At 37.9% G+C, this 121,896-nt stretch overlaps 5 protein-coding genes across 15 annotated transcripts; 2 read left to right on the top strand and 3 right to left on the bottom strand.

Annotated features, from left to right (window-relative positions):
* Positions 1–1,231: 1,231 nt before the first annotated feature.
* Positions 1,232–43,634, bottom strand: ttc7b (tetratricopeptide repeat domain 7B). 5 transcript variants are annotated; one of them, XM_084097388.1, is made up of 22 exons: positions 43,427–43,634; positions 41,574–41,728; positions 40,737–40,905; positions 35,720–35,853; positions 34,980–35,101; positions 33,566–33,586; positions 30,307–30,385; positions 28,913–29,085; positions 28,092–28,155; positions 27,225–27,362; positions 26,313–26,396; positions 24,913–25,017; positions 24,647–24,764; positions 23,715–23,772; positions 23,553–23,625; positions 22,761–22,921; positions 20,691–20,807; positions 17,266–17,363; positions 13,595–13,645; positions 8,813–8,953; positions 3,655–3,857; positions 1,232–2,777 (listed from the first exon to the last, which is right to left on the bottom strand). In XM_084097388.1, the coding sequence occupies exons 1-22, from the start codon at positions 43,545–43,547 to the stop codon at positions 2,556–2,558; spliced, it is 2,607 nt and encodes an 868-aa protein (XP_083953514.1). In that variant the 5' UTR covers positions 43,548–43,634; the 3' UTR covers positions 1,232–2,555. The 5 variants fall into 5 exon arrangements, with proteins under 5 accessions (XP_083953514.1, XP_083953516.1, XP_083953515.1 ...); XM_084097392.1 differs by lacking the exon at positions 33,566–33,586 and adding an exon at positions 15,739–15,894 and having other exon boundaries at positions 1,236–2,777; XM_084097390.1 differs by lacking the exon at positions 13,595–13,645.
* Positions 43,635–44,247: 613 nt separating this feature from the next.
* mrpl57 (mitochondrial ribosomal protein L57) lies at positions 44,248–45,469 on the top strand. The gene is made up of 2 exons (XM_084095999.1): positions 44,248–44,339; positions 44,972–45,469. The coding sequence occupies exon 2, from the start codon at positions 45,004–45,006 to the stop codon at positions 45,313–45,315; it is 312 nt and encodes a 103-aa protein (XP_083952125.1). The 5' UTR covers positions 44,248–44,339; positions 44,972–45,003; the 3' UTR covers positions 45,316–45,469.
* A 1,340-nt stretch (positions 45,470–46,809) lies between these two features.
* On the top strand, positions 46,810–64,698 carry fam149b1 (family with sequence similarity 149 member B1). Of its 4 annotated transcripts, none has more exons than XM_084097723.1 (16): positions 46,810–47,247; positions 47,740–47,859; positions 48,024–48,171; positions 48,326–48,468; positions 49,494–49,610; positions 49,696–49,851; positions 49,964–50,142; positions 53,256–53,398; positions 54,220–54,288; positions 54,707–54,822; positions 55,780–56,004; positions 56,110–56,233; positions 60,595–60,720; positions 60,820–60,901; positions 60,997–61,134; positions 62,467–64,698. In XM_084097723.1, the coding sequence occupies exons 1-16, from the start codon at positions 47,201–47,203 to the stop codon at positions 62,532–62,534; spliced, it is 2,001 nt and encodes a 666-aa protein (XP_083953849.1). In that variant the 5' UTR covers positions 46,810–47,200; the 3' UTR covers positions 62,535–64,698. The 4 variants fall into 4 exon arrangements, with proteins under 4 accessions (XP_083953849.1, XP_083953848.1, XP_083953851.1 ...); XM_084097722.1 differs by having other exon boundaries at positions 56,110–56,245; XM_084097725.1 differs by lacking the exon at positions 54,220–54,288.
* Positions 64,699–65,324: 626 nt separating this feature from the next.
* ndnfl (neuron-derived neurotrophic factor, like) lies at positions 65,325–80,121 on the bottom strand. 2 transcript variants are annotated; one of them, XM_084097019.1, is made up of 4 exons: positions 76,637–76,699; positions 74,271–74,462; positions 68,809–68,933; positions 65,325–67,591 (listed from the first exon to the last, which is right to left on the bottom strand). In XM_084097019.1, the coding sequence occupies exons 2-4, from the start codon at positions 74,429–74,431 to the stop codon at positions 66,165–66,167; spliced, it is 1,713 nt and encodes a 570-aa protein (XP_083953145.1). In that variant the 5' UTR covers positions 74,432–74,462; positions 76,637–76,699; the 3' UTR covers positions 65,325–66,164. The 2 variants fall into 2 exon arrangements, with proteins under 2 accessions (XP_083953145.1, XP_083953144.1); XM_084097018.1 differs by lacking the exon at positions 76,637–76,699 and adding an exon at positions 79,727–80,121 and having other exon boundaries at positions 65,327–67,591.
* Positions 80,122–88,549: 8,428 nt separating this feature from the next.
* Positions 88,550–103,255, bottom strand: sparcl2 (SPARC-like 2). 3 transcript variants are annotated; one of them, XM_084097719.1, is made up of 9 exons: positions 102,789–102,935; positions 102,118–102,202; positions 100,683–100,755; positions 100,430–100,541; positions 99,332–99,450; positions 99,086–99,240; positions 90,354–90,466; positions 89,843–89,937; positions 88,550–89,738 (listed from the first exon to the last, which is right to left on the bottom strand). In XM_084097719.1, the coding sequence occupies exons 2-9, from the start codon at positions 102,175–102,177 to the stop codon at positions 89,680–89,682; spliced, it is 786 nt and encodes a 261-aa protein (XP_083953845.1). In that variant the 5' UTR covers positions 102,178–102,202; positions 102,789–102,935; the 3' UTR covers positions 88,550–89,679. The 3 variants fall into 3 exon arrangements, with proteins under 3 accessions (XP_083953845.1, XP_083953846.1, XP_083953847.1); XM_084097720.1 differs by lacking the exon at positions 102,789–102,935 and adding an exon at positions 102,522–102,606 and having other exon boundaries at positions 88,551–89,738; XM_084097721.1 differs by lacking the exon at positions 102,789–102,935 and adding an exon at positions 103,017–103,255 and having other exon boundaries at positions 88,701–89,738.
* Positions 103,256–121,896: the final 18,641 nt, after the last annotated feature.

Below are 121,896 nucleotides of genomic sequence, written 5' to 3'. Positions count from 1 at the left end.
CCTAGATCAAAGATCCAGCATGGGGCCGTATTGGGCTGTTTATGATGGTCGCCACTTTACAGCAGGAATGAAGCAAAGAAGAGGTCCAAGAGGCATAAACACTTGGACACTAAAACACACCTCTTTAATAATGACCAAACTCTTGCTGAAGCTCTTTTTACATCCTAGATTGCTCCTGGGAGTGCGGCCTGTCCCGTAAAGCAAGCGGCAAGCACTCATTAGTTTAAGGCAGGCCTGTAAGTGCATTAAATAATTCACCTTCTACATTTCCCACCTCAGATCCTTCTTTCTCCCTCACTCCTTTTTTATTAGGCCACATCATTCATTCGCTAGTTTTCAGAGGCAGCTGCCCTCGTCCTTTCTTTGTATTTTTTTTCTGCTTCTGAGCTTTTGGACCTTCATCAATCTTTGAGAGCTTTTTAAGGTATTCATCCGTACCACAAGTCAGGGGAACAGTGGGTTCATTTAACATGCATGAGATGATGTCAGCAGCGCATGTAAGGAAACGTGAGTGACACGAAAAGAAATTAAACAGGAAAAGTAGGGGCTGAAACATACTCTTAGCTTTTCATAAGTCAATGCAAAGGCGAGTTCGGTTTCACGTCATAACGTTTCGATATGTTTCAGAATGCAAAACGCAATAGAAGCACGGACTACATTCTATGAAATGTTTTATTTAACAAAGTTCGGGAGGAGCACGTTCAGGTAATCAACCAATCAGTGCAAGAAAAAGCCGGTATATATAGCTTAGAGAGTAAGGGGTCGGGCCGGATGAAGGCCATCATTTGCATTGCATGATTTATAAACACCCACCAGTTTGAAAACACCCACAAATTTAGAAACGCCCACTTTTGTTCCACAGAGACCCCATACTCTCTTCAGGTCAGATAACAAGTTAACGTTATGGCAGAGTAAGAGTAAGGTGTGGTCACATTTACCATTGTTGTGAAATTTTGTTGTGTGAAATAGTCACAATTAGGAGGAAATTTGGTAGCACTTTATTTTACAGTCATGTTGCTTTAGTAATTGCAATAACTGGGTAATAACTAGATACTAACCCTGAACCTGCCCCTAAACCTAACCTTAACCCATGTAGTTACCTACCCAGTACTTTCTTAGGTAAGGACACTACAAGTACACCTACTGTATAATTAAGTGCAACCAAAAATTCTCTGACAGTCAAATCGATATTAGCTGTCCTAAAATAAAGGAATAACAAATGAAAACAGAATTTTCACAATCAAATGATTTATTGACATCATAAAACAGCTTTTCCAGTTGTGTGTTTGGCCCTGTGATTGACATTGCTAAGACTTCAAGTACACGCATACAATCTTCCCCTTTCTCTCTCTTACGTGGCTGAAATCTATTTGACCATTATGAAGATAGTTTGCATATCTGAGGGTTCAACGTGTCTGTCTGTAACAGTCCAACTCCCCTCACGTTCGTTTCTCAGGAACACACACCACACACGCACATGGAATACATCTTCACCCGTCTAACACATGGCCACTGAGACACAGATAAATAAACATCTAATATAACACATCTCTGATAATTCAACAATATAAATCTTGACCTCTCAATCATGATAAATGTGAAACCAACAAACAAAACGAAATGTCCAAAACTAGATTTATCTTCTCTTTTAACGAGAACCAAGAAAAAATATTTGCTTTTAGAATAGTTGTTCTTTTGGCATCCGTTCCATTTGCTCTAGGTGATTCTTTTGTACATAGAGTATATAAACAATAAAGTGTTTGATCAGAGGGGGACGTAATGTTTCTCTAGGAGTCATAACAAGGTTGACACACCTGCCCTCAGGAACAACAGCATGGAAACACAATCTATTACACGTGTGCGTGTAACAGGGATCCACTGTAACATCAAGTGTCAAGTATTCCATTCAAAATAAGCATGCGCGCACGCCACAGATTCTGGATAGTTACACATATAAAGGACACACACTCTCTCACCGTCCATTTAACTCTGCACAAACACACAGCACACGTATAGACACTTTTAACCGTCTCTGTGTCAGTGTTATTATTGGTTCGTATGACACACAGCTACTAGAATCTCGAGATTGTACGTTTCAGGACATGTTTCGGGCAAAAAGGAAGCACTGTGGTTTGATGAAACCGCTGCATCAATCACCCGCTTCACTGTGACAACAGCTTGTACAGGTTTCTCATTGGTCCAATCATACAGTGGCGTGAAACTGACCAATGAGAGTGCTGAAGGGAGCGGGGATTTAAGATGGGCAGCACCACTACGATGTGCAGAAGCAGGAGGAAATTCTAGCAGGGAAAGAAGGAAGGAAGAGGGGAGTGAAAAAAAAACGGGAGTGAAGCAGTGTAGAAGAGTTCACACTGATAACTGTGTCAGTCGGAGTTTATTTTTCTGCAGATCCACATCTGAGAACAGATAAAAAAAGTTTAGAGGGGTGGGAAAGGCATTCCATAGAAGAGAAGTTTCAGGGTTGGGCGTTTGTGTGCGATTGAGTGCTGTGGTTCATGCACGACTCTCGGACAGAGGTTTTTGTTCGGAGCGTCTTAGAGGGTGCGGGGAATGATGGTGAAAGGTAAGATGGGGCAGCTGGCCTCCAGCTCCAGGGCAGTAAGGAAGCATTCGGTCGCGGCGGTGTCGTTGCCCTGGGCTTGCAGCACCTCACCCAGACTGTTCCACACGTCATGTGCCGTACTGTTCACCTGCACCGCATCACGCAAGAACTTCTCCGCAAGACTGTACCTCTGTAGCTGATGCAATATCAGACCCTGCAAAAAGACAAATCAAAAGAGGAAGAGGGTTTTGAACTATTCCAGGTTCAATCTGGATAAATGTAAACCCTCCTATTGATTTAAAAACTGCACATACCTTTTAGCCTCAAATTTGACCCACATTAAAAAGCATTATAAATTCATGAATTAGAGTACAACATGGCCTTTTTAGAAAACAGTTCATTTATTTATACTGTAAAACTGGTCTAAAATATTGATAAGTAACAATATATGGGGAAAAAACGGTTTATTTTGAATCAATTATGTAATATAATAATTGTATTATTTATATAGTATATTAATAATATATTATTATGTCTTATAGTTTATATAATCTGTGGTTTTTGAAAATGGATAGTGTGAGCAGCTCTGAGAGTTCAGGTGCCGTCCACTGTCCTGCTGTTAGAACCGTGTCAGACACAAACAGACACACACACACACACAAAAGAAGGTCAGAGAGAGAGAGATTTGACAGAGACGGGCAATACTTCCTCCTGCAGCTGTCTACTACAGAGAGTTCCTTTATGAGACATGACATTTCTGCTTACTATTAAAACACACACAAACACCCCAGGAGACAGCAGCGCACGCACACACACACACACACACACACACACACACACACTTTGTCTGACAAGTCTCAACACCCTGGACTCATTGTCTGCTAAATAGTGACACGGGATGAGATCTTGTCTCTCTCCTCAATCTCAGCATGCCAATCTAACACACACACTAACATTCCCATTAGAAGAGTAAATCCTGAAATCATTGTGGGGAGCAGCCAATTAATGGCTAAATAAACATACTAAATGATGCCTTAATGAATATGTAAAACCGCACCGGGTTTGTGTTAGCGGGTAGAAAACTTGCTCACCATTCTCTGCATGGTCTTGACGTGGGTGGGGCTGATGGACAGAGCCTCCTCGTACCAGCGTTTGGCCTCGTCCACGTTCCCCCGCAGCTCTGCCACCTGACCCTTCATAAACAACACGTTATGGGACATGGGGAACAGGTTGGCTGCTTCCTGCGTACACGCTGTCGCCTCCGCCGCCTTTCCCATTCCAATATACACCTCCGCTATGGAGAGACAGAGAAAGAAAAATAAGATATAAAGAGGAAATAGAGAAAGAAGCATTGTTGGGGGGACTGATCGTTGAGTTTATTTCTTATCTCGAGTCACACAGGAAATGGGATTTTCTCAGACAGGCTGTCAGCTACATCATCAGCCTCAGCCGTTTATTAGTTCAAAAACGGTGATGAAACGGAGGAACTGATGGGCTGTCCTGCCTTTTCAGCCAACCAACAAACTCAGGGAAAGTGACTACTAAGCATGCTTCACTCTTGACACCTTTCTCACCCTGCCAAGTCCTGCTAAGGTTCCCTAACTTGGCTCAGTGACAGCCAAGCTGGTTAAAGAATAATTAGTCTTAGTATCCAAGTTGATTGCTTTATTTTGAGACAACAAATTAAAGGATGTTTATTTGAGAGACGCTTTTCCCTATTTTAGTATCTCAATTTCCCCCAAATTTAGTATTACGTACCATTATAGTATTTATTCATATTTTTACTATTTTTATATTCTCAGTTTTCATTTTAATTAAATTAAATTAAATATTTATCTTTATTTTTATTTCAGTTAGTTGCCAAGGCAACATTTATGCCTTTATCCATTCATAAAGGGTATTTAGATGTATTCCATGTGTGTGTGTGGTGTGTGTTCCTGAGAAACGAACGTGAGGGGAGTTACAGACAGACACGTTGAACTCTCAGATATGCAAACTATCTTCATAATGGTCAAAATGATTTCAGCCACGTAAGAGAGAGAAAGAGGAAGATTGTATGCGTGTACTTGAAGTCTTAGCAATGTCAATCACAGGGCCATTCATCAATTTTTTTTAATGAATCAATCATTTTGAGCTAATTTGAATTTGACGCAGTTTGAATGATTCATTTAATGTCTCACTCATTAAGACATTGATGTCCTGCCACTTACTGGTGGTTTTAATTTCATTTTTAAAGTATCATTTACTTTTTTAAATAATTTTTAACAATAACCTCATAGTATTATTTATGCAAATGTAATTGTAGTGTTTATTCATTTAGGCCACCTATGAATAAGATTAAACAGTCTGTGTAACATCTAAAATAAATGCCACTTCAGTTTGAGCTGAGTGTCACAGAAGTGTCATCAACAGTGCAGAGATGGCTTTTGTTGATCCTAGTTTTATTTGATTGGTAACAGCCCTATAGTGTCTTACTATTTTAATTGAATTAAGTGTTTAAAATATATTGGAATATGGCATAAAAGATGAAAAACCCGTAAGACTTTCGTTCATCTTCGGAAAACAAATGAAGATATTTTTAATGAAATCTGAGAGTTCTCCGTTCCTCCATTGACAGTCTACGCAACTACCACTTTGACGCTTCAGCAAGTTCATAAAGAGTTTGTAAAACTAATCCATATGAATAGAGCAGTTTAGTCCAAATTTTCTGAAGAGACACAATCGCTTTATATGATAAACAGATCAAGTACGCTCAAGTACGTGAGAGAACCAATGAGGTTCATTCTCATGTGTTACGCAGCACGTTTCAGCTTCTGCAATATTTATATGTGAATAAAAGCCTAAATTCAATCTGCTCATCATATAAATCGATCAAGTCTCTACAGAAAATGTATACTAAACTGTCCGATTCATATGGATTAGTTGTACAATCTTTTTATGAACTTTTTGAAGTGTCAAAGAAGTAGTTGCATAGGCTGTCAATGGAGGGACAGAAAACTCAGATTTCATTAAAAATTCTTCATTTGTGTTCCGAAGATGAACAAAAGTCTTACGGGTTTGGAATGACATGAGGGTGAGTAAATAATGAGGCAATTTTCATTTTTAGGTGAACTAAACCTTCAATGAAAAAGTTTAGTTTGTTTCACTGCTGTGAACTAACCAAAGCACAGAATATGAAAATTTCTGGAGTCAGCTGTCCACAATAGGCCTAAAAAGATCCAAGGTATCAAATCAAATCAAATCAAGTATATTTGTATAGCGCTTTTCACAATACAGATTGTATCAAAGCAGCTTCACAGTATTAAATTAAAATAAAATAATACAACAAGGTTTGTTTCTAGTGGAATTTATTGATTGATAGAATAAAATTAAATATCCCCAAAATATCCCCAACTGAGCAAGCCAAAGGCAACAGTGGCAAGGAACCGAAAAAACTCCATCAAGTGACCTAATGGTGTCCTAAAACTCCATCAGGTGACCTAATGGAGAAAAAAAAAACCTTGGGAGAACCCAGGCTCAGTCGGGGGCCAGTTCTCCTCTGGCATTTATGAACTAGAGGCCGGATTGTAGTTTGAACTGTAAGATTAACAATATTATATGAATGCCTGGCCGAAAAGATGCGTCTTTAATCTAGTTTTAAACTGGGAGAGCGAGTCCGAGCAACGAACAGTATCAGGAAGACTATTCCAGAGTTTCGGAGCCAAATGTGAAAATGCTCTCCCTCCTTTGGTTGATCTGGATATCCTAGGTATGACCAAAAGCATCGAATTTACTGATCTTAAAGAGCGCGATGGATTATAGGGCGATAGAAGATCCGTTAAATAGACTGGAGCTAAGCCGTTTAGGGCTTTATAAGTCAGTAGCAATACCTTGTAATTAATACGGAACTTTATAGGTAGCCAATGCAGTGATGATAAAATCGGTGTTAAATGATCATATTTTCTTGATCTAGTAAGAACTCTAGCAGCTGCATTTTGAACTAACTGTAGCTTGTTTATTGAGGATGCAGGACAACCAGCTAATAAAGCATTACAGTAATCTAGTCTCGAGGTCATGAATGCATGAACTAACTTTTCTGCATCAGAAACTGATAGCATATTACGTAGCTTAGCAATGTTTCTAAGGTGGAAAAAGGCTGTTTTTGTAACATACGAAATATGATTTTCAAAAGACAGGTTACAATCGAGTATAACACCCAGGTCTTTTACTGTAGAGGATAAAGTAACAGGACATCCTACGATGTCAAAGTTGTATTGTGAGAGGTTACGAGAGGTTTTTTGAACCGATAAGTATTACCTCTGTCTTGTCTGGATTTAATAAAAGAAAATTACGCGTCATCCAATCTTTTATATCTTTAACACACTCTGTCAATTTGGATAATTTAGCGTTTTCATCCGGCCGTGATGAAATATATATTTGAGTGTCATCAGCATAACAATGGAAACTAATTCCATGTTTCCTTATAATATTTCCAAGTGGCATCATATATATTGAGAATAATAGAGGGCCTAACACAGATCCCTGCGGCACTCCATAGTTTACTGGAGTTATGATCGATTTTTCTCCATTTAAATAGACAAAATGGTAGCGGTCAGATAAGTATGATCTAAACCAGCTTAATGCTTGTCCTTGAACACCAGTATAATTTTGTAGTCGATCTAAGAGTATTGTGTGATCTATAGTATCGAACGCAGCACTTAGATCAAGTAAAACTAGTATTGAGATACAGCCTTGGTCAGAAGCTAAAAGTAAATCATTTGTGATTTTAACGAGCGCAGTTTCAGTGCTATGATGCGGCCTGAATCCTGACTGAAACTTTTCATAGATATCATTTTCTTGCAAGAAAGAGCCCAGTTGAGTGGACACAACTTTTTCTAGTATTTTCGACATAAATGGAAGATTTGAAATGGGTCTATAATTTGCTAGATTATTATGATCTAATTGTGGTTTCTTAATGAGAGGTTTTATAACTGCCAGTTTAAATGTTCTTGGAACATGACCTAAAGATAAAGATGAGTTAATAATATTGAGGAGAGGCTCTTCCACTACAGGTAACACTTCTTTCAGTAGTTTAGTTGGTATAGGATCTAATAAACATGTTGTTGTTTTAGATGAATTAATAAGTTTATTTAACTCTTTTTGTTCTATAGTTGTAAAGCACTGTAATTGTTCTTGCGGGGTGATAATTGAGGCTGAATTATAAGGCGCGATTGAGGATTGAACGTTTACAATTGTGGTTCTGATGTTTTCTATTTTCTCAGTGAAGAAGTTAATGAAATCATTACTACTAAACTGTAACGGGATATTTTGTTCGGGTGACGTCTGTTTATTTGTTAGTCTAGCCACGGTGTTAAATAAAAACCTAGGATTGTTTTGGTTATTTTCTATTAGTTTGCGGAGGTGCTCAGCCCTGGCCGCTTTTAGGGCCTTTTTATAACGTGACATACTGTCTTTCCACGCGATTCTAAAGACCTCTAAATTAGTTTGTTTCCATTTACGCTCTAAATTACGGGTTTCTCTCTTTAGAACATGCGTAGTATTATTGTACCATGGTGCTTTAATTTTCTCTCTGACCTTTTTTAATTTAATGGGTGCAACAACATCCAATGTTCTAGAAAGAATGGTGCTCATAGTGCTAGTTAGTTCTTCTAGTTCATCTGTTTGTTTGGGTTCAGGCAGCAGCTGAGACAGATTAGATAAGCAATTTGAGAAATTATCTATGGTGGATGGAAGGATTGTTCTGCCTGGTCGATAACGCGGCGCAGGTATGAGCATTAAAAAAAAAACTCCCCCTTTTATCAGTACTTGCGTGGCAAGTCGAACCAATGACCTTGGAGTTGCTAGCATATCACCTACCATGAAGATGCAAAACTTTCCTAAACTTTATTGCATTTAATTCAGCCAAATTCACAAAAATGCACAACTGCTTGTCTATCTGTAAATGCTGATTGTAGGCAGAGAGCAAAAGTATCCAGATGGGTAATTCAATCCTGCTGGATGTGGTTTTCCTAATGTATTTGTTTGGACAAAGGCAGCTATTAATAACAACCCGGGTTCACAAAGCAGTGAGGAATAAGCTTTCTATATTTGTACATGGTGTACTCTTACAGTTTGTTTATAAATGAAGTAGGTATTTTATTGCAAGACTACAGAATTTGCCGTTCCTTAAACCTGGACCTCATACAGTGCAAAAACATGATATAGGTGTGGCTTATGTTAACAAGATGCAAATGAGGGCTGTGTTTATACCTGCATGCAGCCAGATCTGGGCGAGGGTCATCCAAGGGTGGAGCGGTCCCTGTTTTGGAGCGCTGCTCTGGAGGGAGGAGGCCACCTCAGACAGCGCCTGTTCCACACGTGATGCCGCTATAGAGGTGGCATGGACAGAACCTGCAGTGGAAATACAGACAGTCAGTAAAGACATGTACATTGGAGCTTTTCTACATATATGGCCAATGGCCAGCTGATACATGCTAAAAATCCACTACACACCAGCCTTTAGGGGTCATGCCTCTCAGAGTGAAAACATTGACATGAAGGCCGAATAGCAGATGATCATAACTAAACCCTGTTCTCAGCAGTGTTGTTATTGTTTACTTAACTTAAACTTAAAATTAAAGCTATTAAAAATTGTTAATTGAAACAAATATTAGATTCAATTCTTTAATTGACTTTAATTCTTCAATTATGTTTAAGTTGAAGTAATAAAATTACTAAAACTGAAATAAAAAAATAAATTAAAGATAAAAAAACGAATAAAAATTAAAAGCACATAACAAAATTACTTATTAAAACTGAAAACACAAAAATTCTAAATATGAATAAACACTATAAGAGTGCAGTAAAATAATAGTAAAATAACACTGGTTCTTATATATTGAACACAAGAGTTCGGGTTTGAAAATATCTTGATTCCAATGGGATACATATGAAGAGGATCATCTTTAACAGTGATTTTTCCATTCTAATGTTCATTCTAAAAGAAATATGACAAATGAACACCAGTCATCTGAATGAAGGGCCTTTAGGAAACACAAGGGTAAAGAAACAGAATGACAAAGATTGGGCTCAACTCTCAGGGTTCCTAAAAGGTGGACAAAATTTTTAACAAACACATTTAAGACCTGTTTACACCAAGAACGATAACTATAAAGATAACTGTATTAGGGTTCTTTTTATTATAAGCGCGCACTGCAGTTCGGTCATCTGCCGCTTTAAATGTTTGTGTCTTTAAAACCAGGATGGGTTCTGATTGGCTGTCAATGTTTTTATCATTCATTAGCTGGAAACAATTGTGAAAGTGATATCGTTCCTCTGTGTATCGTTATAGTTGTGGTGTGGACAATGCTATTCTTTGAAATTTAGAACAATTTGTAAAACTATATATTTATTGTTATAGTCCTTGGCGTGAACGTGCCTTTATACACACACCACTTAAAACACACTCAAACAGCATAAGATTATCAATAGTAAACAATAAAGCACATTTGCTGCTACTTTCCACACGCTTTCTAAACCCTGCATGTAAAAGTGCTGGCTGCAAGGCTGCAACATACAAATTTCAGCAACAGATCAACAGAAATGAGGTTGTTTTCCTTTCTGCTCAGTTTGAATACGAGTGCCTTCAATGAAATGGATAGTTCACCCAAATGGACATTTCGGTCATCATTTACAATCACTTTTCATTTGCGAATCCGATCAAATGATTCACTGAAAAGATTAGACTCAAAAGAACAATCCAACCACAAGCCAAATATTTATAATTTTCAGTGAATGATAACTCAATTTCTAGGTTTGTTCCTTACATATAGGTATCAGAAAGAATCAGAAGACTTAAGATACAGTCCATAAGTCATAAAGACCACTTTAAAAGTACCCATACTTTGATAGATTTTCTAAATAAAAGTTAATTAATTTCTTTGAAAAAAGAAAAAAATCTTACTGAACCCAAGTCATTTGGGTTTGTAAATGAACTTTGAGTTCTGGGTGAACTATTCCTTTAACCATTTTATCAATGTATTCCAGATTTGGCCTCAGTTCCTTTTCAATTTGCAGATGTACTGAAGACACTACATCAGTTTTATGAACTGGGTGAACTGAAATGAAATTGCCCCCTGCAGTTCAGCGATCACAGAGTCCCTATTGTCTGGACGTGCAGTGCCCGGGTATCAGTGTGGTCATTAAAGTCTCTGTCGGGGGTTCAGAGGAACATATTAAGATCCTCAAGAGTCTCTATGAGTCACAGGCTGGACTTTATCGACCAGACCAGCAGGACATAAAACACATTCATACTGAAATCGATCCCTGTACATCTCAGTTTTTTATTCGGTTCCTATGTTTAGCTTTTCTATGGCGACAGTGGACAAAGCCATGGATCACTGGACCAAACACTGAGAATCTGCCCCCATCTGTACTGAGTTTGAAAGGCTTCCAGGGGATCTCTTCATGAATGTCCTATGGCACAGCCTTAAAAAACAACTCAGAGGCCAAAAGAATGAACAAATTTAAACCGTGAAATAGAACATTTAATAAATGTGGAAACGATCATTAATGGCTGTCCTAGGTTGTACTAATATACGAATATATGATCTCTTGTTAAAAGGTAGATAGTTCACCCAAAAATGAAAATTGTCACGTTTCTTACTCTCATGTTGTTCCAAACCTTTGTGACTATTGTTGATTCAAAATGAGAGTAAAGATATTTATAATGTTACGAAATATTTCTATTTCAAATATATGCTGTTCTTTTGAATCGTGAAAAAATGTAACACCGTTTCTAACTATAACTGTTTTCTACATTGATAATAATAATTGTTTCTTGAGCAGCAAATCAGCATATTAGAATGATTTGCGGTCACTCTGTAGGGCTGAAGTTGATGACTGACAAGTACTTTCTAGATAAACAGTCAACAACTTCACATCTCTTTTTAAGCACATGCGTGTGCACACGCAAACTCAAACAGACACCCATGATGCATCAGACCAGGCTGCAGAAAGAGCGTGACCATGGAGCCACATGCTAAGAGTGAGAAAGCATCATCACACGCAATCACACACATATAAAAAGCAGCTATGTTTTTAAAGAGACAGTACTTTCTTCACCAGAACCTACAGTAAATTACAGCAAGTACAGCAAGTCTACATTGGTTTGTAATGCAGCCCCTCTTAACGACTGTAAACTGCATATGTCAGCTTTTTTTGTGTGCAAATGGGCACATTCAAATTAATAATTAAGTTAGAATCATTTAACATTATGAATTTATTTCTGTTAAACACAGGCAACATCATTTCCCAGGTTTTTTCTCCATTAAATTCGGCTAAAAAGTTATCTTCTTAATTCAAAATAGTTTCAATCTTCTCCAGCAATTTGCAATCAATTTGTCAAGTCCCTAAAAAAACAATTAATTCCATTCTTTTTTGGGACAGAATACCTATCTTAGATTTTTACAGGCTACGATTCTTTCCGGATTTTGTGTCCATCGCAATTGGCTCTAAATGAGCACCTCTCAGCACTATCATGACACCAGTGCTCCCGTCCTCTTAAACGTTTCATCGCTCTGTTAACAGAGCCAGGAGTTTAGAAACAGCTGCTAAATGTGAGACGCTAAAGGAAATTAGAGCTCGTAATCTACGGTCTAGAGACCTGGGTGTTATTCCATCAGATATCGCACACACACTTTATATCAAATGTCCCTAATGACAAATAATCTACATTTAAATAATAACCGTAAAAATAATTAGAGGATCAGTAAAAGTCCCTCTAAATGTTGTTGACTTCACTCAGGTTATAACTAAAATTAAACAATAATCTTAAACTGGGATTAAACTGTGGACTATCAAATGGAATTAAAAGGGCTTAAGTGTAATTTTGGATTAATGGTAAAAATAAATAAATTAGAACACATTTCAGACAAGGTCATTCAATGCTCTCCTGAGGCACCAAATCTATTTAGAAAAATTTATGAATTTTTAATCACAGCACCGTCGCTTCATATTTAAATGAAAGTTTTGTTTCAAAACAAACTAAACTGAAAAACATATAGTGTCAATGTTGGAAAGCTTTTATAGGGATATTGTGCTAGCAAGAGACAAGCAGTGTGTATATTTACACATACACTAACGTTCAAAAGTTTGGGATCAGTATGATTCTTTTATGAAAATAATACCTTTATTCATCAAGGATGCATTAAGTTGATCAAATTTTTTTGTCATTTGTAATATTACAAAAGACTTCAAATAAATGCTGTTCTTTTAAACTTTCTATTCATCAAATAATCCAGGAAAAAAAGTATCATGGTTTCTAAAAAATAAAGTTATTTCAAGTTGTAATAATATTTCACAATATTACCGTTTTTACAACTTTTTTATCAAAAACAATGCAGCCTTGGTGAGCATGAGACTTCTTTCAAAAACAAAGAATTTTTTTAACATTATATATCCCAAACTTTTGAACAGTAGTGTAAATGAAAAAAACATTTTAATATCATATGCAGGATTAAAGTGTAATTTATCTCTGTAGCATAAATGATGCACAAGTCTCTAAATAATACTACAGTAAGCGCTGTTCATATTACTAACACTAATTAATTATAGTAATAATAATACTTGCCATACCATTAATAATAACAACAACAATTATGGTAATTATATAAAAAAGTATCATTAAAACTAATAATTCATACCCATAAGTGTTTGGCTTTAAGCAGCTGTATGTGTTTGAAAGGCCTGGAGGAACACAACTGTCTCTTTAATTATTAAGAACTGAGGCCAAACGAGTGCATTTATGTCTCTCTCCAGCACAAAGAGGCCTGGGACACAAAACGCCAGGAGAGGAAACACAATAAGAGGACAAAACAAAAGGTAAGACGTAACGCGCCTATTGAACACATTATGGCGGAGTGTGTTGGAGTCTCGTAACAGACAGGTGGTGAGTGCACTCTGCCAAGGAGGAGAAGGCCAGCGAGGCAAAAAAGCAGGTGTGTGTTGAAAAGTGTGTGTAGAGGTAGAGCAGTAACGACAAGAGCTACTTACAAACCCCAATTAAGGAGTCAAAACCATGAAAGAAAGCATCTGGAAGGTTGCCTTGGAAACCAAAAAGAACAACAAAAGGGGGCAATTACTCATAAAAATTAGGAACAAAAACAACAAACACAACAACAGAAAGTTTACAGAAACACAGAGAGAAATATAATAGAAAAAAAAAGAAAGTGTTTCTGTCTGACTTTCTATATACCACAAACCAAAGTGTCACGAGTCCTGAGCAGGTAATGGCCCTGTGAAACCCCTGTGATTCACACGCTCTGTGAACAGGAACCACTGTATGTAGGGCTGTACGTGTATTAATACAATGATTTCGATGCACAAACACGGCGAAAATAGTTGCAACAAATCACATGCACAGCATTACAGAAGGCAGACAGAGAGAAATAAAGACCCTGTTTACACCTGGTATTAATATCGGTCCCGGGTGCTCTGATCATATGCGGACAGTGCTGAATTTTGGCTTAAATGGAGTGAAAAACCAAAAGGTTATTCATCCTGCATACTCTTGTCTTGAACAAGAGTGAAGGACTGCCTACTCACCTTTCAGTTATCTGTTGGGCTACAACATTTAAACTTTGCTGGTTACCTTTCACTATAAAATGACCAATTTTAGGCAGTTAAGTTCAAATGTCCGAGTACACTGTCCTCAAAAGTCAATTAAATTCGAAAAATAAACAAATTATATTTTCAACATCAATTCGCGTGAAAAGTTGTTTTTGAAAAAAATCATTTCTGTTAACAGTTAATGTCACAAGTTTAATTTTCGAAGTAACTTTTTTTGTTCTTTTTTGACACACTAATGTAAGTGATACGCTACTGTCTAAGTGTGGGGCTGATAAGATGTAAGTCTCTTATGCTCACCAAGACAACATTTATTGGATCAAAATACAGTAAAACCATAAATATTGTGAAATATTATTATAGCCCGTTTTCAATTTTATTATATTTTAAAATGTAATTTATTCCTGCGATGGCAAGGCTGAATTTTCAGCATCATTACTTCAGTCTTCAGTGTCACATGATCCTTCAGAAATCATTCTAATATGCTGATTCTGTGCTCAATAAATTATTATTTTATATCAATGTTGAAAACAGTTGTGCTGCTTAACTTTTTTTTTCAGGATTCCTTGATGAATAGAAAGAAAAAATGGGGGAAAAACAGCATTTATTTGAAATAGAACTCTTTTGTAACATTATATATGTATTTACTGTCACTTTTGATTAATTTAATGTATCCATGTTGAATAAAATAATTAATTAATAATAATAAAATAATAATATGAATGTAAATACCAGATGTAAACAACAGTCTGTCTCGCCTGACTGTATTACTCCAAACAGATGTTTATATAAAATGTAAACAGGGCCAGAGGAGGAAAGCATATTAGATGAAGAAAAAGAAGACAAAACTACAGTATGAGTGAGTTTGAGTAACATAGGAAATCTCCTCTCTCTCTCTCTCTCTGATGATACAAGTGTGGATATGATCCCAGGTCTTAAACAGCTAGCTGATAGCAAGTGTCAATGCTTCCCTGTCTTTCGTTTCCCCAGGAGCTAGTGGAGATTAAGAGCTTAGTGTCAGTCTCACGGGCCACTGGATCCCCGAACCCACACCATCACATCATTCTGCCAGTGCCATTTAAAGTCTTATAACAGCCCTGTACTCAATGAATGTCCTTTTACAGCTGATGCAAGCCATAACTGGACACACCATATAAATAAGGCTGAGTTACATCTAACTCCTCTACAGATCTTGAAACAATAGTACAAGTACTTAAACGCTTATTCACATAATAGCTTGAGCATTTGATTCTTCTTCTTGCCGTCAGTGCACTGTAAAATTGCTTCTTGGAATGGTTAAAATCACATTAAAAACCCATTAGTTGCCTGATGGTTTTTAGAGTCTGAAATCTTCAAAAAGAGGCCTCAAAAAGCCAAACACTGCTTCAATACCAACTCAAACCGCAACAGCAAACAAGTCACCAAACACACTTAACCAAATCCCAAATGAATTGGGCTGGTGAGTGGGGCTATTAAGGCAGTGCGGTTAGTGGCATGGCGATTGGCTAGTGAGGAGAGACTCATGGCAGTCTATTGGTCGAAAAACACACACAAGGTGCACAGTGCATTACTGGCGGAGGAGAAGCGTCGGTGGGGGGCGTGGTCACAGAAAGCATGGCTGCTGGGCCTCTGAGTGGATTCAGTCTTGGGTGGAGGATAGAAGGATGGAAGAGGAAAAATAGGAGATACAGGTTCTGACCCCGAGAGGGAGGAAGAGGCATGAGAGGCTAGGAATAAAAATAAGAAAATGAAAAGGATGTGATATTTAAAAAAAAGAAATTAAATTAAAAGAAGAACACAGAAGGAAAAAGACATTAAATATTTAGGGCTGTCATTGGGAAGCGTTAATTCAGCATGCATCTTGACAACATTAAAGACCATGTTAAAAATAACTCTACATAACTCATACCCTGTATGTAAATTCTGTAATATTAAAATGAAATGAAATTAATTTAAAATGTTTGATTGATTGACAGCCCTAAAAATTATGGAAAAGGTTCAAATAATAAAAAATAAATAACCAGAACTAAACACAGCTGGAGCAGCTCAGATTGTAAAGAAAACAGGTAACTGCTGAATCACGGAGACGAGATGACATGTTTACTGTCTGCATACACAGCAGAGAAACCCTCCGCCATCACTGCTGTGCAAACGCAGCAAACAAACACCTGCGCTCATCTCAGCCCTCTTTATCTAATTACTCTACTCACTGCACAAGATACTGGGAATATAATTCAATATGACCCATCAACAAGGATTACAGCTTTAGATTTTTATTCTACTTTAGCTTTAAATTCTAAAAGTTAAAATGTACATTAAAAAAATCTTATTAAGCCTTTAATTCTAAATCTAAATTGGTGTGTTTGAGAGAGAGAGAGAGAGAGAGAGAGAGAGAGAGAGAGAGAGAGAGAGAGAGAGAGAGAGAGAGAGAGAGATTTCATAACACTTTATTAAATCATTTAAAAAAAATTAACAACCATACACTTTACTCAAGACATTTAGCAAAAATGTATTCACCATCTCTAACAAAGTACATTTCTTTGTGATTCCATATATTTTCAAATTCCTCTATATTCTTCATAGTTTTATAAAATAAAAAATCTAATTTAATTCTTACTTTTATTAAACTCTTAAAAACTTGTACTACATCCCGACCAACTTCACCTTAAATTTTCGCTTTTCCAATAACAAAGTTAACAAGTTGCCCCTTTTTTCTCTTTTTTTCCCAAAACTTGAAACCAAAAATTAAACCAACCTTTGAAAATATTACTTTAAAATCCACAAACATGAAATTAAGCATCAAAAATAAGTTAAGCCAGTCACAATGTACAAAACAGTGAAAGATAGTTTCCCTCTGATCAGAGAGAGAGAGAGAGAGAGAGAGAGAGAGAGAGAGAGAGAGAGAGAGAGAGAGAGACATATGCAGGAAATACAGATAAAATGACAGCAAAGCTGATGTCTGTTGTCATGGTTATGCAAACTCACCGTAAAAGGTGGGGAAAAAAATCTGTTACCACAATAATTAAAGATATAGATATAGGGACATTAGTGTGTGTGTGCATGTGTGTGTGTGTGTGTGTGTGTGTGTGCACGCTCACCTGTCTCTGGATCACTGAAGTCAGGTAGTGACATGACGTTTAGCTGGCGACGGTCAGCAACAGCTCTGTCTAACAGACTGCTCCCCCTCCCAGAATCACTACACACACAGACATACACACAGCAGATAAAAAGAGGCAATTAAGACATTCAAATTAGAGACAGAGCTCTAATGCTCAAGCACACAGACAGGCGACATGATACTTGCACATCAATACACACAGAATGATGAAACCCTCAGAAATTTCACTCAGCATCTCATGGTACACTGCTATAGCACACACAACCACAATGCTCCTGCAACACTGTTCGTCTGAAAAGGAGCATAGAAATAAGACAAAATCAGAAGAAAATGCGAGTGTGAGAAGACTTGGCACCAGGATGGTAGGGTGTTACGGATGGTTATCAGGACAATGCTAGGTGGTTGCTCGTGTGCTCTGAATGGCTGCAAGGGAATTGCTAAGTGGTTGCTTACTGGCCCATATCAAAAGTGCCCAAACTCAAGTCATGACGATCCCAAGATTTGAGATCATATGGGAATGCAAGTATAATAAAATTTCACCCATTTCATTAGCAAAGCAAAAAAAGAAAGAAAACTTGCCTAGATAAAAAAAAAAAGGAAAAAGAAAAAAGACTGAAAAGTTAATGTTGCGGGAGACCAAAGTCACTTTAAGGCAAGTCAGTTTACTCAGGGACAATCTTGGGAAAAAACAATTCAGACTTACTTTTTTTACTTGTTTATTTTTACTTTTTTAAAATTAATTTAACAAGTTAAGAAGATGAAGATTCAAAGAAGAAGAAAATGTAAAGAGGATGAAGCAGAATTTTACATAACAGGTATATTAGGCTGCTGTCACTTTAAGAGCGAATGCACTGATCTAATATACTGATTCACTTGTGCTTTCTTTCTCAACCATTTATGTTCACTTAAACGTACAGTATGGATTTTTTTCTCCACTAGGGGTCGCTAACCTATTTACAATAACAAAGGCGTAGTTTGATGACGCAACATTTGCTAAGAATTATGGATCTTGTCGTCAACGTCAAGCCGACCGATCTAATAATGTTTATGGATGACTGAATACATCAATGTTTTTATCATGACTGTGATATGAAGCAGTTCGGGATTGCTAAGAGACAGCTATCAGCTCCACAAGCGACGCGAGTCCCGCGGATATAAAAGGAATATGGACATTTCATTCTATCGAACTACACGCAGAATTACTACTCACAGGTCAGTTTATTAAACAAATTAAACTTGTGAGGTAACGCAGCGCTGTTTCACTTGGTCTAAAATTACACTGTCTATCACACTAAACTGCATTTGAATGTGTTGAAATGTATGTGTTAGTTTGTCTGAGACTAGCAGTAAGCTAGATCAACATGAGAATAACATACAGATCATATTCTAACATTTTATCATTGTTGAACTATATAACATTGATTAGTTTTATGTAAATGTGCTCACCTGTTTAATAAAGTAACGTTACATGTAGGAGCGGTCGAAGTCTCGGACGTGGAGCTCTCGTTTATATATGGGAGCTCTCGGCATCTCGAAAACACCGCGCTGATATTGATTCTCGTTTTAGTTCTCCTTTTTTATCCAAAGTCTACTTGCCATGGTCCATAATGTTTGAACGAAACAACAACAGCATGCAGATAGACATTGCGAACTACAGTGGTCCACGTCTGTCGTCTTGGTTACTATCAGAGGGCTCTAGTTCATAGCTCTGGTTACCATGGCTGTACAAGCGGAAACCAGGGACAACGTGGATATGACGCCATTGACTGCGACAAAACGGAAATAAAGAAACGTGCCGTGTCTTCGAATTAAATTAAAATTTCTCCTGGTTTGAAAGTTGTTGGAAACAGTCGGGATAATGTAAGTAAACAACTAAAAAAAATATATAACATAGATATAGTGATTTTTGCTATTTTTAAAGCAAAAAAGTTACATATTGTGCCTTTAAGACATAAACCACTGCGTTTATGAGCATACTCGCAAAGACGGGCATTTTGACATACAAGTGTGTATTTGACTGTTCAAGCCCAGTAAGGCGTTAGAAAGTAGTCTAGGCGCTAAGAGCAGTGGCTTTATGTGTGAAATGAAATGAAATGGGGGCAAGCGCTTTACAGTCATATCAGGGAATCTCTCCTCAACCACCACCAGTGTGCAGTATCCACTTGGATGAAGCGACGGCAGCCACAGAACGACGGCGCCAGTGCGCTCACAACACACCAGCTATATGTGGAGGGGAGAGAGTGATTGAGGCAATTCAGTGGATAGGGATTATTAGGAGGCCATGATTGATAAAGGCCAATGGAGGGAATCTGGCCAGGAAACCTACTCTTTACCAGAAGTGCCATGGGATTTTTAATGACCACAGTGAAAGCCACTACCTTGGTTTAACGTCTCATCCGAAGGACGGATGCACGTGCGCGTTTTAGTTGTGCGCACATATACCGAAATTAGTCCTTTTTCGCTGCTTTTTGCGCTTGAACGGTTTAAAACCACTTGTTTTTAAACCGCAAGGCTTAAAAACGCATTCAAACAATAAGCTTTTGAGACGGCACAGAACAGCAACGTCACGTGAGCGTAACTGCGATAGAGGCGATAGTCCAAATCGGTTGTCTCTATCGGTTGATAGCTGACATACTGAACATTATTGTGTGGTCACATTCACTGCTGTTCGGCGAATTTTCACTTAATCCAGTCGATAGGAATCCACATGATCAGGGATTTCGCAATGAGTTCAAGTTGGTTATGCAAATTCAAAGTGTTGATAAAAAGAAAGCTGTTTGGTTTGAAAGTGACTTCCGCCTGAGCTGTGCTTCATACGCAGACAATACAGAACGAACCAAGTTTTACTGAAATTTCACTACACATCTCTTCCTCCTCCTCCTCATACAGTCTCTGTAGGGTGCCCAACAACCTCTGATGGAGCAGCAACTGTTTGGTGTTCGAGGATGACTATGAGCATGTATTAGCGGTGAGGTTAAGGGTGGAAGAGCTCAAGTGGTCCTGACACAGTGGCATTACCCAGGGTTTGGAGGGAGGGCCTCTTAATATGTGGCAGTGGCAGAGTTTGGTTACTGTGTCCGGACACTAATTGGTCTCCAGTGGATTGTCACCAGGTACGGAGTTCAGGACAGTTTGACAGGAAGAGCTGGAGTGTTCTGACAGCGGGGGGTTGGTATTTCAGCCATTAGAATGAGAGAGCGAGTGAAAGAAAGAAGGACTGAATCATAGTATGCAGCACTGGTACGAGCTGTGCTTTTATTTATTTTTAATGAAGGAGTGGTTAGCTCCTCACAGTCAGCGAGACATGCTGTGCTGTCTTATGTGTGATGGTGAGTGCAGACACTTGAGCTTCTAGCATTCATGTGTCAACAGCTGGAGAGAGAGAGAAAGGGTGTGTGTGTGTACCTGGGGTTGGTGAGGTTGTAACAGGATTTCCAAATCTGCAGCATGCGTTTGCAGGAGAGCAACGCCTCCTCTGGGCCTCTACACAACGTCTCCAACTTCACCTTTGTAAATAAAAGACTACAGAGACAAATAAAAAAGTTTATATTCACTCTCCTTCCATCTGAAAGTGTTTAATAAACAGAGAGGAGCTGAGTTTATTGAACACAGATAAAGACTAATCAGCTTAATCTCATCTGAAAGCCATATTAAATGCAAAACTTTAATCAAGCTCAAAATGATTCTGCCCTTTCAGCTGGGATTACTTAAAAAAATATCAACAGATCAGATCAATAGATTTCTCTATGAGAAAAAAATCTGAACAATAAGGGAAAAAATCTAAATAATGAATAGTGTGTACAGTATAGAGAAATCAATTCTGATTTGTTAGTCCATAAATAGCCGATTTTAACATTGTACACAATTTTGTCTAAATACATTAAAAATAAAACATTAAAGATTAAAATCAATCATTTTTAATGCTTAAATTTAATTTAGGCATCACAAAATTAAAAGTACAGTACACTACTGTTCAAATGTTTGGGGTCAGTAAGTTTTTTTTTTTTAAATATACTTTTATTTAGCAAGAATGCATTAAACTGACTGTTAAAAAAAGCTGTTCTTTTGAAGTTTCTATTTATCACAGAGGGATCATGTGACACTGAAGATGGGAGTAATGACTGCTGAAAATTCAGCTTTGCCACCACAGGAATAAATTACATTTTAAATTAGAAAACAGTTGGAAGAATTAGATGACAGCTAGATAATCTAAACATAAAAATAGGAGAAATACACAATTTAATATCCAATATAAAACAATATATATCCAATAATCCAAATGATGTATTTGTGTTATATTGAGTGCTGTGTTGTATATTGTATATATATATGTGTATGGGAGTTTGGGGTGTATTGTATCCTGTCTAGAGTTGCAAATCTCTGCTAATGAGAGCACACAGAATCCCCTGGTAACACCTGTATTTCACACATTTCTGCAGATAGTATTTCTGCTTGCACGCCGTGAACATCCCACCATCGAGAGAGCAGAGGGGCATTTCTATAATCAGATATGGCAGTGTGTGAGGAGATCCAGCTGGTGTGTGTGTGTGTGAGTGAAGCAGATACCATATATCGAGGTTGATCTTCAACAGTTCGTTGTCGTTGGAGCCTGAACCGAGATCAGTTTGAGCTTCATACATGTGCTGCGGTCTCTGAAGGCCACGCTGATATGAGTTCAGCCAATTCAAAGCGCTGAAGGCACATTCTCATCAGCCGCTCTTTCATCTCTGCTGTATTTGCACGCTACACCGCTAGGACGCCCACACAAGCACTGAATTAATCTTGTCGCATGTGTCTGTGTGTGTGTGGAATAAGGTGGGCTGGATGTTCTGGTGCATTTCCATTCAACGCAATGAAGCAAAATGTATGGAAAAACACACACAAACTGGATAAACACACACACACAACACCAAAACCCTTCAGGGAAAAACAGGTTAAAAAAGAGGGCCATATGATTGGAGGAATTTTTTTTTTCTATTATGTAAGTGGCTGAAGCACACAGCCGGAAGAACGACAACACACACACACACATAAACTCAGAGATGGAGGGAACTCTGATCAAATCGAATGTGAAGGGAATTTGCGTGGGGACTGCCCAGTGCTCCAAACATCCAGCACACACACGCATGCTTCTAACTCGTCTAATTGAAGATGCCAGCAGCAGATATGTACCCATCTATCCCAGCTGCTACAGCGAACACAAACATTCTCATTAGAGTGGGCATTGTGGCATGCCTCTAAATGTCTAAACACTGCCTGCTGCTGTGTGTTCATGTGTGTGAGTAAGGCTTTACAAATGCTGGGCAAAAAAGCATGGAATAATCTGATTGGTTCTCTCATCCAAGAATGCCCTTTCTCTGATTGGCTGCTGACAACTGTATCAACTCAGTGCAGTCAAAAAACAAGGCTATATCCAACTATAAGTCTGAGAGGTTAGTAAAAGTGTGACAGTGATTGTGAGCGTGTTGGACTCACATGAAGTTCTCAGGGTATTCACTGAGGGCCATCTCGATGATGTTGAGAGCATCGTGGTAGTGTTTCTGAGCTGACAGCAGCAAGGCCAGCAGGTGCAGTGAATGAACATCATCGCCCTGCAGCTGTAACGCCTGGCGAACATAACCGAGAGCTTCTGGAATCTGACATACACACACAAGAGATGCTTTTATTAGATGACTGTTTTAAACAGGGTGAGAGAGAAATGAGACGGAAAAATATTAGACTGACATTTGAGAGAGACAGACTGACAGGGAAATAAGGACAAAACAATCTTCCTATGGTAAGAACTTGAAGAGTGAGATGTAGCAAGGGTTGGGAGATAAATCAATAATGATATTTATTGAAATAAATAAAACCACAATTTTGATAATAAACTTTTGAGTAATTTAGCCTACATGTTGACCAACAGGTCTAAAAAAAAAAAAAAAAGGTTTAATTGGGGCCCTACATCTTTTTCTTACATTCATTCATGTTCTAACAAACATGTGTAGTGCATGTTATTCATCATTAATGGATCATTAATGAATATTGTGATAAATATCAATATTGAACGATATAGAAAAAAACACGCATGTAATAATATTTTTGGCCATATTGCCCAGCCCTATGTGTGGGTTGAAGCAGTTGAAATTAGCCATATGGCAAATGCTTACAGTCACCTAGGTATCAAAAGCAAACTGGAGGAGAAATGTATCGTGTACCATCATCTGAATGTTGAGATGTTTTAATTCTGACTACCTGTGTGTAAGAAGCAGATGTTGATTCTCCTACCTGTCGAGATACAGCCAGTTGCAGTGCCAGGTAGAAAACAGCCAGATGATCAGTGGGGGACAGACTCTGTGCTCTGAGAGAGAGAGAAACAGAGTGTTTCATCAGTGGGGGAGAGAGAGAGAGAGAGTGAGAGAGAGAAATTTAGGACAGTCTGAAAATCACCTCTGGAAAGCGCTCAGTGCTTTTTTCTGATACTCTTCCTGCATTCCTCGAAGAGATGCTGTAAAGACAGGTGACAGAGATGTGAGATGGTGGTAAGGACCAGATAAAGCAGGAAACTAAGAGAAAACTGTAAGGTTTCAGATACCTAAATGTTAGAGAAAGGGTATCAAGGGATTATAAAGTGTGTAATAGAGGGAATAGATAATGTGTAGATCATTATGGAGTGATTATAAAGATAAAATGTCGAGACCATTATAAATTATGTAATTGTCATTACAGAGAGGTACAGAGTGTGTTATATAAGAAAAGAAATGGGTTATAAAGTATAAATGGATTATAGAAAGGGTATAGTGCAGGTAATAGAATGTAGAGAAAGCATAAACCATTATAAAAGGCATTACAGAGAGGTACAGAGTGCTTAAAGAGTGTGTTATATAACAACAGAGAAAGGGAAAATTATAAATCAATGCAGACAGGGAGCTTAGAAGTTTGTGGCACGGGCACATATTCTAATTATATATATATATATATAAAAAAATTAAAGCCTAATTTATAAAACACACACACATACACAAAATTAAGAACTTTTTTTATTTCTTCCCTCAATAATTTATTTTTTATTAAAAAAACATGCAGAATCAGAATCTTAAATCTTACAGAATGACAAACTGAATCTGGTTTAATTAATTTAATATATCAACACTTATAAAGGATTATAGAAAGTGTATATTGTTATAGAGAGTATATAGTGTATTACAGAGGGCAGAGAACATTCTAAAAAGATTAAATAGAAGATACATCCTGTTGTAAAGTATTATAAATGGATTATAAAAAAATGTATATAGTGTGTTATAGAGGAAAGAGTAAATATTACAGTCGTATAAGGGTATAGAAATGGTATATGCACTGTGTCCTTGTGCAGGTTTGCTCACCATCTGTGGCTTTCAGACTGTAGACGAGACCAATAGCTAGATAGCCTTTGGCCCTGAATTCAGCAGCCTTCTCACCCATATCAATCACTATTTTAGCGAAGCGCTCACCTTCTTCCAGCTAAAACACACAAATACACACCCCATGTCATCACCATCTCACTGTTCATGGCCGGTCTAACAGTAATGGATTTACAGAGTCATAAACAGGTCAGTGTCAGCTCTCCAGTTGAGCCTGTGCATATTTCCCATGATTCCGCTTTCATTACCCAGTGCAGGTTTCCAATACACAGCTTGACGGCCAGCAGAGGGATGGTGGGATCGTCTGGCTTCAGTCTTATACACTCCTTTAGCACCTTCACTGCTCGAGCCGACTACACACACACACAAACACAGAGATTGCACTGATAAAAAATAATTTCTAGCGAAGTATTAGATATATTTTATAAATAGTATATCAGGATATGTTCAGATTACCAGAAAAAATCTGATTTTTTTGTATATCCAGAATTTATTTAGATGAGTAAAAAAAATATATAAAAAAAACATAAATTATGTTTTTATTTCAAATCTTTTTCAAACCACATTTGGAGGTGGTTTGAAATGAGATGCTTTTACAGATTTACAGTCTGGACGCTCTGGCTGCTCAAATCAGATTTTAAATAGTCTTTTGCCAGCAGCCATATCACCCTGTAGCCCAAGACTGGTTGCCCACTGAAGCTAAGCAGGGCTGAGCCTGGTTTGTACCTGGATGGGAGACTCCTGAGAAAAAAACAGGTTGCTGCTGGAAGAGGTGTTAGTGAGGCCAGCAGGGGGTGCTCACCCTGTGGTCTGTGTGGGTCCTAACGCCCCAGTATAGTGACGGGGACACTATACTGCCAAAAGAGCACCGTCCTTCGGATGAGACGTTAAACCGAGGTCCTGACTCTCTGTGGTCATTAAAAATGCCAAATTTGCCCCTTGGCCTCTGTCCATCATGGCCTCCTAATCATCCTCATATACTGATTGGCTTCATCACTGTCTCCTCTCCACCAGTAAGCTGGTGTGTGGTGAGCGTTCTGGCGCAATATGGCTGCCGTCGCATCATCCAAGTGGATGCTGCACATTGGTGGTGGTTGAGGAGATCCCCCCTTTCTATGTAAAGCGCTTTGAGGTCTCAGAAAAAGCGCTATATAAATGTAACGAATTATTATTTATTATTATTTTGCATCACTCTTAACGTGACACACAGAGATAACGTCAAAACTGGTGTCGGAAATGCCGGAAGTATTTATACGGTATTAACAAAACGGTATGTGTCCAAAGATTTCGTCCGTGAGTACAGCATGGATCATCACAATATATACCAGCTCTCCAAATAAGCGCCGTGTCGAGTCGAGGTGCAGAACTCCTCCGCCGGAGAAAAAAAAAAAAAAATGCACCACCATTTTTCCTGCATCCTTTTTGAAAGCCTTGTCACACACACACATATATATATATATATATATATATATATATTATATATTTTAAAAATATATATAAAAGAAATGTTCATTCATTTTCATCATTATCAATTTTCATTATTTTATAGGCCTTGAAATCACAACTTCACAATTGCTTGATATTTCCAGGTTTTTGCATGACCATGGAAACTTTGGAGTACATAGGAGTTGTAAAATGGAACACTAACCTTCCCAGCGGCCATCAGGGAGAGAGCGAGCTGAAACCAGAGATGAAACTCCTCAAAGGCAAACTTCATAGCTCTTTCGAGACACTGTGGAGAGGACACATTAAGATAACCTCAGATAAGAGTTGAGAACAAAAATTATGACCCTACCAGATACACACACAAAGGTCAAACACAGAGCCAGGCCACGTCTCCCGCTGTAGATTACCCAGGGTGCCACAGGCTTTTCAGTGTGTCTCTGAGGCTTTACAGTTAATCACACTAGCAGCTTAGCAGAAAGCAATTCATTGAACAATTAGATCTATATAACAAACATCTACAAAAACACACATGACCCTGCAGAGGGCACACGATAAATCTGGCAGGCTCCTGGGGCCCTGCGATTGCACAACTGCGAAATCCTTGAATATAAAAGACACAGCAAAAGTTATGCTGAGTCTAACATTAGCAACAACAGCATGATCAACAGATGGAGATGGAACAGAAAAAGATGCCCAGGTACACTAATGAGAACATCACAATACAAAACACACACACACACACACACACACACCAAAAGTGCTTTTTTTTATCTGCCTGTTCTGTCCTAAATAGGCCAGGCTTCTGAAAACAAATTTCAGGTTTGTCCATGGTTTAATATGAAACTTAGTAGAAAGTTATAAATAACGCTGAATACTTAGAGATTTGAACAAAACTGTGACATGCAGACTGCATTCTGGCTTGTTATATGCTCACAAACACAAATAAATGTTGTGCATAACCTCTAGACCAGTCACAGACACACACAGAGGGAGTGCAGTCTAGAGTACACGTCTGGTCTCGTTACCACAGCAACCACACCAGGAGGTTTAACTCATCCCGCTGAGGGAGTATTCCTGAACGTTCCCATAGCGATGAGTGTGGGCAGGACCTCACCTCTGAGAGCATCTCATATTGTCCGCGACGGCCAAGCGCGATGGTCAGCAGGTCGTACACCAGCGAGGCGCTCTGGAGGCTGATGATTCGGTCATTATTGTGTTCGGGGATTCGACTCAATACGGCGTCTCTGTTAGCCTACGATAAATACAGAAGTTAATATACTCATTCACACACCACACTACCGTTCAAATGTTTCGGGTTGGGAAGATTTTTTAAATGTTTTTTAAAAGAAGTCTCTTATGCTCACCAAGGCTGCATGTATTTGATCAAAATACAGTAAAACCAGAGATACTGATATATATAAATGACAGTAACGTGATATATTTTTTCAGGATTTTTTATGGATATTTGAAATCTTCTGTAACGTTATAAATGTCTTTACTGTAACTTTTTATTAATATAATGCTTCCTTAATCAATAAAAATATTAACTTCTTTCTTTCATAAAAAATTATCCCAAGCTTTTGAATAGTAGCGTATACCAGAACTATTGATAATAGATGCTACTGATAATATCAGACAGCTTATTTCCTTATAGGTCACTGCAGTAGTTAAGTAAATATTTCTATGAAATAAAACACTGCTTGATCACATTGTGCCTAAGTAAAAACACATTATAACTGAACACAGTCACTCCCTGGGCTGTTGGGCAATCAGTTTAAAGAAAATTAAAGAAAAGCCACATGAGCAAGAGAGCTAATGGTTTAAATCTGCTGAGTTAAAGTTAAAGCTAAAGCTCTGATTCTCCAGCTCTTCTTTCAGTGCTATTATGATGGGCGTTCTATGCTAAAAAACCTGCAGTGACATGCGCTAGCGGTCACACAACAGCAGTTCAGAAGGTCACAGGAGTTTTACTGCTACTCACCATGGACTCACTGATTAACAACAAAAGTAAGGCCTCCTCTGTGTTCTCCTGCGGACAAAACAAACTAGACAGAGAAATAAAGGCTATATCACAAACTTTTCTATCCATGACATCATGAATACAGTAACAAGAAACAAACTACCAGAATTCTGATCATTTCATTTTTCCCATTTTTTATACTACATCATAAAAATAAAAGCAGAAAATTGTCCTAACCTGGCGAGATGCAACAAGAGCAAGAAATCTAATGGGTCTGTCCATACTAAACAAGAAAAAACCGAGCCAAATTGTTGCCAAATCGCAACAAACCCTGTGTTGTTTTTTTTGTATCATTCAAATAGTATTTTTTTTTTAAATTAGCTTTTGTTTTTATATTTTCCATTTTCATGTCAAAATTAGTTGAAGTTTTAGAAATTTTGTTGTGTGTTTTTGTCATTTTTATTAGGGCTTTCATCTAGTTTTATTTCAGTTTTAGAAATGTAGCTTTTCAGCTCTGAAAGGTGGTGCAATCGGCTGTACATTAAGGCCTGGTTTCTCAGACAAGGCTTAGATTAAGCAAGAACTGGGCTTAATAAATGTGCCTTAGAAAATAACATTGCATTACTAGTGTGCATTTCGAGACAATACAATGGCACTGATATATTTTAAGATATGTCAGTGCAAGTTTCTTTCAGTTTAGACAGCTCAAACATCCATTTTAGTCTGGGACTAGGCATAAGTGTTTGCGTTACACAACTTAAGTATACTTCAGGCTTTAGACATGCCACTATACAAATGGGAAGAGAGAGGCACGATCTAGGAGAGCTGGAGATATGTCCTACTTCTCTCCTGAGTAGATGCGTGGACGGCGGCTGAGGGCGTAGTCCTTTATGTGTGGGTTGTGTCTGAGCGGATCGTCCAGTGGGGAGTGGTGAGGGGGGTCTTCAAGGGGGTTCCAGTAGCTCTGTTCACACATGCCCCTCAGCAGGATCTCTGCAAGCTGCCTGGCAATAGTCTAAACACAAACAGACATAAACATATACCTTCAGAGTAGTTCTCAACCAGGGGGCCGGGGCCCATACTATTACCATTACTAAGCAAACTTCCAAGATGATGTAGAGGCCACATACAAACTGTAAAGTTTCAGGAGTGACAACTGTATTTAAATACATGAGTGAATCCCCTAAATTATCGTTCCGTGTGTGTAGGGAAACCGACTCGCTCCCAAAATTATGATGATTGATAGCACGGTAACCACAGCAACATTCTGCCGTGTCGCATGTTTGGTATCCGCTATAATATCTTCGCAGACCGCGCACTTGAAGTGTTGCCATGTCCACTTATTATGAACAATAACAACCAATTGTTCAGTTCGGTTCTGTACACACTGCATATAATTTCTTGTAAATGCGATTGTCATTACCTGCATATTTCAGGAGTTAATTTGGTTATAGAATGCGGTTGTCACTCCAGTAAATTACTGAACTGTGTGTATTGAGCACTAAAAATTTGATATATTGTGATAGTGTTTATAAGTGTAATTTCTAGACTTTTCTATAATGAATAAATATTTTTTCTAATTTATGTATTATTTATAATATTTATCTAAAATATGTTATTGAGAAGAAATATGTTATTTGCTATTAAACTGAAAGGTGGGTAATGCTGAAGACTCGCTGAATGAAAAACACATCAAAGCTTGACTTTTTGCACTGCCTGCAGATTACCATAGTTATTATAATAAGCAAACTATTTTCGTCACGACTTTCGAATTTTCGTTGACGGGAGTTAATCACTCGGTGTTGTGTTTTTACAGTTAAAAATCATTATTTTAAAAGAGCCCGTCTGAAGATGCAGATGCTCTTTTGGGTGCTCTTTTTATGAATATGAATACTTCTTAAATTTGATCTTAGGAACAATCTTAAGAAAAAAAGATAAGAACATTCTTAAGAAAAGTTTTTGGGAATACAAAATGTTCTTATCTTTTTTTCTTAAGTTAGAAAATAAGAAGAATTTGGCAATTAAGAATAATTTTATGAAGAATGTTTCGTGAATCTGGCCCCCTGTTTCTGTAAATTAAAAGTAGCTTTGTCATTACAGCAGAAGTACCAGAAATCTGCATGGGGAGTCTATGAACATTGTCTTGGATAATGAGAGGACTTGGGGTCAAGAAAGGCTGACAACTACTGTTCTAGATAAAGACAACAAGATGAAGCCATAAACACACACAACTCACCATACGCAGGTTCTGAGTGGTTCTGGTCTCAACGGCTCGGAGAATCTCTCGGAAGCGGCCGACACCATGGGTCAGGTTACTGCAGCACCGGGAAATAGAGAGAAAAGAAAAACATTAATCACCCCTAGAGAGCTGAAGAAACCTGACAGCTGACATCAACAAATTTCACATCAACTCAGTACAAAATTAATACACAAACACATGGAAACACACTGACAGACATCCTCAGGACAAGTCAGACCACTGCCATGATTTAATGAGCTCTAACATCAAGTCGTCAGACTAAAGCTGTCACTTATCTGTGGACAGGAATATAACAGGGAGCACATCAATTACAGTAGTTCTTGATACGGTCACAATTAACACCTGTTTGAACTCTGCACAACCTGTGAATGAGTTAGAGCCTGTCAATGACTGGGGTCAATATCCTCATCAGATTCCAATATTCCCACAAACTGACAGCACATGAAAACGCACAAACCATGAATGGACGTGTGTGAAAAGAACAGAGAATATAGCCTGCAGAGGTTCACGTGAATACAGGGAGACGCAGTACAGAAGTTGTGTTGAGAGAGACAGACGTGTCAAAATAGCAATGAGAGTGAGCAGGATAGAGAGAAAAAGAATTAACAAATAAAACAGTCAATTCAAGCAACAGTTCAAAAACAGAAAAAATCTGATTTTAAACCTATAGGAGTATTGTATATATATATATATATACATATATATGTATACGTGTGTGTGTGTGTGTGTGTGTGTGTGTGTGTGTGTGTGTGTGTGTGTGTGTATAAAATGTCTGTGTGATCAAACACATTGTTTGTTTGTTTTTGTCAAAAAGTATAGAATTTTAATATCAGCCATAAAATTAAAACAGCTATCACTTTAATACCTTTAAACCGGTCTATAGTGTTTTTATAGCACACAGACTGAGCACTGAACATTTGTTGTGCTGTAAGAACTGCGTGTTGCATGAGATTTAAAGACATTGCTTTCAATCATTTATGAGCCTAACAGATACATTACCCACAATGCACCACTGCAGGGGTCATATTTCACACAGATGCATTACAAGCACTGACAGATGCCCCACCTGCATCCATATGGTAGATCCCTCCCCAACCACACACTCACTGCACCAAAAAAAAAAAAAAAAAAAAAAAAGATGGACATTCTCATAAACAGTTCAAATTGGCATGTGTAAGGCCAACTCACGTTTCACGCTAGTGCTGAAAATCGCTAAAAAGCAAGGTGTACCTCTGGTTAGAATGAAAGATTAGGATATAGGATGAACTTGTCTCCCATTCCTTCAGCTTTCCCATGCCTTCCCCTCCTAAAACAGGAAGATCACTGACTAGGTGTGTTACTCTCTGCAATCAGAGGGTCTATCAGAGTAAACAAATCAAATCTTTGCTGACAGAGAATAATCAGCTTGTGGGATCCTCCATGTTTAGTTCACCTGGGCATCAAAGCACTATCTAGGCTTTTCTTTTCCCTCTCTCTGTTTGATTTGTTTTGCTCCAAAAATAGTAAGCTGCCTTGCTGCCACTGTGTGACTCGATTCCCAATTGATTTCACTTAAGTTTAAAGTTAGCATGTTGCTAAGCTAGGAAGTGCATGAACCGATAAAATGTGCACCTTGAATGCAATGTAAGTTACATATGCAAATGTAAAAGTCATTTAAGTACATTTTTTATATTTAATCTATTTTATAGGCACACAAAGTTTTTTATGTTTTTGAAATAAGTTTCTTATGCTCACCAAGGCAACATTTATTTGGTCAAAAATACAGTAAAAACAGTAATATTGTGAAATAAGGTTTTTAATATTATTTTAATATTATTTAAAAATGTAATTTATTCCTGTGATAGCAAAGCTGCATTTTCTGCATCATTACACTAGTCTTCAGTGTCACGTGAGATTTCAGAAATCATACTAAATGCTGATTTTGTGGTCAAGAAGCATTTCTTATCAATGTTGAACACATTTGTGCCGTTTCATAGTTTTTATAGGAACCATGACACATTTTTTCTATGATTCTTTGATGAAAAGTAAGTTCAAGAGAACAGTATTTATTTTAAATAGAAGTCTCTGTAACACTATACATTTTTTTTACTATTACTAAGTCCTAATTGTTGGTGATTTTAATATACATGTGGATAACGAAAAAGATGCATTGGGATTGGCATTTAAAGACATTCTTAACTCTATTAGAGTTAGACAACACGTGTCAGGACCTACTCATTGTCGTAATCATATTCTAGATCTAATATTATCACACGGAATCAATGTTGATGCTGTTGAAATTCTGCAGCAGAGCGATGACATCTCAGATCATTATCTAGTCTTGTGTAAACTTAATTTAGCCAAGGCTGCAAAGCCGACTCCGTGTTACAAATATGTTAGACCAATCACTTCTGCCACTAAAGACTGCTTTATTATTAATCTTCCTGATCAGTTTCATCATCTCAGCATCCCAGATAGCTTAGAAGAACTAGACATTGCGACAGAAACTTTTAACTCTCTCTTTTCCAGCACTTTAGACACAGTTGCTCCGTTGTGCTTAAAGAAGATTAAAGAAAATAGTCCAACGCTGTGGTACAACGAGCACACTCGGGCCCTTAAGAGAGCAGCCAGAAAAATGGAGCCCAACTGGAAGAAAACAAAACTAGAGGTATTTCGCATTTCATGGAAAGAGAGCTCGATTGCATACAGAGAGGCCTTAAAAGCTGCTAAAAGCTTAAAATCTGCTTATTTTTCAAACCTATTAGAAGAAAATAAACAAAACCCTAGGTATATATTTGAAACAGTGGCTAAACTAACGAAAAATAAAGCTTCAAGCCCAGAAGTTTGAAAGTTGAAAAACGCAACTTGATCGTGCAGAATTAGTCAATTACAGGCTGATCTCGAATCTGCCTTTTCTGTCAAAGATACTAAATAGATTTATTTTGACTAATTTATTGATACTTTTTGACTTTAAATAAATAAGTATATTTATAATCAACATCTCTTGCATTATCCACCATCTTGGACAGTTTTTTCCAATTGTTTCAATGCATTCTAGGATTTTCTTATCCATGAAGGATACATATGATGCCATCTTAAAACTGCAGCGTATTCATGCAGCCTTCATGTTGAGAGCGTGCCTATGCTGCCTTAAAATACTGCTTATGTAGGCAGCTCACTAGGTTTTGGCTTTGTGTGAAGCTTCTACAAAAAAGCAAGGCACTACTCTACGTGAAGAATGTGTAGAGATACGTACGAGTAGTCGTCAAACACACGGCTCCATGGTGCAGGGGGAGATGGTGGCAACAGAACACAAATAAATAACATGAGACGCACAGACACACACAGGCTGAGAACTACAGAGGGTTAATGAAGCATTTGAAAAAAAAAAGAAAAAAAAGCCAAGAAGACAGAGGAGTTAGTGGGCAGACAAAAAGCTCAGCAGATTCCTAGACCACTCACTGAAGCACATGTCTGAGGGAAAGAGGGGTGGAGAGAGAAAACAAGGGATGTACAAACTGAAGGAATTATAAATGAATGGACACTGAGGTAGCCTGTATGGGCCATGAATCATAAAGTGCTGTGTAACTGACAGGGCTGAGTGATATATTGAATTCTACACAATATATACATAACTTATCTGAGATGATTTTACTGATTATCACCATGCTTTTCATTTTATTTGACTATTACGTTTCATCAAGAATGTGCTTTGAAATATGCCTTGAAACTTGAAATAGTTTTATAGTTTTAAAACAGCAATATTGTTTTATTGCAAAAATAAAAATACTTTTCTTTTTTAATATATTTTAAAAATGCTAAATTCAAAGCTTTTCTGTCATTACTCTAGTCTTCAGTGTCACATGATTCTTCAAAAATTATTCTAATATGCTGATTTGTTTATAAGAAATCTTTTTATTATCATCAATGTTGAAAATGGTTGTGCTGATCAATATTTTCCAGGATTTTTTGATGTATAGAAAGTTCAAAAGAACAGCATTTTATTTGAAATATATATCTTTTGTAACATTATAAATGTCTTTACTGTCACTTTTGATCAATTTAATGCATCCTTGCTGAATATATATATATATATATATATATATATATATATATATATATATATATATATATATATATATATATATATATATATCTCATATAACTCTCACTTACCTTAAACTTTTGTACGGTAGTGTATACGTCAGTAAATATTGTTGTTTAATGTTTTATTAGTGCATACAACTTTATAATAATGATATATTAAAATGTTTCATTTATAATATATCATCCACTAGAGTGGGTGCCTTTTCCCCCAATTTTTTTATTTTTACGGTATTACTTCTTGCATTAATCAATTTGAATCTAATTTGCTGTTTGTTCAAAATAGTGATTCTTGAGACCCTTTTCAAAATATAGGCTATATTAAATATTGTCAAGAGGCTGAAAAACATTTTCAGTTATATCGCCCAGCCCGAGTTACTGAGAATACACACACACACACACACACACACACACACACACACACACACACACACTAGAAACAAGCTTTGTTGTATTATTTTCATGTTATCACTGTGAAGCTGCTTTGATACAATCTGTATTGTAAAAAGCGCTATATAAATAAAGGTGACTTGACTTGACACACACAAACACAGACACACACTCACCCATTTTTGAAATGAATAACATGAGCCCTCTGAAGTCCAGTCTCTAGGAAGTAGCCAAGTTCCTGTTCCTGTGTGACCGGGCCAGGCTTTGGACTGCGGTTCTGAATGCCAGCACTAAGAGCCTGAAGACAGGACACATCATCAAATGTTACTGTCAATCATTACTGAAACAAGCTCAAACTCTTTTCCACAGTAACTTCCTGTTAGTTATTCAGCTAATTCAGACCATATCTTCAAAAGAAGCACTGAGTCAGATTTGCTATATTTACACGGAGAACACTTTAGAGAGGACGGCGGTTAGGAGGGTACGAGTGCGCCACGCATGAAGGTCAACCGTAAAACTTCGGCTGCACCCAAAAAATGCAGCATCAACACTGCAGCAGAATACAAGCTCTGCCGTTCTCCTCGCCATCATTCACTCTCTCTCCATCTCTCCACTCTCCCTCCCTTCCCCACCGACGCTAAATCACAAGCAATAAATACTAAACACTGTGCAGGGGGAGGAATCTGTGCGCTACTATTGCAACAGAGAATCTTCCTCTGCAAGAGAATGAACTTTGACCTGTAAAAGGCTTTGATTGTGATTTAAAGTTCACAGGTGGGACAGTAAGAGATTAGACTCATGGATGGCTGACCCTCTGCACTAGAACTGTGCAAATCTGTCCTCAGCTACAAAATGTATGTACATTTGACGTGCTAAAACAGAAGTGAAAACTGTAGTGAATGAACATTTGGAATACCTTTTCTACCTCCTGAAGATAGAGCAGGGCAATGTCTCCAGACTTCTCATAACAAGTGATGATCTCCTGGTCTCTGTCTGCAGTACGATTGGACAGTGATGGGGACGCCATGGGCACTTTCTCCAGACAAAGACCTACGAACAAACAGCAGAAGGATGAGATGCCTTACGCATGCCAACAGCAAGAAAAGTACACAGAGCTGTCCCAGCGCTCTGCCAGATTGCTCTGTCAGAAGGATGTTTATGACTTATGACAGCTCATTTCAATAAAGATAATCTGATGGGTGAAAAATGGCAATAATTGATGCTAAATTTTGTTCCCTGATAGGGCTATATGGCATAGCAGTTCTATAAATGTATCATTCATTATGCAATACCATCAGGAATTAAATAAATGATTAAACATGATTTCTAACGCATTTACCATATTCAACATAATAACCATGGAGAACTAGGAGGGCCATTTACAAGTAAAATGAAGGAATGAACTATCAATTAACTAAATCACATTATGCACTTCTGCACTGTTCTGATAGGATTCGATATAATCTATTCAATATATTCTATTAAAAAAATATTAAAAAGAAATTAGATGTTAAAAATGTTGTATATTGATGTTATAAATAAATATTATAACTATTATTATAAGTATAAGTATATTATATGCAAGTATATAATATGTTGTTATGCATAATATATAGAATTTATACTTTCACTATTTCTACACAGCTGTACATTGAACAATAGATGTGATTGGCTGTGATTCTGTTGCTTTGTGCAGAATTTTGCATTCAGTAAGCTCAGAAAAAAATACTTGATAGTAGTTAGTGATTTATTTGTTCACTTATTTTCCAATTGCAAATTAAATAAACATTTACAACCGTTTATTGAATTAATGTTTATAATGTTAGATAGATGTAACAATAAATGTCTATATTTCTATTTTATGTGCACATCATCCAAATTAACTGTGTTAACTAGAGAGATTAAGATTAAAGATTATTTTTGAAATTTAATCACAAAATGCTGACATTTGAATGTATTGACAGCCCTTAGATTTCATAGGTTGTTTATTTGTTGCTTGAGGTATCGATTTAGTTTTTGATACAGTATGTAGTTACCTGGTAAAATACCAAAGTCAAAGATCTGGCATCAATCCAACCATATTCCTTTCAAAATCCTAGTTCCATTCAATTTCTACTGAGCCACAGTATTAATTTCACTTATTTAGTGATGTAGAAGCAAAGCTTGAATTTCACACAGCGCTTATGTCAATTCTAACTCAATTGACTAATGAAATACACTGTTATCGTTTGATCCATACTTTAACTTAAGGATATGATATTCATTCAGAAAAGGTCAAACTGAACGTGATACGTTTCGTTCATGTAAGTGGAGTTTGTTTGTTGCTGCTGGTCAGAGGAAGTAAGACAATGAAATGTACATGTGTGAGAAAATCAAAGACCTCAGACAAACCAGAAAAGCTTTAAATGTTTAAGCACGAGCTGATGTCTGTTCCACTGCCGTATCTCCTTGCCTCGTCTGGGTAAGCTGAGAGCCAGGTAAAGATACAAGCACGGTTCTTTAGAGATGTCACACAATCTGTGGCCAATCTCTGTCTACTGGCTTCAACTTCCTAATTCACATCTTAAATCCCTCATAGCATGAGTGAAAACAGGCCGGACCCCGCGCTCAGGTGGCCGGTAAACATGATGAGAGTTGTTTGTTTGGCTGCCGTTAGTATTGGGTTCTCCATGCAGATAAAGTTTTCATGACAGTTTGGCAATGTGACAGGAAACAGAAACTGTAGCCCTCCAAACTACTTGTCAAACTGCTTCAATAATAGATGTCGACTTATAAACGGATATCACAGGATGAAGAAAACGGTCTGGTACTGAGTCACAAAATTATTCCAAAATGAAAACGGAGCCAAATAATCCATCACGAGCGAGAAGGTAATGATGAGATCCTGATTAAAAGTGCACTGACTGTGAAGTCTCAGTAAGACAGGAAGAGAACAAGACTGGACATAAAATATTAGTTAAAGGTTTAAGGCATCTGCACTACTGTTGAAAAGTTTGGGGTCAGTCTTTTTTCTTTTCTTTTTTTTAATAAATGAATACTGATCAAATGTGACAGTAAAGACTTTCACATTGTTACAGTAACAATGTGAAAGTCTTTCCTGTCATATAAAATTATATTTCAAATAAATGCTGTTCTTTACATTTATCAAAAAATCTTGAAAAAAAAATAACCGTTTTTAACATTGATAATAATGATAATAAATGTATCTTGAGCGACAAATCCGCATATTAGAATGATTTCTGAAGGATCATGTGACACTAATGACTGGAGTAATTACAGGAATAAATTTAATTTTTCAAAATAGAAAATTATTGTAAATTGTTTTTACTGTTTTACTGTGTTTTTGTTCAAATAAATGCAGCTTTGATGAGCATAAGAGACTTCTTATTGACCACAGACATTTGATTGGTAGTGTATGTAATCCTAAACATTATTATAATTAATAACGTTTTTTTTTTTTTTTTGCAGATATACACATTTAAAATGTACAATGTTTCTCTATCAAGAAAACCAACCAAAAATATTGATTCATCTTGCATTAAATGGCCGCCAAGTGTCCAATTATTATCCAATAAAATGCTCTATAGAAGTAGTATGTCCCTCTACTAGCAAATAACAAATTATGGCCCATAAAATGAGATTTCTAGACCTGAAAAAGTTATGTCAATTAAAAAAAAAACATTTTACTAGTTATACCAAGCTCTAAAATATATTATTGTGTAGAAATAGGAATCCTGAAATGTAATTATCTATTGCTAGGAGTGACCATACATTGAAACAAGTTTTGAGAACAAAACTAGGGCTGTTTTTTTTTAAATATTGTTATGGACAAAGGGGACCTTGGTGCAATATAGTTGAAGAACCACTATCATGTAAGCACAAAATTACACACTCTAGCTTTAAGGAAAAGTTATATTTCATTACAAATGTGGGCAGAGGGATTTTCTATGGTCTTGTTGTTCCACACTGATGCCCAAAGAGAAAAAGGGGAGAGAAAAAAATTGAAGAGCGAGAGAGAGAGAGAGAGAGAGAGAGAGAGAGAGAGAGAGAGAGAGAGAGAGAGAGAGAGAGAGAGAGAGAGAGAGAGAGAGAGAGAGAGATCCCTTTACCTTATATAGACCTGCTACACTGGAGACCAGACAAGGTCTGGAAAAGGCACATTGACTTCTGTTCTGATACAGATAAAAAATTCATCAGAAATCTATTCCTCTCAATTGCTGTGTTCCTCTAAACACATACATATCGCTCTTCTTAGAGGTTGAAAGGCCCGTTATACTAGCCAGATCCAAGACAAGCCCCATTACCGTGATCAGGCTCTTAACGGCCACAGTAAAACTGACGCCTCAGGACAGGCTGTGACAAGCAGCTGAAGCAGAGAGATATTTTTTAATTCAGGACGAGGGTTTAATATACACATGAGACGAGGCAGGAAGCGCCAGAAAGATGACACACACGTGTGTTCGTGTGTGGTAGCTGGGGCGTGATGGATGATTAGGGTCAAAGGAGGAAGCTTCCCCCCTGTAAAGGCAGTTGTCAGTCACAGAGATGCTATGAGATGATTGGATGAGACAGGCTCTGTGCCACCCTGCAGTTTTTTCCCCCAGAGCCCCACAGTCCCGCCGATCTGTCAGAACTCTAATCAAAGACCTCATGCTGCGGTCTTGGCAAACACATTCACTGTGCTCGGAATTAAAAGTGTGTGTGTGTGTGTTCAGAGCAAAGGATTTAGTTGCAAACACTTTTCTCTGCAGAGCACCACATATTAAATCAATGCTGCCACCCAAAGGTCAAAATGTGAACCGCAGGATACCATCTCTACACTGATCTGACCAAGTGAGTGTTAAAAATAAAGTAAAAAAAAAAAAAAACACATTTAAATGAAATACATTTTTACAAATTAATTATACATTTATTTACATATTTTATAATGAAATAATTGTGATTATATTATAATTAAATATGATTACATATACACTTCCATTTAAATGTTTGGGGTCGGTATGATGTTTTTAAAAGAAGTCTCTGCGCACCAAGGCTGAAATTATTTGATCAAAAATACAGTAAAAACACCAATATTGTGAAATATTATTACAATTTAAATTAACTGATTTCTATTTTAATATTTTTCTAAATGTAATTTATTCCTGAAAGCTGAATTTTCAACAGTCATACTGTTTTCTTGGTTTTGAAGAGCATACGAGATTTATTTTTAAAAATCTTACCGACCCCAAACTTTTGAACGCTAGTGTACATACACTACATACATACAGAACATACTCCTAAACATTGGAAAAATCATTTTTTAGCACATATACACAATAAAAATGTAATGCAGCCATTACTCTAGTCTTCAGTGTCACATGATCCCTCAGGAATCATTCTAGTATGCTCATTTGCTTCTCAAGAAACTGTTATTATTACAATCGTATCAATTTAGAAAACAGCTGTGTAGCTTAATATTTTTGTGGAAACAGTGATACATTATTAACATTTTTTGTAACATTATAAATGTTACATTTTATCAATTAATTTGTCCTGGCTGAATAAGAGTATTCATTTCTTTTTAAAAGAAATCTTTGAACAGTAGTGTAATCTATAGATTTTATCCTGTGTGTATATTGAAATCTCACTGGTCCACTACAAAAAATCCACTCCATATCAAGTATCTTACTGCTGTGATTGCCTGTGATTTTGTTGTTTTGTTTGTGCAGCAGTTTGCCTTTAGTGAGGACAGAAATATGTACTTGATTGCAGAAAGTTTCGGTCGTGGTTAGACGAGATCTCCTTACCAAAGCAAGTTACATGTCTGTTTCACAGCGCATACGTAAGCAGCGAATGGTGCTTTCACACTGATAGAATGTCAGCTATGTAACAGACCCGCAGCTCTAAACAGAAAACACTGTGATTTCTGAGTTTCTACACTGATTATTTACCTTTGGTGGCATAGGCCTCTGCGATCATGGAGAGTCTGTACACTGGAGCTCCCACCAGCTGCATCTCATCCAGATTCACACGGCCGTACTGATTCAACGCTTCCCTGTAATCAGCCTCCACATAGCACAGCTTAGCCATGATCAGACTGGCCTCCTGCATGTATTCAGGCTGGGAGAGAAAGACAAATACACACACCGCCACATTATAGTACACTCAGTCACTGTAAAAAAAATATATGATCAGATTGTTTTTACATTACTTTAACTTTAGTTTAAAATAACAAGTTCAAAATAACAATTTATTAGTTATATAACAACCCATTTTTTTTAAATTCAGTTGAATATAATTTAAGTTGAAATGACTTATACAGCCAAGTTGATTGTACTTAATTTATTTCTTTATAATTTAATTTATTTATAATAAAAAAGTCAAATATAGCTCCACAATCACCTCACATTTTTAGATACAGAATAAGAATAAATTAAATACATTGAAATACATTAAATAAATACAAATTTCACTTTGATTTTTGTCATTTCCATTTCCATTTGAATTTAAGTTTTAGTAATTTTATTGTGTTGTCATTTTTAGTAGTTTTTGATTTTATTTAAATACATCTATATACAGTAGTCAACATTTGAAGTGGATCAAAACCTTGAACAATTTGAACAATACCTGTTCTTGTCTTAGGACAACTTTGATGAACTTTTCTGATCCACTTCAAATGTTGACTACTGTAGTTTTTATTTATTTTTAGATTTCAGTTTTAGTTATTTTAGTACATCACTAAATAAAACAAAAATGTAACAAAAATGTTTTTGACTGTTCAGGCTTACCTTTAAGTTCCCCCGATCAAGAGCAGCCGTCAAGTGTTTCCGCACCTCCTGGAGGCGGGGCCGGGGCCCGCGGGGACTGGTTCCCTGCTTAATGGGGTTTTCCTTGAGGTACTGCTGGAGTTTGGCCTCCCCCAGCAGAAGTTCCCCGAGATCATCTGCAAGAGAGGCAGAGGTTCAGTCCTGCACCTGAATTCACTCAAATAAGCACAAAACGGAAGGCCAATGGTCGCCTGGCTGTTTCCTTATAAAGGTCCAGAAAACTCAGGTTTTTCATTAGGTGTGTGATATTCTCTTTTAATATGATGTCATTACGTTGCTCTCTTACCGCCAGCCAATCGCTGCATTGGTGATCATGGTTTCGAGTATCGATATATCTGCCCTTTCCAATGAACACAGGAATGTGCAGTAATCTCAGACAGCTTAATCCAGATATTTTAATCAAATACGCAAATTCGTTTGAAAAAACAGTTATCACGATTAGAAGATCTGGCATCTGTTAAATCATCTCAGATGTATTAAGCGAGGTATGACGAATGGACCTCAGGACTATACTGAAGAAATTTGTCACATGACATTGTCCGAACTTTATGGGCTATTTTATCATAATGACTGTGAGCGAGCTCAAGCGTGGAAGACATTTTATTTTTGGGTGAACTATCCCTTTCATCTTTCTCTTCTGACTGAAACAGTAACCGTGGAGATGTCACCTATATCTACACAGTAAGGTCAAAAAACAAACACTGATTGTGAAAATAGCATTACATAAAGCCTAGATATAATCCAGTCTTGGACCTGACCACATTCTTACAAGGCTCTGAGGACAATCACATGTGGTTTAATCTGCTGCCTTACATGCACATCTTGTGCATATAATAATGCTTATTAATATGTACCTTTTAATGAACAGGGCTAAATGTAAAGATGGCAACAATTGCTGTGAATAGTATGAATGAAGATTCATTATAGATATTAAACCAACCTTTAGGACAATCTTCATTCATTTATAAATTTTACCCAGTCAAAAACATCTTACAGATGTTCACAAATGATATTGTAAACTGTTATTTTTGTGAAACCTTCCCTTAAGCAATCCCTCACTAATTTTAGTCTTGACAATATTTAAACATAATGCAAATAAAATAATGATGATGTTTTATAACATATAACATAGTTACAACTATTAACAAAAAAATTGTTTCTTTGTAAAATTGAAGCCACTTTTCAAGTTTTTTTTTTTTTAAAGAAACAAAACATTATACAGAATATAAGAATCTATCAACACAAAAAGCATTCAAAACTTTTAAAATTGTCTATACTTTTAACTAATCTCTGGTGATATTTGTGTACTGCCCTTTTCTATTCATTATTATTTGCATGTATTACTTTGTACTTCTCTTTATCCGAGTGTGAGTCAATGAAAATTAAGTCTGAAAATGCAACATTGAACTATCTGTTTAACAAATAACTGAATCTGTGTTTTCAGTTAATGCAAAAGAGACTCCTATAATTTGACATTACACCTTCACAATATAATAAGCCAAATAATGACTCTTCATAACTTCATCAAATATGAATTATAGAAATTATGAAGATGAATGGACACAACTGTGTGAGCAATCAGGAAGTGTAACTTACGTTACTGGGCAGATGTGCGGAACACTACCAAAAGGTCAACAATAATATAATATCTTAGACACCCTGAAATCAAAGTATTAATTCAAAGAACCGTTAAATGTGTAGTTAAATGAACGGGAATAAATCAGACACGGATTCTGCTATCAGGCCTGAGGCACACACTGTCAGAGCTAACGCGTTAGCCGTGAGAATATGTAAGTTACATAAACCACACACACCGTTTGAGATGAGTTTCGCAGACAGCTGTCGCACGAGTTCTGGTATCTTTTCCCATTGTGTCTCTGATCGACAGCGCTCTATTTCAGACTCTAATCGCGACCCGGACTTTCTGGCTGTCATCTTTCTACCTCCTCCGAGTACTGACCAAAACACGACCGGAGCCGGAGCACAGAAACATCAAAGACATGGAGAGGATTTTAAAAACATGAACCGGATTACTCTTCCGGGCCATGGTACTGAACTCCAATTGGACAGACTTCTAACAACATGTGACTATTTTTGAGGCTATTTTTGTTTCTCATGTGAAAAAAGCCTGGAGTATGACAGTATTTTAATTTATTTTCTTTTTGTTTCATTTTTGAATTATTCATTTTTGATTGAATAATGATGTCCAAGAATCATGTGCTCTGTGTTCTCTTGTCTAGACTCTACCAATAAGCCAATAACACAATTAAACGTAAATCAATACTACATATACAAATAAATAAATAAACAAATTAATTAATTAATTAAAACAAATTATAACATAAATTAAATTCAATTTAAGGGGAAAACACTTTTTTTTTTTAAAGAATTCAGTGCTCCTCTACACTCTGCTGTCTTTTTCTTGTCATATAATACAATTACTTAAACTCAAATCAAAATGAATTGATTTTATGTATTATTATTTATGCAACAAGTCGTGTAATTAGCAGTGTCTGTGGGGTTTTAGGACTACACTGAACTGAACAGCTCTGTCCCTCTCTTAAACATGATTGAATGATGCCCTTCCAGGTTTTTGTAGTTCATCAGCCAGCAGAGCGCGTTGCACTGCAGCCTCCAGTGCTGTAGGTGGCGGTGCCTGACATTCACTGACATTCAGCAGTAAGTGTGTCTGCGGCATGCTGGCCTCGGATTTGGAGAGAATATCGTGTAAGTGATTAAATGTCTTAATCATCATTGTTGTTGTTCTAAGTAGTGGACTGGTTGTAATATCTAGGTGTTCAGATTTATAAGCACATTCGGTTTTCGTCGTTGTTGTACGAACGGTAACGTTACAACATGCATGCAAGTCTATGATGTGATGCAAGAAACATTAAAATGAGTGTTTACATATCTAAGATGTAAGTTACATATGGCTGTAGATGATACATATCTTTTTTTTGGCGTTGCTCTTTTCTATTTGAAATGCTGTTGATTTTATTTCAATGGCATTTTAAGTCAAGGTCAAATTGGTCTGTTTAGACTTGGGAGTTCAGGAGTAACTTTACATCAGATACTCCTAGCACTTTTTAGTGATTAAAGACATGATCATAAATTATTTAGATCATTTCTGCTGTTTATCAACTCTAACTCCAAAATTCAAGTCTCAATATTCTCAAAGAATGTATACATACAGTACAATCATGTATTGTTTACATGTATATGTCACTACAGTTTAAAAACAATTGTTGCTTGATCTTTTATAATCAATTATTTTTTACTCATATCAGCATAATTATATGTACATTTATAATGTTTTGATCTGACATTGGATCTGAACTGCTTGATGATATTTTTCACAGATTCACACTTGTAACCTGTCACTGGCTGCAGGATGTTCTTGACTTTGGCACTTTTGCGAAAGGGGATCCCAGGAAAGCAGTGGATCGGGAAGTACCGTCGACCGCGAGTAGTCACCTGGCAGATGAAGCGGAATATGATTGAACGCCTGGAACAGGAAGCGGAGAATGAATACTGGATCAGCCGGCCATTCATGACGCTGGAACAGGAGCGAGGCCACGCAGCGCAGAGGCGGGAGAGGATGTGGCTTCAAATCAAAGATGCACAACAAGCCAAGTTTCCTGAACACAAATACATTGCAGACCAACTCAACCACCTGAAAATCACCAAGACCTGGTCCAGCTAACCAGAACATCAAAGACTGATGGATCTCAGAGTTTGGAGAGAAAGATGTAAATGAAATAATAAAAATCATTGTTTGATTTTATAAATTCTGCGTTGTACACCTGGCTGTATGTGATGCGTGTTATGTTTATAAATGATTTCTTTTCTAATCATCACATCTGGCTCTTCTTCTTATTTCTGATTCAAGTAGTCTCAGTGGTACAGCTTAAAGGGATAGTTCACCCAAAAATGAAAATTCTATGATAATTTACTCACCCTCAAGTTGTTCCAACCCTGTATGGATTTCTTTCGTCTGTGCTGAATACAAAAGAAGATAATCTGAAGAATGTCTGTAACCAAACAGTTGATGGGCCCCATTGATTTCCATAGTATTTTTCCCCATACAGACAGAATTTTCATGTTTGCATTATCCCTTTAACTGTAATGTGTTACAACTAAAAGATATTGTAACATGGAGAATTCAATCCAAGTGACTTCTAAACAAATGTGTCAAAAGTAACAGCAGTAATGAAAAATAGGGTGAAAAAAGTGGTCACCCTTTTGATTATTCTTTTGAATCAGATATTCAATTATTACATGCTATTTGTCTCATGAACATGCCACAGAGAGCTAGGACAGATGTCAAGATTACTGATTGATGACTTTGTTTTGCGTAATACTGTTTTTATTGCATTTTCTTAAACACTTACACAACAATGTACATCACATGTCTGTAACATCACATATAATGTACAAAAACAAAAAAACAAACAAACACCGGGGCTCATATTACATGAAAAGTGCAATAGCACAAACCAACATTGGATAATAAAGTATGTACTTTGGAAGTCAGAGTTAACAATACACTGCAATCAATAATAGCCACAGATAAGAGAAATAAAATAGGGTTAGTGCAAATTAAAATATATTTTCAAATGAATATAATACCTAATCAAGCAATTTGTTCCTCCTCTATTATATTGTTCATATCCCCTTGCTCAATAAATAAAAAGGGACTCCAAATCCTCATAAATTGGTCTTCTTTACCCTTAAGAATATATGTTATCTTTTCCACTGCAATGCATGAAGATATTTCTCTTAACCATCGAGTTATAGTAGGCCTTTCTATCTTTTTCCAATAAATGGCGATGAGCCGTTTGGCATGTACTGATTGATGACTTAAAATGTCTATGAAATGGTCATGAGTATGAATGATTGGCTAAGCTGCATTGGAAGCCATTGTAAAACACTACTAAACATTTCTATAGAACTACATTGCACGGCAGAAGAAGTATTATAACTATTATTTGTTATCAATAATGTATTATTGTTGCTGTTTGTGTATTTTATTTCATCCTGCCAGGCACGTGTAGTAACCATTTTATAAAAGCAATAGTGATTTTATCATGTTCATGATAGTAACCTACTAGTATACTAAACTCCCATGCACTAGAGAGCAGTGTACACGTCATGCTAGCGCAAACCACGTTGAAAACTACACATCCCATAAAACATTGAGCTCGAGCACCTTGGTCTCCATGACAGTCTTGTTATTGTTGTTTAGTAGATAATCATGGATGGATGAAGAATACAACTGCTTTTCTTTCCAATAAACCCTTCCTAATAAATCAGTCAAACGATATGGTGGAATAATCAAATTTCCGTTTCATGTTCTCGGACTCTTTTCTCTCATTCACACAAGGGTTTGATAGGTCAGGTTCGGCCCAGCTCAGTGCTGGATACTACACGTTTTCTCACATCTCAGTTGTGATCCGGTCTGTGTGGTTCCTGTTTGTGAAGAATGAGAGAGCAGCGGTGGTGCAGCAGCGGTCGGGTCCGGACACAGGAGGCTCGGAGTCGGATCACAGGATTGATGGAGGAAATGCGCCTGTAACAGCATCAGGAGGATGATTTCACGATACAGCCGTCGGCCTGTATCTCACAGCCTAGAGATGTGCGTATAAATCACACAAACGATCTCAAGCTGCCTACTTAGACTGCATTTTGATATCTTAGTCGTATAGATAGCCAGCTAACTAGGTTACTGTGGACTGGCGTTTAAATACATCTGGTTGATTTATTAAGTACAGTGTATAAATACTCAAGGAGTACTTTAAAAAGCCTTCATTTTTTTCCCTAGATGTATGTGTAGAAAGATTTTTGGATGGACAGATTGCTAGATCTTTTAATAGATAGATGGGTAGATAGTCAGATATTTGGATTGATCCATAGATAGACAGACAGACAGATAGTCGGATGGATCGTTGGATGGATGGATGGATGGATAGATGGATAAATGGATAGATCTTTGGATTGATGCTTAGATGGATGGACAGACAGAAAGAAAATCCAACCGATCGACAGACAGATTGATTGATTGATAATCAAGCTGGCCTGTCATCATCTAGTAAACCCTTTTCCTCTGTCTCTCTGCTGGTTTTGGTAGTCGTGGTTTGTCCCGCAGCTGTCTGGACCAGCATCCTCTTCCAGAGGAGGCAGATGATGATACTGTGCATCCTCCCAGACTCCTGCATGATCTACAGGAGGACATGTCCTCGTACAGCAGGTGAGTGGCAGGTTGAATGTGTGTCTGTACAGGTATATATTAAAGGCATAGGCTTTCATCAATGTGTATATTGTTAGATAATGTTTTTTCTTGTCTATAATATTCACTCTTTCCAATCTGACATTTGAATTTATGAAATAATGACACTCTTTCTCTCTTTCTAGGTCTGAGGAGTCCTCTGCATCATCCATCAGATCGGGATGTCAGACACTCACCACAGATGACACAGCTCAGTCTTGGTCTGGTATCCATAGTTACACAGGAACTGGCATCTCTACAGAACGCAGCTCTGTCTTCTCGTGGGGCTACGATGTGAGTTGTTGAATGATGACTGATTAGTGTGATTATTCTTGAATTCTACGCCAGATGCATTATTGTTTTTAACTTTACACAGCATCTTTATAACTGGGTGCTCAAGTTCATGTCTTTTTTCTTTCTCCCCATTTCTTTTTCTCTTTTCCGGTAGGAATTTGATAAAGCCGCTTCCAGGCAGGTCCAGCAGATGTTTGAGGAGATTGAAGAACAGTTGTATGAGAGGAAGTGTGAAACTCAGCTCAAAGGCCTGCAGGAAGAGTGTCAAGAGTGGGCTTCACGATTCCCTCACCTCCGGTTCGCACACGTATACATGCACACACTCAGATCTGTGGACATCAGTAATGCCTTAGCAGTCTCTGGTTGGGGCTGCATGATTAACCGTATTTTAATCGTGATTAAAAACGATAAACGATTTCTGCTTCTCTCGATTAATCGTCTGTGATAGTGATCCACTGAAAACGTTCTCCGATCTCCACTGTGATACTCCGCTCAAATGAAAGTGCTGGACAGCCAGTCCGTGTATGAATCTTGACTATACCGTTTGCTATTGTGGTTGCTGAATAAATCTACTTGTGCAACCTTTTTGCTACAATACAGTCTTTTTTTGTGATTTAATAGATTTTTTATTTATTTTTATTTTTATATAATTTAAAATTATTGGAACTAAATGTTTCTTTGCTTTTGATAGAAACTTCTCAAAGTCACCATGAATATACATCTCAATAAGGAAGAAATGACGATCGCAACTTTAGTTTCATTACCGGTTCATAATGTAGAGAGTGTGTTAATGTATATGATAAACTAGAAAACTAGATAAGGTAAATTAATCTGTTTTTTGAAAGGTTCAGGTTTAAATCAACCATAAATTGACGCTCTCTTGATATGTGTTTAAGGGGGCTATATGTAGAATTTCAGAAACTCTTGTTATTAGCGACACCGGTGGCTGTTACGTGAACTTCAGCCAGCAACTGAACGTGATTCAGTGCCCCGATAGACTCATGGCGAAGTTCTTTTTCATTCTTCACTTAGAAGTAAAAAGAGGTTGGAAATACCTTTTCGTCGGTATACTGTTAATGAACATCCAGACACCGTCCACGCTGCTGAGAGTGACGTTTTGATGAATATGTAAATATGTGCTGCGTGCTTTTCTCTCAAAAACAAGATGACAGATGAAATCAGTCTAAAGCCTTTCATAGACGACCTAGGAAACCGGGGAAGGTCTTGTTTTTTAAGTTTTGTTACAAGCTGTTCACACTATAACAAAAGTGCAGCCCCTATGCCTGGTTATTAAACTTGTTTGGGGCATTTGTGTGTGACAGGATCCTCGGAACGCAGCTGGTGTGTCCCACAGATGAAGGATTCCAGTGGTTCGCCACCCCAGCTCACACTGCCATCCTCTCCAAGGCAGGCCAGAGCAAAGAGATAACCGCCAATGAGTGAGTTCAGTTTGTTGATGTGTGCGTATGAAATTATAAGTGTTCTGTAAAGTCTCATTTTCATGGCATTGTGTGCATGTGGCAGGTTGTGTGTGCAGGGTCGGAGGGCTGTTTTGTGTCGGCCCTCTGTGGAGGTGACCCAGCATGTCACGCCCAGCAGTAACCATGGAGATGAGATGCCCAGGGTGATTGAGGCCGAGGGGCTGATAGAAGAGTATCTCGCCTTCGACTGCAGGGACCTGTGAGTGTGTGTGCGTGCTTGTATGCTTGTGTGTGACAGATGGGAGTTTATTTTAGCATAATTTATCTGTTATTTTGTCAGAGATTTTTCCAGATAATATGTGTTTATCTAGGGATGAGGAATGGGAACGCGATTATGTGAACAGACGGCGAAGGCGCTGCCTGCCCCCTGTCTCGCCCTATCGTTGTCGTCGGGAGGCGGTACTTGGTCTGCTGTTTGATGATGTGTGGCGTGAGCTCATTGGCTGGATGGAGGAGCTTGTACGTAGGCATTGGGAGGGTTTTGTGTCAGGTAGGATGAATTTTCAAATACTTGTCTAAATGTGATTTGCTGTGGGTTTTTTTTACTCTATCGTTCAAAGATTTGGGGTGATCCTTACGATTTTTTAAAAATATATATATATTTTTTAAAGAAGTCTCTTAAGGACTTCTTTAGCTAAATCAAAGCTAAATCAAAGAATGAACTGGTGTGAACAAAACACAATTTTTTTATAATAGAAATTAAGTGTAATTCTAATTGAAAGCAACACAGACACTGTTTTTTCATGTTTAATACTGTAAAGCTGTTTGGTTTAAAGCAATCTATTGTATAAAGTGCTATATAAATTAACATGACTTTACTATACTGGAGTACCGAATTGCAGGGCTTGTGCAAACATCCACATCGCTATGATCAGATGCTTACTTAACTGCTGTTTGCTCACTGCTGTAATTTTTGAAAGTTTATTTTGTTATTGTGAGGAAAGCGTACAGCACATGTTTACATATATCTAAATGCCACTCTCAGTAGTGTGGGCGATGTTGGGATGTTCGCTCACAGTATACCGCTGCAAAGGTTTTTCCAACTTCTTTTTACCCCTAAACAAAGAATGAAAAAGAACTTCGCTGTGAGTATAATGGGGCCTTTATGTGAACCAAGGCTGCATTTACAGTAAGGAAAATAAGTATTTGAACACCCTGCTATTTTGCAAGTTCTCCCACTTAGAAATCATGGAGGGGTCTGAAATTGTCATCGTAGGTGCATGTCCACTGTGAGAGACATAATCTAAAAAAAAAATCCAGAAATCACAGTGTATGATTTTTTAACTATTTATTTGTATGATACAGCTGCAAATAAGTATTTGAACACCTGAGAAAATCAGTGTTAATATTTGGTACAGTAGCCTTTGTTTGCAATTACAGAGGTCAAACGTTTCCTGTAGTTTTTCACCAGGTTTGCACACACTGCAGGAGGGATTTTGGCCCACTCCTCCACACAGATCTTCTCTAGATCAGTCAGGTTTCTGGGCTGTCGCTGAGAAACACGGAGTTTGAGCTCCCTCCAAAGATTCTCTATTGGGTTTAGGTCTGGAGACTGGCTAGGCCACGCCAGAACCTTGATATGCTTCTTACAGAGCCACTCCTTGGTTATCCTGGCTGTGTGCTTCGGGTCATTGTCATGTTGGAAGACCCAGCCTCGACCCATCTTCAATGCTCTAACTGAGGGAAGGAGGTTGTTCCCCAAAATCTCGCAATACATGGCCCCGGTCATCCTCTCCTTAATACAGTGCAGTCGCCCTGTCCCATGTGCAGAAAAACACCCCCAAAGCATGATGCTACCACCCCCATGCTTCACAGTAGGGATGGTGTTCTTGGGATGGTACTCATCATTCTTCTTCCTCCAAACACGTTTAGTGGAATTATGACCAAAAAGTTCTATTTTGGTCTCATCTGACCACATGACTTTCTCCCATGACTCCTCTGGATCATCCAAATGGTCATTGGCAAACTTAAGACGGGCCTTGACATGTGCTGGTTTAAGCAGGGGAACCTTCCGTGCCATGCATGATTTCAAACCATGACGTCTTAGTGTATTACCAACAGTAACCTTGGAAACGGTGGTCCCAGCTCTTTTCAGGTCATTGACCAGCTCCTCCTCCTGTGTAGTTCTGGGCTGATTTCTCACCTTTCTTAGGATCATTGAGACCTCACGAGGTGAGATCTTGCATGGAGCCCCAGTCCGAGGGAGATTGACAGTCATGTTTAGCTTCTTCCATTTTCTAATGATTGCTCCAAAAGTGGACCTTTTTTCACCAAGCTGCTTGGCAATTTCCCCGTAGCCCTTTCCAGCCTTGTGGAGGTGTACAATTTTGTCTCTAGTGTCTTTGGACAGCTCTTTGGTCTTGGCCATGTTAGTAGTTGGATTCTTACTGATTGTATGGGGTGGACAGGTGTCTTTATGCAGCTAACGACCTCAAACAGGTGCATCTAATTTAGGATAATAAATGGAGTGGAGGTGGACATTTTAAAGGCAGACTAACAGGTCTTTGAGGGTCAGAATTCTAGCTGATAGACAGGTGTTCAAATACTTATTTGCAGCTGTATCATACAAATAAATAGTTAAAAAATCATATATTGTGATTTCTGGATTTTTTTTTTAGATTATGTCTCTCACAGTGGACATGCACCTACGATGACAATTTCAGACCCGTCCATGATTTCCAAGTGGGAGAACTTGCAAAATAGCAGGGTGTTCAAATACTTATTTTCCTCACTGTATTTGATCAAAGATCCAGTAAACAATAATATTATGAAATATTACAATGTAAAATTATTTTTTTCTACTTAAATATATTTTACATTTATTCCTGTGATAGCAAAGCTGAATTTTCATCATCATTACTCCAGTCTTCAGTGTCACATGGTTCTTCAAATATGCTGATTTGATGCTCAAGAAACAATTTTCTTATGATTATCATTGTTAAAAGCAATGCTGCTTTATATTTCTGTAGAAACTATGATACATTGTTTTCAGGATTCTTTGATGAATGGAAAAGGTGTTTATTTGAAATATAAATATTTTGTAACTATATAAAAGTCTTTACTTTCAATTTGAATGCATCCTTTAATTTCTTAAAAAAAAAAAAAAACGTTTTACTGACCCCAAACTTTTGTACTGTAGTAGTGTGCATGACCAGGACATCAACCAAGGGGTTTATTTTGTAATAATGATCAGCAAGATTGTGCATTATACTGTAAATGATATTTACATTTATGCATTTGGCAGACGCTTTTATCCAAAGCGACTTACATTGCATTTCAACGTACACATTTTTACGTTCTTATCAGTTCTTGCTTTCCCTGGGAATTGAACCCATGACCTTGGTGTTGCAAACGCCAACGCTCTACTGTTTGAGCTACAGGAAAGCTTGTGTAGTATTTCATACTACACAGCTCACCAAATACATGAATAAATGTACATGAAACATTGAGTTTTTGTTATGTGAGAGCAAGAAATATACAGTTTAGCATCATTATCTCTACTATTTGAGAGCAAAGTGTCGTGTCCAATCAGAATCAAGTTTTCAAGTATTGAGTCGAGTATTGGTGAAGAATATTTTCTCTTTGAACTTCTCTGTCCATCAGATGATGAGAAGAATGCCGTGGCCCTCAGCCCTGCGTGCCTTGATACCCAGAATCCTTTTTTGCTGCTGTCCAATGTCTCATCAGTGCTTCCTCCACTGTCTCAGAGCAGAACACAGCAGCTCACGGCCAGCTTGCAGGCCCAGGTTGGTTAACCGCTTCAGAGATTGTAGAATATATTTAGAGCAAATTCTTTTGGGTTGGTCCTTTTCCTTTTTGTGGCAGATGGATGAAACACTGATTTCATCTGAAGTCCTGTCTCACTGATTTGTAACCCTTCCATCTCCTGTTATCTGCTTGATGATAGTGTCCAAATATATTTAAATAACAGGATTCCCACGGTCATAGAAAACTGATTTCCAGGTTTGGAAAAGATCTTTAAAAATCTTTAAAAAAAAAATTTCGATAGTGAATGGGTAATGGAAATGAAAAACTGACTGCACCCAAAACAAATTTAAACCCCATTTGGCTATTTTTAAAACCTAATTATGCATGCATTTTATGATCTTACATTTTTGTACTTTTAAAAAGTCATGAAGTTATGTTTTGCTTTAAAAATGTTATTTGGCTAGAAATTGCATTATCTCTATAAAATAATGATTAAAAATCTTTACCTGGAAATTTTGAATAACTGGAAAAGTAGAAATGAATGTAGCCAAATCTGTGGGAATTCTGTAGATATAAGTGTAGATCTTCACTGCTTTGTGTCCTCTCTGTCTTTACACATTCACATACCCAAAAATACACACAAATGCTGATTTTCACTGCTGTCAGCATTTGTTTTTGTTCTTCCAGCTTTTTCCCTCAGGCTTGCAATTCATTAACTTTTTACCTCCCTTTTTTCTGTCTTTTCCTCATTGTCTCTGTTTCTGCCTTTCTGTCCAATCATCCATCTGTCATCTGTATTCTTCCTTTCTCTCTCTATACCTTTCTATTTCTATCCTTTCCCTCCATTTTCTTTCCAAAGAGCTCAAAGTCATGGGGTTCAAAGCACAAGTCAAGACGGAAATCCAAAAAGCAGAGAAAGTCATCGACTGTATGTAACTTTACCCTGATAACAACACTTAAACAGAGAGGGCGGCTTTTTCTCCTAAACTTCAACGCTCATCTTTGGTTTTTTAACAACCAAATCACTAGCCACTGTTTAAACATCCTTATAAAATGTCTGATTTTAATTTAACCTTGTGTTCATTTTTTTTTTTTAATCTTGTGGAGGTGTTTATAATGCTTGTTCCCACTCTCAGTATTCTTTCTGTTCTGTATGTTTCTTTTCAGTGTCTTTTTGTCTGTTTTACACAACATTGCATGCTGTACAGATCATGGATGTCAGATGCTGTTTTTTTTAAACACTGAGATTTACACACTTGTGCACTAAAGGGAAAATAAAATTAAAAGCTGAACTAGCCTAACTTTTTTTCTTTCCTGCTTCTCTCTCTCTTTCTCTGTTCCCACAGACCAGTCGAGTGCCAGTAGGGGCGGCGGTTGCTCATCACAATTTCAATGACCTCATCATGATACATGGCATTCCACTTCAGCAAAGGAACCTGGGAACCCTGGACCGAATAGCTCAGTATGAACACCACAGAGGAAATAAACACAAAATAATACAACTTTACTGTGCATATTTAGCACTGTAGTTTAGTCTTTAATTCTGTTGATCCACAATAATTGATCCAAAGTAAAGGTCGCTGATGTAGTATTTTGCCTCTAGTTCCACCCATAGGAAAACATACCCAACAAGCAATATACAAGAGTTGATTAATAAAACAATTAATAAATAAAACCTTTTTAATAATAAAAAACACTGAATTGATTGACCTCTAAAAGTGTAACAATGTTTTCAAAAGTTTTCTTAAAACATGTTTGTGTGTTTTTTACATTTTAAAAGAAATACTCTACTGTTCAAAAGTTTGGGGTTGGTAAGATTTTTTTTTAAATGTTCTCTTAATAAATCTCTTATGCTCACCAAGGCTTCATTTATTTGATCAAAAATATGTGAAACCAGTAATATTGTTACAATTTAAAATAATGTTTTACATTTGAATATATTTTAATAGAAAGTTCAAAAGAACATATTTTATTTGAAATAGAAATCTTTTGCAACTTTATAAATATTTTTACTGTCACTTTTGATCAATTTAATGCATCCTTGCCAAATAAAAACATTAATTTCTAAAAAAAATCTAATAAAAATGATGTCTTACTACAACAAAACAGCATTTTTTGTTTCAAACTGACAGCTTCTGAGCATTTATTTTATTTAATTTACCAATTCATCAGCTCCTATTTGCTTGTGTGTCAGACTACAGTGGTTGCATTGAACCAGTGACAACTGAAAGACGTGCTGTCTATTCATTGTCTTTGTATTGCTTTGCAGTACTTAGTCTTTTTATTCAAACTGAAAACTCTTTTTTTTTAACACGCTTCCATAGATTAGCTGTGCAGGAAACACTTCTTTATCTCTATGGCTTCTCTAAATGAATCATACTTTCTTTGATTAATCTTCTTTCTGTCATTCTGACTGTAGAGACTCTGAGGAGAAAGCGTCTCATCGTCCCGGGTCTAGTGTCATTCCCACCAGTAAACCTCGTCCCCGTCGTGCACTCGAACAAAGCTCCTCCTCCTTGACTCGCCCCCCTCAGTCGGCACGGCGACGGAACCCGCCTCCTCGCACTCTGATGCCGTTGACATCCAGTGTAACGCAGGCCATCACAACTGGCTCCATGGAAGAGGTGGTTAGAGGCACAAGATTGTAAGAGCACTTTATATTTGTGTTATATTATATATCCGGTACTCTTTTGTTTCCCGAAAAACTAGTTTATTACAATAGTGTGTGTCTGTACTGTATGTGTTTAAGGACGACCGCCAGCGATCGTTTGGCCTCTCCTCCAATGCCTCTCAGTAGAAACACACTTCTCCCTCCTATTGCCACAGGAGACACAGACCTTACCTACTCCGGACAGCACTCACGGCTTATGCAGGTGCAACCAGACGTTAGTAACAGTTGTTTAGTTGTTTTACAAGATGAGTCACCAAAATGTTTGGTCGTTTTTTTTTCTGTAAGAGAAAAACTTAAAGGAATAGTTCACCCAAGAATGAAAATTCTGTCATCATTTTTACTCACCCTCAAGTTGTTCCAAACCTGTATGTATTTCTGTCTTCTGCTGAACACAAAAGAAGATATTTTGAAGAATGTTGGAATCCAAGCAGTTAATGGTCCCCGTTGACTTCCATAGTAATTTTTTTCTATACTATGGAAGTCAGTTGGGTCCATCAACTGTTCTTTTACCCATATTCTTCAAAATATATTCTTTTGTGCTCAGCAGAAGGTTTGGAACAAATTGAGGGTGAATAAATGATGACAGTATTTTCATTTTTGAGTGAACTATTCCTTTAAATGTAAAATGCAAATGTGATGACAGGATTTTCATTTTTGGTTGAACTATACCTTTTAATAGATTTTTTTAGTAATATGGAAATGATACTCTAAATAAGAAACTGAAACTGCCAGTAGGTGGCGGTAAATGTCTAAATGAGTCATTCATTCATTTGATTCGTTCAAACGGCTGATTCATTCAGGAATGAAGTAAATGGCTCTCTTTATGAGTGGGCCATTGAATCATTGGTTCACCCGATTGATTCGCTCAAAATGCAGATTCATTCAGAAATTAAAGGGGTCATGAACTGGATTGTTTTATTATTTTATAATGTTGCCTGGGGTGCCCTTATAATGTTAGTATGATTTTTACATCAAATTGTCATAATTTATAAATAAAAGCCATTTTTCCAAGCCTTATTTCAGCCTCAGATTTGAACGCTCTGTTTTAAGGGGCGTGTCTGCTGTGAGACTGCAGTGCAAACGCCCACTGCTGTGATTGGCTGACATGCTTGCATATGAAATAGCTAGTATTACATGAACTCTCTCGAAAACTTTTACTACGTTTTTACTATTACAGCTATCGAGATTAACAAATCGTGAAAATTATCGTTTAAAGCATTATATTTAAATCTATTCCATCACATGAAAGGTTGCAGCATGATGAGCACTGACTGAGCAGATGACAGACAGTCTGTTGATCGCGTGAATAAAGATCTTATCATTGCAATGCAATTTTTGCACTCTCACAAATGCTTACACCAAATCACAATGCAAACACGATGTGAATACACAGTAAGAGCTTCGTTGTGTAGTGTAACAGTGTCATTATTTCATCACGAGTTTGGTAAGTGTCCAGATAAGCTCTCGCGGCTCGCGCTGTGCTGTTTGATTGACAGCTTGGGCGATTGGAAAGGGATCGTTCTTTGATCGCTTTCTGTATATAATTTAATAACAGTTTAAAAAAGATTATTTTCATAATACTACGAGAAATTATGTGAAGTTGATCGTTTAGTCACTGATGCATAAACAGTATTGAACGATTTTAAGAGAAATATCTGAACTTGAATAATTACACAGAAATCACTGATCGCAGATCAGGCATTAGAATACACATGGTTACTTACATGTTGCTGGCAGATCCGTGTCGGGAAATTGTGATTGACTGATTTAATAAAGTTTAACCATGCTGGAATCCGAAGGAAGCTTATGCAGACTGTCTTCTTCCACAAACAGGCACTGCACAATATTTAGTAAACAGCATGTTTATTGCTTGGAAGTAGCTCGATCCGGTTTAGCAATTATCATGTCATCCTATGTTATTTAGCATGTTTGGGCGAATCGGTGGGCGGGGCTAAACAGGCCGTGTTGAAGTAGGCGTTGATCTTCTTTTGTTTTATCCTCTTTGACGTCATAGTTCCCCACTTTGAAAAACGAGTCGTTTACTGAGCCTGATGTCTATAAAAGCTTTTATTGGACTAACAAGGTAGTTATAAACTTACAGGATATTATTATAGTATGATGATCTCTTATATGTCAAAAGCTCAAGGAAAATTTGATTTCTCAGTTCATCACCCCTTTAAACACTGCTGTGAGTTGCTTCGGAGACGCACAACAATTCTGCTCTGGCAGTATAGGTAATATTTTCATTGGCAAAATTGAACAAAAACAGACAATATTGCGTCTAAAATATAACACAATATTAACTTATTTATTTGTTTATTTATTTATTATTATTTAACTGTTGTATAAAATCAATATCACATTTACACTTGTGCTATTCGGGACAAAAACATTACTCGTGTGATATTGCTGAACTACATCATAATATAAATATCAGGGGCATTTTAAGTGCATTCTATAGGCTCCATTACACAGTGAGTTGTTGCCCAGCATCGTGTTTGTCACCAATCAACTTTATGAAATGTAAGACGAACTACGTAGGTCCGGGGCGAGTGCATAATGCGCTAAATCGACAGCCCTTATATATATATATATATATATATATATATATATATATATACAGTGGGGAGAACAAGTATTTGATACACTGCCGATTTTGCAGGTTTTCCTACTTACAGAGGTCTGTAATTTTTATCATAGGTACACTTCAACTGTGAGAGACGGAATCTAAAACAAAAATCCAGAAAATCACATTGTATGATTTTTAAATAATTAATTTGCATTTTATTGCATGACATAAGTATTTGATCACCTACCAACCAGTAAGAATTCCGGCTCTCAAAGACCTGTTAGTTTTTCTTTAAGAAGCCCTCGTGTTCTCCACTTATTACCTGTATTAACTGCACCTGTTTGAACTCGTTACCTGTATAAAAGATACCTGTCCACACACTCAATCAAACAGACTCCAACCTCTCCACAATGGCCAAGACAAGAGAGCTGTGTAAGGACATCAGGGATAAACTTGTAGACCTGCACAAGGCTGGAATAGGCTACAGGACAATAGGCAAGCAGCTTGGTGAGAAGGCAACAACTGTTGGCGCAATTATTAGAAAATGGAAGAAGTTCAAGATGACGGTCAATCTCCCTTGGTCTGGGGCACCATGCAAGATCTCACCTCGTGGGGCATCAATGATCATGAGGAAGGTGAGGGATCAGCCCAGAACTACACGGCAGGACCTGGTCAATGACCTGAAGAGAGCTAGGACCACAGTCATGGATTAAAATCCTGCAGCGCACGCAAGGTCCCCCTGCTCAAGCCAGCGCATGTCCAGGCCCGTCTGAAGTTTGCCAGTGACCATCTGGATGATCCAGAGGAGGAATGGGAGAAGGTCATGTGGTCTGATGAGACAAAAATAGAGCTTTTTGGTCTAAACTCCACTCGCCGTGTTTGGAGGAAGAAGAAGGATGAGTACAACCCTGTCCCATCCCAACCGTGAAGCATGGAGGTAGAAACATCATTCTTTGGGGATGCTTTTCTGCAAAGGGGGCAGGACGACTGCACCGTATTGAGGGGAGGATGGATGGGGCCATGTATCATGATATCTTGGCCAACAACCTCCTTCCCTCAGTAAGAGCATTGAAGATGGGTCGTGGCTGGGTCTTCCAGCATGACAACGACCCAAAACACACAGCCAGGGCAACTAAGGAGTGGCTCCGTAAGAAGCATATCAAGGTCCTGGCGTGGCCTAGCCAGTCTCCAGACCTGAACCCAATAGAAAATCTTTGGAGGGAGCTGAAAGTCCGTATTGCCCAGCGACAGCCCCGAAACCTGAAGGATCTGGAGAAGGTCTGTATGGAGGAGTGGGCCAAAATCCCTGCTGCAGTGTGTGCAAACCTGGTCAAGAACTACAGGAAACGTATGATTTCTGTAATTGCAAACAAAGGTTTCTGTACCAAATATTAAGTTCTGCTTTTCTGATGTATCAAATACTTATGTCATGCAATAAAATGCAAATTAATTACTTCATGGAGTACTTTCCATAAGATCATCTCTCAATGCAAATCAAACCAGCTATTAGGCTAACTGAAATAAAACCATGCCAATCTCTAGGTATGGTGAAGGGTGTGTGATGATGTGGGGCTATTTTAATTCCAAAGTCCAAGGGAACTTTATCAGGATGCATAGTATCCTGGATCCATGAAGTAACTGGCCTTTAAAAATAAAAATCTGCCTGCCTCTATGGGAATTTAACATAGGGGTGTCCAAACTTATGCACCCTGTATTTTAAGGAAGAACATGTATTTATTTACGATACATTATTCATTCACAAAGAAAATTGGTGTCCTTAAAGGTTGGATTTTTCCTAATTTTTTTAATTAAGGCATTAAGTTCAATTTCCAAAAGATGATTTTTTTTATTCCTCTTTTTAGTCAACTTTAGCATGGGTGTCTAAACTTATGCATAGCACTGTATATATATATATATATATATATATATATATATATATATATATGTGTGTATATTATATGTGTGTGTGTGTGTGTAAACACGTGTGTTTGCAGAAGCAGAGAGGCTCCTCGAGTCGTGCGCATAGTGCAGTGACTGACGAGGGTGTCAGTCTGCAACCCCGAGACAAAATGCACTTGCTGGACGTGTTTTCCAGACCCAACACCACACACACCTTTAGGGTGAATCTCTCCCACACATTTGTATAAACACTTCATCATGACCCTCATCATGTGTTTGTCTTCATGAATGTATTGATCATGGTAAACCTTGCTTTGCAGTCAGACACCCCTTATCGCCGTTCATTTACTGGAATAGACAACATCGGTCAGGGACGACCTGGCAGAGCATCTGTTGGCATAGGTGGGTGCATACAAACACACATCTTATGCTCCTCAAGATGAACACTGTAGTTCTGTAAACTGCCCCATTGACTGTGTTTGGGTGTGTGAGCGCAGATTCTCTGGGAATTGGTGTGACTGGAATCAGTTTGGGTATCAGCAGCTCCTCCTTTATAGACTCATTTTCCCATCACCCTCATGGCCACTTCCCCACTGAGCATGAGGAGGAGCCAGATGCAAAAGCTCCGCCCCCAGGTAAGTGGGAATCAGTTTAATCATTTTTTGCCTTAGAAAATAAAGGTAAAAAAATAAATAAATAACATACAGTAAAAACATAATAGTATTTTTGTCAGAATAAACTAGATTTGCATAAGTTTCTGATAAACATATGTTGTATGTTTTTGTTCTTTGTAAATTAAATTTGTTTGCAATTACAGTAAATGTGGCAATAAATTAAATAGATACAAGAAAGAAAAGACCAGTCAATTTAATATACAAATACTCTACTGTTAAAAAGTTTGGGGTTTGTAAGATTTTTTTTTAAGTCTGTTATGCTCATCACGGCTGCATTTATTTGAACCAAAATACAGTAAAAACAGTAATATTGTGAAATATTATTACAATTTAAAAGAACTATTTTCTATTATAATGTATTTTAAAATAGTTTATTCCTGTGATTGCAAAGCTGAATTTTCAGCATCATTACTACAGTCTTCAGTGTCAGGTGATCCTTCAGAAATCATTCTATTTCTAATATGCTTATTTGGTGCTCAAGAAACATTTAGAATTATTATTAATTTTGAAAACAGTTGCTGCTTAATATTTTTGTGGAAAGTGTAAAACATTTTTCAAAAAAAATCGCCAAACTTTTGAACAGCAGGTTAATCATAATTCAGCATGCTAATATTAATTCTTTACAGTCAGTTATATATAAAAACAAAATTAGCACACCAAAGGCTGGAATGAAGTTTGTTTGATCTGAATTAATTACATAAAAATGTGGAACGGAAAATATAATAGGATATAAAAGCAGCCTAGCAAGCACCATAATAAGATTTATATGTTTGGGCACCTCAAATTTGCACTTTCTTACTACTTTATATTTATGAATATTACATAATTTTTACTTAAAGAATAATGATGAAAGAGTGAAATGTAAAAAGGAAGTCATTTAATATTCTGATTTATCAATTTATTATTTATTATCGATGATTAATCATTAAGTACCATGCTCAGACTCAAGCATCTGAGTGCTAAAAGTCTAAACTTTTTCTTTAGATATAACTTACTAAAGCTTACACAGATCTCACAGGAAATATTCCTTATAACATTTGTACTACAAATACCCTGAGTTTGTATTTAGTAATTCATCTTGGATATATAATAGATACTGACATGATTGGATGATCTTTATACTGATAATGATCTTATGCTATTTATGCTTATACTAAATAGATTTTAGGCTATTAATCTTTAGCATAAAATGCAAGTCATTTTTGTAAAAAAGCAACCACTAAGAATATAAAAGTACCTTTAAAAGCCTGAATGTAGTTTTAACACTTTGTCTCTCTCTATCACTACTCCCAGTGTCTGTTCCAGCACGTTCCCACAACAGAGGCGGTACGACGGCACGCAGTAGCAGACCAGGGCTTTAACACAGAAAACATGTACACACACACACGCTTACACACAATCTCCCTCACCTTCTTGAACCAAACACACCTCAGCACTGACGCAACTTTTCTTCAGTACTGACAGATGCTTTATACGTCTGCTGGACTTTTGTATGACACGCCATTTGGGCGTGGACTATATTTATGACCACAGTTGTTATTATCAATAGTATTGTTATTCATGTTGTTGTTTGAAATTTTCTAAAACCCTATTTTTGTATATTGGACTATTCAGCTTCATATGGCTGCCAAATACAGGAAACTGTCTATCCGTTACATCTGTAGACGTACTGTACATGCTGTACTTTATGGAGTAACAACTTTTGGTTTTCCTTAAAGACGGGTCTATGAGGCCTACATGGAGTTTCTATGCAGGTTCATACAAGCAGGGTGTTTAAATTGCCTGAATGTTGCCCACACCGGATTGTTCAAGACTATTGGATTTTGGAACCTGCTATGGAAGATTATACTGTCTGTATCCTAGACGGATGTTCCAACGTGATGCAATTCCAACAGCTTTATCCACAATCATAGAAAATAGGCGTGTAAGAATTCTTATGAAGATTCCAAGGTTATAAGCCTTTTTATCATGTTTCTGTGATCATGGAATGTTCAATAGCATTCAGACTGAGCAGAGCTTCAGTGTAGAACCTCAGTGACCCCGTTTTTCAGAAATACACTGAAATTCTGGAAGTATATCTGCAATACGAGTGCAGGACAGTACAACCTCCATAATGATGGGCGGAAAAAGGATTAAAAGTTTCTTTTTAAAACATTTTGTTATTGAGAAAATTAGCCTTAAAGTGGGGTCATATTTGCATAATTTAGGTGAAATTTTGTGGGCATTTTTCAATTGTAAATCCTGTAGCGATGTACGAAACAGCTCACACAGAAGTCACTTGCTTTCAAACTAGCAGTTTTCTGCTGGTTTGCATGGTGAATTTGTGTGAGCAGCTTGAACGTGAGCTAAATCTGCATCGGGAAATTTTCCGCTCATAATTGTACGGATTTCTATTGCAATGAATAGAATTCACCCGCAAAAAAAATGCACAGAGCAATGGTAAAATGTGACAGCACCTTCAGTCCTGTGAGCCATACGGAGATTGGAAAGCGATGGACAGGACAGTGTGTATTAATTATTATATATAGAAAACCGAAACGCACACAAAGACCGCAGAGGTTTCAGGGTTTGTTCAAACATGTGTACTGTAAAAATCTTTTTTTTGGGGGGGGGGGAGGGGTGATTTCACAGGAATATTATAGGGAAAGTCTTTAATTTAGTTTTTTAAATGGCCATTTGGTTTCTTTGGTGCCAGGAAATAAAAATAAAAATAAAATCCTTAAATATTTAACACTGACTGGTAAAGCACATTTTGACGTACCGTTTTACTGGCAGATATTGAATGTGGCTCTTACAGGTTTGTAATGTTTATGTGGCAGCTTCACTGTAACAGCATTTATTGAAATTGTACTGACTCTAACTGAACATTTGCATTTCTCAGATTTGATTAACGTGTTGATCTCAGTGAGTATTGCTTTTAATCGACTTTTTTGTCTATCTGGAGAGTAACCAAGCTCAAAGCATGTATTATGAGTGTACAGGCCATTATAATGTTTGATGATCAGAGAGATGGATTCCTCTACAGCCATACTGAAGGGATGTCACAGAAAGACATCTCTTCATACCCCAGCCTAACATCTCCGCCTCTAAAACAGATTAAAATATTCTTCGCTCAGCTCGACAAGGACAATCCAGAGTTGAAGAAGTTGTAGCCATATTTGACTTCTAGAGTTTCTTTATTCGACAGATTTCTAGAGTTCCAGTAGACATTCTGCTGTCTTGAGTTTCATTTGCTTCTGATTTGAGTGGGCAGATTTCAAGAGCCATGTCACCTGAATCAACAGACCATGCTGGTCTTTTAAATATGGATGCAAGGGGACATGTTTTGTACGTGGAAATAATGGTTTATCTGCTCTGAATCTGGTGATGACAGTGCTGGATGGGAGTGTGTGTGGTTGTGCATGTGGAGGTGACAGCTCCTGGCAGGTGTAGCACTGCTGTATCTAAGATTCCCCTTAAATGTTTACCTCTGTAACATTAATGAGAATGGCAATTGAAAAAATAAAGGCAATTATTTGAATAATACAGTGGTTTTTTTGTCTTTGACATTGTAACAGGACTACATTCATGTGTCTGTATCTCAGTTACTATACAGTTTTGAGTCCAAATTTCAATTGCACATTTTCTCTTGCAGTGGTTTTGTATGTCTGTTTCAAACAGTTTAAAACCTTAAACTAGAATAATTTTAGTGATTCTATCATCATTATATTTTACTTTACTTTTTTGGTGTAGCTGTTGGGTCAACAAGTGAACAATAAAACCACAATTGCCTATATTATAAACAACTTTTTTGATCATTAAAAAAACAATTTATTTTTTATTTTTGCTGAATTGGTTTAATAGACCGTAAATTCTGTTGTCTCCATATTATGGTCAGTCTCATTCGCAGCAAGGACAGAAAGGCTGAAGAAGAATTATTAAAGTACAAAATGACTGATGATCATATGCAGTTAAAAAGACTAACTAAAGCCAACTACTGGCGTAACGATCTTACATGGCCACTGAACGAATCAAAATCCCCACCTCTTTTTTGGGGCATCCAGCAGCTGTCCAGTGTTTTTTCCTAATTTGGACAGCAGAGGGAGCCATCTATCAGACTGCAGCATCCAAACTAACTTCTTTGTAAATAGTTTTAAGACTTAATAAGAGCTCACAATGTCTGCTGATTATTTATATAATCAATATTATTTATTGTAAGACTTTCGTATCGTCACAGACTGGTGAACGCCTTTTTACTACCAACACCTCATTGAATTGCATTCATTTGTATAACCTCAATTCAGTTCATTTTATATTCAGGAATATGAACAGCCGATGCCCTTGAAGAATGTCAAAGTGTGACACATCCACAGATCATTTTCATGTCTGGTTGGTAATTGTGTTTTTATTATTGCGCAGAAGCGCAGCACAACAATCACATCACAGACAATGAAGCGAACTGCTAACTTGTTTTCCCTGCTGCATGCTTTAGCAGAGCATAATCAACACACTGACTTCACACAGCCCCTTTCGCTCTCTCTCGCCGCTCCCATACTTGGTGTCTTTCTCTGATACTGGTGGCAGATTGAGAGATCTGATACAGCTCTGCTTAGCACTGGTGCTCAAAGCCCTCCGGCTGTTTCTCTTGCATATTTTGGCACGGTCCTCTTTTGTGTAAGAGACGAGAGAGTTTCTGTTATTCAGACACTCAATACTGTATAATTAACAACAGAGACGGCACCACGGACAGCAACAACACAAACATTAATACGGGAACATTGTAAAGTAAATTAGTTTTTGCAGGTGTGAGCTTGGTCTCACCTCTCTTTGTATTTGTGTGTCTGTGTTGGCATGTTAATGTGTTTATGTCTTTCAGTGATCACGTTTGACCTCAACCGCACCAGATCTAGGCCCCCAACAGTTCCCTCTCTGGCCTTACATTGGCTTCCCTGTGGCATATTGTCTCTCCATTGAGTCCTTCTCCACCGAGAGCAAGATTCTGAGATGCTCACTTAACATTCACTCCTGGTTCTCACAGTCTTGCTGTGGTACTTAATTGGAAGCCCCCAGCGTCTCATAAGATAAACGTCAAACACGTATAACACCCCTGATTCCAGTTCACCGATCACCGCTGTAGTGACCGCCCGACGTGGGTTTAACTCTTGGAAATACTTACAGAGGACTCTCTCATTGGCTGGACGGGACTCCGGGTCGATGCAGCGATCTGTCAAGATGTGGTTGCTGTCAAGTGGGATCTGCCTCCGATAAACGCAATATAGACTCCGTTCTTCAGTCCCCATCCAGGCGAGAGTGACTGAGTTGCAGGTCCGCAACTTGTTGAAAGACTTAATCTGCAGTGTGGAGGGAAAAACCGGCACAGCTCGGCGGTGGTACGCCGATGATGCCTGAATTTTGAGACAGAATTTGGACTTCCCGAAATTGCCTTTAGGGATTGATGAAGAGGAACCTGGAGCCAAGGCCTGGAGCTGGATGAGGTATGTCGGGGCACCATGCAACCATATCTGGGCCAGCTGGTGTCCCACCTCCTCAGACGTCAAAGTCCGTCCTTTACTAGAGACGGTGACCTTGACTTTACTAGTGCCGTTACAGGTGTGCAAGGTAAGGAGGCCATTTTGTTGCCACCCACGAGGTTTAAATCGGAACTGTTCCCCCTGTAGATTGCTTGCGTCCCCGCTCAGGGTGACCCATTTGACCTGGCCTTCCCGTAAGGACGTGACAGCTGGACGAGCCTCCTCGTGAGTGCGGGCGAAAGTGCCGGTGTATGCCGCACTTGTGCCGTTAACCCTGTCCACTACAAACACGTCAAAATAGTACTGTGTATCCGGAAGCAGGTCCGAAACTGTGCACACACTTTCGACATCCCTGCACACACATCCAGGGTCCTCAAACTTGTCAGTTGTCGATGATTCACGATCCTCAAGGGTATCCGGGTGCCGCCACCACCAGTCTTTAAGCGTTGCCCACACAATCTCCTTGCTTTGTTTGTCCCTTCTCTGTCTCTTCTGCACACTCTGTATCTCCTTTCGGATTCCCTCACGGGCAGCGCAAAGACTTCGGTAGTTGTGTTTGTGGTTGACTAACACGCAATATTCGTGATGTGGCAGGTGATCATCTTTAACAACTATGGATGAGCTCGGAGCCCAGTTTAAGGTGACACTGGTCATGCCCACCCCCAGTGTGTGCACTCTAGGATCTGAAGGCAGCTCCGGGAAAGCCCCCGAAGGACCAGGACCTTCGTGGAGGTATGCCGACACCTGCGTGTCCTGATCGTTTGATTTCAGCCGCAGGATGTAGATGGACGCTGGAGCGTAGGCAGGACCGGTGTAGGTGTCTACAGCATTGCCGGTGTAGGTGTAAATCCTAACCTCTCTTCCAGAACCTCTCCACCAAACCTCAGGCATGCTCTTCTTCGAGCCCCCTGAAAAAACGAAGCATTTCATATCAAGATCAAGCATATTCAAAAGCTCTAATCAAAAGAAAGCTAAAAAACATTGGGCCGCATGCATGCATAGCATAAGACTGTTTTTCATGCAAACCATCATTACTTTTGTCGGCACACTTTTAGAGGGAACATTTGGTAATCAAAGTGAATAATTTAAAGGTGTAGATGGGGACCCCTGAGTTCACAGTCTAAATGATTTATATGTCACTTTATGACTTTATAATGCTGCTTTGCCTGCCAGACTACCCCTTCATTTCAGTACATGCGCATGATTATGAAAGAAGAGTGCAGAAACGTATCAGGATTATTCTGGTGCTGTTAAAACATGATGCAGATGTGTTCCAAATATAAATTAAGATAATTGTAAAATGTATTTTGCAACAAAATAGTTTGTTTAGCTAGGATTTAGCATTTAGTTGTCTATGTCTAGCATTATGAATGCATAATAAATATTTATTAAATTATTTTATAATGTCAAAAAAATTGGTAACACTTTACACTAAGGTTTAATTCGTTAACATAAGTTAATGCATTATGTATTTATTTATCTTGGTTAATGTTAATTTTACATATACAAATATATTTTTACATTTAAAGTTGTATAAATTAACATCTAACATGCACAAATATGAATAAACAATGAAAATCAGGATATTTATAATTAACAAAAAAAATAACCTGAAAATGAAAATTCTGTGGTCATCGACATACCCCTCATATTATTCTAAACCTGTATCACTATTCTATTGCTTCTGTGGACAAATAAGTTTTGTAAAGTACCATTCAAATTAGAAACAGATGTTAATGTTTATCCATCCAGACTGTGCTTGCATATGTTGTCTCTTTGTTTCTGTTTGAAAATGTTTTACTTTCTATCAGGAAACAGCCTGGAGATTTGGAGATGGATAAGAGGAGAATCTTCTGTCCACAGAGGCCCTAAAGCAACACAACAGCAGTTTTACACCTACTAATTAAATCAGTGAGCCTCAAGCGACTGCTTCGCTTCTTCATTAGAGCCTCTGAAGGGATGTAACCTGTCCGCCCTTTGGATACAAAATCCCTGAGTTGTCTGTTAGCCCTGGTTAGGCCTATGCCAGTACTCCCCAAACACACAAGTACGTGTTTGCATGCATGCACAAATATACCTTCAAGCAGACACAAGTCCATGAATAAGCATACACACACAAACTCACAGTGTGCTTTTTTTGGTGGTTTATCCTTCAAGGTCCGAACAGCCAAGCTCCATTCGATGGGCACTGCACAGGGGCTCACAGTAACAGACAGCAAGTCAGCTTTCTTCTTTAGTGTGAAATACAGTCTGAAACACAGATACATATCTGTATGTATTAGAAACAGCACATATGATATGGTTTGGTCTAACTGTCCATAAGACCTTATTCTATAAATGAACCATTATCATGAATTATTTGGTCAAACAATATCCTTTTTCAACAATTTGTACCAGCCTAATCGTGTCTCATCAAATAATGCAATCTACTCTATTGTATTCATTCCTTTTTAAAATAAAAAACTTTTAACATAACTGTGACGTAATATCTCACAATTATGACTAATTCTCACAGCTGTGACTTTGTATCTTACAATTAGGCTGAATTTCTTATTTGAAAATGTATCTAAAAAATACCTGTTTTATTTTTTACTCTGAAGCAGAAACAGGCTTTCATAAAAGACCCCCAATTGAAATTAAGCTGCTTGTTACAAAATCATTGGATTTATGATTTATGAAATATTACAACACATGACTGCCCATATTTATTAGTAAACCCCTATTGATCTGCTCAGTCATATTATTATTTCTAAACACCAGGGTCAAATTTAGCAATTGTCCACCCAACCCTATGTTGCTCCTGGCTCTGTGTATTATTCAGAAGGATCTCAACCTTAGAAATGAGTAGATGAAGTTTATTTTAAAAAAGTCCCTGATCATTTCAATCTGACCTTTATAGTTTGAGCAACATGCCTTTGTATCGTGAACATTTGGCATCCATATTGTACCTGCCAGCAAACCCACATGTGAGTATAAGGCTGATTCTTATATAAAGAAAGCGTTTACATTAAAGAGACCCAAAAAGTTCACACAATAATGAAAATTGTCTTATCATATTATACTCACCCTCATGTTGTTCAAAACCTGTATGACTTTATTTTCTTCAAGGCAATATAAAAGGACATATTTTGAAATGATGGTCTGTTTGGTTCCCAACATTCTTCAAAATACCTTCTTTTCTGTTTTGCTGAAGAAAAATGCATACAGGTTTAGAATGACATGAAGGTGAGTAAATTATGACAGAATTTTCATCAGAGAGGGTGAAAAAAAGTGGTTGTTTAAAACTAAATTATGACTGTTTTGGAGGGAAAAAAATTTAAACATTACTTAAACGGACCTCAGAAAAAAAAAAAGCTAAAAAGTAGGGATGCACTGATACCAGTATTGGTATAGGGCCGATCCTACGCTCATACTCATTAAAATGCTCCGATACCACACAGCGTGTACAGTATAGTGCTTGTGACAAAGAAACACAGACAACAGAGCAAACAGAAAGCAGAATGGATATATCACAGAAGGATGTCTATGAAGTAAATGTATCAAATTAATAGTTTAACAAATGTAAATGTTAACAAATTAAATATTTACGCCTATATAGCTGCTGTAAGCTTGTCGAGCACACATCCCTTTTTCACTGACATTGCTGGAAAGTTTTTAGTTCAGTTGGATATGGCAATAGCAAAGAAACGAGGAGCATATTACTAACGTTAACTGACCCTAAAAAGAGAGAGACCGTGCACTTCTGTTGCATGCTCTTGATTGTTGATCGTTCACTCAGCACATATGCGTCATTTGAATTAAAACTAAATCCTATGTAAAAACATGAACTGTTACATGATTTATGTATAACGAGTGGATCCCTACATTTTAACAGGAAGGCAGTACAATAATCACATGACGTTTTCAAGAGGTTTTCTGTGCGCAAACACCTTGAAGCGTGTGCCCAGAATGCTGCCTCTCAGACAGCGCATGAATAGCCTATTAAATAGTTCTCTTTCTTCTTGTGCTTTAACGGACAAATTCACACAAAATGATGTTAAAATGCCCATATAGGGAAGTATCCTTGTGAAACATAGTCAGTTATGTCTTAAGTGAACATAAACAGTTGAAAAGGAAACACATGTAACAGTATGCTGGATACGTGCAGCTCTTAAAGTGACAGCAGCCTAATAATCCTACTGCTGTCTTTGTCCTCAATGTTAATCTAACAACAGACAGAGAAAATCACTCACTGCTCTTGAATGGTTGAACCCTGCTGGAGCATCTCTAAATATTCCCTGTGCTATTAAATAAAAGATCATGAATATGATCAAAAGAATATGATAGAGCAAGAGTAAGAACAGTAAAAGTAACAGTAGCTCCAACAATACATTTTAACAGGCATAATAAAGCATGAAAATAACTGAAGGAAATATCTTTTGGCTAAGCCAACTAATTTGATTCATATTCTTTTGGTTTGCACAATATTTTTTAAAAATAAAAATGCAATGAAAATACAGATATCAGTACTCATATGTGACCCTGGACCACAAAACCAGTCACAAGTCGCACAGGTTTGTGGCAATAGCCAACAATACATTGGGTCAAAATTATCGATTTTTCTTTAACGCCAAAAATCATTAGGATATTAAGTAAAGATCATGTTCCATGAAGATATATTGTAAATTTCCTACTGTAAATATATAAAACATTTATTTTTGTGAGTGAATGCAGCACAATCACGAACATAAATGGTCAACTTTAAAGGCGATTTTCTCATTGTTTCGATTTTTTTGGCACCCTCAGATTCTAGATGTTCAAATAGTTGTATCCCGGCCAAATATTGTCCTATCCTAACAAACCATACATCAATGGAAGCTTATTTATTCAATTTCAAAATGACCCATGTGACTGGTTTTGTGGTCCAAGGTCACATATTGGAAAGTAGACGAAAGTAAAAGTGGTATTGGTGCATCCCTACACAAAAGAGTATGACATGATGCCTTTAAATAACATGCTGCAGAGCTTCCTTGGGGACTGTTTGACTGCTGTTGTTTGCACAGGCTGATCTGCTAATGAAGGTGAGGAGAAACAAAAGCAATGACTTCAGAATGACTGATCTCTGATAAGCTTCTATCGATCCATCCCCACCGTTTAGATATGCATCTCCACAAACCCTAATGTTTACAGATCACAACTGATGCCAGGTGCACCATCACCGTAGAGCGCTTTGCTCAAGCAGGAAACACATTCACTCCCCCTCCATGAATATCATCACACTGGGCAGAATATGGTGAACCTCCCTCTGTGCATTCTGGTAACACCAGCCATTTGGCAACCGCCACTTCCTCTGACCTTGAAAACAAGCTTGTGTGGCTGCCTTCAGTCAATGGTGTTTGCATCTTCAACTGCTCATTATATTTTTTTATGGAAACAGTCAGACATTAGATTTAAGACGCAGCGTTTGTTTAATGCAATTTGGATCTCTTATTTGCATGCCACTGGCTCACCAGCATAGCACATTATCATAATATTGATTTAATTCTTCTGGTAATCAAGTTTAACTTGACCTTGACTGAAATAAAGGGTCATCGTTTTAGTTTGAGGGATTTCTGGCAGGTACACTTAAGGTATGTCCATCCCTTACCCTTTTAATGTAATTTTTAGTGAGAGTTTTGTGTGGAAGGCACAGTTACAATCTTTTAATAGATTAATTAATTTGATTTATGATCAGCAGCTCCTGCCCTACGGCTGTGCATTGAAACGCACTCTGTTCTTCTCTCTCTTTCTCGCGCTCGGTCTGAAGCCTGACACCACCTCTGTTACGGTTGAGGGAGCAGTTCTCACTGTGATTCTCACTGGCTAGTGTTGCTAATGGAAAAAGAAAGCTGCAGTTTTAGTTTAGTTTTAGCTGCTCGGTTTGGGTTTAGCTATTGGGTTTGATAGAGAGGAAACTGAGAAATCTGTGGCATGATTTTAAGACCATTAACGAGAATTACACAGATAGGAGATCACTTTTATTTCAATTACCAAAAATGTTTAAGAGTTTTAGTTGAAAATAAATAAATAAATAACAACACTGACCCTAAAAATGTATGCTGTGAAAAATGGGAATATTATAAATATGTGTAATATTTAATAATAATATTATTATTGTCACGGATTGGCTGTGTTGATAATTCAAAGATGATGCTTGATGCAAGATGAATGAATAATTATAATACTTTTAATGCTCACGAAGAGAATACTACATGAGAAATGAGAAACAATGAACTGAAGAAGACAGAAGGCTTAAATACACGAGGAAGGTAATCAACAGAACAGGGAACATGTGAGGACTAATTAGAAACTACAACTAATGAACGACTAGAACTCAGGCAATGACAAAGACAAGGTAAATGTTTCTCATGTGGACGTCCGGAAAAAATCATTTGCATGGCACTTCAGTGATAAAACTCATGCATTCAGATGGCGATTTATTCACGGTGGAGGAGCGAGTTCTGTGATCCTACAAACCCGGGAATTCGCTCACATGGTCAGTCCCATGATTGTCTGCTGTAAATAAAATGTCATATGCTTGGAATAATACGAATAAATTCATATTTAATTTAATAATAGGAAATTATTTATTATAGAAGATTTATTATTTACTTATTTAAATCTGTTTAAAAATAGGAATATAGACACGCTATAGTTAAAATGGTTTTATGTCTTGTATTTTACCTCAAAATGATGGATGTCATTTTACAAATGTGGAAATTAGCAGAAATAAGTTATAATAGTAACAGTAAATGTAATAAAAGTGTAGGCTAGATTTTTAAAATGCATCCAAATTACAGCGAAGCACAACAGTTATCGTACTGTGCTTGGCGGTGGTCAAAAAGGGTTCAAACAGTTCATTTTTAATTTATCTCTTCTTGTAAACTGAGTGATATGGATTCTGACAGCAAATGATGGCACAACATTATTTTTACGACGGATTTTTACGGGGGTGGTGGGAGAAAAACACTGACATTCTGGATTCGGACAGCAATAAAATCACAGACTAGCCCCTGTAAATGGTGAAAATACCTTACGACCCCATGAGAAACAATTACCGTCTGAATAGGGCTTTAAAACTAAACAAGACAGCGAGAGCTAAACACGACTGTGACAAATATCAGGAAATATTTATTTTGTATTAAGTTAATATTGTATAATTTTTTTCTACCCACCATTTTCAACCCCATTGCAACCTCCTGGGTTTTTGAAACCCCCTGCTCTAAAGGACAGATATCAGTTTACAGTAATTTTCAGACAAGTCGATTCCCTGCTAAGTGATTATGCAGTATTAGAAATCTCTCTCTCTGGAGGACTACAATGTTGATTTAAACTCTTCCACTCTTCCATTTCTTTTCTACTTGAGTTAGAAGCTTCAAAACATACACAATCAGTGTTTCTCTTTCATTCCTTTCCTTTCTGATTGGTCCACTTGACCAATTTTAGTGTACCTTCCCTTTATCGGAAATTCTTTATTCTATTAATATTAGATATTAGTAGAATAAAGATAGAATAAAGACTAAATAGATATTAGTCTATCTCCCACCAGATCCCCAATGTGTCTTTTACCTACGAGCGCGTCCTTTGGGCAGATGTACTGGTGTGACCCTGTTCTCACTCAGCCATGTTGTGGGGTGTAATGTCACTTCATTTTCAGGTGCCAGACCACTGATGGTGCCGGGACCAGAAAAGAGGGCCATGGCCAGGCAGAGACACCAGGAGAGAGCCATCCTTGTCCAACACAAACAGCCACTCACTTATCTGGAAAACAAAGAATGCCATTTTTAAACAAGTGGTAAGAGCTTTTAAATGCATTTTATCCACCAGTTTTTTTGGTAGTTTTGAATATTTCACTAAAAACCACAAGGGTGACAGCAAAGGACAACAATGCTTTTTAAGTTTTAACTTTGAAAACTATTACATTAAAAGACTTTTAATGTTGAGTAAGTATTAATGAAATCAAGTTGAAATCGAGTTACTGAGTGACTTACATCGAGTAAGTATTAACCCTCTACTGCACGCATTATTATGCAATCATGGAAAAAAATGTTACAGTGTTTTTTTATATATAAAATAGACTCAAATTAACATATTTATATTTTTTTAATTTATTTTTTATTTTTCGGGGGGTACTTTTGGGTGCGTTGCCATATGGCAACATTGTGCGACAATGGAACAGCCTGATGTGTTTTCTCCCAAAATGACATGAAATTCATAGATGATTACAGACCTGTCTTTTAGAAATGAAATTGTTTTTATTATTTAAAATGTTTTCAAGAGCTTTGTGTACAAATATGAAACTAATTTTCAAAGTATTATTTCAACAACATTTACAAAACATCTGACGCAAACTCATAAGAACTGTTCAAGTGAAACTACTCAATGTGAAACGATTATTTCAACAACATTTAGTCTACTACATATTGAGTCTACTAGGCATAATTCTGCCTGCCTCTCATACTCCTCGTCACTGATCCCTAGCTCATCCTCACTTTCATGAGATGGTATAACCACTTGTACCCTGTACATTTCAGCCCTCCTCTCAGCCTTGCCATAGAACACTGACGGCTTCATTTTCTAAACAAAATAAGTAATAAAATTTTACTTTTATACTTTACTTTTACTTTATAAATATATACAAATATATATAAATATATGAGTAGAATACAACCATCCAGCTATATCAGTGCATCCATACATTGTCATTCATACAAAGCTACTCTGCATTAGCATGGGCAAAATATTGTTCCATTACCGCACAATGTTGCCATATGGCAACATACCTATTTTATTGAATAAAAAGGTAATAGTAGTATCAAAACAATGTGACAATGATTGAAAAAAGATTAGAACTTATCCCAGATGCTTGATGTAATTTTAAATTCTGAAGAAATATGAAAAATTGAGGAAAATCTTCACATATTCACGAGCACTTCTTCAGCAACTGGAGTCATCCAAAGTGTGTGAAAAGAATGACAGTGCAAGGGTGTGTAGTGTCATGTGATGTCATCAAAGCATATCATTGGTTACCACCAGGTTCTACCATGAATTTAAGAACACTCAGAGCTCATGTTTATTTTCAAATTTCAAGAAATGTCCAAAGAAAGGGTATGTTGCCATATGGCAACACCGTGCAGTAGAGGGTATGACATTTTATAGAACTACTGTGCTCAGTTCTCCCTTCATAAATACACTGTGAAAGGAGCATCTGAATTCTCATAATAATAAATTTGATTAAGAAGTTTGACTTCTTTTACATACACTACATTCACCATGTTGCACTGTCCTTTGACCTGTCTGACCTTTTTGACCAATGGCATACTAACAACACTGTTACATTTTTTTTTTTTTTTTTTTACAAATGATACCTTTATGGGCACAGCAGCTTGCCACTGGGGGAATAGCCTTTAAATGTAAATGTTTTTTGGTTAAGCACTTAAAAAACCCATCTGACTCAATTATCTGCCATTTTTGTTTCACTGACGTCCTTTCAGCAGTGGCCACTGGTTACACACTTCACAATATCCGCAGATGCAGTATGTCATCCAGATATTGTTCGCCTACTACTGTTCTGCTCACTTGACACACAGCTATTTGCATATGCAATAGGGAAGTACGCATCGCCTATACAGACTGCAGTGAAAAATCGATTTACCACATCTTGTCAGTCAGTCCATCTATTTAGATAACAAACGTCCCATGCCTTGGCTTATGAAAGCTCTGAGACAAATGAGGACATCTGGAAGTTTCAAAGGAGCTGATAATTCAGCAGAATTTTGACTTTATCTCATTTCAAAAAAGTAAATCCATCATACTTAAAACATCTGCCTTGTCCTTGATGTAAAAATTGGAGATAAACTGCCGACTTCAAATTAAAATTAAGATTAAAATCTTCTGAAACCTGTCAAAATCCAGCTCTGACGGCTGAAACTCACATTCTCGGGTAGATCTGCACTCAGGGCTGATGTGCTAGATGACAGTGCTGTTATTTATCTCTCAAGGTGCTGACAAACTCACTGGTGTTTCAACCGACATTCAGCACAAAGGTTATTCATTATGGCTGACAAGCGAAGAACTGAGCTATCAGTCAATCAGTTGATTCTCACACTCCATCTGTTGTGAGGGCAAGATGAGAGAGAGAGAGAGAGAGAGAGAGAGAGAGAGGGTTGGGGGGGGGGTGAGGGAGAGAAAGTTAGCCTCATCCCAGCTGATGATTCATTGATAGCAGGAAACATTTGCCTTTATTCAGAGAGAATTATTTATATGAGCAAAGAAAATTTGCTATCCGCTAACACTCGCTGCTCTCTGCTTTGACACTACACGCAGAAACCTTGCGCTGGCGCTGCGAGACGAGAACGGCACTTCAGCAAACACTCACTTGAATTTATGTCTCTATTTTTAACAAGCGACATCAAATTGGTTTACTACGGAAATAGAATTCAAGTCTTCTCATTATGTACGAACAGCAGGCTGCTTTGGTACTATAAAAACTCATCGACAAAAAGAACAAAAACCGACCAAAACAGCACCTGGAGGTAATCTGAACACCGCCGGGCGGCGTCTGTGGGGGAGAGTTGAGGAAGTTTGAAACTCTCAGATGTTCAATCTGTGTTTATCTGCAGCTGATGGGCCCAGTGATGTGAGTTCACGTCCCCGGGGAGAGAGAGGCAGCGATCAAAGCCATCGTGCTGAAAAGTGTCCCCATAACAACACGCATGGTTGTCGCTGGGGAAACGTTGCCCCGTAGATCAGATGACAGGCGGTGGAGTGAACGCGCATGAGACGCGACGCGCTCTCTCATCACCCAACCTCTGCTCTGATTATGACTGCTGAACAGGCCCTCATTAGAAACAGAAGAGAAGGATGGAGGGGGTGGAAAAGAAGGATGCAAGGAAAGTGTGAAGAGAGGAGAGAGAGAGAGAGAGAGAGAGAGAGATTGGAGCGGGAAAACGTCCAGGAATATGAAGAGAGGGATTAAGAAAGGTGAAAATAAGACCGTGAAGGTGAGAAAGAGAGGATCGGGAAAAAAGAGGTAAATGGAGAGTGAAGGAGGGAGGAGCCGAACAAGGGCGTAGGAGGTGAGAGAGAAAGACAGGAGGAGGAAGGGATAGAAGGAAGTGTAGAAGAAAAATAGAAGACTAAATTGACACGTGCACATAAGAGAAAGAGGAAACGAAAAAGAGCTGGATGGCAAGAACATGTTTGAGTTATATTTCATCCCAAAGTCAAAATAAGTATTTCTTTCTATTTTTTTACATTGTAAAATTGTTTACATGCTTTTTTTTCTGCCACATTTCTCATTAATGTAATGCACAAATAAAATAATAATTTATATTAGGCCTATTTATATTTTATTATATATTTTAAATATTTTATGTATATTATTATTTTAAAATGATTAAAATATTTATATTATTTGAATACTTATTTCAATGCATTTATACACCATAGTGTTTGCTGTAAGCTATTTAATTTTATATGAATTAAAAAATGTAAATGTAAAACAAAAATACTGTATTACAGTAATGAGAATTGCCATTGAAAATCAGTGTGGGATGCCTGGACACATTATGGTAATGATAATGGGAGAATTGTGGGGGGAAAATACTTAATTGTAAAAAATAATGGCGTAATGCAAAAACATGATTTCTTTATGCAAAATATAATATCTATATATTTTTTTCCTTTTGATTCCCCCATGTCTCTGTAGTACTAAGTCTGTCCGTTCATTAAACCTCACACTAATTTTATTTCTCTCTCTATCTCTCAATCTCTGTGTTTACTGTGTTCTGCGAGCTCTTATTACTGTACACACTCTCTCTCTCTCGCTCTCGATCTGTTAGAGAGCTTGTTGATGGCGTTGGTGGCTGGGGTGTCATGTGACACATGCTCTTTGCAGGGGTCCTGACTGCTCCCAGGGGAGCCAGATATAAAGCGAGAGAGAAAAGAAGGGGGAGAGGTAGAAAAGAGAGAAAGAAAGACAGAAAAGGACTCCAAACTTGAATGGTATAGAATGAAAACTGAGAACTCATGCAAAGATGTGGGCCGTAGGGGGGTAAATAGACAGATGTGCTCAGATGGGGAGAAAGAGGGTTTAGTGAAAGATTGGGGAAGAGTATAAATATATCATGGTCATGAACACAAGATCTAATGGCTGACTTTAACAAGTCAAAAGTAACACCACTAATTGCTTTGTCTCTCTTTCCTTTCAGTCTCCGTCTCTCTCAAAATTGAATTGAGCTGAATTCAGTTCAGAGACGTTTAGTTATGGTCATGCAGTTACAACACTACCACAGCAATATAATGCCTATATGTACAAACTATGTTATCATAAACAAAATGTAAGTTTTATATTTATTATCATATATATATTTTTATATATTTATATCTTTAGATTTTTTTAATGTTATATCTATATTAAATATTTATTAAAATTGTTTATATATATATATATATATATATATATATATATATATATATATATATATATATATATATATATATACACACACAAACATAAAACTAGGACATAAATAAAATGTTTGAATAAATAATTTTTTATATATTTTTTTAAACCAGAAATAAAAATGAGAAAACACTCCAAAGCGTATTCTTTTCTGATATTTTGATTCATTAACTTTCATCTGCGTTGTGAAGAGTTTCTTTTTTTCCCCTGTTCTGGATTTCCATGAAACTGAACCCCCATCCCAAACCACACACTATCTCACTGCTGTACTTATGGGCTATTTAGTGGTCAAAGAGACACGAGTAAGAGACATACACAGAGGATGATCGCCATCTCATGTAACAAAATGATATAAATAGAGATTGAAGAAAATGGTTTTCCAAAATACTAAACATTAATACTTTTATCTAAAGCAACTTGCATTCAAGATTTTCTTTATCACATTGTGTTTTCACTGGAAATCGAGCCCATGACTTTGGCTTTGCAGGCACCATGCTCTACCAGTTGAGTCCCTGACATGTAATCACAGACACACAAACACGCAATCACACGTACTTACCTCAGCCAGCGCTCGGGTCTTCCACTCTGAAGAAAGAAAGGAGGAGAGGTGAAGAAGAGCAGAAGTAAACGGGTCTAATGTCTTCTGCACTGGTGCTCAGAGTCACAGAAACTCGCCTGTCCTGCTGGAGTATCCTGAGGATAGAGGGAAATAAAGAAAAAAAGAAAAGCCCTCCCACCCTTCTCCTCTCCTTTCTCCCTTATCCTCTCTCTTCTCTCGTTTCCACTCCTTTTCTCTCCTCTTTTCTCTCCCCCCCGACCCAGATCAGTGCAGTCTGATAACTGAGGCGCGCTAGTCAAATAGACACATGCACGTTTGAGCTGTGTGTATGTGAGAGAGAGAAGAGGAGGAAAAGAGATGGATAGAAAGATGGAGAGAGTCTCTTGGTGAGGACTGTTGCAAGAGGGGTGATAGTGTGTATAATTGCAGAGAGAATTGGGTGGGGGGGGGGGGGGGGGGGGGGTTGTTCAGAAACGTGTGTGTTTTTGAAGATTACATAGTGATGTGTTAATTACATTAGGGGAACCACACTATAGACAATTTCCATTAACTCTCATAGAAACCCAAACCATAAACATAAACCAAAATATATATTCTTCATGTGTATAAAACTTTGGGTCATATTTCACTGCAAAGTTTATATAAATGATATGTTAATAACTCTTTCATTTTATGTTTTATTTTTATTTTATTTAATATTTAATTTAATCTTTAAAAAAATCATTGTATTACATTACAGATTTTTTTATTTTATCCTTTCATTCTTTAAAAATGAGTGTATTCAATTCATGAGAACAGCCTTTGACAATAACTGGAACCGGGCTCCTCAACACATTACGGTGATGCGAATTTAGGGGGGAAATGTGTGCAAATGACATGAAAACAATATTTGAATGCAAAAAAATATGACTTATCCTAAAAAAGACTTCATAAAAGTAATGTTGTCTTACTGAAACTTACTGTAAAGTTGTTTTATCAGAACTAGCGATATAAATATATAGATATTGGCAAATATTTATAAATACATCAGCACTGAACATAAAGTCCCTCCATAGCACACCTGAAGCGTGGGTGAGCGTGCATTTGTGTACGTATTGTTCTAAAGGTCAAGTGCTCTTCTCAAAGAGACTGAATATGTACATGTAATTGTGAGTGTTTTTCCAGAACTCGACACTGTGCCTCTTTCCTCCACACAATGGTATCGCTCCATCTTCCACCCCTCCCTCTCATTCTGTCCATCCTCCACAGCAGAATGAAAAAGGCTATTTGCATTGTGTTAAGCATGTCTCTTGGGCCTTTTTGAATGCATTCTATGGGTGCTTCAGCAATGCTGTTGAAGTAATGAGAACACTCCACCCATCTGGTCATTGTGTACGTGTGTGTATGAATGTTTGTGGCCCCAGATCCAGCATCGCTCAGAAGTAAAACCAGAGCTCATCCAGGATTTGATTTCCCTGACCAATAGATATGTCTGGCCAGTAAGAAGTGATTTCTGTGGCTGGTCGCCACCAGCGGCTTTGGTTCAGATCAGGTCAGCAGTGACGAGAGGAACCTGATATGATTGACAATCAGAGTCCTAATGATCCTACAATGTTCTTGACAGTCACGGTCATAATAAATCCAATGTGGAAAGAGGAAATTCATCCTAAAAACCCTTGAGATTATATTTCATGTCCTTGATCATTGTTTTTTCGCTCCTAGCGTTAGACAGTTCTGGCTCTAAAAAGGAGAATGTTTGCAGGAACGTGGGTTATAATGCTTGGTCATTAGTGGTTGAGATGTGTAAAATGAAACTTTGGCCTTAGTTTCTAGCCTTCATTTAGACAAAATGACTCTTTTCAGTAGGTAAATGTGAGAAAATGAGAATAAACAAGTGAGCTGTCAGCCAAAACAGGCAGCTGCCTAAGTGTGGCCCTGTCCCAAATCACACACGTACTGTGTAGTTGCAGACTTGCGATGACTGGTTTACATGTAGTCCACGAAACTGTAGAGTATTCCATTTGTCATTTTAGACCCCTTTTGAGGCCAATATTAGATTATTTTTTCAGTATCTTTATTGGAACTGGCCATCCATAATCTAACACTCATTTAAAGTTAATCTTTAAAAGCACTAATAATATAATAACACTGTTAACTAATCTTTTGCAAATCTCAACATGAAAATTTGATTTTCATACTCCACAATATAATGCTGTGATACCTAAATTCACTTGTAATATTTAATATTATTATTGTTTTTGTTTTAAGAAGGTTGTATATATATATATATATATATATATATAAACAGTGAAGAATCTTAATATAAGCTATTTTGTCGTTGTCAGTTTAGTATTGAATGAAATACAACTTTAGGCTATTCATAATCAACATCTTGACTCATCTGCCATTTTGAATCATTTTTTTCAGAGTTTGCATTCTCTGAATAATACATACAATGCTGGCCAAAAAAAGATTTCTTAGAAGTCAACAACAGCCTTTGCATGCTTATGATGCTGTCTACATATGATGCTATCTCTTTTGTTCACTTTCAACCATGTCTGTCCTGATTTCTTTAATATATGTGCTTTTTCGGATCTTTTGATTTAATGGACAAAATGAGCTCATGCAGTTTACATACGAACGTGACTGGAGACTACAGAAAAACAAACGGAGAGCGGCAGCTTTCGTTTCTGCTCTGATAGCAATAGACCACGCTGAACACTGTGAGTGTGAGTTAGAATGGTGAAAGAACATTGTGCTTGGTACGTTTTTCATCTTCAAACCAAACTTGGGTCTTCAACCAACAAAGTTTAAATCTTGTCTGGCTAGCGCGCTTCTCACAATGTTTATGCATTATGTCAGTCGGTGGAGTGCAGGGGGTCAGAGAATGTCTAATAAGGGGAGAAGTTTCACTCTCAGTAAACTTCCGGCTTCTGAACTGGTTGCAGTTCCACTCTGGTTCCATATGAGGGCGCTCACAGGACGAGTGCAGAATGAATGGAGGTCTATGGCGCTATACCCCTCAAAATCCACTTTTCTCAGGATATAATTTTTTGTGTAATAATTTGAATGTTGTATTCGAAAGGAGATGCAAAGAAATTACACATTGCTGGGTGTTAAATTTTTTAGAGTCACTTATTTGCTTTAAAAAGTCTTTTAAAATGTCAATGACGTCATACACATCGTACGACCAGAGATAATGCTTTACGGCAATCCTTCAGTCACTTTGGTGCTTTCGCGCTCTGCACTTTCTTTTCTCTCGAGGCATCAACAACACAGCTGACACAGGTAAATACACATGCTAGAAGAGTTTTTGTTTTGTTTGTTTCTGGTTTGCGGTTTCTCTGGTCGTAATCAGTCCTTCACTGACCAATCAGCGTTCATTAGCAGAATGCTAGCATGTTATGGGCAACAACAACTCAACCTGTAAGAAATCGAAAGAACATAAGTACTCGTTCATTCAACTTTCGACCTATAACCCATGTTGAACTTGCAAAACCTACAATCAAATCTGAGATTTCTCAACGGCAATCGGGTGAAAGAGACAAATTTAGCCGTCTAGCTTCATAGACTCCCATTCATTTTGCAGTCATGGGCGATCGCCCCCCAGTGGAACTCTGGAACTACAACCAAAATTCGGTACAATAGGACTTAATAGGGAGTGGCCAGGTTCTCCGTAGACGGGCTCTGAGGGGGTCTTTTGTGGTTGTTTGAACACATTCGACCAATGAGCATTTACACTACGAAAGCAATCCGGTCGAATGCTTTTTCGACTACCTCTGAAAGTGGTTTGAAATGTTCCAAAGTGGACAATCTCAAAGCGTTTTAGGCCTCGTTTACATTGTCAGTAAAATGTGACCCAATTCCGATTTTTTGCTCATATGTGACACAGATCCAATGTGTTCTATATGACAGTGTAAACAGGAAAAAAACGCATGCATTCGGATATTTAGAGATCGGTTTCAGGCCTCATTCATATGTGGAAATAAATCGGATATGCGACTGTCATGTAAACAGGCAGATCGGATTTTCTGAGGCATTAGGCAATGTGGACAAACGTTGACACAACATATTGTTGTACACAACAAAATTTAGGACCCACTGCTCCTCGTTAAAGCCAATATTTAAACAGAATATGCTCCCACCAGTCCTGAGATCTCTCTCACACAATAACTGAAGCATACAGTATGTGCAATGATAGCATTTTCATCCTCCTCCGCCTCAAATCATGGTGATGTTTGGCGATCTTCGCATAGGCTATATCGCAGAGCTAGCATCAAGCATATTTCGCGTTCGTCCATCGGTGCAAGAGAAGTTAACCCTTTAAGCATGCGCGACGTTTCAGATAGTATGGCAAGTGTAAACACATGAACCGGATATGGGTCACAGTTGAAAGAACGTGTAAACGGACGGTCATAAAAATCGGATAAATGTAACAAATCAGAATTGGGCATCAAGACCTGCAGTGTAAACGAGGCCGATCCGATCAACCAAAATGCATCATACCAGGTGTAAACAGGGTCAGAGAAGAGATGTCACTGCAAGAGGGAGGGGAAGTTATTTTAATTAAAGATTATGAGGGTACATGAATTTAAAAAGAATTATGTGCACCAATAAATCATTTATAGTAAATAATGCAATATTTAATAAAAATAAATAAATTAAGAACATGTCATGGTTACTTCTGATTCAGAAATGAATCTCACCAACTTACCCAGAAGATCTATATTTTTAAGTGTGATGTTTTAATCGGGCCAGTGCTAAATCTTTGGGTGTTTGAAGGTGGGCCCCACACTCCTGCCTCCCCTGGAGAGCTGGGTGAGTGCTTTAAATGGGTCTGGCCCACTTCAAAATCCCTTTGAACTGTCTGAAGTCTGGCTCTCTCTGATACTGCCAGGGTTTTGAAGTTATGATTTATAACTGATTAATCATTAGGATTTTGCCAGAAATACTGAAAATGACACACATGTACATGAATGCACACACAAATGGTCCACCAGCGTTTCTCTTCCTCTGTGTTTCTGACTGGCGCTCCTCTTACTCGCTCTCGTTCTATTTTGCTGGTTAGCTTTTTTTTCCCCCGACCATGCAGAATGTCTGTTCTCTTGTGTTCTTCTTAATAATTCATTTACCACATTTGCTGGATGCTTCTGTCTCTGTACAGCATGCATTCACACACAAACCTACAACATATCTTTAATTAAGATAATTGAATTTTCAGGTTTTATCAATTATTAATGGCTTGTTAAAGGTTTCTCACAAATGCAGCCCATTAGTCCTATACAGATTGTAAGTGTATTAAATGCAATATTGTTCCAGTTCAGGGGTTATGACGAGAAGACCTCTGTGGCTCAGAGCAAACTCCTGCATAACACAACAGTGACAGAGAGAGAGAAAAGGGACAGAAAGGAGATGTGAGAGTGGTCTGTTGATAGTGATCCAGATTTTAACAGCAGATGACAAACAGTTGCCCATCTGCCCATGTAAAACTGGATTCTCTCCAGGGACGGAAAGAGATAGTGAGGGAGTATATGTATATGAAAATAAAATGATGTCACTATTTTGGCACATTTAGTGTTATTCTTCAACTTTAGTTGACTAACTATTGATCATACCCTTTTAAATGTATTCTAATTTGTATTTGTTAAATGCAAATTTTCTTAGTTTACACTATCAGTGTTCTATTTTATTATTTTTAATATATTCTATATTTTTATTATTAAATTATCCATCCATTCATTCATTTTACAAACCATTTCTATTATTGCTATATTATTATTTCAAATGGACTCTTAATTTGCACTAATTGTTTTTACTTTATTTTACATTGAATTTACATTTTTCATTGGCAAACAAAATGAAATAAATAAATCAAATAAAAATTAAGAAAACAACAGAAGAGAGGAAGAAACAAAAGCAAAAATTAAAATGATTGAGGGGGAATAAATCACTCATAAATCTTGAGTGAATCAGCTGTCATGTGCATTGTCTTTTTAACCAATCAACACGTCACTTTTACCCAGAGTTTAGCTTGACCTCCCAGTGCGTGATGTCATGGCTGCGGCAGGTCATGGAGTCACTATGATATCTTGTCCAATGGGAGTTTAGCGCATGACACATGTACATGATCTCATCCATACAACAATTCCATATGGAACTGTTATTTCTACATCTGCGTCCATTACAGCTCCAGGATATCTGTCTGTGTGGCCTCAGAGAGACACTAGAGATGTGACCAGAGATGGGGTGTAAGGTTCAAACGTGTGTGAAGTCTGAAGCAGAGCATATGACAATAGATCTGTTAATGAGATGGTATGTGTGTGTGTCTCCCTGAAACAGTTACAGCTGATCGAGGGGGAAGGTCCCGAGAGAGCTGAGGGGGGCCTTTGATTTGACCCCAGGGGTCGTGTCTCCCCACTAGACCACATTTCATTTCATTTTTAGATAAAAGACTGCCTCTCCTTTTTCTTTCTGACTCAGACATACATTCATTAAAGATCTGCCAAGCTTTCAAACGTTACTGAAAATAGATCTATTATAATGCTTTTTATCTCCTTAAACACAGACAGGACTCATTCCTGAACACATGCACACCCTTTTACATTAATATTCTGGGTTAAATACAAGTTAAGTTCTGTTGACATTAGCACAGAACAATTTCTTCTAATGCACTGGAATGGAAGTGTATGTGAGCAAACATACAATTGTTCCATAGACTTCCATTAAAAATGCATTTCTGTCAACAAGTTTATTTTACATACCGTTCAAAGGTTTTGGGGTCAGTATGATTAAAAAAAAAATGAATAGGCTACTTCATCGAGGGGGCATTAAATATAATGCTGTTCTTTTGAACTGTCTATTCATCAAATAATATTTCATATATAAAACAATATATTCAAAATATATCACGGTTTTTTACCCCCTTTCACACATACAGTCTTTACTGGTAAACTACTGGTAAGAGATCATGTGTGAACAGGACATTTTCAAAAATACAGGTAAATCAGTTCTGGCAATTTACCAGTAAGGGAAGTTGTAACATTACCAGTAAATTACCGGTAATGTGCTCTGTGTGAACACGGAATGAAGATTACTGGAATGAGGATGTACAAAGTCAAAACGCTGTCTGCTTAAAATCTGCTTCGGACCAATCAAAGTTCTTATGGAGATGATGCGATTACTCAGCGCTGTTTGCAGTGAGCTTTTTAATCGTTTTTCTATTCAAATATGCGCTAGATGGTCATCTTTGACCATTGAGCCTGTTCACACAGTGTTTTAAACGTGTTGCGCTCGAGGCCCAGCCTTTTCCATTCATCAGGGTTGCGGCTCTGCAGTTGGAGTGCTGATTTGCTGCTCAAGGAACATTTCTTATTATCAATAGCCCCTTTCACACAGCAATCCTGGTAAATAACCTTAAAATGACTAGAATGACTTTTCCGGTAAATACAAAAATATGCTGTTCACTCAAGCAACGGCGTTCTGGCTTTTTACCGTTAAGAGACCATTCACCCATCAGCACCAAAATACCGGTAAATTCTTTGATGTCAGTCAACGGAAAATAACCTTTAAACGCTGCGCTGTTCTTCATTCGCCGGCATGAGGAGAAGCACTTAAGTTTACTTACTTAACTTACTTAAAAACTGAATCTTCCATGGCAACTAAAAGTATATGGCCTTTTGAAAAATGAAAATTTGAACTGAAATTTGTGTCTCTTACTAGTTTTCATACTCTACCTGAGCTCCTGGTTAGGCTATCTATCAACACTTTTATGCTTAAAATAAATGCAGTATATACTAAATATACATTTGCTGCCACTGGCCAATTAGGTATTCCACAGAGCAGTACATTTCCAAAGACAACACAGGACCAAATACACATTGTGTATTAAGAACACAAAGACACAAGAAAAACACAGCACGCATTAAAGACAACATAACCCCAAAATGTCACAACACAGAGTGATCCCACACAATGACATATATCAAACCGCACCATAAACCAAAACAATGCAGAAGCGGCTGCCAGATGAGATGAATCTTGACGGCACTAGACAGCTACAGGAAACCAAACCCACTTTAAAAGCTACAAATGTAATGAGATCTGATTATTGTGCTGCACTTCCTGGGGTCATATACATGGAAAACTCGATATACTTATTTTCAAATGTTGAGAATCAATTTTTCACACTTGGCACAAATTATTAGAAGCGTTTAGTGTTTGGAAAAGTGGAAGACATCAATGATGTACTGGAAAGGGAAGTTACTTTGTGGTGGGATGCCATTTAGTTACTTTTTTCTCTTTCCATCTAACAATCTCTTCCCACCCTTTATCACACCCTTCTGAAACTCTCTCTCTTTCTCTTTCTCTCTCTCTCTCACACCCCTCCCCCCGTGTCTCTCTCTTTCTGATCCATTTTTCATGCTTCAATCTATTTTCTCTCCTCCATTTGCAATGGTTTACTGTAACTTGTCCCCCTTCCCCGTCCCATTCTGTGAGTGCATTACGAGATTCTCTCTCTCTCTTTTGGTGTCCTCCCCTTTCTCTGTCTCTCTCTGCCATATTATCTATTCCTCTCATCCCTGCTCACGTAGTCTTTTATCTCTCTCATGGGCCATCCATCTCTCTCCTATTAAACACCACCCCTCAATTAATCTGCTCTCCATCCCTCTGTTTAAGGTTATAGCCCAACCTCTCTCTCTCTCTTTCCCTCTCTGCAGTAATTGCTTGTGTGATCCATGATACATGCTCGCTGTCCCTCAAAAAGCAGTTTTTTGTTGACTAGATTGCAGCAGTGAGTCACAAAACACAGACAAAACAAAAACATGCATAAAGCAACAAAAAAGTAACAGGAATGTTTAGACTTTTATTATGTTCCAGTTCTTTCAGACTTTAACCCTTAAACAGGCAAGAGTGGAAAATGATCAGCAAAAAAAATTTTCATGACACTTTTTATATCATCCGGACTTAAGTAAAACATATCCAAAGGAATTTTTTTCATATTTGATATAATTTGGATTTTATGAGATGTATCTCCCAGGATACATTGGCCTATAGGGTGTAAAAAAGCCAAAGTCATCAATATTTCTATGATTTATTTGATGCAAAAAATAAAAATAAAAATGTAATATGCAAAATAAACTGCATGCACGACATGTCTTAAAGTTTCGGCATACAAGGGGGACTGTGTACAGGGGGCTCAGAGGCCACGAGGGCCTATAAGGATCTACCCTAAGGGCCCCGGTCCTGGAACGAGATTTCTACTGCCACCCCGGAATGCACAATAATTCTATAACCGGTACAGGGGGCCCAGTTTATCTTGCGACATCACTCATTGCCAATTCTATGGATAATCCTTTTTTCTTACCCCAATCTGACAACATTTCTCAAGGGATACAGACTTTTCAAAAATGTGGTAAATAACAGCATGAGCAACATATGACTTAATTTTCTTTTATAAATATAGCAGGGGTGAAGCAACTATTATAACCCATAACCATACATATAAGCTGAATTTTTAGAAATCCTTTATGAATCCTTTGGAAATCATTGTAATATGCCCAATGTGTATATATATAGCCTATATATGCCATCACAGGAATAAATTACATTTTTAAATATAATCAAATAGAAAACAGTTATTACAATATTAGTTTTTACTGTATTTTTCATCAAATAAATGCAGCATTGGAGAACATAGGAGAACCTTAACTGCTAGGAGAATGTTATGCCACCTAATTAATTAATATTCATTAGTCAAGCTGATAAGGTTCATAATGTGTTCCCCCACTTTTCATATTGTTCCTACATACCTCCATATAACAAAATGACTACATTTGACATGACTACAAAGGATTTATAATAATTTATATAGAAAAAAAAATCAAACAATTACAGATTTTGATAATCAGTAATGGACCGGATCAGGATTCTGTTCCATCAGTACTTTACAATATGATTCCACACAGATAAAACATCTAAATTAAAAGGTTGTTGTCTAGGACAGGACACAGCTTTGGTGAGCCCATCTTCACGGCTGCGGTTGAGAGAGGAAGAACGGACACATTGATGTGTGTTTAAGTGTTTGCACATGCTTACACATGAGAATTTCATATTCAGATGAAACAAAAATAGACTTACACATGAAATCCTGAAACCAGCGTTCTGACCGGTTAACCAGACAGGATGTCCACTCCCTCAGGGTCACCTTCTTATTCTTGTTCTTGTCACATGACCTGCACACACACATAACGTATTGTTGAATTCTACAAGTGGACTCTCTTTGCCTCTATCTCTCGTTTTTGATTTCTAAATCCCTCTACGTCTCTCTCTGCAGCTATCAGCCGTAAAGGACACCACTCACATTAGAACAGTAGGAGGCAATAAGCATTCACAGCTCTGAATGAGAGAGAGAGACAGATCAAGTGGATGAGTGAGAGAAGAGAGAGATTGAAAGAGGATGAGAGAGAGGGGTGGGTGACATCCTGAAGGCATGTGTACTATAATCAGAAGGATGCTGGGGAGGGTTTGCAGTAATATTATGCAAATATAGAGAAGGTCAGACAGGAGAAAACACCACAAAATCACAGTGGTGAGGTGATTGTGTGTGTGTCTGTAGGCACTGGTGTCATTTTCTTTGTGTGTGTGTTACTGGAAGAATCTTTGAGCGCAGTGCTCCAGTGGCATCCGCTTATAGTGAAGCTTTCTCAGATCTCTCCTGCTTAGCTTCCCGTCCCGGTTACGATCCAACAGAACAAACCTCCCCTGAAAGAAAAAGGGAGAAAAGAAGAGACCATGTGAGACAAAAGAAAAAAGACCAGGACTTGATGCTTTTATCACAAATTTACAACTGAACTGAAAAGATCCCCTATGCACTATTCTATAGACTGAGATTTTGTATGTGCTCGATTTGGTGCCGGATTAGAAATGGTAGAAAATCACACTCAAGTTTTTATTTGTTCTCAATTAATTTTTTCAGTAAAGTATATCTCATTTTATTACTGAAGCTTAATAAGCAGTTAGCCTTCGATTAGCAATCCAACAGGCTTAGAATAATTGGTTCAGAAAAGAGCTCCGTCCCAAATGATGTAGGCTACTATACACTGCATATTAACACAATACACTGTGTACTTCAGACATCCCATCTGGCAAAAACTCTTTTCTGGGAGGTAGTGCACTACTAGTGAACAAAAAATCATATTATATTACAGTTTTTTTCAATCGCTAAGGAGCGCTTACCCATACTTCAGATACTTTTTCTAAACTCTTAACACAGACTCACACCTACAAAACACAATTGGCCAAATGGTTAATTGTCTTCTCAATAACACATTTTGTTAAATATATACTAACTCTTCATTTCAAAACAGAACACATCTTTCTCTGCACACACTAACTTTACCAAAACACTGGAAATCTGACTCAAAATGAAATGGGGGGCGACAAAAAAACACACAAAATTACTGTATCTAATCTCTGCGATCTTCAGGGTTAGGCCACATGTTTTCATCAAGATCACATCTGATATCATCCAAGGCGATGCACCTGGGATAAAACTGCTTGGTATGTCGGATCCACCCTTGGAGCCAGCATCCATGGCTTCAAGGAAGGACATCTGGTCATGTGGCTGATGGTCATAAACCTTCCACCTCCACATTACATTTCGTCCAGGTCGACGCCTTTTGGCCAGATTTAATCCTGCCTCATCTATGTATATGAATTCATGAGGAGCCTGGTTGGCCTCCAATTCCATAACTCTCAAAACAAAGTTTATGTAAATCATGTCATTACTGTACACTATACTGTACTGTGTAGGTTACCTACTTGCAAAGTGCAAAGCTTATAGAACTGGACATTGAATTGAATATACAGTACACTATACCTGGACATATTGTCGTTGTAGCTCCTTGACTCTCTCACTGATATATTGTTTTTGAACCGATATCATTGCAGAAGCAGAGCTTTTTATAAACTTTCATATTGTAAAATATTAGTACAATTTGAAATAACTGATTTCTGTTTAAAAATATGTATGTCATGTGTAAAATGTAATTTATTCCTGTGATGAAAAGCTGAATTTTCAGCATCATTACTCCAGGAAGATGCATATGGACTCGAAAAGCTTGTTTCTTCATGACATTGTTCAAAAGCAACACATTTTGCTAGCAATCAAATTCACGTTTTGCTAAAATCATGAAATTTACAAAAATGGTAAAAGTTTCATGTAAATGGTAAATAAATATATGCAGTCCATACTGTATCTAAGGTTTGGAAAATTGTTTTTGCTATTGTGGGATGTTGTGTGTTAACATTTGTAAATACTACAAAAACAATCCATAATTTTGTTGGGAGGTATAGCTTGTCTGTTAAGAAAATTTAAGCATTATGGAAATGTGTTCACTGACTGCATATTGTGTGAAAACGACAAGAAATGTGTGAATGGTATGGCCACAAAAGACCGATGCTGTGCTAATTGTGTTTAGAGTTTTGAAAATGTGAACACTGGTTGGACAAACGCTTGTTAGCGACTGAAAAAAACTGTATTAATTTGCATAAGCCAGGTAACAGAGACACAATTGAAACGCATGTTAGAACCATGTGTAAATGGTAATGCATCTTTCCTGTGTGATCTGATCACTGAAAACACATCTTAGTACCAGGTGAAAACAGGGCTTCTCTTGCTTCTGTTGCTCGCTCGATTTCCAGGATATTGTGAATAATTTGCAGGCGTCGGGGAGCCGCTCCGCAATATGTGGGCGGAACTTCTGAGAGAAGTGGGATGTCTGGTACTTTGAAAAATTCAATTTTAGAAGAGCAGTGTCTCAAACAAACACTTAAAGTCAGCATGAAATGGAAATTTATTGTGGACGACGCTAAATACAGTGGTAAACGGGGTCTAAAAAATGTTTTAAGCTTGTCTACTTTTGACCACTTCCAGAGGTAGTTGAAAACGCATTCGACCGGATTGCTTTTCGTAGTGTTCATGGGGTTGAATGCATTTGAACATTTAAGTAATATGAACTCAATCTCTTTGAGTTGAATCAAAATCTGGGTTTACAGTGCATTTCATGCTGACTTTAAGTGTTTGTTTGAGACACCGCTCTTCTAAAATTGAAGAGCGGTGTCTCAAACAAACACTTAAAGTCAGCATGAAATGCACTGTAAACCCAGATTTTGATTCAACTCAAAGAGATTGAGTTCATATTACTTAAATGTGTCTAATTTATTGACATTACTTGTTAATTCTGATTAAGCTGAACTTTTTCTTGTCCTTTCTTATTGTAATTGAGTTTTTAAGTCCAATCAGTAGTTTCTACTCAAACAAACTGAGTTTGTATTACTTAAACATGTGTCATTTCTTACTGGGCTTAGCTTAAGCCAGGTCTAGGCCTTAATAAAATTAGGATATTTAAGCAGCTTTTATAAAAATGTCTAATAAAAAAAAAAACATTACTGGTGTGCATCTTGAGACAAAACAGTGGCAGTCACATTTTTTAAGATATGTCAGTGCAAGTTGTTTTCAGTTAAATGATTAGTGAAAATTCTGTCATTAATTACTAACCAATTCTTCCAAACCTGTAAGACCTTCATTCATCTTCAGAACACAAATTAAGATATTTTTGATGAAATCTGAGAGGTTTCTGAACCACCCATAGACAGCAACGTCTTTGCAACTTTCAAGGCCCAGAAAGGTAGTCAAAACATCGTTTAAATAATCTATGTAACTACAGTGGTGCAACCTTAATATTATGAAGCGATGAGAATATATTTTGTGCACAAAAACAAAATAATGTCATTATTCAACAATCTCTACTCTTTCACTGTAAACAGTGTCAAGTCACCTTCATTTATACAGTGCTTTTAACAATATAGATTGTTTCAAAGCAGCTTTACAGTGATAATAGGAAAGTACAGTAACATAGATTGTTTAGGCTTTACAGCAGCTCTAGAATAAATTTATTAGATAGACTATTTTTGACCGTCAAAATGCCGGCGGACACAGCTTCAGTGAGTTGTTCAAAATCTTTCTTTTTAGTAAACTGTGTACACAAACAATGTTCTCAATGCTGGAGTTCATGTGTAGAGCCCCTGGTGATACTTCCAGTAAAGTTTCATGTTGTGTCGAGCCTTCTTGGTTGTTTTAAAAATAGCTATTTTTGATGCTATCATAGTCGTGCCCCAAGCACTCCCATTCAAAAGGCAATTTGACCGAAAACGAAAATACGGTCAAACTTAAAAGTGGCGTTTCCATCCTAATTATGCTTTTAAACGAAAGTTTGCCTCGGGTAGATTAACAAAAAGAGGTTGCATTTTGGCAAGAGTTATCCTTTAACGCGTTCCGGCCCACTAATCTGCACAAAACGGATGTGTCTGGTGGCTCGAGAATGTAAACCCTGTTTTAGATTTCTAGGTGCAAGTCTTGGAAAAAAAGCCAGTGCAGCGCTTCTGGGTTCTACGTCAGAACGTAGGCTTAATATTGGCCAACTCTGGTCGTGTGTGATGACCCAAGAGCTAGCCAATAGTGAGCCTACATTCTGATATAGAACCCATAAGCTCTGCACTGGCTTGCACTACGTCAACAGTGTAGGAGAATGACATGGAAAAGAAGAGATTATTCAACAATGTCGTTATTTTGGGGTTATTTTGCACACAAAAAGTATTCTCGTCACTTCATAATATTAAGGTTGAACCACTGTAGTTATATGTACTATTTACTGACGTTTTTACCACCTTTCTGGGCTTTGACAGTTGCAATGACATTGATGTCAATGGAGGGACAGAAACCTCCCAGATTTCATCAAAAATATCTTAATTTGTGTCCCGAAGATGAACGAAAGTCTTGAGGGTGAGTAATAATGACAGAATTTTCATTTTTGGGTGCAAACATGCATTTTAGTCTGGTAAATATCATGTTTAACATGATCATGTAGTCATGTATGCAATTCACATTGCAAGGCTTGCAATTAAAGTTAAATTATTTCTGTCACAAAGGTTTGGGCTGGATTCTGGCAATGTGTGCTCTACATAAACTGAGAGTCTATGACTGCCTTTCCACTGATACTCAGATGGACCTGATGAGGGGATGATATTGTTAATGAGCTGGGTGATGAGAAGACAAAAGTTGTAGAATAAAACTTTAAATCTGGCAACCCCACTTTCAAAAGTTTAGTTAGTAGTATTTATTATGACAGTGCACATGTAAACAGACACATTGAGTTGATGTATTTTAACCAGGGCAGAAAAAATATCAGTTATTGATCACAACATCCAACATTGCTTTTTTTTTTTCATGTTGTTCAGTTTTATCCAAACAAATTAGTCGTTAAAACCGATATCTGGTTTTTATTTACACATCTTTTGTGCTGTCTATCTCTGTCAAAATATATAAACTCAGTCCATAATATTTCATTGTTTTTTTTTCTTTCTTTTCAGCCTTTTAGACGCTTTCTTCACATCAATCCTGAACGTGGATCAAAAACAAAGAAAGGACAAGTAACTTCAAAGAAAGCTGGCCAAGTTGTGCAAAACAAGAACACCACAGAAAGCCTACAGGTTTCCTCACTTCTGCGAAAACTTGCAGACTTTGAATGTGATTTCCTTTGTACTTTTATGGACTTCAGAACAGAAACAGCAATTCACTGCCATTATAAAGCTTGGAAGAGCCAGGACATTTTTAATAGAACTCCAATTGTATTCGTCTGAAAGAAGAATGTCATATAGACCTAGGATGACTTGAGGGTGAGTAAATCATGGGCTAATTAAAATTTTTGGATGAACTATCCCTTTAATTAAGCGCTAAGTGTTACCTGTTTGTTGTTAAAGTGTTAAAATTGCATTTTATGTTTCAAAAAAATTCAGGCAACATGTTCACAGAAGGCAAATTTCTGATCTTTGCTTTTAACCAAAATAAATGTTTTAAAACCCAGAAAATTTTGTTTTCTTTTTCCTAGTATGGCTACTCTTATGAAACCTTAACATATAATATTTTAATTATGTAATTATAAAAGCAGCATTCCCTGTAAAATACAATTTATTGCTGTATACAAGTTTAATATTGTAAAAGTATGTGGTATATACTGTATTTGGTCATTCCAGTGGAGTACTATAATGCTTTTTACTGTACTAGTGCTGTAAAAATACAGTATGTGGCTGGCAATGGCAAAATATTTTACATGGCTCTATTTATTGAAAGATATTTTGAGTTTCAGGAGCTAAAAGTTAAGTTGGGTACGTTAGAATATACAATTTAATTGAATTGGTAATGGAGTAATGCTTACTTAACAAGCTGAGTTAAATAAATGGGTGGGGGATGATTGTTTAAACTAAGTATCTTCAGTTACTTTAACTCGGTTATAAGTACATTCAACTTAAATGTTCTATTCCATTCCATTATGGGCTTAAGTACATTGAACGTAGTCCATTTCACTTATTCAACTAATGCTTCATTACTTAAAAATTTTAAGGCAACGAGTTACCTTGGTTTTTTTAAGTAAATTCTACTTATCCGGGTTTACAGTGTGGAAATTTATTTTCTACATGCATGTTATTGATCTTTTAGTGTATGATCCAACCATGCATGCGTTTCATTTAAAAAAAAAATGTTTTGTACTCATAGATTTAAATCATAAATTTATAATCGAATTTGCTTTGGAGCGGTATTTGAGGCTGAGTGTATCCCATCATGTATCATGTTCAGGAACTCGCGTGCACCGAAATCATGAGATGTCGAGGAAAACATTCCACTTTAAGGTAATTAGATTACATTTAGCCTAATTTGGTATTGGTAGTAAAACCAAACCCACTTGAAGGCAAACCTGCAACCTTAACGCTGCGGTACGCAAGGAAGGAGACAAGAGGCCATTTTTTAATGGATTTCAATGGAGGAAAGGCTTCACTACGCTGAATAAACCGCTTTTGTAAGGAAATAGCTTATCATTTAAAGGGTTAGTTCACCCAAAAATGAAAATTCTGCCATTATTTACTCACCCTTGTGTTGTCCCAAACACGTAAGACATTCATTCATCTTTGGAACATAAAATCTGACCCAGTTCTGTCCTCTCCATTGACAGCTGCACAACTACCACTTTGACACTTCAATATTTTTTTTTAAAGAGATTGTTAAACGAATCCATATGAATTGAGTGGTTTAGTCCAAATTTTCTTAAGAGACACAATCGCTTTACATGATGAACAGATTGAATTTAGGCTATTATTCACATATAAACATTGATCAGCGAACATAAACAGAAGCTTAACCGAACCTGCTTGACACGCAAGAACAAACCACATTGGTTCTTGTGGAAGCTCAAATGTGCATGTGTAACACACGAGAATGAACCTCACTGATTCTCGCATGTCAAGCAAGCATGCTTGAGCTTCCGCTTATCATATCTGATATGTGCGTTGATGAAAGTTTATTTGTAAATAAAAGCTTAAATTAAATTGGAGGATCAGATGAACTACTAGCACAGCGCTGCAACAGCTGGCTGAACAAGTAGCCGAACGGAACAAAGGTACCCAGACTCTCTTTTAATCATTATTGGGGATTTTAATAAAGCAAATCTCTCCTGTGAACTGCCAAAACACAGACAGCACATTACATGTCCCACCAGAGACAGTAATATACTGGATCACTGTTACACCACAATAAAGAATGCATATAATGCTGTGCCACATGCAGCTTTGGGGATCTCTGATCACTGTCTAGTTCATCTTATACTGACCTAATGGCAGAAACTGAAATCAACTAACTAACTAATAAGGAATATTAAAAGATGGTCTAATGAAGCAGATCGGGATTTACAAGCCTGCAACGATTGCACAGATTGTTTTTGAAGCTGCAGCCACTGATCTGGACAAGCTCACTGATACTGTTACATTATATATCAGTTTCTGTGAGGATACATGCATTCCTACCAGGACATTCTTATCATTCAAAAACGATAAACCATGGTTAACTTTACCGGGAAACTCAAACAGCTTTGTCATGCCAAAGAGGATGCTTACACGAGTGGGGATAAAATCTTGTTTAACCAGACCAGAAACAGATTAACAAATGAGATCAGAGTGGCTAAAAGAAGCTACTCTGAAAAGCCAACTACCCGACAGCCTGGACAGGTCTGAGGCCCTGTTTACACATGGTTTTAAGATGCGTTTTCGTTGATCGGTTCCCAAGTAGTCGAGGGAGACACATTCCCGTTTACAGCTGGTGTTTTAATCTGTCTCTTTTGTCCACTTTCAACCACTTCTGTCCTGCTTTCTTCAAGAGGAGGGTTTATGGGTGGGTAAATGTATGGGCTACTTCAGATCTTTCGATCTAATGTACAAAATAAGCTTGTGCAATTTACTTATGAACACAACCTGAGACGACAGAAAAAACATACAGAGAGCAGCGGCTTTTGTTTCTGCTCTTATAGCCGCAGGATCACGCCGAACACTGTGAGTGAGTGTTAGAAATCAGGAATGGTGAGAGTACATTGTGCTTGGTACGTTTTTCGTATTCAAATCAAACTTGGGGCTCTCGACAAAGTTTAAATCTCGTCTGGCTAGCGTGGTTCCCATAATGTTTACGCATTAGATCAGTAGGTGGATAGAGTCTTTTGCAGCTGTTCGAACGCATTCAACCCCGTGAACACTACAAAAAGCAATCCGGTCGCATGCGTTTTCGACTACCTCAAAAGTAGACAAGCTTAAAATGTTTTAGACCCCGTTTACAACTGTATTTAGTGTCGTCCACATGTGATCCGATCGACCAAAACGCATCTTAATACCAGGTATAAAGAGAGCCTGAGGAACATCACCAAGCACAAGACACCACACCCACGATCTGTGGAGAATCAACAACTGGCTGAGGATCTGAATGTGTTTTACTTGTAGGTTTGAAAAGCCCAGTTTTACACCCCACACCCGCTCTGATCTGCTCTTCACTCATACACCAACCCCTGCAACCCCTCTCGTCACCCTCTTGCTATTCAACCTGCGCTTAATGTCTGTGTGGAGGACGTGAGCCTAGTTTTCAAAAAACTTGGCAATAAAGCTCTTTCTGATCAGTTTTCTGTTATCCCAGGAGAACTTTATCTACATCCCTTACAGAAATTAACCATGGTTTAACTCCAAATCAAACCAAAAAAAACATGGTTATTGTAGTTAAACCATGGTAACCACAAATCAACCATGGTTTTGCTACACTAACCATAGTTGACCCATGGTATTTGTAGTAAACTTGTAGTTATAAAAGTGGTAATCAATCAGCCAAATTTTTAAAGCATCACCCACAAACACACAATATTTATGTATTAGTGATTGTGTGATGAAGCTGTATGAAAAGCAAAAAGCGTGCCTGGTATGCAGTGTATATGATCTATGGGTGGCATGTGTTTTAACCTGTGCGAGCTGGGTTCGCTGTGTGTGTGTGAGGCATCTTTGCGAGGGTGCCGGTGGTGTGTATCTCTCTCCCATTCTGCTGAGAAGTAAGAACCAGTCCATCAGACGGTACGGGAACTGACCGAACTCTTCCTGAGAACACTCTGCCCTGCTCACTGACAGAGAAACCACATCACACAACTCATAAATGTGCTTTTAAGTATAATGAAACTGTAATGAAAGAAGTTTTTGCGTGTGGCTTTTTACCCAGACAAGCTCCACTATGTGCCTTGCCAATGCGCCGTTTTTTGCGGCAGGCCTCCTTATGAAGCAGACACTCGTTGCTGTACGTCTTCCCCAAAACACTGCACACTGGTGCCCCCTGCCTGTAGCAAACAACACATACACACACAATGGACTACATGCTAAACAGATAATACAATATAACTAACCATAATTGTGCAAAAAGAGCTTTTGTAAAAGAAACGAGAAAATGCTCTTCATATCTTTTGTTGTTGACATCACAGGCTGTGCGCCATTTCAACGGTCACTTAGGCTACATGAAGCAGCCAAATTAAGCAGATGTCAACATGGACATGTTGAGTGATATTAAAGATTAAAGATTGCAAGATAAAAGAAAATATAGACTGCATTAAATTCACTTACACTGACTCTTTAAACATTGTTTGTGACGACCTCAATGTTTTTTGAGCAGTGAATAACTGGCATTAAACCATCAAAAGAAACTTTTAGAAACCAAAAACTTTTGTTTTTAACATGTTAACAATTCTGGACATTGCTGAAGTTATGCAATTCAAGGTACAGTAATATTAATGAATTTCAATATTTGCATTTAAGGACATTTTTGATTACTTTTGGATGATAACTCATTTTTATATTGTGTTGGATCGCCACTTGATGTAGAAAGAAGTAAAGTTATAAACATTTAAACTGTTTAATTGGTTATTTTAGTCTAAAAACTGCTTTTGAAGGAGAATGTTTTAATATAATGTTATAATATTCTTTTAAACTGCATCAGCATCTTTTTTAACTTGTAAAGCAATATTTGTGATTTGTTACAGCCCTTAAGCCCATCTTAATCCCATCTTAATTTCCTGCATGTGGCCTTTATCTGCATTGAAGACTGAGTGCACAGAGCGAATATACCAGTAAATGTCTGGGCTGCTGGTTTGATTCCAACGAATCTGTGAGCCGTAAGGAGTGTCTTACGTCATTATTCTGTTCTTAATCATGACACTGAGCTTCACTGTTCATGCCGCTGGCTCAGCAGTGAGTAGCTTGGCATTGAAATCAGCACAAGTGTCTTAGAAAATTGTTATTAATTTGTCAGTGTGTGTGTCTTACCATGGGCAGGTCTTTGGACACACACATTTAGGGGCGAGAACTCCCCCCTCCTTTACTACTTGACACAAGGAACCAATAGGACTGTGACATTTCAACAACTGACACAGTGATTCTGAATAGGAGAGAAAGATAGAAAAAAATAGGATGAGAATAGAGAGAGAGGGTGTAGTAAAAATAGGAAGCACAATTTTATACTCAATAAATAATGTACAAAACCACTCATAAAATAAGTGCCATTGAATAACTGTCTCACCTGGATCCACTCTGCCCAAATATGGCCTTAACTTTTCTTCAGCCTGCCTCTGTTTACGCTGGGCTCTTCCACCCTTATACACCAAAACACACACAAATAAGGTAATTCACATGGGATGCGTTCTTGTATTTGTCTGTGATATTGTTGTTTCTTGTGTATGTAAAAATAAGCTAGAAGGAAATTTTTGATACACTAAACTGCTCTAAAATTTTGAAAGAAGTCTCTTATGCTCACCAAGACATGCATGTATTTGATCAAAAATACAGTAAAAACAGTAATATTGTGAAATATTACAACAATTTTAAATAGCTGTTTTCTATTTTAAAAAGCTGAATTTTCAGCAGCCATTACTCCAGTCTTCAGTGTCATATGATCCATCAGAAATAATTGTAATATGCTGATTTGGTGCCTATAAAACATTTCTTATTATTATCAATGTTGAAAAAAGTTTCAACTTTTGTGCTGCTATTTTTGTGAACCATATTAACTATTAATGAACCATAATGACAATATGCCTCTACGGGGGGCCTGGACCACCCAATCATGGTCTTGTCATCAACCTCTTATTTTTTATATGCCATCTATTACATTCACTGCCTTTGTAGGCAACAATGAGCTGTAATTTATTTTTCAATTGTCTTAAGTGCTTTTCTTGATCTTTGAGTTTCAAATATATGAGAGAATTACTGAGCATGTTTAGGACTTGATGGATGAGTGTCATATTGCAACAGCATGTGTGCAGAAATACTCTTTAAAGAGAGAGAGAGAGAGATGTGGAGAAGAATGAGAGAGAAAGATCGGAACGTGCATATTTACAGCAGTCTGTTCACCATTACAGCACAGTAAGTGTGAAAGCTTTTAGATTTTTTTACAGACTTAGACTCCTTCGTTCACTCATTTTTAAACTCTGTACCTTTATCTCTTTCACGCGTAACTCTTCAACCTTAAACTCTTTCAAAATTACCTCTATACTGATATAATAAACTTTATATGAACTTTCAGAATAAAACAAATCCTAGAAAAACAATACCTTTTGTTTGCTTGTTCCAGACTATTTTTATAGGAGATGATCGAATCGTGCTGTTGGTCTGAATATATTCACAATAATGGCACTCTTTCTTGCTTGTGTGATATTGCACAGCATATGTAGGACTATAGTGTCACTTAAAAATTAAAATGATTAATCTGACAATTCGAACATGAACAAGTGATTTTTTAAATGTATAATTAAATACATTTTAATTTAAAATGTAGTGAAATATCACAATAAAATAAATTATTAAATGTACAAATAGACACATTTAAATATTTAACTCATGTTATAAAATGTTAAATAACAATAAAATAATATTTTAATAAATATGCAATTTTTTATATGTAAATTTGAAATTGCATTTATAAATAGCATATAGCATAGCAACTATAAACCACTTACCATGACAAAAACAATGTGAAAGGCCATTGTCAAGAACAACAGATGACGGAGCAGGTGCATGGCTCACAGAAGGACGTTTATGGATCTGAAACGTTTTCAACAGGTGACTTTTAAAGTTCAAGATCTCAAAATCTCACCCAGAATGCACTCAAGACGTATAAAGTTGGTTTCTCCTAACTAAAACTTCTCAGAATAAGTACAAGGGAATGAGGATTGTTTAAAAATTAATCCTTCTCTCCCAAAGATTTGAATCTTCTTGAGGACATCCTGAGAGACATACTTCATTTCAAAAAGAAAACAGAACTAATGAACACTGCACACAAGACATACAGTAAAAACAATGTCCATGTATGAAGATCTGCATTATCCCATCAACCTGATATGTAAAAAAACATACATCATACTTATAAATGTCGAGACAACAGTCCTCAAGGCATTACTCCTGATCAAAGCTGATTCCGTCTGATCGCTCTTCTCTTTAAATAACTCACAGTATTGTGTATAAGCCCCGGAGTGCTCATTAGAAGTGTGTGTGTGTAGAATGTAGTGGCCCCATCACTGGGAAGTCATTACTGTATGTTTTACGGCTCAGAGCTAACAGAGCAGTTGTACTGACAGAATCACCCTTTCAATCCTTTGCTATTTCTTTAAATTGGTGTAGAAATTCTTACCAGAGTATCCTCTCTTATGATCTTTCTTTCGGTGCCTTTTTATAAATCTCTTTGCCTCCTTTCTCTTCTCTCTCCATATTCCCTCTCACACTATCAAACAGACACATACCTTTCTTTTCCCTCTGCCCCTCCTTCAGGTTGCCCCCCAACCCACCCCACCCCACCCCACCCCACCCCACCCCAGCTTCTCTCTTCATTTGATAATCTATTTCTACCGTCTCATCTTACCTGGCCCTCCACTCCTCCATTTCCTCTCCTGCTTTTCCTGGCTTCACCTGAGAAGTCCTTAATTAGCAATCCATTAACAGCATGGATGCACACACACACACACACACACACACACACACACACACACACACACACACACACACACACACACACACACACACACACACACACACACACACACACACACACACACACACACACACACACACACCTCTGTGAAAAACAGCTAAAGTCACTGTGCAAACCTGAACTCTCTCTTTTCTCTCCTCCTACTCTGTACTGCGTTCTTCCATCTGTTTTTTGGCCTGTAAATCTTTTTTGTCTGGGGAGTAATGCCAAGCTCAATGAGAACCAGAGCTCTCTCTCTCTCTCTCTCTTTATCTCTCTCTCTCTCACACACACACACAAACACATATGCACATAAACAGATGAAATAGAAGGCACTGGGCCGAATGGCATGATTCTAAAACTATGCTTTGAAATTCAAAAACAAAGTTGTTGTTATTTTTAAAAATGGTTGTGTATGGAATGTCATAATAATCAACAAATCTTCACACTAAAACAAACTAGAGTCACAGGAAACTATGATCGTGTTTTTTGTGAGTAAAGCTTTTGCAGGTGCTGATGTGTCTATTTCAAAGACTTTTGAATATAGTCAAATACACAAATAGTCAAATACATAAATAAGTCCTCTGTGGTCTCCTGCAGTTTTAAGTATCTGACCTCTGTGCCCTTTGACCTCAACATGAATCACTTCGACAGGACAGTTTGTTTTCCATTCATCATTTTTGCTTTTGTTTTTGTCTCATTGGTGGGAGATCTCCAACATGGTGATTCATGTTAATAATTTAGTATAAACAGGAAACAAATGCTCCCAATTATAAATATAGTATACTGTGGCGACATATGGTTAAAGATGTGACAGAATTCACATACAGTGCTTGTTAGGTTTCCCCTTTAATAATGTTAGTTTTTTTTTTTTTTGTGTGTGTGTGTTTTCCCTTTAAGGGAGTGACATTTTTCTGAGGTGTTTTGGAGAGGTGTTGATGTAGTGGCTTAATTTATGTTTATTCTATTCTGTGTGCAGATTGAGCTTAACCAGCATCAGTTTGATACATATTAGAACCTTTTTGTGTAAGAAACATGGGGGGAACAGAATCCGACGGCAAACAAACCAGCTCTCGGAATCCGTTCCCCCACTCCCATTATGAAAGAGGTGTTGATGTAGTGGCTACAAAAATGGCTGATTCTATTTTGTGTGTATTGAGCTTAACTGGCATAGCTTAAAGAATTATTTTTTGGAGTTTTTGCATCTTATTATGATAGGATAGAATGGGATCAAGAAAAATCCACAAGACGGGACTTGAACTTGGATCGTTCAAAGCCATTCTTTGTCAAATGTCAGTGCACTGACCACTAGGCTATCGGGACCAATTAATCAAACTCAGTTTGATACATATTAGAACCTCACAGTGTAAGAAACATGGGGGGAACAGAATCCGACGGCAAACAAACCAGCTCTCGGAATCCGTTCCCCCACTCCCATTATGAGAGGTGTTGATGTGTTCTATTTTGTGTGTTGATGGAGCTTAACTGGCATAGCTTAAAGAATAATTTTTTGGAGTTTTTGAATTTTATTATGATAGGACAGAATGGGATCAAGAGAAATCCACGAGGCGGGACTTGAACTCAAGTCACCAAAAGTGCATCAGTGCCAAATGTCGGTTCCACTTTATATTAAGTGGCTTTAAGTACTTACATCAAAAATAAGTACAATGTACTTATTGTGTTCATGATGTATTGTAAAACACTTGTGCTTTTATTGAGGTGTGATATATGGGTAAGGTTAGGGACAGGTGTGGTATAGGTTTAAGGTTGGGTTAAGGTGTAAGTGAAGGGTCAACAGTGTAATTACAAATGTAATTACATACATTACAGTTTTTTTCAATTGCTAACATCCTTTTGTCCAATCTGTAGTCACATTTTCAAAACTCCAAACACAATTAGCACAACATCTGTCTGTTGTGACTATACCATTAGAGTTTTTCTCAATTGTTAAAACACAATTTCTGAAACCTTGCTCCATTTTCTGAAAACATTAAACACAAAACCTCATCTTCAAGCATGCACTATTTACAAAACCTCTGACTCCTCTTGCAAAATGAAACTTTCACCTCAAAACAGTTTTACCTGTGTTCAAAATCAAACACTGCTCTCAAATCATGAACAAAATGATATACACTATCAAGCAGTCAGAAAACAATACACCAAAAAATAGAAAACACATTGTTCAAAACATATAGTTCTCGAAAGATATACAGTATGGACTGCTATTCTGTTTGTAGACTTACACTCAGAAAAAAAGGTACAAAAGCTGTCACTGGGACAGTACCCTTCAAAAGGGTTCTAATATGTACCATTTAGGTACTAATATGTACACTTTTGGAACTAATATGTACACTTTTGGTACCAATATGTACCTTTGAGGGACTAATATGCACTCTTTAGGTACAAAGGTGTACCTTTTGAAAAGGTACCGCCACAGTGACAGCTTTTGTACCTTTTTTGGTGTACCCATGACACCTTACTGTACCATCAAAAAGTTCATTTGTGACATACTGTATGACTGCACTTGATAAAAGGAAATAAAAATAAAAGTAAAATAAAATAATAAAAAAAAAACATACAAAAAAAAAACATATAGTTCTCAGGGAGAAGTACATTTTTAATCTCAAAACAAATTTAATATTTTTCCGTCATTGTCTTTTGATGAACAAAAACATGTTCTATCATAGTAGCTCAAAATTGATCAGAAATTACTACTCTGCTTTGCTCTTTGCAATTTTTTTTTGTTCTTCCTCCTCCTTGTACCCCTATTTTTACAGTACTTTACCCTGCATCTCACAAACTTGTCCTTTGTCTCTGTGATACTGTAATTCTTGTTCTTTGTTGATATGAAACTGCAACCAGTCAAAATCTATTGAGCAGTCAGTACTGTTAACAAATGGAAAGCACAATGTTCAGGCCATACAATTTGTTCATTGTACAGTATGCCTACAATGCACTGTACTACAGTATACAATACTAAAAGGGACAAAAATCAAAGGAGTAAACATGTGATCAGTGTGCTTCTTCTTGTCTTTGGGCATCATTTGAAACAGGTTTTCAGTTTTGAGTGGTTGTGTTCAATCAATGACATGTGTTCTCTATTTGTATTTGATCGTTGCCATTTGTGTTTACCAGTATGGATGATATGTGCATTAGAGTGCAGAATGTGTTTTGAGAATGAGAATGTGTTTAGCGTTTTGCTGAAAAGTCTAAGTGAGATCTGCAAATTGTGTTTTACCATGTGAAATGGTTTAAGGTATTGACAACAGACTGTACAATTAGCTAAATGAGTTCAGGCAACTGAGAACTTTATTCAGCCAATGGGTTTTAGTGTTTTAGCAATTGAGAAAAACTGTAATACAATTCATGTTGTTTTCACACAAAATGCAGTCAATTAACACGTTTCTATAATGCCTACAGTTTCTTTACATATAAGCGTACCCAATACCAAAATCATGGATCTTTACTGTCTTTTTTTACAAATGCTTTAACACAGCTCGCCAGAAATGAAGACCTAATGTTCCAAACCATAGATACAGAATAAAGTCTCTACTTCTGCAACAATATCAGCTCAAAAGTATTGAAACAAATATTTTAAAAAAAATATTCAAACAGCTGATAAGCATTTTTAAATTACTGATCATTACAGAAAGAAAGCTGATTCCAATCTCAATCACAGACATAGCCAGGTGTTAAATACTTTTTACACAATAAAAAGGCACTCTTTGGATTAGTTTTGTTCACAGCAACACAGAACAACACAGAGGAGCAGAAAAAGAAAGAAAATGTCTGGACGAGGGAGAGGACTAGTTAGACAAGGGAGAGGACTAGATGGTCAAGGGAGAGGACTTGTTGGACCAGGACAAGGGAGAAGGAGAGGTAGGGGGAGAGGAGTAAGAATGCGTGCTGCTATTCAAAGGAGAGTAAGAACTGTTGTCACGGATGAAATACAGTTTTTTTGGATTGCTTACACACTAAAATTAAAAGTATTACACTATTAGCAAAACCTTACACTCAAGAACCAAAACATCAGCCCATATTTGCACAACTATAAGCACATTGTCAACCTCACACTTGTTGCAAAACTCTACACACAGTGATTTGCAAAACACTAAACACACTTAACATACATTACACACAAAAATCTATCATGAAGTCACTTCCTTGCAATACCAAAGTATTTGACTGTCAAATTACCGCACCATCCAACCAATTGGTTCAACACAGTCATCAGGTGTGCAAACACTTGTTTGCTTAATTGTAGACACACCAATCAGGTGTATAAGCACTATAAAAAGCAGCAGGTGAGTTCATCGGTCTTCAAGCACAATGGAAAGAGTCAGAGAAAGAGTAAGATGAGGAGGAGAACGAGGAGGAAGAGGAATCAACAGAGGAGGAATCAACAGAGGAAGAGGAAGAGATGGAGGCCATGCTAGAGGTAGAGGTAGAGGTAGAGGTAGAGGAAGACAAGAAGGTGCTCAAAGAGGACCGAATCTGACAAATGAGATCCGCGCAACACTGGTTGACCACGTTATCAACCACGGCCTGACGCTGAGGGAGGCTGGTCTATGTTAAACAATGTCTAGTTTTTATTTATTTATTTTTTATTATTATTTTTTTTACAGTAAACTTACAGTACAATACGTAAAGTGACATTTTGTTACAGTATTATGAATCTCCATGTCAACATTTTGGGCGTGTTGAGAAATAAATGAGTTTCTTCAGTCTGCAACATTGGTCTTGTGTAGTGTTTGGTGAATTTACATTATATTTGTACTTTGTTGATGGTAGCCTACTCTAATCATAGGGAAGTAGAAGTGCTAAAAGTGTTTTAATGGTTTATCACAGCAGAGTGTAACTCGTGCAAACAGAGTATAGTAATGTGAAACGTGTGTGTTTCATACTGTATGGTAACAAAGTGTGGTTTTTAAACAGAAGTGTATAGTTTTTACAAGAGTGTTTAATTATGCAAAGGATCTGTAGTGTTTTGCTAATTGGGTGTGTGGTTGTGCTAATTGTGTGTAGTGTTTTGAAAACACGGGCCCTGTTTTGAAAATCGTGCTTAAGCAATACAAAAAAACTGTAAGAGCCACCATCATAGACCATGTGATAAACCATGGTCTATCATTGAGAGAGGCTGGTAAAAGAGTCCAGCCTAATCTCAGACGGTCAACCGCTTCCATCATCCGGATTTTTCATGCATTTCATGAGGGCTATCAATGTAGTTGATATTTACTGTATTATAGTAACTGCTGGCCACCAGACCATACAAATATGTTGTATTTTTGTTCCTCTAAAGGACACAATGACTTCCTCGCTCTGGGGGAAGAAGAAAGCTTCTCAGTGAAGACCAAGAACATGCCATTGTAGGATGGGTCATTGCTGACAATGCAATAAAACAGAGAAATTCAGACCAGAATTGTAGAGGACAACCTGGTATTCCAGAACGTGGAAAGAATCAGCCTGGCTATCATTGCTCGGACTCTGACCAAACACAGAATTCGAATGAAACAGTTGCACGGTTCCCTTAGAGAGAAACAGTGATGGGGTCAAGGAACGGTGTGTCTGTACACCATGTCTACAGTGACTATTCCACACTTCTTTTTTCTTCACTATTCTCTATTGCTACTCTACAAGTAAACATACCCACACAGTGAAAAGCATTTATGTAAAAATTGTGTTTGATTTTTCTTTCAGAGAATTATGGAATTGGAGGCTAATCAGAAACACCACATGAATTCATTCATGTAGACAAGGCAAGGTTTAACCTGGCAAAAACACGTAGACGAGGAAGAAATGTAATCGGGGAAAGGGCCACCGTTGATGTACTGGGTCAGAGAGGAGCAAATATCACAATGTGTGCTGCAATCTCAAGTGCTGCTTTGGTCCTGCAGAAAAGCCAGATTGGTCCCTACAACACAGAGCGCCTTCTTTTGTTTTTAGATGAACTCCACCAACAACTGGTGCCAGAAGCAGAGCAGGTGGGAGGAAACATGAGGACATTTGTGATTACATGGGACAATGTAGCATTCCACCATTCACATGAAATCACAAACCGGTTTGCAGCACATCCAAGAATGATTTCCCTTTTTCTTCCTCCGACCTCTCCATTCCTCAACCCCATTGCTTGGAGGTGGAAAGTATATGATCATCGGCCACATGACCAAATGTCCCTCCCGGATGCCATGGATGCTGGCTGCAGAGACATCTCAGTTGAAGACTGTCAGGGGTGGATAAGGCATGGCAAGCGTTTTTATCCAAGGTGAATAGCGAGAAACAACATATGATGTGATGTAGACGAGAACATGTGGCCAAATGCTGTAGATCGTATAGATTAGAACAGGACTTTTCTTTGCCTTTTTTTCTGTCATTTTGTTTTATTTTTGCACACTTTAAACCAAAGGCCATATATGTTTGTCTTTTTTGTTTTGTTTTGTTGATCACTGACAGCAATTTCATATTGCTAATAAAGCCTTTACTGCAACTTTTTTTTCAGTTGTACATTCTATAAAGTATTCTGTTCTGTGTGTAGAAGGAGCTTATCAGTTTAAAGAATACCTTTTTGGAGTTTTTGCATTTTATTATGATAGGACACTATGGGATCAAGAAAAAACCATGAGGTGGGACTTGGATTCAGGTTGACCAAAGCCCATCAGTGTCAAATGTCAGTGCACTGACCACTAGGCTATCGAGGCCAAGTAATCAATCTCAGTTTGATAAATATTAGAACCTCACTGTGTAAGAAACATGGGGGGAACAGAATCCGATGGCAAACAAACCAGCTGTCGGAATCCCATTATGAGAGGTGTTGATGTAGTGACTTAAAAAATGCTGATTCTATTTTGTGTGTTGATGGAGCTAAACTGGCATTAGTTTAAAGAATTTTTTTTGGGGGGAGTTTTTGCAGTTTATTGTGATAGGACAATGGGATCAAGAAAAATCAACAAGGCAAGACTTGAACTTGGGTCGCCCAAATCTCATCAATGCCAAATGTCAGTGCACTGACCACTTAACTATCAGGGACAAGTAATTAATCTCAGTTTGATAAATATTAGAACCTCAATGTGTAAGAAACATGGGGGAAACAGAAACCGACGGCAAACAAATATGTATATACACACAGTAAACACACACATATACATATATATATCCACATAGGCCTACTTACATTTTTTCTGTAAATTTTTTTTTTTTTTATGTTTTCTATATATATATATATATATATATATATATATATATATATATACATATATATATATATATATATATATATATACATATATATATATATATATATATATATATACATATATATATATATATATATACATATATATATATATATATATATATATATATATATATATACATACATATATATATATATATATATATATATATATATATATATATATATATATACAGTGAGGAAAATAAGTATTTGAACACCCTGCTATTTTGCAAGTTCTCCCACTTAGAAATCATGGAGGGGTCTGAAATTGTCATCGTAGGTGCATGTCCACTGTGAGAGACATAATATAAAAAAAAAAATCCAGAAATCACAATTTTTCAACTATTTATTTGTATGATACAGCTGCAAATAAGTATTTGAACACCTGAGAAAATCAATGTTAATATTTGGTACAGTAGCCTTTGTTTGCAATTACAGAGGTCAAACGTTTCCTGTAGTTTTTCACCAGGTTTGCACACACTGCAGGAGGGATTTTGGCCCACTCTTCCACACAGATCTTCTCTAGATCAGTCAGGTTTCTGGGCTGTCGCTGAGAAACACAGAGTTTGAGCTCCCTCCAAAGATTCTCTATTGGGTTTAGGTCTGGAGACTGGCTAGGCCACGCCAGAACCTTGATATGCTTCTTACAGAGCCACTCCTTGGTTATCCTGGCTGTGTGCTTCGGGTCATTGTCATGTTGGAAGACCCAGCCTCGACCCATCTTCAATGCTCTAACTGAGGGAAGGAGGTTGTTCCCCAAAATCTTGCAATACATGGCCCCGGTCATCCTCTCCTTAATACAGTGCAGTCGCCCTGTCCCATGTGCAGAAAAACACCCCAAAGCATGATGCTACCACCCCCATGCTTCACAGTAGGGATGGTGTTCTTGGGATGGTACTCATCATTCTTCTTCCTCCAAACACGTTTAGTGGAATTATGACCAAAAAGTTCTATTTTGGTCTCATCTGACCACATGACTTTCTCCCATGACTCCTCTGGATCATCCAAATGGTCATTGGCAAACTTAAGACGGGCCTTGACATGTGCTGGTTTAAGCAGGGGAACCTTCCGTGCCATGCATGATTTCAAACCATGACGTCTTAGTGTATTACCAACAGTAACCTTGGAAACGGTGGTCCCAGCTCTTTTCAGGTCATTGACCAGCTCCTCCCGTGTAGTTCTGGGCTGATTTCTCACCTTTCTTAGGATCATTGAGACCCCACGAGGTGAGATCTTGCATGGAGCCCCAGTCCGAGGGAGATTGACAGTCATGTTTAGCTTCTTCCATTTTCTAATGATTGCTCCAACAGTGGACCTTTTTTCACCAAGCTGCTTGGCAATTTCCCCGTAGCCCTTTCCAGCCTTGTGGAGGTGTACAATTTTGTCTCTAGTGTCTTTGGACAGCTCTTTGGTCTTGGCCACGTTAGTAGTTGGATTCTTACTGATTGTATGGGGTGGACAGGTGTCTTTATGCAGCTAACGACCTCAAACAGGTGCATCTAATTTAGGATAATAAATGGAGTGGAGGTGGACATTTTAAAGGCAGACTAACAGGTCTTTGAGGATCAGAATTCTAGCTGATAGACAGGTGTTCAAATACTTATTTGCAGCTGTATCATACAAATAAATTGTTAAAAAATCATATATTGTGATTTCTGGATTTTTTTTTTTAGATTATGTCTCTCACAGTGGACATGCACCTACGATGACAATTTCAGACCCCTCCATGATTTCCAAGTGGGAGAACTTGCAAAATAGCAGGGTGTTCAAATACTTATTTTCCTCACTGTATATATATATATATATATATATATATATATGCTACATATATATTTACACTATAAACAGAAATTCAAGGGGATACAATTTCTTTCTCAAAACACTGAGTTTTGATTTCTAAGTGATCAATTTATGTATAAGTGTTTTCACACATGATCATTGGGTGTAGGTAATCAGTAAATGAGTGTGGCATTTAAATGGCAGTGTTTCCCAAATTTAACAAAAGAGCTCTTTTTTGAATGATATGTCTAATGTAGAGAACTGTGTTTAGAGTTTTGCAAAAAGTTTGTTTTTCATTTGCAAACTGAGTGTAAAGCGTACATTGTGCTTGCAGTTTTGCAGACTTGGTCTGAAGATAAGGTAGGCTACATGAGTGAATGGTTTCACTGAGTTGGCCTCAGGTTCCACTTTTAGTGTGTAAGCAATTAAAAAAAAAAAACAACAACTGTAAAACACTGTTTGCAAACCTCATGCACCCTTTTCGCAAAACTCTAAACACATTCTCACTTACTAAAACACATTTCACACTGTGATGCACATATGTTTTCAAACACTAAACACGAGGCAGGCAAAAGTTAAACACAACTACAACACAGTTGTCATCGTGTACACACTGCAACTCAAAATAGTTCACACTTGTTTCTAATGATGTGACCATACCAACTGTACATAATACAAGTGCCAAAATTTACTCAAAATGTTGCACTGAATGTTGATACCAACAATGGATAAGAGGGAGAGGAGGAAGAAAATGTGTATAAGAGGTGGAAGAGGATGAGGACGAGAAAGAGCAAAGTGTGGAGAATGTTGTCAAAGCTGTATCTGGCTTTAGGGGAGAGATGACATTGTCTGTGATGTGGACACAGTCCTCAAGCCAGACCAACATGAAGAAATGATGCTGAAGCAGAATCAATCTCTCTCATTAACCATGATTTTGCAGTTGCTGTAACATGCTTTTCATTTAGAGTTTTTTTTACTGTAACATTTTTGGCTTTTGCAGTTGGGTTACTCAAGTGCTGAATATACAGACATTGGGTCTCATTCATGAAACACGAGCAGAACGAATTTTTGTGTAAATCGTGTGTAAAGTGGTTCTGGCGTAAATTTTCGGATTCATTAAAATGTTCGTATTTCCCAAATGTTAGTTGGTACGAAAGAAATCTACACCTGCTCCCAGCCACGCGTAAATAGTACGTTTAACATCCGAACGTTTTGCTCATTAATAAACTGCATTTTAATTCAACGTAATCGGGTACATATTTACACAGAATTTTGAAAAAGTATTATATATAGTAATTACATACGGTTTTTCTTTTTACTTGTATTACGAGAGCCAGTAATAGCATCTGCAAAAGGAACACAAGTCCACAAGTTTTTTTTATTTTTTTATATTCAAGCTGTTTTTTTTTTTGTTTTGTTTTTTACAAGTCCGCAAGTTACAAGTGTTGCAGTCAAGCTTCATGTCGAACCATTTTCTTTTCACTTCTGGGACTGTTCGATTAAAAGATGAAACTCCATTAACTGCATCTGTAATATGCTGCCAAGCATTTTTACCTAAAGCATGTAGCCTATTACCTAAAAAAATCCTTTTTTTTTAGGACCTGATACGCCACTATGTACGCTTGAAAATAAAATGTGGCGTTTTGAATGAACTTCTGATAATAAAACTTCAATTTCTGCATCTGAGAAATTTCTCTTCTTCATTCGCTTTTTTTTTTTTTTTTCTTCCAAAATTATACATGTAATAATACAATAGCATTCGCTTTTGAGAAGACATGTTGAAATCCTTCGTTTCGTGTCATAATATGATGCCCATATATAGCTGTCAGTCGGTTTTAATTGGCGGGATTTATGGTAATTGAGAATGAGCGTGCACGCGCGTCCCATTTACGAGTGATTGGAATTCATTAACCCACACACACATTTCACTATCAAATCTGACGTTTACGAAGTATTTGTGAATCAGGAGAAGAATTTTCGGGAATGTCTCTTTACGCGCAAATCACTCACATATTTACTCGTATATTTACGAATGTTTCATGAATGAGACCCATTCAACGGGCCTACTATACAATATTCAGTACAATACCATACTTGCAGTGCATACATACAATTTATTCACCTTACTACTGTAAGTTGTGATTAGGCTGCTATACTATTTTACATAACTGCAAAATTTGTTTAGTAATTTTTTGACTACAATATACTTTTTTTCTGTAACTAGCCTACATGCTTTGGATTCTGGGGTTCTCCATTTTTTGAGGTAGTGTCTAATGATCTGTAGTGTTTATAATATTGACTCGCTATGATCTGAAAGCACTGTTTGATTTTGAGCAATTGTTTGATTTTGCCAGAAGAGTCAGGTGTTCTCTGAATGTATAGTTTGAAGATTTGGTTTTGAGTTTAACGTTTTGAGAAAGTGGGTGATGGTTTCGAGAAATGAGTTTTAGCAATTCAGAAAAACGTAAGAACGTCAGAAAATGTATACGTTAGTAGCAATTGTAATAAAAAAAAGGAAAATCTTGAGTTATCAGCGTAATGCGTCTTAAAGTCACAAGGGGGCGCTAATGTCTCTGTATATGCATAGCTGGCCTTGTCATCAATTAGCTAGTATATTTATTTTAAAATGTATCATCAAATTATATGTTTATTTCAAAACCTTGTCCGCAAATGGGTGTGCAGGTGTGTAGCACTATACATGGCAGCATTTCTCGTTTATTCTTAAACAATCTCAGGCTGTTTAAAAAGGCTGAAATCTGTTAGGTTTTTGAGCAGATGAAATTTGAAATACTGCAGCTGAGAGTTTTTCCCAGTCTATCAAGGAGGAAGATAAACATGTACTGAACTGTGTTTGTGTAGTAGTGGAGAGTAGAGTACCTTGTTGCAATACGCACAAGTACAATGGAATTCTTAATCCTTAGTAGCATAACACACATCACCAGACCCCACAACCATACTGCATACCAGCATATGGCAGACAACACGAAGCAGGTAAAAAGTTTTAAAGTGGTGATGAAACAGAATTAGTGATAGATCCTTCATTTCATTTTGTGATGTACCTCCAAGTGAAACTTAAAAAGAAAAAAATGTAGGGCGAGGACTTGGTTCTATCCATCAGTTGTTGATTGGATGGAGGCAGATCTGAATGCGAGCTTACAGTCAATTGGGCTGTTGTTTATGCAGACTAACTGGAGAAGTCTGGCATATGTCACCAGAGAGAAGTCCATTGTTTCACCAGAAGATCACTTATATTATTTTGATTAAGAATTACAAGGTCAAAACAAATTTTTAAAAATGATTTGTTTTGGGGATGAATCACTTACAATAAGACCAATAACATGAATTTATAAAACTTTTCATTTCATGTTGACTTTGCCGAGTTAAAGAAATGGGATTCAGATTGGGAAACAAACATTGTCCCAGTACCTCTATAGTATAATATTGGGCCCACTCATTAACATGTTGACTCACGCCCTATGAATTTTATCTACTAACTACTTATCTACTATGATTTGTTTTAATGTTAGTTTTGTGTGTGTGTGTGTGTGTGTGTAGCTACAGTACAAATAGTTTTTCTGAATTGCTAAAATACATTTCTTGAAACCATCACTCACTTTCTCAAAACCTTAAACACAAAACCAAATTTTAAACCACATTCAGAGAACCTGATTCTTCTGGCAAAATTAAACAATTGCTTCAAAAACATTTTCTAAGCTCAAAATCAAACAATGCTTTCAGATCATACACATGTCAGTCAATATTATAAACACTACAGATTATTTATTAAACACTACATCAAATAATGGAGAACACAGAATCCAAAACATTAAAAAAAAAAAAAAAAAGTATATTGTAACAAAGTTAACAAAAGTTTGCAATTACGTTACAGTTTTTCTCGATTGCTTAAACACATTTCTTGAAACTACGCCTCATATTCTCAAAACTGTAAACACAAATCCATAACGTCTCATCCAATTCCCCAAACATCCTATTTTCAGGTCAAAATTAAGCTCTCAAAACCATTCACTCTTGCTGAAAAAACAAACTTTGCCCTCAGACAGGACACACAAGCCCTCAAAATCACACACACTACAACATAGTCTAACACACTGGTGCAATAAATTCAAAACAACATTTCCAAAACTGGTAAGTTATGTTGCTTGTGGTCCCCCCCCTCACAAACCTTTTCACATGATGAACACAAAAGACACAACCAATGGATAGCCTACATTGGCACATTTTTATTCATTAATGTACTACACAGTACAACACACACACAAAAAAACAAAAACAATTTTTTTCCCCGTTTTACTCTTCTTCTTTTTTTTAACTCTCTCTTCTAAATATATATATATTTTTTTATATTTACTTAAGATGTGTGTGACCATCATATGACAGTAAAAGAGCACACACAAACCTTATTCTAATATGGAATTCTGTTGGAATGGTAAAGAGTGTTGGGACGTGACAGGAGGGCCTCCACTCAAGGATACAATATGATGAACAAGTCTAAGAATGTTCCACATATGGTTGAAATACCATCATTGGCCTAGAAAGATAACATTCTGGGAGTCAAGACTATAAAGGAGAAAGGCCCTCCCTTCACTGTCACACTCTGCAGCCACTCTGTGTGACTGTACGACTGCTGGCCTTTTCTTGCAAGAAAATAAACCTCATCAAAGACTATTGGAAATGTTTGTCTCTTATTCAGTGATAGAATTTTGTTTGCCACCACACCTCCCTGATGTCACATTCACCGTCTGTCTTCGTCTTCACTACAGTTCCCAGAATCCTCCTTGTCTCCTCACCTGAACTCACTCCCTTCATTTACCACCTGTTCGTCATCATCTGCATCACCTGTCTTGTGTTCATCTGTCTGTGTATTTAAGTTCCTGGTTTTCACTCATCATGGTTGGTTATTGTTTGTGCATCAGCACACTGTTCAGTTTGTTTGCCCGTTGAGAATTAAACCTTTGCTGTTTTTGTACTTTTGATTACGCATCCTTCATTCATCATCTTCATCATCTACCCATGAGCGTGACAGAATAACCGACCCAACCAAACATGGAGCAAGGGAGTTTGTCTCTGGAAGAATATGTTGAAATATACCTTGACTACTTCCAAGATGTGAGTAAAGATCCACATATTCTGAAGATGACATTTTGGAGTGGATTGAGTAATCCACTAGATCAGATGCTCTTGTGGGGCGATTTTCATCTCCCCTTCACGGAGTTCATCGACCGCACTCTTTGGGTGTGTGGTTCCTCCTTCACAGTGGAAGTTAATCCAGAACCAGCTATCTCCGCTGAGCCACCCCTCTTCATCCAGAGCATCGATCCAGCCGTGCCTGCACATCACGCCAGTCCAATCGAACCGGCACTTCACGTCAGTCCAGCCGAGCCTGCACTTCACGCCAGTCCAGCCGAGCCCGCACTTCACGTCAAATCTGCTGAGACCAAAGCAGTATGCGCCGTGCCCGCCGCCGAGCTTGAGACTGAGAACATCATGCCTGCAGAGAGGTTCTTCTCGCTGGTTCCGCCTGGCTTGGATCTCCCTTCGCCACTGGTTCCGCCCAGCTCAGAGCTCTCTTCCCAGCTGGTCCCGTCCAGCTCAAAGCCCTCTTCACAGCTGGTCCCGTCCAGCTCAGAGCCCTCTTCGCCGCTGGTCCCGTCCAGCTCAGAGCCCTCTTCGCCGCTGGTCCCGTCCAGCTCAGAGCCCTCTTCGCCGCTGGTGCCGTACAGCTCAGAGCCCTCTTCGCCGCTGGTTCCGCCCAGCTCAGAGCCCTCTTCGCCGCTGGTTCCGCCCAGTTCAGAGCCCTCTTCGCCGCTGGTTCCGCCCGGCTCAGGGCCCTCTTCGCCGCTGGTTCCGCCCAGTTCAGAGCCCTCTTCGCCGCTGGTCCCGTCCAGCACAGAGCCTTCTTCGCCGCTGGTCCCGTCCAGCACAGAGCCTTCACCGCTGGTCCCGTCCCCAGCCCAGAACCTTCTTCACCGCTGGTCCCGTCCAGCACAGAGTCCTCATCACCGCTGGTCCCGTCCAGCACTGAGCCTTCACCGCTGGATCTGCCCAGCACAAAGTCCTCATCGCTGGATCTGCCCAGCACCGAGCCCTCATCGCTGGATCTGCCCAGCACCGAGCCCTCTTCGCCGCTGGTCCTGCCCAGCTCAGAGCCCTCTTCGCCGCTGGTCCTGCCCAGCTCAGAGCCCTCTTCGCCGCTGGTCCTGCCCAGCTCAGAGCCCTCTTCGCCGCTGGTCCTGCCCAGCTCAGAGCCCTCTTCGCCGCTGGTCCTGCCCAGCTCAGAGCCCTCTTCGCCGCTGGTCCTGCCCAGCTCAGAGCCCTCTTCGCCGCTGGTCCTGCCCAGCTCAGAGCCCTCTTCGCCGCTGGTCCTGCCCAGCTCGGAGCCCTCTTCGCCGCTGGTCCTGCCCAGCTCGGAGCCCTCTTCGCCGCTGGTCCTGCCCAGCTCGGAGCCCTCTTCGCCGCTGGTCCTGCCCAGCTCGGAGCCCTCTTCGCCGCTGGTCCTGCCCAGCTCGGAGCCCTCTTCGCCGCTGGTCCTGCCCAGCTCGGAGCCCTCTTCGCCGCTGGTCCTGCCCAGCTCGGAGCCCTCTTCGCCGCTGGTCCTGCCCAGCTCAGAGCCCTCTTCGCCGCTGGTCCTGCCCAGCTCAGAGCCCTCTTCGCCGCTGGTCCTGCCCAGCTCAGAGCCCTCTTCGCCGCTGGTCCTGCCCAGCTCAGAGCCCTCTTCGCCGCTGGTCCTGCCCAGCTCAGAGCCCTCTTCGCCGCTGGTCCTGCCCAGCTCAGAGCCCTCTTCGCCGCTGGTCCTGCCCAGCTCAGAGCCCTCAATTCTGCCATGGCCACCCGAAGGGTCCGCACCGCCATGGCCGCCCGAGGGGTCCGCACCGCCATGGCCGCCCGAAGGGTCCTCACCGCCATGGCCGCCCGAGGGGTCCTCACCGCCGTGGCCGCCCGAGGGGTCGTCTCCGCCGTGGCCGCCCGAGGGGTCGTCTCCGCCGTGGCCGCCCGAAAGGTCGTCTCCGCCGTGGCCGCCCGAGGGGTCGTCTCCGCCGTGGCCACCCGAGGGGTCGTCTCCGCCGTGGCCGCCTGAAAGGCCGTCTTCGCCCTGGTCACCTGAACTGCCAGCTCCGCCCTGGAGGCTCCCTGTCCTGCCAAGCCACGCCCTTGTCAGCCTCCAGGGCGCCCACCCTCCCACCCCTTTGTTGGTCTGTCTACGGCGCGAGGACGCGCCTACCGGGAGGGGGGAGTAATGTCACATTCACCGTCTGTCTTCGTCTTCACTACAGTTCCCAGAATCCTCCTTGTCTCCTCACCTGAACTCACTCCCTTCATTTACCACCTGTTCGTCATCATCTGCATCACCTGTCTTGTGTTCATCTGTCTGTGTATTTAAGTTCCTGGTTTTCACTCATCATGGTCGGTTATTGTTTGTGCATCAGCACACTGTTCAGTTTGTTTGCCCGTTGAGAATTAAACCTTTGCTGTTTTTGTACTTTTGACTACGCATCCTTCATTCATCATCTTCATCATCTACCCATGAGCGTGACACCTGAAGGTTCTCGAGGCGACGGTAAAGCAACTCAAATTTGGCCTTACTCGTAGCCCTCATAGTCATACCATTGACTACAGTTTTTTACGATTGCTATTACAGATTTTTCAATACTTTTAACAATTTTCCAAAACTCTTAACACAGTTAGCACTACATCCGTCTGTGTAAGCTATACTATTAACACATTTCTTGTTGCTTTAACACAAAATACATACAATTAACACAAATTTAAAATGCTTGAACTTCTTTTACACACAAGTTCAAACAAGCCCAAAACAATGGATTTTTACTGCCAAATTTACCAATGCTTTAACACTGTATGTCAGAACAGATAACACCATGTTCTAAACCTAACCTTACAGGCTAAAGTCAAGGTAAACAGCTGTTTATATTGTGAATTGAAACACAAATATATCCCCTGTATTTTATTCCATTGCTACTGAGAAACAGCTGATTGAAGTTATGCAAATACCGTATGGGACAATGTGGCATTCCACCATTCCCGTGCAGTCACAGCCTGGTTTGACGCCCATCAGAGGATGATGTCCATTTTCCTTACCCCTTACTTCCCTTTCCTCAACCCCATTGAGGAGTTTTCTCAGCCTGGAGATGAAAGGTTTTTGACCATAGTCCACAGGACCAAATGTCCCTCTTGTATGCAAAAGATCCTGCATACCAAGACATCACAGCTGAACATTACCAGGATAAGGCATGCCAAAAGATTCTTCCCAAGATGCCTTGCCAGGGAAGATATCAGGTGTGATGTGGATGAGAACGTGGACAAATGCAGAAGACCGCGCAGATTAGAAGATGGCTTTTTCTGTTTGTATATTTTGTATTTTCACATACAGTAATACTGTAAATGGCAGCTATATTGCATATTTTTGTTATCTTGCAGAAATGTCCTGTTGCAAATAAAGCCGTTACTGCAGCAATTCTGTCTCTGTCTTATTTTTTTCATAAACCATACATTCTATAAAGCTACTCTAAGAAGGGTAATTTATTTTGTTGTATTGAATTTCTGCTGCAAAAAACAACAACAAAATGCATGCATTTACATTACAAACAAAACAAAAATGTAGAGAGACAAAAAAAAAAACCAGTGCAAAACACAATCTTTGTATAAGGGCATACCTGACACATATAAAATAATGCAGTTTCTGTAATTCCATCTGATGTTAGTGTTTTTATGACATTGTGCTATGATTGACTAAATGTTCCTGTTGGAAGAGAACATGTGTTAATGTTTTGGTAGACATAGTGTATTGTGTTAGTGTATTATTGTATTTTGAAAATTAGTGTTGGAGTTTAGTTTACAATGTGTGATTTTGAGCATGAAATTACAGTTTTTCTGAATTGCTAAAATACTAAATCCCATTCTCTGAACCAAATTCTCAATAGCCTAAACTAGGGTGACCATATTTTAGTTTTCAGAAAACAGGACGGGAGCGTGGTTGATGGGCGGGGCGTGATTTTAGGGAGGTGTGGTTTGGTGGAGAATGCATCAAAAAATACTTGACAAATGCATTCACAACCTTGCAACTATGTTATTGTACTTTAATACATAAAGTAATACATCTTTTCCATTCAATGTTTGGTCAGCAACAATAGAATACTATATATTTAAAAAAAGTTTAGCTTTTAACACCTTTTACATGACACTATTTCTTTTCATGGCCATAGGTTAAAAATCTAGGCTACTACTAAAATAAATAAAAAAATCGACTACACTATTTCAGTAAAAAAACTATTTCAATCCTCCTGAAGTTCTCTTAGCCTATACTTTCTTTATGTGGGCTTCTAGGTTGCTAGCACCTTGACACTGACACGTACGTGCCAGCTTTGCAGTTCATGCATTCTGCTTTACATGGATCCCGACCGAAACGAAAACACGGGAATTTTCTCTGTAAATCATCTGTGAATTTACATTTGGGCTTTTTTTTTTTTTTTTTTTTTTTTTTAGCTGTTAGCTACTTACATCTTACCTCGCACTTGACCGTAAACTGAAGCGTCTGAAGCGTCACGCTGCTAAAATTCTGTGAACGTAAAGTCCGCCTACTTTGATTTGATTGGTCATTTCAAATATTCGGACATTGACAAGCAGTGACAGACCAATGAGGCTGCGATGAACACACACACACACACACACAGGCCTCTGTATTCTGACGTTTCTGAGTCTGACGTGCTCTCTGCTTGCCGCTGCGGA

Source organism: Abramis brama, assembly GCF_963993115.1.
Source record: "Abramis brama genome assembly, chromosome: 21".
NCBI lineage: Eukaryota > Metazoa > Chordata > Actinopteri > Cypriniformes > Leuciscidae > Abramis > Abramis brama.
Note: the sequence above shows the minus strand (reverse complement) of the source record. Positions and strands in the feature narration are given on the sequence as shown.

Excerpts from the sequence above, each read along its gene's own strand:
- mrpl57 (XM_084095999.1), top strand. The coding sequence starts at position 45,004 with ATGTTCTTGACTTTGGCACTTTTGCGAAAGGGGATCCCAGGAAAGCAG.
- ttc7b (XM_084097392.1), bottom strand. The coding sequence starts at position 43,547 with ATGACAGCCAGAAAGTCCGGGTCGCGATTAGAGTCTGAAATAGAGCGC. Across the intron at positions 24,765-24,912 it reads GTATTGGAAACCTGCACTGG|CTGGAAGAAGGTGAGCGCTT; the intron begins GTAATGAAAGCG and ends TGTGTGTTTTAG. Across the intron at positions 13,646-15,738 it reads CCGACGCTTCTCCTCCGCCA|GCAACCTTCCAGATGCTTTC; the intron begins GTAATGCACTGT and ends TTGGTTTCCAAG.
- fam149b1 (XM_084097722.1), top strand. The coding sequence starts at position 47,201 with ATGATTTCACGATACAGCCGTCGGCCTGTATCTCACAGCCTAGAGAT. Across the intron at positions 56,246-60,594 it reads TTATGCAGGTGCAACCAGAC|AAGCAGAGAGGCTCCTCGAG; the intron begins GTTAGTAACAGT and ends GTGTGTTTGCAG. Across the intron at positions 61,135-62,466 it reads TGCAAAAGCTCCGCCCCCAG|TGTCTGTTCCAGCACGTTCC; the intron begins GTAAGTGGGAAT and ends CACTACTCCCAG.
- sparcl2 (XM_084097721.1), bottom strand. The coding sequence starts at position 102,177 with ATGCACCTGCTCCGTCATCTGTTGTTCTTGACAATGGCCTTTCACATT. Across the intron at positions 100,756-102,117 it reads TTCACATTGTTTTTGTCATG|GGTGGAAGAGCCCAGCGTAA; the intron begins GTAAGTGGTTTA and ends TTGGTGTATAAG. Across the intron at positions 89,938-90,353 it reads TGCGCTCAAAGATTCTTCCA|GTCATGTGACAAGAACAAGA; the intron begins GTAACACACACA and ends GTGTGTGTGCAG.
- ndnfl (XM_084097018.1), bottom strand. The coding sequence starts at position 74,431 with ATGGCTCTCTCCTGGTGTCTCTGCCTGGCCATGGCCCTCTTTTCTGGT. Across the intron at positions 68,934-74,270 it reads CCCAAAGGACGCGCTCGTAG|ACTGTATTTCACACTAAAGA; the intron begins GTAAAAGACACA and ends TCTGTGTTTCAG. Across the intron at positions 67,592-68,808 it reads ACCACCAAAAAAAGCACACT|GGGGCTCGAAGAAGAGCATG; the intron begins GTGAGTTTGTGT and ends TCGTTTTTTCAG.